The sequence below is a fragment of the Perissodus microlepis genome, chromosome 13 (genome assembly GCF_051167445.1).
Source record: "Perissodus microlepis isolate ML-2025 ecotype Zambia chromosome 13, ASM5116744v1, whole genome shotgun sequence".
Taxonomy (NCBI): domain Eukaryota; kingdom Metazoa; phylum Chordata; class Actinopteri; order Cichliformes; family Cichlidae; genus Perissodus; species Perissodus microlepis.
In genome coordinates this window covers 26,031,195-26,147,761 of record NC_140473.1, presented here as the reverse complement: position 1 = coordinate 26,147,761, position 116,567 = coordinate 26,031,195, and the positions used below count along the sequence as shown (strand labels likewise).

The 116,567-nt window shown below is 38.6% G+C and overlaps 5 protein-coding genes and 1 long non-coding RNA gene across 11 annotated transcripts; 3 read left to right on the top strand and 3 right to left on the bottom strand.

Annotated features, from left to right (window-relative positions):
• The first annotated feature begins 7,684 nt into the window (after window positions 1–7,684).
• Window positions 7,685–53,810, top strand: bean1 (brain expressed, associated with NEDD4, 1). 2 transcript variants are annotated; one of them, XM_084948091.1, is made up of 5 exons: window positions 7,685–8,329; window positions 15,450–15,569; window positions 38,885–39,088; window positions 39,542–39,677; window positions 47,981–53,810. In XM_084948091.1, exons 2-5 carry the CDS (start codon window positions 15,545–15,547, stop codon window positions 48,369–48,371), a joined length of 756 nt encoding a protein of 251 aa, XP_084804217.1. In that variant the 5' UTR covers window positions 7,685–8,329; window positions 15,450–15,544; the 3' UTR covers window positions 48,372–53,810. The 2 variants fall into 2 exon arrangements, with proteins under 2 accessions (XP_084804217.1, XP_084804218.1); XM_084948092.1 differs by lacking the exon at window positions 7,685–8,329 and adding an exon at window positions 8,508–8,604.
• Window positions 53,811–54,836: 1,026 nt separating this feature from the next.
• Window positions 54,837–56,088, top strand: LOC146375248 (uncharacterized). Its single transcript, XR_014801918.1, has 3 exons — window positions 54,837–54,993; window positions 55,079–55,156; window positions 55,600–56,088. It is a non-coding gene; the product is annotated as an uncharacterized LOC146375248 (long non-coding RNA).
• A 134-nt stretch (window positions 56,089–56,222) lies between these two features.
• Window positions 56,223–66,485, top strand: LOC146375247 (transmembrane protein 41A-B-like). The gene is made up of 5 exons (XM_084947730.1): window positions 56,223–56,884; window positions 61,969–62,119; window positions 62,244–62,405; window positions 62,599–62,737; window positions 62,829–66,485. Exons 1-5 carry the CDS (start codon window positions 56,745–56,747, stop codon window positions 63,062–63,064), a joined length of 828 nt encoding a protein of 275 aa, XP_084803856.1. The 5' UTR covers window positions 56,223–56,744; the 3' UTR covers window positions 63,065–66,485.
• A 3,417-nt stretch (window positions 66,486–69,902) lies between these two features.
• gpr155b (G protein-coupled receptor 155b) lies at window positions 69,903–77,367 on the bottom strand. Of its 2 annotated transcripts, none has more exons than XM_084947723.1 (20): window positions 77,241–77,367; window positions 76,564–76,772; window positions 76,313–76,460; window positions 76,096–76,225; window positions 75,116–75,294; window positions 74,787–74,939; window positions 74,620–74,687; window positions 74,108–74,279; window positions 73,714–73,869; window positions 73,428–73,511; window positions 73,171–73,294; window positions 72,961–73,045; window positions 72,679–72,766; window positions 72,190–72,415; window positions 71,967–72,044; window positions 71,539–71,693; window positions 71,085–71,180; window positions 70,919–70,983; window positions 70,685–70,822; window positions 69,903–70,057 (listed from the first exon to the last, which is right to left on the bottom strand). In XM_084947723.1, exons 2-20 carry the CDS (start codon window positions 76,719–76,721, stop codon window positions 70,009–70,011), a joined length of 2,352 nt encoding a protein of 783 aa, XP_084803849.1. In that variant the 5' UTR covers window positions 76,722–76,772; window positions 77,241–77,367; the 3' UTR covers window positions 69,903–70,008. The 2 variants fall into 2 exon arrangements, with proteins under 2 accessions (XP_084803849.1, XP_084803850.1); XM_084947724.1 differs by having other exon boundaries at window positions 71,587–71,693.
• Window positions 77,368–80,173: 2,806 nt separating this feature from the next.
• wipf1b (WAS/WASL interacting protein family, member 1b) lies at window positions 80,174–104,772 on the bottom strand. 4 transcript variants are annotated; one of them, XM_084947725.1, is made up of 10 exons: window positions 104,567–104,771; window positions 97,665–97,772; window positions 85,470–85,578; window positions 84,411–84,540; window positions 84,092–84,235; window positions 83,224–83,998; window positions 82,139–82,239; window positions 81,796–81,972; window positions 81,171–81,284; window positions 80,174–80,319 (listed from the first exon to the last, which is right to left on the bottom strand). In XM_084947725.1, the coding sequence occupies exons 3-10, from the start codon at window positions 85,530–85,532 to the stop codon at window positions 80,267–80,269; spliced, it is 1,557 nt and encodes a 518-aa protein (XP_084803851.1). In that variant the 5' UTR covers window positions 85,533–85,578; window positions 97,665–97,772; window positions 104,567–104,771; the 3' UTR covers window positions 80,174–80,266. The 4 variants fall into 4 exon arrangements, with proteins under 4 accessions (XP_084803851.1, XP_084803854.1, XP_084803855.1 ...); XM_084947728.1 differs by lacking the exon at window positions 97,665–97,772 and having other exon boundaries at window positions 104,567–104,772; XM_084947729.1 differs by lacking the exons at window positions 97,665–97,772; window positions 104,567–104,771 and adding an exon at window positions 97,835–104,560.
• Window positions 104,773–107,399: 2,627 nt separating this feature from the next.
• ciao2b (cytosolic iron-sulfur assembly component 2B) lies at window positions 107,400–110,386 on the bottom strand. Its single transcript, XM_084947731.1, has 5 exons — window positions 110,140–110,386; window positions 109,274–109,353; window positions 108,894–109,019; window positions 108,706–108,751; window positions 107,400–108,596 (listed from the first exon to the last, which is right to left on the bottom strand). The coding sequence occupies exons 1-5, from the start codon at window positions 110,264–110,266 to the stop codon at window positions 108,496–108,498; spliced, it is 480 nt and encodes a 159-aa protein (XP_084803857.1). The 5' UTR covers window positions 110,267–110,386; the 3' UTR covers window positions 107,400–108,495.
• Window positions 110,387–116,567: the final 6,181 nt, after the last annotated feature.

The window sequence follows — 116,567 nt, the reverse complement described above, 5'->3', positions numbered from 1 at the left end:
AATAAATGTGGATGTACTAGCTCACCGGTTTATTTTTATACTAAAAAATATTCAAGTAAGCTCTGACAACCATTTCAAATTGCATCAGCTTGTAAATTCCACTATCTGATGATATGATACATGATGCCAGTAAGTGGCTGCCTCCAGTTTTGAACCACCCCAGATGACTTCAAGTAGCCAGAGGTTCTTGTATTTTTAAGTGGTCTTGAGCAATAGTCCTCCTCATAGATTTTCTGAAGGTCTTTGGCTGCTTTTTAATTCTTTTTCAACCCAGAACATTTTCAGAGGAATGATTTTGTTTGTTTGTTTGTTTGCTTTTTGGTGTGTTTGTTAATCTATTTAACTGACCTATGAATCAGTCAAGCATAAACAAGCACCTAACTCAACAAGTGGTGTACCTACACATAAAAAACAACTTAGCAAAGAAAAAATATTGTAAATTGTATCTGTAGGCATTTTATTAGCAGCCTGTCGCAAAAATGCATAATTTGTTCTGATTTCTTCAGCCGAATCAATGAATATAATATCCCAAAGACCTATTAGCTGCAAACTTGGCAAATCCCAGCAAGGTGTCAAGGGTGTCCTTAAAAATGTAATGAAACTGGACAAGTGAGGGGCAAAAGAAAAAAAAAAAGACTATCTACAGCAGATGAACATGTGAAAGTCATTTCCTTAAGAAACTTTTCAGCATGACAGTGATGCCAAGAAAACTGCTAATACAGTAAAAGCATACCTGGACAGAAAAACACACTTTGAATAACCTCTCCAGCGCCCAGAACTCAACATTATTGAAGTATTGTGGGATCTTGACAGAACTAAAGGCACTTTAATTCTTTTTTATTTATATGTCGCCAAATTACAAAAACCGTTGCCTCAAGGTGCTTTATATTGTAAAGTAAAGACCCTACAATAATACAGAGGAAACAGAAAAATTCAGCCAGCAAACAAAGAAGAGCTTTCGAACGTCCTTCAAGAAGCCTGGAGAACCATTACTATTAAGAGTACTTAAAGAAACTGGAAGAGGACTTGACTTGAGTTCAGACTCTACTGAAGAATAAAGGTGCTGATAATAAATATTGACTTTTAAGTTTGTTGGAGCTGTACAAATTCTGTTTTTGCCTCATATAGTGTATTTCCATGTGTGTTTGCACATTATCGAATAGATAGCTGCACATATTTACCATTTTGCAAGCAGAATATAAAGAAATGAGGAGTGACTTTTCTAGAGCACGTTATACTGGAAGGCTTACAATACAGCTTGAAAGAACATTTAAAAAACTACATATTGAAAATATTTAAACTCCACAGAGTAATAGCAATCCCTGAGATTATAGTATATGCATATATGTGAAGGACTGATAATAACAATTTGATGGGCTAAAAACAACTCAATGGGGTGATTTCATTCAACACAAAGCTTTTTTTGTTTACATAATCAACCAAACTTAATCACAAGATCCTTAATGGCCAGATACTGTTCAACAAATTAATATGATAGGGGTGGGAATTCTTAAACACCTAACTAATCTTCAAGTTTTTAAGTTTTTTTAAGGTTTTATTCAGTATCAAAAGTGCCTGTGAGAGAAAAGGAGGAGAACATGAACAATATTTTCTGTCACATCACTCTGTTGAAGAACAACAAGAAACAAAGAAAAAGAACAGCAGGTACCATATGTGGTGTGTCTGCCTTTTCATGACAAAAACACGCCTAAGTCTCATGCAAAGAAAAAGTGGAATTTACCGGGATAACCCACTAAATGTTTTTTTGTCAGGTTTAAAGTGTCAACATGGGTCTGAAAAACCAAAATACTAGCAAGTTCTCTAACACGGTGAGACCAGCTCTGTTCCTTTGTGTAAAATGATCCAGCATGTCAAAGATTACACATTGTGGGGCCGTGTGAGGAAAAGCTCTGATCTCCCTCACCTTAATCCTTGACAAGCGATCAGATGTGAGTTGGAGGATATCCTGTGTTTTTCTCCTTTTTTAACATGAGTGTAAATTCACCTCAGGTTCGTGCAGTTTTATTGTTGTAGGGCCTGTAGTGGATTTGGGTTTGAGACCTCCATATGTGATCATGTCCATATGCGACGTGACTCATTCTACATGTCCACGGGGTTAAAACAGAGAAACAGACACAGACGTGAATAAGAAGGAAATACCAGAGTGACATCTGCTCTTTTGGGACTTCTTGGGAGCCACACACACACACAGACACACACACACACACACACAAACAGTTAAAACTTCGAGAGTGGAAATTTTGTGATCGTGATCTAGCTGATAAATTATGCTATAAATTAGGACCAGTGTTCTTACACCCTCAGGCTTTACTCAGTGCAGTATTACTGGCCTTATATCGACCTACAAGCTAATACCTGTATATATTTATAAACCTTTTCACAAGTCTTTTGATGTTAACATCAGAATACATAATTAGCCTTACAAAATAATTCATATGCATATTAAAAAATACTGATTATCCTACACTCTATACCACCGTACTTTTACCATTGCTTCTAAGAATGGAGACCCAGCAGTCATTAGTGGTTTTCAGTATCTGAATGAACAACATATTTTTCCCATTAGAACACTCTGATTTAAAGACTTTGTATATTTAAACAATGAACTTCTCATTAGCTCTACCTAGAGAGCACAATGACTGTACGACCCTCAAGCCCTGCACATTTATCAGCATTCAAGCTTTCATATTTTCTCACATTTACAATTACACCCTAATTCAGTCTAATAAGAAAGTGGGATGCTTTTAAATAGCTTTTACTGTGATTTTTGAGATGCACAGACAGCAAATCCAGTCTGTCATCAGTTATTCAGGCAAGCAGCATAGCTGGGAGATGTGACAGATGTCTGCATGAAGAAGAGAGACTGAAAAGGAAAGAAAATGTTAAATGAGAGAGGAGAGAGACATACTTCCATCCCATCTCTACTTGTGTCTCAGCCTCATCTCAACTTTGGTCCATTTGTGGTGAGGATGGGACAGGACTAGCCGGCAGCCATGTGCTAAACGTTGTGCTACGGTCAAACTACGAAAATCAGACTATTAAAGTGAGGCATGCTTATACTTGAAAAAGATTACATGGAGACTGCAAATGGATAATCCTTTGAAGCCTGATCAAAGAAAGTCTGAATTTTGAAGTGGGGTGCAGTATGTGTTTACATGCAAAAGGAGTTGATACGGGTAGCTGTTTACATGACTCCAGCATGTAATCCAGTTAGAGAGCGCTCTGTCTTGTCAAGAGCGGCTGTTGTTGTTTGTTGGCATAAAAAAATAGCACAGATGAATGTGAGAGAGTGGCACAGGTATCTGTAAGGGAAACATTTTAAGTGCTCACACTGCTTCAGATTATTTTGGTTAAGGTATATGATATGCGTAGGTTTTTAGGCATTATATTTCCTTCTGATATTCTTTATTTGCAGCCTTATTTCAAGATTTCAACATGGCTTTTTGCTTAAAGGTGCTAAGAGCTAACAATCTACCCTTACATTATCCTTCAGATTGTAGGTCTAATAGTTTACACAGAGTATTGTTAGTGTAAGAAGAAACATTTATATTTTAGGCCCTTTAGATTTACCCTTTAGACATTCATTATAGATGCTAGATGAAAGGTAAAGAATACATCAAACTGTCAAAACTGTGATCTCAGATCTAAAATGACTCAGCAGAAAATAATGGAAAAGAAATGCACAAATGTCTTCAATTTTCCAACTCATGTGCAGCCAAGAGAAAATGTCTATGAGGCAACCAAAGAATGTTTTCATTTAGAAGTCATTTAAAAGAAACTTTCAAAGAAATGTTGCATAAAGAGGGTGACATTAAAAAAAACAATTTTTAAATGAATAAATCTAAATGTTGTGCCTTCCACAAAGTCATGCACCTGTGCCTAATTACATGTGCACTGTGGTATTTTGGATCTGAAACACTTTGATCTTACAGTAAAAAGAAGTCAATATAAATGTCAATGGGCTTTAACAGGGAGCAATCTTTCGAAAATGGATTTTCTTTCTGTCCAATCAAACGTGAAGAATTTCTTCCATTGTCACAGATAAACGGATGTTTTTTATAAAGCCTTCCAACTCGTCTTCTCGCCAAGCTCTTTCGATAAAATCTCATAAATAAAACGGTCTGTCTCTGTTGTTATTGCAGAAGGAGAAAAATGTTTTCTTTTGCTTGTCTGTGCAAATATTTCAGTGTGGTGTAACACAAACATCTACAGACTAAACACTGACATACAAAGGTTCTGGCCTCGTGTTGTGCATGAGGATTTGCAATTGGGTTGCTTTTGTTTTCATGTCCTCTGACGGTCTGTAAAGCAGATGTGCTGTTGTCTTTGTAATGGGAAGAAATAAAGCTGTGGCATGTAGATAAATAGGTAGATCATGGAATTGCCAGATGTAAAGGTTCAATGTGTAAGTCATGGCAGAGCAGATTACTGAAATTTACCAGTACCCCTCCCAAATGTATGCCCATTGGCAGCAGTCCTAGCCCTCATTCCTGGTTTAAAAAGCACTGCAGTCAACCATGACAAAAGCAGAGCTGCATCAAACATCCCAATGACACACTGACAAATAAACCCAAGTTCAAAACAGCCGCTACAAAAACGGGAGCACAAACGCAGACACTGCCCATGTCTAAAAGCTCATATTTGTTGGAACCACAGACATGCCGTGGTTCCCTGTTTGACTAAAGAAAAGACACACGAGGCATTTTCTAGTGAAAAATGCACTACGAGATGTTTCCCCACACAACAAGGAGACCTGTTTGACTATCATCCTGCCTGTGAACAATAAACGCTTCACAATGTGAAGAAAAAGATATTCTTTTTCCTTCCATCCTCTCCATGCTCAACACTCTTTGTTTTATCCATATCCTGTTAAGGAACAGCTGGTACTGCTGAATCGAAGCAGATTTTAAATGATGTCAAAATATTGCACCAATGATGACAGCGCAAATAATGAAAGCACTAAAAAAGTTCAGCTTTATCTTAACTGTTCATTAATTATGCATGAAATATAAATTTCAGATATGATGGAAATGTGCATTGATGTACAGGGAGAAAAGCACTGCATACATACTTTTTTGGTTAGGAGTGAAGATTGTAGCAGGGGTGCAGTTGTCACAGGTTTGTATCTTTGATACTGTTAATGTGCACTCGAAATGAGATGCAATATTTACCAGCAAAGGGGAAACAGCACTACCTGAGCAGACAGCTAGCTCTACAAGAAAACTGGAAGTGCGCTGTCTCCACACTGTGGTTCAAACCGTTAAATACATCCTTCCATGTTTTTTTCCTAGACATTTGGTTCATTTTGTTAAGAAGATGAGTAAGACATAATAGTACTTTTCAATCCGTTACTTAAAGATATCCTGATTATGATATGAAACAGGATTTTCCTTTCAAGAAAAGGATTATTTAAAAGCACCCCAAACTGAGACACTTTATGTAAATACATCTAAAGAAAATTTCCATATTATATTCACATTATATCTCCCAACTAAATGTTGTTTATGGGATTTTGTTGTTTAGGTATAACAGAAAAGAGTTATACAGCAAACCGGTCATGTCTAACGTCAAAAGAACAAAATGCAACCACAGAAAACGGAGCAGTCAAAAGGAGCAGTCAAAGCCCGAGTCCAGGTTTCAGAGTCAAAAACAGACAGATGGTCACTTAGATGCAGCAGCATGAAGGTCAAAATGCAACCTGGTAAGTGGAGAGTGGGGAACTATGTTCTGAGGGATGACCAAAACGAGGAAGTGGACGCAGGTGAGCTGACTGAAGGGGGTTAGAACCAGGTGCGATGGGTTCGTGCAGACAGGTGACTAGTAGAAAACAATGGAAGACTGAGGACATCTGGTGGGTGGATAGTGTGATGCACGATGTTGTGGCCAATAACAGCAAACCCCAAGGCAGAATTATGACAAATAGACAACAAGAAGAATGAAATTTGGTGCCAGTTGAGACCATAAGGTTGGTGAATCTACAACAGCATTATGTTAACATACATTTATAAAAACAGTCCTTGGTTACAGCAAATATTGTAGGGAAAAGTGCTACTTATTATTGTTTTGGAAATTATGTGAGATGAGATTTACTGTAAGAACTCTCAGGAGACTCAGACGTCTTACTCATAAAAATGTAAATAAGGAAAATAGATTAAAAGCGAATGTTAAGATACTTGTGAAGAGCCTCAGTTCTGAAGCTTCTTTCTCGAACAGATCATATTTATGGTCAATCTGAATTTCTCCCTGTCTTTCTAGACATGTTTGAATCAACTTTCTGAACTACTACATGCTTCTAACCCCAGTCATTAAAAACACTAATCCCATTTCAGATTAAAAGATTAATCTCAGATGACATTACATCAGTTTGACACCTCCACTGTCTCACCAAAATAGGCATTATTTTTAATAGAAAATCCTTCACAATATCCCTTTTTATGGTCTGATCAAGTTTTTTAATAGAATTTTCTATTTTGTTTGTTTGTTTTTGTTTCCATTTTATTTTCTATTCTGATATATAATTATTACAGCAATGCAAAGATCTACCGTAACAGTGCAGCCTTGCTCAAACAGAAAAGTCAGTCGCATATGCCTGTAAATTAACCTGTAAAAATCAAATTCACCTGTGGGGATTTAGTATTACACCTAAGCATTAGCATGCTGCTATAACAGCCTGCACTGTTTTGGGAAGACTTTCTACAGGATTTTAGAACATGGCTGAAGGGATTTCCATTCAGCCACAACGGCATTAATGAGGTCTGGCAACTGATGTTGGGTGATAAGGCCTGGCTAACAGTTGGGGATGCAGTTAAGCCCAACAGTATTGGATGAGGTCTAGGTTAAGGCTCTGTGCCCTGGCTGCCTGTTTTTCCATATTGAACTGGGAACATCATTTTCATTTTTTTCATGGGTTTGTGCAAAATGATGCTACTAACATAGACGTATTTGAAAAACACATGCATGCTATACTTTAGCTTTCTTTTCTACAAACACAGAAGCTGCCCAAGGGAATGCACAGTCTGACCTCAAGATCTGTGATAAAGAAGCTCCCGTTACATCTAGGACTGAAGTAGAAACCTCCAGGCTGCAAGCTTTAAACACACTATGACATTTGCTGGATTTGTAATATTGATCGTTTCTTGGTGTGCAGGAGGTCCTGGGGGTTTAAATACAGGACAGGCCCCCATTTGTCAAAAACTAGCTTTGGGAAAGTGGCCAGCTGGAAATGGCAAGGGATGTAGTTTAGTTTTAATAAATGTATTTTATTAAACTTTAAAAAAATATATATGGGAAAGTCAGTAATTTCAGCAAGGCAGTGAGTGATTGTGAGCCATATGAGTTGCCAGGTTGTTCAAAGTGCAAACGCAGAAGCCTAATAGCAGGTTAACTAGCGGGGCATCATTTATAGGCTGGGTGGTCCAGGTGAGAAACATTAAATAATAACCTTAGAGTAATAGAGTAACCTCCATCAAACCTCCAAGATAAACCGAGTGTGGGCCACTGCGTGTTAGGGCATCATTAAAATATTAGCGTTCAAACTTTTTTTTAATGGTTTCAACAGTTTGCTTTCAGTTACTGATTATTTCATACATCCTAAATTAAATGCTATCCTAAATGTATCGGAGCGTAACTGCGCTTTGTTTTTGGTGAGGGATTTCCTGGCTGCCTGTCTTACTATTGGCATATGCCTGCCCTGGATGATGCGCTTCTCTTCCCAGGCATGACACACTTACTTGGCTGCAGAGCCACGGGACAGAAACACGGCGAGGAAGCAAGAGGACAGAGGCAGGCGAGGGAGGTGAGGATGCGGGTAAGAAAAGCGCGACAGATGACGATGATGATGGCGAGGACGGGGATGAAGATGAGAATGATGATGCTATCGACGAAGGAATGGTCGTAGAAGAAGCGGAAGAAGAAGAACGGAAAATAAAGCTCTGCGGGATCGAAGGATAGTAACAGTGGTGATGCTGATCGTGAGGCAGTTTGGATTGTGAGTACGGGACCGCAGAGGCGAGGATGCTCGGACGCTCGGAGCACCTGCTCGCTCAGTTTTGATCATTGTGCAGGGTAAAACCTCGGGTATCACCGAGAGTTTAACGAAGCGCTATTCTGAGGAGGTGGGCCAAGTCCCAGGAGAGAGAGAGCGAGAGAGAGAGAGAGAGAGAGAGCGAGAGAGAGCGAGCTCTCCGAGGACCTTTGGACTGAGTGCCGGTGATCCAGCAGGGATGTTGTTGTTCTGTTGTCAGTGATGTGAGGCGACATTAAGGAGCTGGTGAAAGGAATCCTGACACATATTCCTACATTTTTGCAGGTAAGCAGCAAATTGCTCTGTATCGCTTTCTGTGTCTCTCTCCTCATCCAAAAACTCTCTCTGTCTCTGGTGATCATATTGCTGCAAACACGTACACCCTTCTATGGAAAGATATAACACTAAATAGGGAGTTACAGGGAGGGGTGGTTGCAGTAAGTTCATGTTGACCTCCTCCTCACAGTATTTTGCCTCCCACGGAATAACATTATGTAATATTCCAGTAGGTGGACAGAGAGGAGATTAACAAGAATCTATAAAGTGTTAACTGGTGCCATGTAAGTACATTTATTTTATTACTTGCATGCATACTGCACTCGCACTCTAGAAACACATTGTATTAAAGTTACTGCATGCTTGATCATTTAAATTAAAAACATACACACAACACATAATATATCCTACAGCATGACTTGCAAACAAATGCTGTTCATAAATTGTCACATTAGTGGTTATAGTCTATAAATTGATGTATAGTAACTCTAATAGAATCTCACTGCTTAATTAGTGGCTTTTACTGCTATTTTAAGTAGTTTTGTTAATTATAATTTAAACTTTTACATGTGGGAGAGGGCTTTTGAACTGTTGAATTAATTGAAAAGTGTCCAAGTATTAATTCATATTGACGAGTTGTAACGTGAATATGAACAAATGCTGAATAAATGCATATTGTGAGTAAAATAATATATTTTCATACTCTACATTTATCTAACATCCACCACGCTGGCACATTATTGGTGAACTCTGTGACACAGGGGAGAAATAAAAGCGTAAATACAAAAAACACAAATTGTAGGAGGCAATTACATGTAAGGCAAATTTACTGTTGGGTACCACAAACACCGTAGGTCCCTATAGGAGTATTGTAGGCGTGTTGTAGTGATTTTTGGATAGGCTCATCTCTATCTCGCTTGCTCAGCTTTCCTCCCAGGCTTTCCTCCCACACACTTTAACTCCTTTGTTTCAGCAGTGGAGTACAGTAGCCTTACAACCCTGCAGTTACATTAAAACTAACAAAGAGGAATGCTGCAGCCCAATGTCACTTTATCCCTTAGATCAAATACTAGGTTGTGTAACAAATATTCGGGTCTATAAAAGAGGCATAGAAGAAGAAGTACAGATAGCATATAGGTCAACTTGATAAGAGAAATCAAAATAGCAAAGAATAAATGCTTAACAACTAGAGAATACAAAAAACATGAAATTCCCCAGACATGGTAAAAGTGTAGTTAGCTATGTCCTTGTGTTAAAAGACGTATTTCCAGTTTTATTATGTGTGACATTTTCGGTGACATGTGGGTTGACGGTTTGATCAAAAGAGACTTGCTGTGTCAGGGCTGCAGGCACTTCTTAGTGCTCAGAGTCCCCAGAGAATATTAAAGCTCTGCCATGGGTTATCTAAGTGGTGCCTGTCTCCACTCAGCTATGAAGGTCAATGCTGCAAAAAGCCCTTTGACTTTACTCTGACACATACACTGTAACTTTAAATAAAGTTGGAGTAAACACTGGTATTGAGAGATTTCTTAAAAATTTATTTATACATTTTTTTAAACTTATGACATCTCATGTTTGGTATTGTTATGCAGTGACCTTTCAGGTTAAATAGTTCAGTAAATGTGCCTGGAGGTGCAAATAGAACAAAGGAAGAACATGTGTTAACTTTAGGAAATTGATGTTTGCATGTTTGAATCCAAAGATTTAATGAGGATGTGGAAAAATGACAGAGCCTTGCAATTATCTTAAACCCCACTAATCTCTCTTTAATGAAGCAAAATATTATTTGTTAGTTGTGTGCACAAGTAATTTTACAGTGTCTTTCACAGTGGAATTAGATTAATTGATGCTCTTTATCTGCTTTCTATGCTACAAATTACACTAAATAATGTCACCATACGTCTTTAAAAATGTGATACATGAGGTCGCGTTGTATGTGATGTATTATTAAGACAACTCAGTGATTTTCCACAGAAGGGATCCTTTAATGCAGTAACAGGGTTAACGTAGATTAAGTGACAACCTTGAAACAAGCGATGAACACTGAGCTCCACGAGGACTGAACTTCCGATCCCCTCACTGTGGGGTTCAGTTCTGTGACCCACCCGTCACAGGAGCTGAACCCCTGGGCTTTAAAGGGTGGCATGGACACTCTAACCAAGGGTCCTGTCTGCCCAGCTCCAATCAGGAGTTGCTCTGAGATTGGTGCCATACCCAGGACTGACAGGTTGAATGGATGACAGGGTTGTGTGGGCCAAATAGACTGTCAGAGAGAGCTGTGAGGAGATGGATGAGAAGAGGGAGAATGGGACACCGAAAGAACATCAGAGAGAGGGAATACCAGAAAATAGAGATGGAGAAATGATGGAGTGCTGTTGTGGCTACAGGCAATACCTGATTCCCTCAATTTCTCTTTCTCTAACTGTTCCTGTCCCTCACCCTCACCCCCTTTTCTTTTCCTATCATCGCCTGCTTTTCTCTAATCTATGGGGTATTACAAGCTCTGCACAGTGTCTGGAGCTGTTTTGCTACAGAACGAGTGTAGCACCTTAGAAATGTGTGATAGCTACTGTGACAATGGGCCCTACTTTCTGTATAAAACCACTAAAATTGCTTATAAATTGTAAACTATTAGTTTTTAAAATTTAGGAAATAAAATACTGCTAACAACCAATGAAATGCTAAATGTTTATCAGTCATTGGTTGGTGTATGTTTTATGAATCATGTATTCTCACTCCCAGAACAGAAAATACAGTTATTAAGTCAAAGCTGCCTAAACACAAAGTTCTCTTTAGCATTAAGCCTGTGATGTCCGTGTTGCACCAATACCCAGCCCAGTAAGTCTGGTGTCCAAACCAAACCAGCTAGTAAAGGCACAAATAAACTAAAGTATCAAAAAAATCAAAATGGTAAGTATAACGAGACACAAGCTGCAGGTTTGCTTATCACCATCTTCTAAAATAGTATTGTAATTATTAATTTAAACCACTGACGGTGCATAAATGATGGGCGTAGGTTCTGGGTCTGAAAAGTGACGTGAGTATTTATTAACAAAGTTTTTAAACACCACTTTACAATAACTAAGCAGTTCATTACATACAAAATTATTTTTATTATTTAGTTCATATTAACAATTATACATCTATTCATCCATCTCCATCCATATCCTCCAGGTCAGTGTCGCAGAGGACCTGAGGCATAGCTTAGCTGTCGTGGAGCGAGAGGCAGGGAACACCACGGATAGAAGGAAACAAACAACCATGCATAGTCAGATTTACAGCCACGAGCAATTAAGAATCACTTAATCGAAAAATCATGTCTTTAAACTGTGGGAGGAAGCCTGAGTACTGAGAGAAAACCCAAGCAGGCACACAGAGAATAATATGCAAACTTCACATAGAAGCACTCGAGTCAGTCAGCTGTGAGGCAACAGTCATTTCAATTTACAACTGATAGTAATCGTTGTTATTGTCCCAAATGATGTTGATGTTATTATTACTATTATCATTATTAATTTTTTATTAGTAACCCTATTCTGTTATGCATGTAGTATTGCCACACTTTATTGCTTTGGCTGCTTAGAGAGAGAACAGTATTTAGTGTCATCAGTCAGTCTGCATGTTGTCATGTGTTGCAACATATGTGAAGCTCTGGAGAATTGTGGTATAGTAGATGAGTTTCTGTGTTTGATTACAAAATCTAAAGGATATAAATACTATTTCCCACTCTGCTTGTCCAGTTAGGGTTTTCACAAGCCTTTCATCTCCAACAAACTCTCTCTAAGGACATTTACATGGAATGTTGAGAAATTGGCAGTTGTTATGTGTTGGCAACTACGTAGAGCTCAGCTCTGTGAAGAAATGACATTATTCCTATTTTGAAATTTACAGCTATAAAAACTGAATATCTAGTGCATTTTTTCCTTTTGTGTGCATTCTATTTAATAAGGGGTGTCAGATTCACTTTAGTTCATTGGCCACATAGAGCCAAGTTTGATCCCAAGAGGGCCAGGCCACTGAAACCATTGCATAATAATCCACAAAAAAATACCAAAGAAATGAAAAGAAAACACCTAAATCACAATAATGAACAGTCCATTTACAAAACAAATAACAGGCAACTCGAATTGTTTTTGTCTTAAGCAAAATACATGAAATTTCCATAATATCTCAGCAATGTCACTGAAGGTAAATATAACTGTGCCAGCACCAGCTCTCTCTATGCTTTGTGGTCTGGCATGACATTGGTTATGTCACTGTCTGTAAGAAACCAGTTAAAGAAAAAAAATAGTGAACTAGTAGTAGTTCAGAAAATTTGTCACAAGTCCTTCTGTGCAGTTTTGTGTTTTAAAAACAAATCCAGCCAGGCTGGCCCATAAAATCTGGCCCATAAAGTGGATTAAATAATCCGGTCCATTTTCCCACTGAAGTAACTTGTGTGTAAATATAATGCTGTTTGTGTGGGGGTAGTATTTGTTTTTGTCTTTGTAGCTGTTGTGATGTGATGAGCCATTTTCTTTGCTTCCCTTGTTTTCCTTTAAAAGCTATATATTTCTGTGTGCTTAGAGCTTTTAAACTTTTACATATAACATTTTATATATGTAATAAAAAATAAAGTGCATCTTCAAAATTTTCACTTTAAAGATGTGCATTGCTGTTGTATCTGTAATAGAGCTTCGTGTAAAGTGAATTCAAACATAACTATATACATACAATTATATTTTGGGGCCAAAGTACTTACATGTTGACAAAAAAACAAAAGTAATCTTTACTTTCTGCTGTCTTAATTTGGTACTGAATAATTTAAAGGATTTATTTCAAAGCACTTTTATGGAAATGCTTGATGGTAGATTGCAAGTTCCTTTCAGCTGTTTGATTTGGGAAATTATAATCAAAAATAAAAAGGTATGGGTGAATTAAACTTGTAAAATGCAGTAAAAGGACAAGGCATGTGCTGCTTTGTTGTCTTGTTAAAGGCTGACAGCTAACACAAAAATCCAAGCACTGCAGCATCCATCTATTTTCTTCCACTTATCAAATTCAGGGTCACGGGGGGGATGGAGCCTATCCCAGCTGTCATGGAGGAGAGACAGAGTACACCATAGGCAGGTTACCAACATATCACAGGGCTAACAGAAAACCTTCCACAGCTTCACCCAATTTTTAATCGCCAATTAACTTAACGCCCACCTCATTCGACTTGGAAGGAAGCCAGAGGGAGAACACGGAAACACGGATTGGAACCTAGTATCTTCTTCCTGTGAGGTGACAGTGTTAACCACTGAACCACCATGCTGCCCACAGTGTAACATGTTACTACAAAAAAGGCAAAAAAGCAGACAAAGCTACACTAAACTAAAATCTTCACTTAATTTAATTGAAATTTAGTGTGCTTTATCAATAGACAGACCCCCCTTAATTTAGTTCACTCATCCCTCTAAGCAGTTCCTCTCTTAGCTTCAGCTCATCCTATTGAATGTTTGTTTGGGATTGAGAGTTCTGCTCTCTCTCACACACGTACACACACATAAACATAGTCCAGGACAAGACTGGAGTGAGAACAACTCTCTATGAATGCGTGAGAGAGGAGAGATCGTTCCGTCTAGCTGCCAGAGTGTGTTGTCCGTAATATTGGTCTGTGTGTGCAGGGACAGTTATATAATAACAATGCAGAAAGCATCACAGGTTCATGAGTCACAAACACACACACACACATGCAGGCTCCTAACACTCTCACTGCGAACAGGAAGTGAGGCATTACAATCTTCCACGTGTTCACGATTTATCAGAATCAGAACAAATTGTAGCGTGACATATTATCACTTTGACTTGACAAAGACAATGTGTTTGACAGCACGGGATGTGTTTACCAAACTCAACTCTGTCTGTAATGACCTTTTCCAATTTCTGTATCTGAATGCATGATACAGACCTACGTCTCCACTGCTTCACAGCAGCTGTTCATGATTTTTGAGAGAGATGTTCACAATTAAACAAGCCTGTTGGATGTGTAAAAATAGAGATCCTCCCTCATCGGATGGCATGCAATACATCTCCGTGTTCCAAAACAAGAAGCCTGACCCTCAATAATACTTTTCTTGATGAATAAAAGGTTTTAAAAATGGCTGTGTCATTAATGTCAATAGTGAGTCAGTGGAGCGATGTGATGAATAAGAGAAGTCGACATGTAATGAAACGGAGGAAGTGCCTCTATTGATGAATGCAAAATTTATGCCTGAGGTAAAAGCAGCCTAAGCAACACTAATACATTTTCTGAAATGTGAAAAACATTAGTTTAGTTGTGGTGAAAATAAATGGAAAAAGTAAATATAACAAAGAAAGCTTCAAGCTGGCATCTTGGTGTTTGTTCCTGAAAATAAATTAGCAATACAAGGCTTTATGAGGAGGAATAAGCATAATCATTTTACAGAGAGACTGCTCTAAAGTTAAGCAAATCAGAGAAAGTTTTATCCACAGGTTTCTTCTTGCTTTCAGATTTTTCAAAGGGTCTTTATCAGTCGTACTTACAAAAATTATACTTTTGATACTAACGTGTTTTCCTGGCATCATTGTTATTTTGCATAGCTGTTGTACAACTACAGTAGAAGAGTTAAAGCCTCCAGTATACAGCATTACAAGTATTAGATCCTTGTAGTAAATTACTAGTATTTGCCTTTATGTGGTGTGTGGTTCAGCTATTGATTGGAACGCTTCAACCCTTTGGCCATGTTCCGGAAAGAGCAATAAAGACACACACACACATTCAAATGTACACATAGATACACTCAAAGGATGGTGTGGGTGGCCACTTGACTGCCTCACAGACAGACAAATACACCTGCACACACACACAGACACACACACACACACACACACACACGTGGCCTAGAGCTTTCTAAACAGCCGAGCTCGGAGGTTGCAATTCGCACATCACTCTTTGCTCCCTCCCTTTCTTCCTCCCTCTCTCAGTAAAGCAACACAGCATCTCTCACGTTCTTTCATTTATTTCTCATTGGCCATCCACCCGCCTGCTGTTTGTTTTCTTTCCCTGCCCTCTTTAGGCTCACACCACACATTTTTTTCTCACTAATGTGCTGACCTTCCCATTGTTCTCTGTCTGTCTTTGTAGTTACATGTATAGCAGCACTGTGTCATACAGACCAGTAGAAGTTGGCTTCCTGCCTGTTGAGATGTGCCAATAGGAAACACTTTGAACAGGGGTTCATGCTGATGAAATTGATCTGCTCAGGTAAGGAACAAGTATGGCATATTGATATTCAAAAGCCTGTAAATGAACAATTGTAAGGTCAAACTGCATCTATGGGACTTCATTCAAAAGGTGAAAATTTATTCTTTTATGGAATATTTTCTAGAAATTGTCTTGTTTAGCATGCAGCTAAAACACAGCCTAACCCAAACCTGGTCACATGCAGTCTGGAGCACAGTGTGTGAAAAAAACACATATAACATAAATTGTCTTTAACAATGCTATTGATCAGTTTTACTCTAAATTAATCAAGAAAAAGGCAAAAGTTATTATGTCGTGCTGGTACCTGACATAATGAGATTTGTTTTTGTTATTGAGGTAATCCTTTGTTTATTTTTAGTTGGATTACAGGTTGGGCTTTTAAACCCCAGAGAACGAGTTAGACATATTTATAGAAGCTCCCCATCTCAATAAAAGATGAATCGCTGTCTTATGCAACAACTCCTGACCACAATGAAGACAGGATGGAGATGGAAGGACAGAGGAACAGATGGATAGATAGATGGAGAAGCAGATGGATTGCTGGATGCATGGACAGATGCATGACTCTTGCAGATGTGTTTTTTTCTGTCAAGGTTGCCCTTCGAGAAAAGGATCCATCCTTCTTCACTCCTGTAAATTTCTCTAGTTTCCTCTAGAATATGACTCTGTTCCTTTATCAGTTTCTCTTTCCCTCTATTCACCACTCTTTTGCTCACACCTTTAATATCGCCGTCATTCTCTCCTTTTGACTCTCTCCCACTTTCTCGTTCTCCTCTCTGATCTATTATTCACATCCCTCTCTGACTCTTCTCTTTCTCCCTTGACACCTGAAATCTCTCCATCCCCTTCAGGGTGTTTAGGCCTCCACCGACAGTGCTTCCCTCCCAGGAAAAGAAATAGAATGATGAATAAAAGAACAGAGCAAAGAGATAGATAAAAAGCTTTGGTATGGGTGGCTCTATCGATATGCCAAGGTATTTCTTCCAGGCTGAGCTGGTAGCATTCAGACAGAGCTGAAAAGGAGAGCATTTGCAATGTTGCTGCAGTTTTCAACACAGAACTGTTTATAATGTTTATAATATCCAGCATTAGTGAGCTTAAATGCAATATTAACTGCAGTGTTTTTCAATATTTGACCGAATTTCAAAGCATGTTGTGAAATTTTTTCATTGAGCTCTCAGTGTCACTGCATTTGGTTGTTTTGAGGCTGACACATGGCAGCAGTTTATCCCTGAGCTTCATTGCAGCTGTGCCCCTGAGAAGGGCATGCATTTCCCAGCTGCCAGTAAAAACATCCACATCTGTCTTCTTTTTCTTGAAGACAGGAAAATGCAGTCAGTGAAGATATTCATGGGGTAAATATATGATTTATTCAGACACTCTTCCACCTTCAGCATGTCCATAAATTCGTTGTGTAGATGTCATAATAAGGTGTTAATGGGTGTATTTTAACCCAAACCAAAACCAAGTACTGAATGAGTACTGAAGCTGAATGCTGACACTCAAACTCATGTTACAACTGAGTGCTTTAAGTCACTGTCACCAGTCTCCAAAGGTGGAGTTTTGTTGCTATATTAAACTGAACACCAACTCTAACTTCCATTCAATGCAGTAAAACAACCAAAATTCAACTAAGATTAGGTAATAAAGGACTCCTTGTGGGAAGAGGATGACACCAAATTGAAAGCAAATGAAAATGGCTATTCAATGAGCTGAAAGTATTCAAAATGATAAATGTTAAGAACATTAACTGCTAATGATCATATAATAAACGGCCATCTATTGAAATGTATCATAAGGTATAATAATGAAATAGTTAATGGTCTTGAACTGTAAAGATGTAACAATGTCATAAAGGTTATTTGAACAATTAAGAGAATTTATGTTCTAGTGAACACTTATATTGTCTAAGTATTAAGTGAAAAAGTCCGTGCAGGAGATAAAAGCTAAACATAATCTACATATAAGATCAATGGCATGCTTGTGTGTCAGATGAAGGCAGATCTGAAATAGAATCTTCTTCCGTTCCTCCTCACTGCACACATCGTCTATCCGCGCTTGCCATATCCCGCCACCAAACCATCAATCATCACATTCCCATGCTTTATGGTAATAGGAGGAAAAACTGCATTTAACGGCATTTTACCTTCTACCTCACCTACCTATCTCTCTTTGTCCCTCCATCCATCCATCTGTCTGAGCTCTCATCCAATCCAGACACAGTATGAGGTTGTTTATTTAAATCTATTTAAATGGTTATGAGGCGTGGGCATATACAGGGATATTTCACGGCCCGGCAGGTCAGCAAGTATCAAAGCTGTTCCAGCTCACTAACCCCTGATCTCAGGGCCCATAGACATTTAGTACATACCACAGGTGGTCAAAGTTATGTCTATAAGTGATTGTGTATGAGAAATAATTCTATCTATCTATCTATCTATCTATCTATCTATCTATCTATCTATCTATCTATCACCACCTGAAGAAATGAGCGACAGAAGTGATGAATCATGGCTGAAATTAAAAGGAGAGAAACAACTGCTTCTCTTCTAAGATTAAAAGGCCAAACTGGATGAGGTGTCTTGGAACGGTTTAAAGAATAAGAAAAAAGAGAAAGTGCAAGGGAGGGGAGAGGAAGGAGAAGTGAAGGGTAAATGTCTTTGCTAATGTCTTTGGTGCCAATATTGACTAACACTGGCTCCCTCTGACTTTAGTACACTCACTGCATCCTCTTCAGATCGTTAGCTCTGTCATTAGAAAATGGACCTATTGGCTCAGTTGTTCATTGTCATCACATTGGATGGACGGACGGATGGCTGGACGGACGGATGGATGGCCAAACATCACATTTTCTTAATGGAAATATGAGCTTCTGAGATTTAAATTCAGTGTCAATGTTCAGTGAGAACTAATTATTTATTATTTTCAAGGCTACTTCCTGACAGGGTGGACTGTGTAACAGTGAAATGTCAATTAACCAAATTTGGAACAGGTGGGACAGTTAAGAAAAAAAAAATCCATCCATTCAACTTTCAACTTCCATCTTCTGAAAGATAGAGGTGGATAATCAAGCCAAACATTAGAATACATTCAAAAATGGTTAACAGTGTCATATGTAAAATTAGCTAGATGTGTAAAGATTACTTAGATAGTCAAAGGCAGAGGATGTTACTCATCTAATTCCTCACAACAGTCAATTGTATCGATTGATGGAATTAATGATTGGTGGTTCATAATACAATTTCATACCACACCATCATGTTATGTAACATCTTGATCCATGGAAATGTTAGTATAAGTCTATGACTGAGTCCAGACGGGAAAGGGGGTGCAGGTGCTGTTTTAACGCAATTTAAAACATTGCTTTTCATCCCCTCCCTTAAATTTTTTTTTTATCATCTTATCCCTCTCCACCCTTTTCTGGCTTATATCCCCTGCACAGCACTTCTGACAAAGAAGGAAAAAAGAGAAAGACCTAAAAGGGCAAAGCAACACAAGGATTTACACACTGAAACCCAAAGAGAGACTGAGACAGCATGTGAGGGGAAAAGGGTCAGGGAAAGAAAGACATCAGTCTTCTAATTCAAAGGGAAGGTGTCTGTCTGAAATGGAATTCTGTAATATGATGTTACGGCTTTTTTGGTTTTTTATTTATGAGACTGCTCCAGTTGGCCCTGTGCACTCAGCACTTGCTGGACTTGGTATAATCGTACTTTAGTGACCTGACAGAAAGACAGAAACGCATTTACTGCAATTCAATATAAGTACAGGATATCAGATACAGTACAAGTTGCGAGAAACAGACAGATTTAGATGTAATAGATAGAATACAGTTGCAAAAGAAAAAAACGTTATAGATTTCAACACCATTTCCAAACAACTCCAAGTTGAATTTTCATCTAACCTTATGAGTGTTGTTCGCAGAGGCTAAAAATTGCCCAGCTGGGCATGTGGCCGCCTGTCAAACTCTCAGTGGACACTTCTGCCTCTGCTTCTTTCTTTTTAAAATGTCAGAACAATTTCTCAGCTTTTATCTGTTCAGTCAGGCTTTAAAGGCGATAATGTTGTTATGGAGATAATTGTGTAACAGAAAAGTCATCACACAACTGTTAAAAAGTCATTTTTTGGAACTTGCAATGATGACCACTTTTTTTCAGTCAACCGAAGAGTTTATTATTGGCAGGTTTCAACAGTGTTACTAATGAAGGTAAAAATATCAACTGAAAGTTTTATAACAAAATTCTTACATCAAATTTTCAAATCTACTCTATCAGATAAACTTATCAAATAAAAATAATAAGAAGAATAAAACATAGATACATTAACTATTATATACATAGTGCCTTTCTACTCTGATCACATTCAGACATTGACAGAGCTTTATAAGTATTCTCTGCCTATAATGCACAGTTTCAAACTCTGCATGGGGGTTTAATCGGATTGGGAGCAATTTGGGCGATCGGTATGTTGCCCAAGGACACTGACATGTGGACTGGAGGAGCTGGAGATCGAACTACCGACCTTCCAACTGGCTCTGCCTCCTGAGCCACAGCTGTTGTTTTTGACTTCATGGTGTTTTGGCTTTCATACAAGTCATGAAGTTGGATGGATGACTGGTAATATAAGCAGAACAGGAGTTTTAAAAAGTAATTGTTTTAGTCCACGTGACCTGACTTTCTTGCACCTTGTATCTTAGCTGTACTACACGCTTGCTTTAAACAGGTTTTTAGTTTGTAATGTGTTCCTGTTAGAAGAGTTATTTTGAGTCATTTTTGAGTGTGCTACTGAAGCACAAATGCTCCCAAAATGCAATGCACAAAATAAATGTAGCATCTTTTTAAATTAAAAAAAAAATGTAAGTTGTAGTGAAACAGTTCCACAAAGTATTCAATCTTAAAATCTCTTTGTTCAGTTTTTATCACCAGCAGCTTTCAAAATCTGAAGTTTCTTTTTCAGTTGGTCTACTTACTAAAGAGGTTTAGTGATGCTGGTGTTCGCCCCAGCATGCATCCCAGGGTGCCTTTTCAGAGACACAGCAGAAATGGATGAAAGCAGACAGTGATGGACACTCTCAAGCGAGTAAGGGTGTACTGCCATCTTGTCAGCTGCTTAGAGCAACAATGTGGAACCACAAGAGAACAGAAGTGGGGTAAGCAGGTGCAGCTGTCACCTCACAGTCAAGTGCGATAGGATAAGGCACCTGTCACTCAAGAAGAAACAGCCCTGCAGAAACTCTAACCAGTTCAACTGAGGTGTTTTGTGTGAAGTGACAGTGCTCTAAAATGTAAGAAGGGTAACAGTAAAATGTTATCCTTTATCCTTTATGCTCAAGGCTTTTTTCCACTTGGTAAGGCAAAGGGGACTGGAGGTGTTATGTTGTGACTTGTGGAAGGACTCAGCGACCGGAAATTAGTCACTTAATCTACAAATGCATCTGAGCTTCACAATCTCTTGTGAGAAAACACTTTATTTTAGTGAATTTTCCCACATGACTTTAGTGAAAATGGTCAAGGGTGCACATGGGAACACACAGCAGACAGTATGGTGTGTTTACTCTGTGTGTGTGTGTGTGTGTGTGTGTGTGTGTGTGTGTGTGTGTGTGTGTGTGTGTGTGTGTGTGTGTGTGTACAAACATGCTATTTTTTGCAGTCTTGATTTACAGTACCAATCATAGCTGGATATAAAGTGCTCCCTGAATTCCTATGGCTCATTTTCCAGTCTGTACTAGCTCCATCCTGCTCACTGAGCAATCATAATTTCCTGTTATTATAAATCAAAACTGGATTTCCAGGGATGACTGACCAATCACAAAAAGTATATACTGCAATCAGTGGTAGGATTTATTCAGTGTTGTGCACACCACTGAGATACCACAGTCTGACTATGTGGTTCATATGTGCATGAAAGAATATTAATACATATTTCTGTTCCTCTGCACATTGACACAACTAGTTCACAGGACACCCAGTAAACCTCCCAGGTCTCTGATGCACCTGCTCATTAAAAACTTTCCCTTCCTGGTTCTTGCCAAATCAACACCGCCAACAGCTGCAAGTACATTTTACTTTGAACTAACTAACTAAGTGGACCAGTGAAGGATTTTGTTTGTCTTATTATGCTTGTGTTCAGCACGATGGTAGCCTATTTGCTTCTACAACCAATGGACACAAATAGTTGGCTATAGTTACCTTGTAACAACCCTTTGAGCACTCACATTTGCGTGTTATAACCAATCAGCATGTTCTAGGACTGAAAAATGAAGCCAATGTGAAAGCACCAGAAACCACAGATCCCCGCAGACACTTATGTTGAAATCCCTAATTTTAGCTATAAAAACCTGTCATATGCTTATGGTTCCCCATTCATAACAACTGCAAGTTTTATCAGGTTTAAAGTTCAGTGTGTGCAGTGTGTGTAGCTATAGTTTGTGCTCTAGTTTTGCTTAGTGACATACTAGTATTCTATTAGTCTTTTAGCACCTGCACCCTGACATTAACTAATTCTGCTCTTGTGTCCAAGACAGTAACTTCTAGCTCCAAAAACCAACAACATAGCAGGCAAAACACTAAATTTGAGGGTTATGAAGCCTAGAAACCACTGGCTGATGTCACCATGACTATGTCCTTGTTTTCAGAAACTATGTCTGGCTATAATCTGTATTAATTAGCTAATTAAATTATGTTTCGGAGTTTGGATAATCTTTGCTAATTGCCTATCACCAATATAGAGAGTGGCACCAGTCTTACGTCATTATATCCACATTATAATTAGCATGGAATTGACCTAATTTGACAGCTGTAAGTATTTATTTCCTCCTAGATTAAATAACAAGTAAGCCAAAATACAATAAGAATTAAAAATTCTAATTTGATGCCAAGTGTGAACCTCGGTATGCTTCAGACTCATTCTTCATCATGTAAATGCTAACAAAGCAGATATAGTATTTCGGCTAGTTTGACAATGCTACACTGATAACCTAAATCCTCTGACAGATTATTTTTTACAATTCATGATTGATAATATCATCTAAATTATCTGGTTAGTGTGCCAGCAGTTGTTTATGGAGATAAGCAATCCAAACAAGCGATTAACGCAACAATAAAGGATGGTAGCAGATGAATGAATTAGAAAAGAGGTTGATGATTAAATGAGGGGAAAGCAGGAATATGGGCCAGCAGGGTGTGATAATATGTCTCTCTGTCATCTATCTCACATGGGAGGGCGAGAGACAGAGAGCGATTAAGGGGATGTATGATGTATTCTGACCCATATTTTCACACACAGCATGTTTTGTGACCCACATACTACCTCGTCCAATTACACATCTAAATGTTATACTAACATGTGTGTGACTAACTGCTTTCTGTGCGTTATCAAGAATGAACGCACAGTTGTACCTAGAATATGAAGCTTTTAAAGCTGGTTAACCTACATTCTGTTATGTTCTGTGGTTTGCTTTCAAAAGATCCTGGCAGCTCACTTGATAGTGGATAATATATTTTATTTTATTACATTTCAATGTTGCACTTCAGAAGTTTTACATTTATATTACATGATAACATCAGAGAGCAATCTGATCATTTTTATACTTACCAATGATTGTACAACCTTTCTTGGGAATAGTTGTAGTAGTTGTATAGACCCTAATATGCATCGCTATAGCTTAATATGAATAGATCACAAGCCCATGGGCAAGTGATTTAAAACATCACTATTCCTCACACTGCAGGAATAAGCCCTGCCGAGTTGTTTGTGCTTGTTTCTTGTTCATAAGACATTGGCCTACATTTTTGCTGAATCAGCGTTGTGTAGCCAAGTCATCACTCAGTTTATGCTACTGTAGTTGTCCATCATCTTGATGACGTTCATCAGGATGACGTGTGTAAAGCTTGCATAAAGCTTTGTGAAAAGAAACAAATCCTCAGTATATGATAAATGAAAAATGCCTTAAACAGGCATCACCCTCATCCATCTTCCTGAGTCGCTTAAAGCATGCATTTATGTTTTTTCTTTTTTACTCTTTTCTTGCTTTTACCATTATTTTTCACTTTCTTGCATCTGTGAATACAGACATAACCAGCCAGCCCACAATAAATAAGCTTATACACAGGGGATAGTTATGTAATACAAATAGTTCACCTAATGTACTGCTTTTTAATTATATTGTCCAATCGATCAGAAAAAGCAGAAGTAATGGTGTACCCTATGTAATCTTCAGTATTTATTAATGGCTGTTATGATTTTGTAGTGCTGTATTTTAATACTTTAAACCTTTGAGCAAGGATCACTAAACACGAGGAACAGCCAACCCTGCTTCTAACATAAAATCCACAGTTATATAATTTATGAAAATTATGTTTTAAACCAAGGTCGGCTGAGCATAAGCAGAAAAAAATGACAAATTGTTGAAGTGGAACTCTAATTTGGACACACACTGAAGTATTGTGTTCAGAAATAAATAACAGTATACAGTTTGGTAACATTAGAAAGCTTTACTAACAGCTTCTGTGACCCATGGCTGACATTCTGCCCGTGGTATAGTGGATGTACTCCAGGACTCAGTGGCATCACTTTGGATGTAGCAGAAAGTACAACACCCAAACACACTTGACACTCTCGTCCAGAGAGAACAGGAGTGCTTTAGCTTTTCTTTGTGAGGTGTGAAGTTACTCCGAACCCGAAACTAGAAGAAAGTATTTCGGCACATGCGAGGCACTTTGCTGTTGTTTTCTTCCAGTGCGAATGTAGGTCCTCCTGTTTTTCCTTCTCCAACTCCTCCTCCATTCCCTGCTCCATTGGTAATGGAACATGATGGTTTAATGGTTCTCCCTCGTCCAATGCCAGTCTTCCTGGCATTCATTCAATACAACAACAGGAAGGATTAAAGACCGAAAGGGAAGGAGAAGAGCAAGACAGCATTGAAAGAGAGAAGAAGAGAGGAGGATGAGTGAGAGATGTTCTCTTTGTGCTTCCTGTTGTCCTTTGACCTGGCAGTAGGAAGCTTAAAACTTTTCCAGTCACTGCACAAGTGAAGAGATAACATCTGTCATTTAATGTCATGACTGCAGCACTCACAAATTGACACTGTTTGAAAAAATCCTGTTGCATTTAGAGGATCAACATTTTTTCATAAGACTGTAAATATTATTATTATTATTATTATTATTATTATTATTATTATTATTATTATTATTATTATCTGCAAATTAGTTAAATGAAGGACATTGACAACATAGAACTACCTTTTGTTTTATTTCTTCATTGCAAGCCTCTTTCTTTACTTTCAGTACTTCACACGTACAGGTTTTTCTTTTTCCTGAATATCCCATATAAAATAGCCATGATAGCCTTGATTCATTCTGAAAGCAATATTTTTAGTGTCAAGACTGATCACATGTTAGAAAAGGAGGAAAAATATTGTTTCTGCAAGCAGTGCAATATTTCTGCCACCCGGAGAGGTTCACAGACTGGATGTTAACCTGCTGCTTCTGATGCTGAACACTAGTGTTCAGCATCAGAAGCAGCAGGTTAACTTCACAGTGTGACACATAAGCTTTGTGTAAAAATGGCTATTTCATTAGTTATACTTTGCAATTATTGGTTGGGCCACTTTTGCCTCCAGAAGTACCTTAATTGTTTGTGGCATACATTCAACAAGAGGCTGGAAACATTCCTCAGATATTCTGGTCCATATTGACATGATGGCATCATACAGTTGATTTGCAGATTTCCAACACATCCCAGAGGAGTTCTATTGGATTAAGATCTGCTGACTGGAGGCCATTTGAGTACAGTGAAGTCATTCTCATGTTCAAGAAACCATTCGAGATGGCACAGTGTGTTATCCTGCTGGAAGCAGCCAACTGAAGATTGACTGTGATCATGACGGTATGGGCATGGTTAGCAACACTACTCATGTAAGCTGTGGAGTTTAAATGATGCTCAGTTCATACTAAGAGGACCAAGTGTACCTAAAACATTACACCACAACCAGCAGCCTGAGGAAATGTGAAAGCAGGATGGATCCATGCTTTCACGTTGTTTATGTTGAATTCTGACACTACCATTGAAATTGTCACATCAGAAATTAAGATTCATCAGACATAGCATCATTTTTCCAATGTTTTATTGTCTAACTTAGTGAGCATGTGTAAATTGTACCCTTAGTTTCCTGTTCTTAGCTAACTTGTGTGACTTCTGGTGAGGTCCTGTCCCGTTTTATCCCATTTGCTTCAAGGTTCAAGGTTTTATGAAGTCAGAGTTGCTATTGTGCTCTAGTTGTAACAAGTGGTTATTTGAATTACTTTTGCCATCCTATCCTTTTGCTGAAAGCACTCTGGCTATTCTCCTCTGGCCTCTGACTTTAACAAGACATATTGGCCCATAGAGCTGCTTCTCAATGGGTAATAAAGAGGTATTTTCTCTTCTTCAGAACATTCTCTGTATCAGAATCAGGATACTTTAATAATCCCTAATAAAATTATGTAAACCCTAGAGATGGTTGTTTGCAAATTTCCAGTTTGTGAAATATTCAGAAAAGCCCATCTAGCAGGTCTTCATTCTTAAATACATCAGGGCGCTAATTAAATACTTGCATTAACGAGCAGATGTGTAGTTGCGTGAGTGTATGTCACTAGTTTTGGGGGGGTTTTAAGCTTCATGAAATACTTTGGAAGAGTGTCTTACTGAAAGAAACCATCAAAAAAAGCTCATAGCCAAAGTAAGAGAGACCCTGAAGGCTTCTACCAAAAACAATTAGTTTGGAAATGTTCCTTATTTTGTAATGATAAACAAATAAATGTAACATTGCATTTGAAAAAAAACACCAGCTGAGAGGTTAATTAGTGTCTGTGCTAGCTGATGCAAATCCAGCATGGGTTAGATGCACACAGAGGGGTTTTCAAATACACTCAAATCTCCGCAGTCCCTGCTAAGCATGAAAACTCTGTACAAAGGTGCATTAAATCATGTCAAGACTATCCCAGCAGTGGTAAGTTAGACATATTGAAGTAAAGTGCCAACTTTCTATTCTTTCTAGTATTTTTTTTTAATTAGCTAAACAATAATGTGTGGAGCACAAACACTTTTGGCTTCATGTCAAACAAAACAAATCACCCGACCAGACACTGCCAGCAATTATTTAAAAAATGTGGTTATGAAAAATACATCTAATAGACTAATAAACCCTCAGTAGTCTCCCTTGTATACCTTTAGATACAATAACGAACCCACTACAGAATGTGTCAAAATGTCAGTCATTGTGAAGAAGAAATTCACAAGAATGTGATTGTATCATGTTTAAATGACACCAACGATTCAGTGCCAAGGAAAGAAAAACAATTATAAACATGCTGATTCAGAATATGTGTACAAAGTGACATGTTCTTAGTTTCATTAGCGTCCTGCTGAGCACTAGCTGTTTTAAAGACGCAGTCAGGTAACGAGTCAAAGAGAAACCAATTAAAACTAGTTGTGAGGTTGTGAGCTAGCACACACAGGTTCACTGTGCCTTGGCATTAAATCGTTGGAGCTCTACTGAAAAGAAAAAGGCAATTTTTCATCTTTTCAGAGAAAGACTATCCGTGAAGCAAAGGTAAGCGACGTTGCCTCAATGTCTTGTGAATGAGAACTACATTAACACTATAATATCCCTCTGTGTGGATTGTGCAGAGAAAGATGTTTCATATTAAAGCAGCAATAAACAGTGGAGGAACTACCTCTTCCTAATAAGTAAACACACGTCTTCACTATGTACTGCTTTCCGGTACAGACACAGTGGATAACCACAGCAATATGTCTGTGCTGTCTGGTTGGAAAAGTAGTGCATTTGTGTCCATTTAGCTGTGGAGAGGTCAGAATTGCACGTACATAACCAGATGTGCTTGTATGCACTCTTCAAAACAGTGAGATGGGCTTAGCGTGACACAGATGATGCTTTGTGCAGGTTGAAAACTGATTGGCAAAAAATTTGGCCTGACCATGAAAAGGAAGCAACTGTGTCATTTACTACAAAGGGGGAAAGAAAAAAAAGAATAAACATTTTTCAAAACAGTAGCTTGAGAAACACAGACAGTGGTAATTTCCATTGTTTTTAACACTGAGTTTCACATCAACTCATTGTATGGTACAACTTTGATTATCTTGGCAGCTGGTTGAAAGACCCAAAAGAGCACAAGCAAGGATATCCAACAGAAATATTGTTCCACATATTTTTGAAAATGGACCTTGGTGATAATGAGCAGCAACATCTAGATGTTGGTCCGCTAAGCTGCGCTTAGGCTCTACCTATGATCGATGCACAACAATGCCGGCTTGTAACCCTTAGGCCCAAATTCTAGAATAGAATTAGTCAAAATATTGTCAAATGGTATACTGGTACTGCATCTTTCTACTCAATTTGAGCACTCATAGTTCTTCTACTATCTATTAACCCATTCACACACTTTCATTCAGCTTACCTATACCTAACTACTTTTATCAAACATTGGCACACACACTGATGAATTTGCTGAGGATCTTGCCCAAGGATAGACTGTAGGAGTCAGGGATTAAGCCACTGACCTTTTGATTTGTAGATGCCCCACTCTAGCACCTCTGCTATAGCCATCCACAAAAAAGCAACAACAGGAACATTCAAAGCATATTTGCCTGTAACTACAGAATCCTGAACAGGAAATGTACATAAAAAGAAACAGACATACAGCTATTAAAGAATACTGAATGACACAAAATCAGTCATAGTATTTAAATCAAAAGATGTGCAACTGTAAATGTATCCATAATACTGCTGTCAAAATGTCCCCATTTCAAATTGAAAAGCACGTTTAATTAATTGACTGCATGCTAACAGGGTAAATGGCCGTATATTGTGGTTGAGATGTCTTCAATATCACTTAGGCTGATTGGCTTGAAACCCCTGCTGTGTGGTCAGACACTTGCAATGATGATAATGCACCCTAATGAGCATCCTGAACGAATTGCATTGATACTGATTGTTATGTGTAACTGCCTTAATTGCCCCTCAGTGTCAAATGTGCTAAATGTTGTCCATTAGCTAATGAATGAGCTCACTTAAAACGCATTTTCTAGACATACAGAGATTTTGAAAAAAATCAGTCACCTAAAAACAACTCACTTACTTCCTATGCAATTTTTTGATCGTGTGTTGTTACCTTGGAAAAAACTCTTCCTTTGATCCTATTTAAGAAAAAAAAACTACATGCAAGAAATGCATTTATTTATATAAATAACGCAAATATTTAGATGAACAGGACTAACTTGGTATGTTACTAAAGGTAAGAGAAAAATCACCAAAACAAATTCATCTTTCTACTGCCTACAGCAATCCCCCATGCTATGTTATGAGAAACATCTCCTAATGACTTACTGTGTAGTGCGTCTTGATTTACCATATTTTCATAATCTTTTTTTCTAAATAATTATTACAAAGGGTGGTCAAACTTTAATACTCCTTTGAAGATGAGATTTTGTTTCTGCCATTACTCACATAAAATAAACATTTCTTCAAGTCACAACATACACATCTGCTATTTGACACAACTTTATCTACCATTGTAGCTAAACCAATCAGACACACACAGTGTGACTGTGAGCAAAAAAATGCACAAATGTAGTAAAAATGATACAAAATTATGAAAATTGATATTTTATTTCTTTTAATTTAATTTGTTGGAATGTTCTGTAAATATTATAGTTTCAAAAAATATAATTTCCTGGCAATTATTTAATGGTTAAGGCTTTACAGGGCTAATCATATTTCATCAGAGCCTTTATGTTAATGTATATCGCAGTACACCAACAAAAAACAAAACATCATAATATTGTATATATAATAATTGTTTTCATAACAATATAACTAATCACTAATCCAGCACTAGCTAGAGATTGCTAGCACTTGATTTGACCCACTTCTACCTAATTCCCTAAATTTTTCATGGCAAAGATTCAGAAAGGTTTTGGAACCATTTCCCAGAAACTGTGGTCTCTTTTGACATGAGAGCATCACACAGTTGCTGCAAATTTGTTGGCTGAACATCCATGATGCCAGTTTCCCTTTCTAACACATTCCAAATGTGCTCTATTGTCTTGAGATCTGGTGACCATGGAGGCTGTTCAAGAAATCAGTGTGAGTTTTCTGATTTGGCATGTTATCCTTCTGTCAGCAGCCATCAGAAGATGGTTACTAAGGAGCACAAAAGCCCCTTTTCCATTAGTACCTACTCGGATTGACTCACGACGGTTCACCATGGTTTTCAGGGTTTTCCAGTAGGTCATAGTACGTGGTACCAGGTACTTTTTAGTACCTGCTCGGCCGGGGTTCCAAGCGATATGAGCAGGTACTAAAATGTGAAGTCGTCAGACTTCATGCCACCGGTTGGCTGTTCAGTAGCGTCACTCGATGAGTCGTGAGAGTGTCCCACCCCGCTTTGCAGTGTTGCTATGACGAAATCACGCACATTAGGTAGTACTGGATTGTAATGGAAAACCAGTCAATCCGAATAGAGTCGTAGCAACCCATGATGAGTCGATCCGAGTATGTGTTCAAGATGGCACCGGGGGTCATGGCACGCCGTCTCTTGGTTCTACAATGTTTATGTTTTGTGTTCTTACTGGTGTCCCTGTTAGTTTTAAAAACCCACTCCCTGTTGGCGTATGAGCGACATTGTGTTTTTTACTTGTATTGCTATGTATGACTTTTATTTTATTTATCTCTTTAGTTTCAAATAATTTTACAGCACTTTGTTTGAAAGCTCTTTATAAATAAAGTTATTATTATTATTATTATTATTATTACTACTACTACTAATGGAAAAAGTGCTAAAGTGTGCCAAGAAAAAAAAACCCTACCCACAATAAAGGATGAATTTATGCTTTCAGTTGAGATGTACTAAGAAAATGTTAACTTTTTTGATGGATGAGAGAAAAGATAAAAGGTAATTTATTCATGATTTGAGTTGATAAAATACCATTTTAGGTTTTCATGATTTTCCTAAGTCGTTTGGAGTCAACAAATAAGCCCTATAGCAGTTTTTTGAGAATCAGTCATGCTTCCTCACAACTTTTTCTACACTTTGAGTTCAGTGTTATATACCTTAAGATATTTTCTTTGATCCTCTTTGTCTGACAGAGATGTCACTATTGGCTTGAGTTGATTTCTTTTTCTTTAGTTTTTTCTTTTTTCCTATTAAACCCTTCTCCAGGAGAAACTCTTTCTGCCTCAGTGTCAATGGATGTACACTGAGTCAATGCTATGGTATACTTTATATTGAAGAGAAGGTGGCTGTAACGCATAATGACAAGCTGTCAGATTGAATTTGAGCAGCTGCTTGATGCTTCTGTATAATTTGTGCAGCTAATGTATAAAGTGATGCAGCATGCACAACAGCAGTCAATATGAGAAGCTTCTAACCTTTATAGTTTATGACACCCTTAGTGAGTCACCAGTCTGGATAGGTACATATGCATTTATTAGACGCAGTTTGACCTTTAACACCAGATAAATATCCAAGGATTAATTGTGAAATTAGATACATGCTTATATTCATGCCCGGATCATCCCTTTACTGGTGGGTCAGCCTGGCTCCTGTCCAGTCAAACTTTGAGGTCATAAATCCATTATGACTGTGATGTACTAATCTCCAGATTAGCTTGCAAGTCATCACACTGAACATCTCAACCAATTTAAAATTAACTGCAATATTTTCATCAAGGATTGGTTACATTTTTTTTCTGTAGTTATGCTGATGACACCCTGGTTTACATGGCTACACCAGTTATGAAGTCTCTGCATTGACTTCCTGTCTGCTTCAGAATGAATTTCAAGATAATTTTAGTGGTTGTTGTATGAAAAGTGCTCTTTGTGATGACTCCTACTTATTTTTCATTCCCTCTGTCTGTTTTAAATTGTCTGGAATTTTTATTATTAGTCCTTGTAACAAACCACGGCAGACCCGATGACATTCCTGTGCTTTTCAGCATCTTTATTAACACCAGTTTTCACATGTATGGTTGCTGTTCAAACACACAGCTGCAGCTCTCCCGCTGCCAGTTCAACATACCAACATACCAACAACAACAATCATGGCAGTCAGGACCAGCTTTTTATGCAGGTGAGGCATGACTGCAGATGCCACGCAGGTGTGTCCATCTCGCCTGCAGCGGCATCGCAGACCACGCCCCGCCACAGTGGTCCTTTGTGCTACTTCATGTTTTATGTTAAATGACAGGTGCTCAAGTGTTTTTACTTTTATGCTTTGTCTTGAGTGAGTCGGTACCTTTAGTGTATATTTTTAATCTGCATTTTCTCTTTTTTCAGGTTATTGTGTCAGAATTTGCATGGCTTTTATTTTACTATGATAATTTTTGGTGTATATTTGAAATTCTTAGAATTAAAGTCTGCATTAATTTACTTCCAATAAATACATCCGATTAAATACAAATAAATACATCCAAATGTTTTGTTTTGGGGATAATAGGCATAAACCTTCTAACACAAAACCACATGTTTTCCATACCATAGTAAGTTTATAGCTTCTCTTAACAAAGTTTGAGTTTATGAACTAAACTTCTCCCTGTGAACTTTGGTGGAAGTTTGCGTTGTCAAAGCTTCATAACCTATTTATCTAAATGTAATTTTTTAAAATAGTATTTACACTTTAAGGCTCATCTAACCCAGAATCACCAACACATACATGCAAGAAAAAATTCTCTCATCCTTCTGTACCTTATCTCTGCAGCTGCATCCAGTCCCCTCAGGGTTTTGCGAAATATAACACTATCATCTTTTATTACAAGGGTTCCCTCCCTCTTCCTTTTCCTGCCGCCCTCACTCCAAAATTATTGTGCTTGCCTTCTCCCTGCGCTCTTACTTTACTCTATGTATCACTTAAGTTCTCCTTCTGTCTTAAATCATATTAAAGTGGAAAGAACAAAAGCCTTGCCCAGCTGCCTTATAGGACAATAAAATCCATGGTGCTGTATGAAGCAAATTCTTCCTCAATAAGAAGTAAGAAGCTATATGATGATGTACGATATTGTAAGAGAGCATTGACCAATCCCAGTGAGCAAGCTCAAATGAATGACTTTGCATTGTGAATGTCCAAGAGCAATTTTTCCTTATAGCAGGGATTTAACAACATAGCTTTTATCACCCATCAGGTACATTATGAGGTCTTTAAATTAGCACGATAATCTCTAATTGTGAAGATACACAGAATTGTAAATAATGTCAGCTGCAGACCAATTGAGAGAACCAGCTGTTAAATATGTGACGGAGTTACACCGTCCCGGGCCGCAGACAGCTGACCTGAGCGCATACACGCACCACCACCGTTAGTTTCTACACTTGTAGCGCTTGGTTACCGTGGCTGCGGGTCTTTTAATCGACCGGGCAGATAACAGGAAGGAGTAAGAGGTATATTTTGAGCGGCACAGAGGGTGGCAAACTTTTTTTTTTTTTTTACTTACCTTTAATAAAGCCGGTCGCGTAGACTCTCCGTGATCGCCGATTGTACGAGTGGTTATGCAAGCCGATGGTATGGTGTTCCGGGGTTCAAATAGTGGAAAGGTCACGTGAACTGCATTATTTTGGTTTGTTTTTGGGGTTTTTTGTTTTTGTTATTGTGAAACACTGTAGGCTGCCTGGAAGTGGCCATAAATGTGTGTATACATATATGTATTGTAGGAATACAGCTGGAAATATGCTGAGAAAAAAGAGTGTTTGGGGGAAAGAAATGATAAAGGGATGACGTGGGAGGGCCTACCTGGGCATTCTGTGAGATGTTACATTGAGGGTAACATGCAGACTGGCTCAGCCACTTGTGTTTTGTATACAGATTTTTGTTTTGAATTAAGTCAGTTGTTTATTTTCTTTGTAAACAATCTTTTGTGCACCTGGGAGGAATAAACTATACACACTGAATGGTTCCTGACTACGCCTGCATTTGTTCCGGAGAAGTTTAGGACACCCCCGACAAATATGTCCCACATGTGCACCAGTCACACTTTATTTGTCATTAAGAAAACTTTATTTTATTGAAGTGTAAGCAAAAGTGATTGCCACTGTGAGTGGAAACAGATTAGAAATTTAAGTATGCAAATGAACAGATGTGTTAGATTATTATTTTATATATTTGACATTAAAGATAACATTTTAAATAGTCTAAATAGTTCTAAACCGAATAGTTAGTCCAGCTCAAACAGGATGACAAATTCTTACATGCTGAAGATCTGCCATGTCCTCCAGCATAGTCTCAAGCATGAAGGCGATATCAAGACACACACCATCATGGAGTGTGTTCCTGATAGTTTGGTCAGAAACATGCACATGAACAGATTGCCAGAGATCATTGTGTAAGCATTGCTCATGTTCCTTAAAAGGAGCAAATGCTGGTCTTGCTGCTTGACTGATGTCCTATTATGGCCCTGCCCAGTTCTGCTTGTATAAAGGGCTGTCTGTTGGTATCTCCTCCACATTCTTGACACTGTGCTGGGAGATGCATTTTCTTGTGACAACACCTACTGATGTGCCATGAGCTAGACTGCCTGTGCAACTTGAATGGACCTAGATGTACCACCTGCAAAACTATTCCCTGTGGGGTGTATTGGCTTGTTGTTGCCTTTCCAGTGCACCCGTTGTCACTTTCATATGCGTCAAAGCAGGTGAACTGGATTCACAATTGTTTATGGTTCCTAACTGCAGAGACTGATATTCCTGAAGTTTAACTGACTTTGTTTTTAGTGTTTTGTTGTGATTTAGTGTCCCCTTAAGGCAGTGTTTTTGTGCAGTGTATTCTATAGGTTAGGACTAGGGTTAGGTTAGGTTCAGCTGTGATGGCTATGTTAGTGAATCTCCTCACAAAGGTAGATGTTTATGTGCATATGTGTGGAAGGAAGGAAGCAAGGGTTATGCAAATTTAATTCTATACAATTATAGATTTCCTTGTGAGTTCTCTCTAGAGAGAATGAGAGAAAATGGAGTTTATGAGGAAGAGATGAGAAGAGAATTGAAGAGAAAATCATGTTAGGGGAGAGAGAAAGAGGAGACAAAGAAGTGTGAGAGAGAGGAGACATTACCAAGAGAGTAAAGAGGTCCGCTGAGAATCATTTGGGGTGAGAGAACATTTTCCTGTTCTCGGGGAAATGTGTTAAACCAAATTACTGTTGACAACAGAATTATAGACGTAGACATTCAAGGGAGAAAGAGAAAAGAAAAAAAGCAATGGAGAAGCCCAGAGACTGAAATTAAAATAATATTGTGATTGTAAATCATTTAGAGACTTTGATTGTTCCTCCTGCTTTACATTCATTGCAGCTAAAGACAGAAATATATTTTTTAAAAGGAAACAGCAAATGCATCAGATGGATGTCTCCATCTGTGTCTCCAGACTCCAGTTCTAGTGACTCCAAAATATTCCTGTGTTGTTTTGGTGTAAATGCTATGCAAAGCTTTAAATGCGCAGTTCTATATGTTGTATCTCTCCACGGCTACTTGGCTGCATTGCCAAAAATATTGTGTTAGTGTTTGTTTTTTAGCTTTGCCTCTGCTGTGGATAAATATAAACCAAGATTTCCATCCTTTCTTCCTTCATCTTTGTTTCATTTAGCACAACACACACAGCCTTTGTGTTGTGGGCTTGAAGGAGGATTGCATGCAAATGCACCTCCATGACCTCAGTATTTGTTGAATACTGAGTCCAGGTAATAGTTAAATTGTTTTAAACATGTTTTAAAATACACAAATGCACATACAAGCAAGACACAAACAAAAGTTAATAATAATAATATTTTAGTCCCTCATTGAACTCCAGAAGGAATTTGTGATTAATATGTGCACAAAGGATGGAAATCAAGAATTAATTGAAATTAAGAATTTAGCAATTCCATTTCCGTTGTCAGCATCACTTATCGACTTGACTCCGTATCAGTGCTCTTATTGATTCCAATTGGTTCCTGAGAAACATGAACAGGTATAAATGGAGGCTGTAGCCTGACTCTTCATCACTGCTTTTGTTACCTGTTGAAGTTCAAGATCGGTTCACTCAGCTTTAACATCACTCTGGGTTTTTGGCTAGCTTAGTGTTAGGATGCTGTCTGTGTGTTTCAAAGCTCTGTCTTGGATACAGTTTGCACTTTACCATCATGCTCTTGTCCTTTTGTGCAAAAAAAAAGTAAAAGCGATGTCCATAGCCATGCTGTAGACTGTGTCACTATTTTCCTGAAATCAGCTGATTGTACCGCAAGTTCAAGTGGAATTGATTGGCAAGCAGACAAACAATTTTAAGGAAGTGATTTACTGGGCACAGTATCCACATTGTCTCTTGCATGTGCATGTTATGTGAATAAATGATTGATAGGCACTTTCATTCATTTATCATCATTATTTTCTAACTTTTGTTATATTGTGTCGATCTGTGGAACCACCACCCCAATACAGGAAGTTTGGATCGGCCGTCTGTTTAAATAGTCCAGTCTCTGATCCGATGAGTCGTACCCAGGAGACAGTGCAGAGCTCAAATGGAGCAGATGGGTGAAGGGACTTGCCCAGTTCGAACTGCCTCTATCCCACAGATTTCTACAGGCAGGGATTTCTACCCTGCCTGTTAAACTGTGAAACTGATTATTAGGATGACTGCTTTTATTTAAAACCATTATCATCAGCAACACAAAAAACAAAACAAAACAAAAAACTAGACAAAATGTGACTGGATCATGGGACCATTTTTTTCTATTGATATTTAACTTCAATATATGGATTAAATACAGTTTCTGTTTAAATTACTGCCTTTTTAAAGGCAAAAAGAAACAAAAAGAAACATGATGAATGTGTTAGCATGAATTCAGTCATGAAAAGTAAATTGAATTTTAAGGTTTTGATTCTATAAATATTCATCTCCACTGTGTTGCTACAGTTAAATAAATAAATACAGTATATTTACAGCATGTTTAACAATACATAAAAACAGCATTGCATTATTTAAGAAGATAATTAAGGTCAAATCAGAGAATACATACTTTATTTTGAGGAAATGGTATAGTACACACAGTGGGTGAGCTATAGAATTGCACAATGGTCCTTTAATAGAAGCATCAATGAGCTCATATGGAGAAATAACATCTAAACTACACAGTGATACATAAATAATAAATCTAAATGGCATTAATTATCCACAACAAAATAAATAGCTTGACAATATCGGAACACTTTTAGTGCGGAGTGAACAAAACAACTGCAACAGAAAAATAAAGGAAAAGAATAAAGAAGTCTTCTCTTTCACCTGCATTGTGAATGTAGACAGACTGATTCCAAGTGATTGGCAGGAAGACAGATAAGAAGGCAGACAGAGAAACAGGCTGATGCTGGAGAAGCTCAACAAACAGACAGATGAGACATTAAACAGAAATGGAGAGGAACAGGATCGGTCTGTAATCTAATGATGATGATGACTGAGAGAGAGAGGGACTGTGTGCCTAGACTCTAGGTCTAATTATCTGTCACACACTGAAATGGAATAAGTCCTCAGGGAGAGAGAGCTGGAAAAGAGGGGGGAAGACGAAGGGAAGGAGAAAGAATGAGGAGGCAGTACTATGTGTACAGGGCAAGACAACAGTTGCATAACATGAACCCCTGGCATACTGTTGTGGTCATAAAACCAGATATCTGATCGACAGACGGATGATGGGTAGAGAACTTAACTTTGACTAATTTTTCATTTATTTATGGACAAGTAAATCCAAATATGTAGAGGAAGGAAATTTCAGAAAACAACACTGTATGTTAACTTATGGTGTCATCTGGTGGTGGAGAATAACCACAAATGCTTCTGCCTTCCATATATGTAGTGGGTAAAGCATGCTTTACCTACCACATGAGCCAGACAAATGCACTGCTGATGATGTATGATAATGCTCCATAATGTAATATCAGGGCTTTTCGCAGGAAGGACATGACTATACTAATTTAAAGCACTCACATGTTACTGAGAAACAAATGCCCCCACAGTCATGTGACAAAGAGAGGTTTCACAGAACTTAATGCCGACCTTTTGCGAAAAGTAATGCACAGCATCACTTTGGTAAAAACCTTGATTTTTTAGCCGCTGGACATGGGCATTGAGTCAACCATGAACTTCTCTTTATACTAAAGTATTCTGGAGTCAATGTGAGGCAATTTGTCAGACAGATAAAGCTTGGCTAAAATTGGATCAGGCAACAGGACAATGACTCCAAGCAAAGCAGCAAATCTACAACGAAATGGCTGAAAAAGAAGGTGTTGTAATGGTCCAGTTAAAGTTCAGACCTCAATCTTATTGAAATGGTCTGGTAGGACCTTAAGAGAGCTGTGTACAAATGAATGTCAAAAACTTCAATAAACCAATGCATCACTGTAAAAGAGAGTGGGTCAAAATTCTTCCACAGTGATGTGAGAAACTGATAAAGTCATAGGGAAAATGATTGCTGCTTAAGGTGGTTCTACAAGCCATGGGATGTTTGACATGACTGTAACATCCAGCTGTGCTGCAGCTCATTACACCTATAGGTACAGGACAATGGTTTCATCTGGAAACTATGGATTCTACCCACAATAGAAAGACATGAATGTTGGATTAATTGGTGATTCTTGGCGATTCTGTGGCATAAATACGTAGATGTCTTTTTCAGTGTTAGCCTTGCAATGTTCTAGTGCCATGTTTAAGGTGTACACTGCTTTTCACCCCACAACATTTGGGATTAGCTCCAGTTCCTTTGACCCTGAATTGATTCACTGATTCACAAAATAGATGGATGCCATTTATGACGGTTCAGGAGGCGGATAGTGCAAGAGATGACAGCTGAAAGTGTTTCAGCAGTGCAGCTTGTGATGACTGATTTTGAGAAATGTGTCATTGGGTTATACTGGCTTCACAACTCCAGCTTCACAACACCAAGTTGGATACATGTTTAATGTACAGATGGACAGATAGCACCAGAAATTGTACCATTTGCTGTATGTCTATGAGTATTTATTAATAAAACAGAAATAGAAAACTATTAAGCCCACACTTCATAATTCTTGGAAATTTGCTTTTTATATTTTCTTTAGTGTTGACTATCAAGTTTTATTGTTTTTTGCATTTTTTCGTTTTTTTTGTTGGCTTTTTGGAAACAGTTTAATATTTAACTTTAAGGGTGCACTCCCTCAAACCTCAGTTATTTTTTTAAAGTAGTTAAAATAATTTTAATGGGAACATTCAACACACTGAATCACACAAATACACACTCCACCCTGATCTCCATCTCTCTCTGTTTCCCTACAGTGAGCTCCAACCAGAGCCATGGGGAGTACCCAGACTGCCGGAGTGAGAGGGAGTCAGGAGGGGAGGCATCTCTCCTGGTGTCTCCGCTGGTGGTGGCGGGGATCGTTATAGGTCTAGTCCTCTTCCTCTCATGCATCACCATCATCGTCGGCAGCTTGCGCAAAGACAGTCGACTCCGAAACCCTCACCTTCGAGCAAGCTATGGTCAGTCTGTGACACACCTTGACATATTCTAGAACTTCCTTTTTTGGTAGCTTTTCGGACTCCCATTGGAATGTAAATACAGCATCGTAAGACATTAAGTTAATACGCAACTTGATATCATGTCCACGACTTCAGGTATGACTATACATTTAAATCTTTTTGAGTCTCATGCTACGAGGTTAAATTGACGTAAATTGGTTGGTTAGGTTTGGGGTTAATTACGGTGAGGATCAGGACATGATACCAGACTGAAATATGAAAAAGTCGGCTCTAAATACAGTAGGTGCTGATATGTAAAGCGCAGCTGGAGTATGAGATGAGATGCCATGTAGAAGAGCACCACATAATAGGTTCAAATAAACCTTAGTCCATCACGCCAAAGTAACTGAATGTCCCCAGATGACAAAAGTCTGATTCTAGCACAGCATGAAGTTGATTTTTGTGTCTCCACAGGACAAGACAGTTTTTCTTATGGAGGTTCAGCAGGTGAACTGAGGTCTAGCTGCTTGGAAGACTTTCCTCCTGGTTTAGACTTTGACTCATACAGAGAGTCTCAAATAAACAGTGTGTATCCTGACTCCCCACCACGGTAAGTGCTTTTTGAATTTAAAAAGCCTGTGTAACAGATGTCAGTATTCAGATACAAAACCCTCTTTTCAGAGTAAAAGTTTAATCTACAGGGTGGGCCATTTATATGGATACACCGTAATAACATGGGAATGGTTGGTGATATTAAAGTCCTGTTTGTGGCACATTAGTATGTGTGAGGGGGCAAACTCCTCAAAAATGGTGGTGACCATGGTGGCCATTTAGAAGTCGGCCATCTTGGATACAACTTTTGTTTTTTCAATAGGAAGAGGGCCATGTGACACATCAAACTTATTGGTAATGTCACAAGAAAAACAATGGTGTGCTTGGTTTCAACGTAACTTTATTCTTTCATGAGTTATTTACAAGTTTCTGACCACTTATAAAATGTGTTCAATGTGCTGCCCATTGTGTTGGATTGTCAATGCAACCCTCTTCGCCCACTCTTCACACACTGATAGCAACACCGCAGGAGAAATGCCAGCACAGGCATCCAGTATCCGTAGTTTCAGGTGCTGCACATCTCGTATCTTCACACCATAGACAATTGCCTTCAGGTGACCCCAAAGATAAAAGTCTAAGGGGGTCAGATCAGGAGACCTTGGGGGCCATTCAACTGGCCCACGATGACCAATCCACTTTCCAGGAAACTGTTCATCTAGGAATGCTTGGACCTGGCACCCATAATGTGGTGGTGCACCATCTTGCTGGAAAAACTCAGGGAACGTGCCAGCTTCAGTGCATAAAGAGGGAAACACATCATCATGTAGCAATTTCAAATATCCAGTGGCCTTGTTGACCTTTCCATTGATGAAGAATGGACCCACTATCGTTGTACCCCATATACCACACCAAACCATCACTTTTGTTGGTCCAACAGTCTTGAAGGGATCCATCCAATGTGGGTTAGTGTCAGACCAATAGCGATGGTTTTGTTTGTTAACTTCACCATTCACATAAAAGTTTGCCTCATCACTGAACAAAATCTTCTGTGTGAACTGAGGGTCCTGTTCCAATTTTTGTTTTGCCCGAAGGGATGTTCGACTAATGCCACTCTCCAGTGACATGCGGCGAGGGCTACGCTGTGGGCTCTTGCTGAATGAAGCTAGGACAGCCACTGATGTTTCTTCATTAGTGACAGTTTTCTTGCGTCCACATTTTGGCAAATCCAACACTGAACCAGTTTCACGAAACTTAGCAAGCAGTTTGCTGACTGTAGCATGGGAGATGGGTGGTCTCGTAGGGTGTCTTGCATTGAAATCTGCTGCAATGACCCGGTTACTGCTTTCACCAGATATCAACACAATTTTGATCCGCTCCTCACGTGTTAACCTCTTCGCCATGTCAATGGCTGTGAACAAAGAGAAACTTGAAACTCATGAAAGAATAAAGTTACGCTGAAACCAAGCACACCATTGTTTTTCTTGTGACATTACCAATAAGTTTGATGTGTCACATGGCCCTCTTCCTATTGAAAAAACAAAAGTTGTATCCAAGATGGCCGACTTCTAAATGGCCACCATGGTCACCACCCATCTTGAGGAGTTTGCCCCCTCACACATACTAATGTGCCACAAACAGGACTTTAATATCACCAACCATTCCCATGTTATTACGGTGTATCCATATAAATGGCCCACCCTGTACTATACATCTATTGCTTTATTACAACAAAATGTAAATGAAAATGTACCATCGTGATGTCTGTATACTAAATATGAAACTAAAATACTGCTAGACCTGTTAAAATTGGAAACAGAAGGACGCTTTTGTTTTTTTTTAACACATACCATTTGATAATTACTTAGATTTAAAGGAGCAGGAAGGTCTCTGGTTTTGGAAAATTCCTTTTTTCTGGCAAAAGTTGAAAAAAAATATTAAGAAAAAACAAGTCAAATGGAATTTTTTGCCTTTCCTCAGCTACACACTACAGTCTATTGGCAAAATAAGAAAGAAGAGCCTTTCCTTTGACATATATGTGAAATGTCAAGTATGAAATATAAGTGACCATTCATACACTATCATTCACTGTTCTTTGGCCACTTGGTTTGACCTTTTTCTGTGGTAATTCATTTATTAGAGAGCAGTGCTAACTTTGGTGCCCTTTGCAAGGTTGGCTGTGAATATGTGCACGTGTGTGAGAAAGAGGGAGAGAGAGAGATAGAGAGAGAGATAGAGAGAACGGACTTGCTAAAAGCTGGTGTCATGGTGTTTTTGATCTAAATGTCAGCTGGTCTAATTGGCAACTTTAATAATTCACATAAATCCCTCCCCTGCAGTGCATATGTGTGTGCTTCATTCTCATCACAGTTCTTTAGAACCGTTCAAACACTTTACTCTGTTCAAGGGTGGATGATCTGTAGTCTATAACTCAGAGGGAATAATTGTCATACGACTGAACATATCATTTTATTTTATGGTTTATCAGAGGATATTGCTTACAGTTCTCCCTTTCTGCTGGCACCAAGTGTACACTCTATTTCATGACTATCCGGGAGTGTCATCCATCTGTAGTACTTGATTGAGATGACATTACATCTTATCACTTCCACAATTATTGTCAGACAACAGGGATAACGAGGATATCAGAGAGATAATTTACTGAAATGACTCACTGAAATTTAATAATAATAGTAATAATCAGACACAGTGGCACCACATTGCGGAAAGAAATCCAGCTTTTTGCTCTTTTCTTATGTAGTTACAAAGTAATTGTCATGTGTAATGTATTGAGCATCACAGAACTGCTGCATGTGACATAATCAAGGATTCCCATCTTCATCTCCTCAGTTCACATAGAAGGTAAATAAGAAATGTAGTGCTTCCTGGATTATGATTGTTTTTGGGCTCTTTGGAACTGATCTACATATATGAACTTAAAAATCAAAACACTACAAACCACATTGTTTTAAGTGAGTTAACCTTTTGTCTCCCTGACAAACACTGTTTGCAAAAATGCATTTTTTTGTTACATATGACAATAGAAATAGAAAAAAATCAAGACATGACCTTGTTATTTTTAAGTTATTGGTTTTTTTTTCCTTTCTGCTTATTCTCTGTGCAGTGTTTAAAATGTCCCATATTCAATTGTAAAGTTTGCTGTTGTTTTTGGTCAAACCCCATATGTGAAGGGATGCACCTGGTAGCAGCAGGGTTTGGTGGTGTTAAATGATGCTTGAGCTGTAGGGCCTAATGTGGGCGACAAATTGTGCCCATACGCACTTAGAGAATTTCAGTTTGAACAGCGGAAATGTGAGAGTAACTGTGAACAACTCCTCAGCTTTCTATCAAGAATAAGGAAAGAAAGCAAAGAGGAGAGCAGGAAAAAGGAAGGGGAGCTAGTGCGCTACGTCAGTACTCTGGCAGGAAACCAGAATGTTCTGGACCGCCTGCGTGTGAGACGTACTTTTTGGCTTGGACTACAGGACAGCAGCCAACCAACGCATATGCATAAACTCACATACACTCACATCCATACATTCGAATCACACTTTTTTTTGTAACCATAGTGCTGGCAAATTATTGTTTGGTACCCTGTGAAGAAGCAGGTAGTTGCAGTCATATGATCAGAGCGTGTGTGGGCGTGCATATTTTTGCGTGTGTAGGCCACAGATGGTTGAGGAAAACTCAGAGAACTCAGATCAACAGCTCACCTGCTGCGACTGTGAACGCTACACTTCCGACACACACGTACACACACAAAGTCTGGTAGAAAAAAAAAGTCACGCTTGCGGATCAGCGCCTCACCTGTGGAGACTGAAAGCTTCTGCTTCCTCTCAGGGAGAAGCTCAGCAAGCACACACACGCATGGACACAGATTCCTTTCTTTCTGATTTGATTTGCATAATAGCATTGGTGAGCACATAGTGTAGGAAGGCACGTGTGACATTCTCATCGTGTATTGAGAAGATTTAAATAAGCATTAACGTCACAGCTTTGTTTCCTTTTGATTTGTTTTGTGTTTACCACTTACATGTGTCCAGACACTGATCTATTAATATAATTTTTTCAATTCTGTTATGGTGAGCATGTGAAAAGGAATATTTATGTCATGTTGCTCAAATTTAGGCTGAGGTTTGCCCATTATTATGTCTGGTCTCGAGTGTCACAGCGTATGCTGCTGGTCTGATTGCCGATTCTGATCCAGAGTTCTGCCTACAACAGTGGAAACATCTTAGTTTCTGGTCAGCAGTATATGGATACTACGACCTATGAATGGAAAACTACAGTTTATCCATTTGTATTTTAAGCTTGGAATTATAGAGAATTCAGAATCACATTTGCTTCTTTGTTGATATATAATATGTAAATAACTGTAAATTACATGTTGCAAAGGCAGGCAGTCAGAGATGTTACCTGTGTTTTACCAGTTGTACAGCAGTAAACCACGATGGAGCAACAGCAGCCTGCATCTGTGACTTTTCACGTAACATTCAATAATGACATGTTTAGGAGCAGCTGAGGCATTTGCAATAATTTGCCCATTGCTGTGTCAGGCTGCATGACACTAACTGCAAGTGTCTGACAAATACAGGAAGCGTTTTCTCATGTTATTAAGCTGTAAAGCAATTTCTGCACAGTGTCACTTGTCATCTCATAGGAGGAAACTAATCTTCCCACTGTGCACAAACTGGTAATGTAAAGAGATGAAAAGCAGGAAAATGAAAGTAGACACCTGATTATTGTTTTCTGGCACTAAGAGCAATTTGATATGATGAAAACTGATTTGTTGAATGTCATATAGAGATTTCATATTGTTTCTGCTTTATGCTGTAAAAATCAAATCAGTTTTGGGTATGATTCACACACAGTAGCAGCACCATCTACAGTTTAACTCCACAGGCAAGAACCTCTCACAGTGGTAAAGAGCAGAAACATGCTGGCTTTACACACACAAATACACACACTTGCACCGACACACAGAGACCATATGCTGTAAGCAAGAGCTGTGTGGTGTTCAGCTCTGTAGAGCGTCATAACCATTGCATGAATACATGCCAGAGGTCCTCCCTTTCTGCTGACATGTGTGTGCATTTGACTTCTTTTTCTACTGTGACAAATGTTAAGACAAAATCTTCTAGGTCAAGGTTAGAAGTCTGGGAAATATCTGGGTTTACATAAACCATGACTGTTAGTAGGAAAAATGAAAAAGCAACATTCTTCACACTTGTATCAAAAGCAAACTACTTCATCCAATGCTTTTGACAGGCTTCACTTATTGGTTGCATGTGGAAGTTTGAGGGGGTTTGCTTTGTTGTAAAGTAAACCTCCACCGAGCTGCATAAAATAGCAATAGCAGTAGGTAAACCTAGCCCTAATTGACAGAAGCAGCCAGCCTATGCAGGAAAAACGTTGAAACATGGATTTCCCAAACTGTAGCATGAGGATTGTATCAATCTGTTTGTTTGCCACCAAGCAACAGCATCCTTAAGTTATTAATAAATTAATACCTTGATATTGAATTTCATTTACATGATATGTCTGGACTTTAAATAGAAACAAGCAGCAGATAAAAACAAACAAACAAACAAACAAAACAACAAACAGAAAAGCAGTTGTGCAGCTCCCAGCAAGTCTCCCAGAGGGGGCGAATTATTGTTTATTCTGCCACACCCTGCTAACACACATGCTAGTGAACACACAAAGGTGTAAAACACCTCATTCATTATCTAGTGTGAGGTGTTTGCAGAAACAGACACAGTGGGAACAGAGCAGCATATAGCTCCTCAGAGACAAGAGACACAGGGATTTAGAGTGTGTTACAACACCTCATCGTGCCTAGCGCTCACTTTCCCTCTGTCTTCAATTTTCACCTCAACGTGCTGTCATGCCACTGATGTTTACAGTCAGATTTCTTAGCATGAGGCAAGTGAAAATAATCCACATGAAAATATTTATTGAAACCCTGAGTTATGTGGGGGTGTGAGAAAGAGAAGAGAAAGACGATAAATGATAAATGATAAATGATAAACGATAAACAATATTTAATAATAAATAATTATAGCTAAAGCCATCGCAGAAAACTTTATTTTTCTGTATTATGTTTTTGTATTATATTTCTCCTCATGTTAACTTTTATCAAGTGGAAAAAAGTGATTGTGTTCATCCTTCCAGCTTCATGTGTTTATATTATGCTAACCATAGCCATGTAGCTAGCCACCATGTAGCACATCATTATATACCAGCAAGCCCAACTTCAGTAACCCTACAAACGTCACTGTTTAGTTTTCTATCTTCATTTATGTCGGAAGAGATAGCAGAGCTGTACGTTTTAATTTTTCAGAAATCCCTCAGTCAGAACATGGTATATCAACCTTAGATGGAAACTAGCGAGCTAACTCCCTGCTAACTTCAAACTCTGTTAAACTTAATAAATCCTGTTTTCATGGATGCCTGGATGTCAAACTTAATTGTTACACCTGGTAAAGCAGCAACACTGATCATGTCATTAAAGATGAAAGAATTTAGAATAGAATAGAATAGAATAATCCTTTAATTGTCCCTCAAGGGGAAATTTGGTTATAACAGCAGCCAAAAAGACAAATATACAAACAAACAGTACACAGGACACGGAACAGAAACATACACAATTTTTCTTACATATTTACATTATTTAAACAGTTTTCTAACTCTTAGTGATGCCGCAGTGTTTGTTTGACTTTGAGACCTGAAGAGTTTTGACCCGGAAACGGCTAATGACGTCAGCTAATGTTCAACTGGAGTGAACATTAGCTGTTATCTTCACATCGTGGCGGAAGTAGCTCTCTCTCACTTTTTCTATACACAGAAAGACACAAATTTAACGTGAAAGAAACTATCGCCTAAGCGCTTACTTATAGGAGGTCATGTGATTGTTGGGGTTTTCTCCGTTTTCTTTGTATTGTTGTAGAATATGAAGCGCCTTGAGGCAACCGCTGCTGTGATTTGGTATTGTATAAATAAAATTGAATTGAAATGAAATGAAATTGAAAAAGAAAGAAAGAAACTCATACACACACATGTGTGGCACTGCTGTGTACTGATGTTGTTAACCACTGTGCTGATTAAGTTACGCTGATTTACCTCTTCCTACGGCCCATTCTCATCTACCATTACTTCCACACACAGGGCTATTTTATAAAATAAAAATTCTAGGGCTCCTCATGGTTTGCAGTGGCAGAGCAATGATCAGAACAACAGCAGCTGAACCAGTCACGTCATTGTGCCCATGCTTTGCATCTTTCCAGCATCAACACGACGCAGTTGCTGTCAAACAAGAAACGTTTTACATTGGCTTGTATTTTGTTTGTCTTTTATTCAGTTATAATCCATCTAACCTGCAGAAATCTTTCATAATTTTAAGGTTGACTTTACAGTTTGCCTTACATGGATTAAGCCCACTTATAAACCTTAAGTGAATATTTTGAATAAAGCCATGGAACTTTAATCTCACTTTTCATTAAGACTTAATAACTGCAGCTATGCATGTATAGAGTCACTAGTCAAGCAAAACAATATTATGGCTTCATTAACAGCTCAGTCCTGAGTGCCAACAGTGTGCATCTTTGGTTTTCCCTACCAGAACACTGAACAACTGTATTTAAAATTTGCATTAAAGATACATAAACCTTTTCTAGACTACAGCTGAATTCTGCAGGTTTATATTTTTTGTGTCTTGCCTATTTATCTTCCAAATGTATGTTTTAGATGGTTTTATATAGAGCACATTGTAGATATTGCTTGATTGTGCATAGTTAAAACTGTTTTTATATTTGAAACTGAATGTCTCAACAGCTGCAACAGCTCATGTCTGATGGTGGGAGGGGTAGGCCAGGCACCATCTTGTCTCCTATGGTATTCTCCTGTGAATTTCTATTATGGATGGATGTATTTGAACATAGAAAATAAGGCAATGACATCAAGCTATCATGAAATAGCAGATTAAAAGCCAGCTTATTAAAAAGATAAGCATTGGGAGAGTTCAGCAAGCACACTACCTGACATGAACCATTTGTCAGCACAACTGTAAATTTGCTAAAGAGATGTTTCTTTACAAAATGCCCATTAAGAGTTTGAGCAGATTACGCCCTTTAAGTATGAGTTATTTTGCAGTTGCTATCATTTTTCCTGTGTTGGGAAGGATACATTTTATGTGCCTGCACTTGGAGTAAGCTAAAAAAAATAATAAAGAAAACAGAAAACCACCTCCAGACACCCACATGCACAAATGGCAAAGAAGAACTTAACTTAGTAACTGATGTTATGATATAAAATCAATGTTCTGTAATTTATCTAACTTTTTCATTTTTGTCTTTTTGCCTGTAGCTATGATGAGTGTGTTGGTCCAGGTTCGACTCAGATCTATATCCCTACAGATGACCCACCTCCTTACTCATTGGTGGACCCCTGTCAGGGGGGAGCAGAGCAGGAGGAACGGCCTAGCTACTCCCTTACAGATCCTTCCCCACACTGCGGAGAGACCTCAGCCAGTGCTGCCTGGTTTTCTCCCTCCCACTACCCACTGGGACTGCAAGCGCAGGAGCATCAACATCTTGCATCCATCTCCTTCCCACTGGAGGCAGCACCACCTTATGAGGCAATGCTGCCAGAGCAGGGACAGCCCCTCCCTCTCATGCCATGTGACCTTTATAAACACCAATCAGAGAGGGGGGATGATGGCAACTCCCAGCAACTCCCTGCGAACCAGATCTCATAGGACAGTTAATTTGTTTCTCTCACCTGTGGGCTTGGTGAATTAAACAAACACTTGGGATGTGTGGAAAATAGCTTTCATTAGCAGCTGTGACACCAAACGATGGTCCAAAAGACATGCATTTCTTCCACACGGTTGCAAAGACCTGAAGAGGCTGAAGCTTGACTGCAGTGCAGTCAAAACTCCAGCTTTCAACCATTTTACTGTTGTTTGTCTACGGACAAAATAAAACTCAAGAACTGCATTATACTGCAAAGTTCCTGGAATGGCAACTTCTCTCAACGGCTCTCCTCTATGTTGTTTAGTTTAGTTTTGCCATGTGTTGACTGTTATCGTCTCCTTCTTGAAGTAGGACTGATACAAGAGTTGTGTGTCTTGTGTGGAGTTTAGTCTGAATCGCTTCTAAACAAATGCATTTACATTTATCCATCATGTCATAGACAACAGGAAATTGAGTTTGTCTTTACAAGAAAGAGTATGAACAGTATAGATGTGGGTTTTAGTAGTCTAGTTTAAGGTATACACAAGCACACTCAGTACCATCCTTGAGTTTATTTTGCTGTGATGTCACATATCTTCGTATTTAGAAATGTTTTGGAAAAAAACTGTACTTAGCTCTGATGTTATATAGAACATGTCAACTACCAGCACACCACTGCTGATTTACAATCTCTATAGTGTGTGCAGACAGTAGCGTGGTTTATGGCAACCTCCAGTGTTAGTTTGTTGGTTGTGGTAGTTTGATTAGAAGCAGTTTGTGATGAAATGGCTGTGTATAACAGGGGAACTACCTGGACAAGGAATTATCAACATGCCATTTTTCCAGGTATATTTGTATTACCTTTTAGCACCATGATGATGCTATAGAAAACATTGCTAGCATGTCATTTGAATCTGTCATCACCAGAGAGGAGTTCAACTTGTCCAGCTGTATAAGTTGTCATAATTCTTCCAATCAAGGGCTCTGGTTTTAATGTCAATGCTGTAACTGGATCCCAGCAGCAAAATGTAGCTTGGAGCTCTCCTCTTGTCGAGGTTGGGTTGATGCAACGGAGAAGAAACACAGTAAACTGTAGACTTTATTACATTATTCACTCATAAGGGATGCTTCTGCGTTGTTGTTCTTGTTCTGCTCTCATAAAATAATTCACTTGGCTTAAACCGTCACAAATGTTTTCTGTATTGCACACAGGTGAGCAACACATGGCTTGCGATAGCCAATAAACTGATTACTAATGAACAAAATAAACTGATGTGAAAACTTTGTGGGTCATTCCATCTTAACTCATTAAATTTCTAGTAACTTCTCTTTTCAGCCATCTTTGTTTTCCACGAAATGTTCAAAGTTTGGATATATTCTGTATGATAATTGCTGTGAAATTTTACCTTAAGATATTAAACACCTTTCTAGATTTTAAAAACAACAACATTAATTTACACATTAGTGTAATATTCAGGCACGTATCCTAAACACAATGAAAAATTTAAAACAGCATGGAAGTTTAGTGAAAATAGCATTTTTAGGTCAAAAAGCATTCTGTGTGTTTCATTTTACATTAAATTTTGAACATTTAAATTACTTTGTCTATAGTGGTCTTTGACAACGTGAGATGGTTTTTTGGGGCAAAATGTCACAGCAATCATGACATATATGCAAACCATGAATATTTTTAGGAAAATCAAAGATGGCTGAGCTGAAGGACAACAATGATTTGAGACAGAGTGACCCAGTAAGAGTTTTGTAATATGCAAAGCCTTTTGCATTTGATTCTAAAATATGTTTCCGCTACAGTATCTCAACATTTAAACATGTAACTGTCAGCTGCGAAGTTTCTGCTGGTACTTGTAAATCAAAGGGTCCCCTTGAAAGGTTATTACATCATTCTGCCGAACAGGCACCAGACTTCTTTTACAGGCATTATTTAAAAGTGTTTAAGATGATAAACATGTATGGCCTGTTCCAAGTGTTAGAATTGCAAAATGGTTCAAGACAAGACAAAAGAAAATGATCATTGTGTCCTTGATACAGTATTTCCTTGTTATTTTGCTGTAGATGCATCAGGGGAAATGAGTTTATACAACAGCAGATATGTGGTCAAATGCATCCCATTAGCAGGTGGTTTGGGTGATCTGATAATGCTGTGTATTGGTGGTCATTTACACTAATATGCATCAGAGCTGACTGTTGCTGAGCAAACTGCTTAAAGTGTAAACAAAGTAAATCCAGATACAAATGTTTTCGATGTTTCACCATTTATGCATCATTTCCTAATCAGAAACAAAGCAATAGATATGAGCTAAAATGCATCAGCTGTGCATAAATTGAGTTGAGCAAAGGGGAAGTAAAGCCAGTTGGAAGCATCTGTAGTGAACAATTTTGCCAATTGATAATTAGTCAGCATTAAAACAGTAAATAAGTTAATAACGGAGAGATAATGTTGTTATTTTAATATATATCTGCAGCCATTCTGTCAAATGGACCATGCAATCATTACACACTCCATTCTGTTAATGAGATGTGGGGAAACATCAGGGCAATTAGTTTCCAAAGAAATCTAAATTGTTCATTATTTATTTTGTGTTTGAGTTTGAAACATAATAAGTTGGGAAATTCTTTAAAGTACAACAAACATGGTACAGTTACCATGACATAGACATGTTCAGAGGGGGATTTTTACAATGTGGGTGTTATCTCTGAACAGCCGGGTTGGATAAAAGCAGAACAAATCACAAACTTTTCTAACCTTAACCAAAACGGAACAAAAACCCAGACAGCCACTGTTGGTGCACAAAATATGAATATACCTGCATTATGGTCACCAGGCAACCTGATCTATCACCTCAGGTGTCTGTGTACATATGTTATATAATTTACTATATGTGTCACAAATACACAAAATGTTTGAATGAAGTGTTTAGAGTTAAAATTGGGGCTATCCTGGAGACACCAAGACCTGTAGACAACATCATCATTCACCAGTTATTGAAGCAGGAAGCCACTAAAGACTGAGCTTTAATAACATTTTTTTCAATGTTAGTTTAATTTGACAAATTGACAATTTTTTTAAATTATCTTTACGCGTGACATAGTGTTTCAGTTAAAGATGTGCCTATTAGCCCCCAGACTGTTAGCTTGAACATTGTAGCCATAATTATCTCAAGGCAACCAATCTGCTGCTTTGAGCTAAATCTCTGGTGATGTACTGATTTTGTGATGTAGGTAAAAGCATGCTATTATAACTGAATCCCTGTTAAATGCCTTGTGATGACAGATTTTACTAAAGGATACCATTTTCTTGACTGTTTCAAGCTGTTCTTGAGGGTTCTAGTTAATCACTGGTTGTCTTTTGGCTCAAATTAGCACCTGGAAATGAGCCACTCACAACATTTACTTCATTACGTTAGAATCTCAGTACTGCTTTTAAGATTTTAAGCATTCAGTCAAGGGTAATTTTCTCTGATGGATTACCATATGTTGTAATAAAACGTTTTTGTCTGCCATTTCAATGTTTCTCCACTATTCATGTTTACTTATTTTCCTCTCTTTCATTTTTCTGACTTTATATATCTTATTTAATGGTGTTATTCTTATTCTACATTTAGGAGAAAATTAATGGGGGAAAAGTATAGAGTAAAATCATTTGTAAAAATAATATGAAATAAAAATGATGGGTTTTATGAGAAGATATATAAGCCACATAACAGACGTGATAGAATCACCCAGGCTATCAAAGATTCAGACAGGCACATTTAAACCAATTATGTATTTTGACCATATCCTCCTGAGAACCGAGGAAAAAAGTATCTTCCTGTTGAACTTTTTTGTGATTTCCTGTCTCTTTGGAACTGAAAGAGACCACCCAAACACATGAGATATCATCAGAAAGACCAGGATATCCCCAATTAGGCACATCAGGACTTAGTAGGGTAGCTCAAATAAGTCAAAAGTTATAAAGACCAAAATGACAAATGTCCATAAATGAATATGCTGGGTCTCGGAAGAATATTTAAAAATCAGACATTATGATAAACCAGTTTTACATTTATCCACTAGGGGGCGCTGCAGAACAAAATAGCCTACACAGAATGGTGAGAACATTTACCTAACTACAGCAGTGTTTCCCAACCTTTTGGAGCCACGGCACTTATTTTACATTAGAAAACAGCACACCACCAAACAAAAATGTCACAAAAAGCATATTGATATTTTTTCCCCGCGCATTAGGTATTGCGGAATTGGCTTGGTTTGTCCCCAGTATACCTTTTTTGCTTTCTTCTGATCACTACTCATGCTAGGGCCTTCAACTGGGTCAGAATTTTCTCCAGGACCCAGGTCAGATTGACTACTTTTTTTTTTTTTTTTAATATTTATCTATTGCTATTACGCGTCTCACAGCATGACTATTACGTAATTGCTTCTTTGTCTTTGTTTCACTGGCAGTTGGCAACCCATTTAATTAGAGCAGGAAGAGAAGGTAATTATTCTGCCCGTTACTCATGCCGATTGCTTAGAGTACTAATCAGGTGGAACGGTTGGGAAACACTGAACTACAGAACGTTCTGTATCAGAGGAGGAATGTGTCACATCTTTATAAGATTAAACAAAAGGTAAAATGGAAAGATCATGAAATTTGTCTGATTTAATGCAGTTAATAGGAACCGTGTGAATTCTTTCTTAGTTAAAGTGTCTCAGTCTTTAACTTAATTGTTCAGCTAGGATTGCATTACTTTGCAGGTGCATTCTCTGTAAGTAAATACAATTTTGATGGTTTACATGTGTAACCAATCATAATCTAAATAAATTGTTTTTTGAGCAAACACTAGCAAGGGCCACATTAGAGGCTCTACAATGTTGAAATATTGCATCAGTGTGACATTTGCAAATTCAAACTTGTGATCAGATTTCTCCATTTTTTTCTAAACAGATTTTTAAAAGTTGGCTAATTATGGGTTATTTTAACCTGACATTTTCCTCGGTGTGGCTGTTGTGATTCTGTGGATTTTCTGTTATTATTTTCCATATTTTTGGTAGATGTTTAAGTTCCCTGAGCATTTCCCTATCTGCTCCTCTCTCTGTCACATCTTTTTGTGTTAAGTGTTAGTCTTCATGTTCTTTCATACATGTTAAGTGTTAGTACCCATTGTATTATTTCCTATTTTACAGTGACGATTTGTTTCGCTCATGCCCTGTGTAGTGTTGCTCTCATCTGCCTGATTGTCCTTGCCAGTCCTTACTCTGCTGTTGGACATTCCCTAATCAGCCTTTATACTTTTTCACAGCATCTACTCCATTTCCCGTGTTTGTTCCCTGTGCTCAGCATACTGTTAGCCTCACTCATTGTGGTTATTGGATTATTGTTTCTTTACTTTCTGGACTTTTCTCTGCTATTTTAGACTTTCTCTTATAAACCATATTAAAGGCTCACTTTTTGCTGAAGTCGACCTCTTGTGTTCTGCATTTGAATCCTCAGCCTTATACTCCACACACCTTGACATCTTCTAACTTCATACTATTCTCTTCTACATTTTGTTTTTGTCTGGTATTTTATTCTGCAAAAAAAATAGCAGTTACAAAAGTGATAATAATAGTATTGACAATACGACATTTGGAGAGGTTAGCTGAAGAGTCACAGGGAGATTTTCTGAGTTTGTATTGACTTTTTTACAGAACTGCGGAGGAGGCGAGTCTCATTTTACTCTAAGAAAAACAAACTCTTTGACAAAACAAAATCTTTGACAAATATGAAGTTACTCTGTTTCTAAATTTCAGTCATTTGGGGAAATGATGTGGTGCAAATGGCACACTTTTTCTATTTTTCTTTCCCTTTTTTTAGAGCTACATAGTTACACTGCTGAAAATATGCAGTCATGATATATCTGTTCATCTACTGTTTACAAGTTGCAACATAGAATATTAGGAATTACAGAAGGAGTCGTTTATACGGAGCCTTTTTGGTGGATCTCATTGTAACAAAAACACAGATTTTCGTGATTACTTTAAAAAGGGTTTGACTTTTTGTAACATTAAAACAGAGTGACTGTAGATGAATCGTTTCAACTCCTATTTGCCTTGCCTATATGTGCAAATTTCAAATGAAGCTTAGTTTCAAGTCTTTTATTTCACAATCGTTGTTTTTGTTTAGCGTCAGTATGTTTGCTTTGAGTGCTCTTTATTGCTAACCCAGTCAACTACCTAACCCCCATATCAGTGTGAGCAGTTTAGTTCAGTTCGCCAGGCTCTGTGCTTTTGAATACAGGGAACATGTGATTTATTTTTAGAACACTTTACTTCCCAAAACTGACCTGGGTAGATTTTTAAGATGCTTCTGACATGTGCACACCTAGCTTAAGTCCTGCTGGACTGGTTTATAAGTCTGTCTGAGACACTGTAAACAGCAGTTATAACTTTAAAGACCCATTGAGAGGCTACTGCTCGTGAATAAAAAGGTAAGATGAGCTATTATTAAAAATCTGTTTTTCTGCCCTTAATGTGGAATTGAAGCCAAAGGGCTACACTAAACCTCATTTCTCCTGTAGAAAATGAAAGCTCATATTGTGCTCCTGATCCTTGTTCTTGTGGTCGGACTTACAGTGATGCCTGCTTATCCCCATGAGGACTCTAAAGGTAAGACCTGTGTGTATGACTTAGAGAATACTCAAACAGCCCTTACTAAACGCTAAGTTTGTTTATGATGGTTTCAATCTTACAGTCATTCCAGATTACATAGCCCTACACGAGCTAGAGAGAGATGGAACTTTGAAGCCATTTACACCAGAAAATGCAGGAGGTATGTTGACTAAGAATAGTTTTGTGTTTGCTCATATTTGTATTTGTGTGTGTGTGTGTGTACCATGTTTAGATATCTTTGCAAGGACCAAAAATTGGAATGCTACTATACTTGTGGGGACCAACAGCCCTTATGGGGACAAAATGCCCGTCCCCACGAGACATGTTTAAGGCTCAAAATGTGGTTTAGTGTCAGGGTTACAGTTAGGCTATGGTTAGGTTTAGGCTAAGGGTTAGAGTTAGAGTTAGCCATTCACTTGTGATGGTTATGGTAAGTGGCTAGGGAAAACATAAAGTCAAGTAGATGTCCTCGAACAGCTATGAAACCAGAAAGTTTTAGAGTTCAGGATAACAGACAAAACCTTTCTCAGAGTATATTGCGGTTGTACTTGGTGTGGAAGTAGTGCTTGTGACTTAAAGATCTTTTTGGTTTTTTTATTGCAGGGAAACCTGATGATCCATGACAGAAAAGAGAGGTTTTCAAAAGCTTCTTATAAATGTGGCTCCCACCCAAGGCATCATGCTGAATAAACAAACATGGCAATCATACAAATAATGCTAATGTAAATATTTTGTGTTATATTATATACAGAAAAATAATAAAGTTCAACTTGGATTTAAAAGGATACTCTGATATCCTTAATTCCTAATTTACAATGCTCTAATTTAGATTATTATAAGAATACATTTTCTTATATGGTAAATAATTAGTAAAATAAAAGGTACGTTACTTTGTTTTTGATCTTTACCTCAGAGAACTCACATGTATGCTATGGAAAACAATGAAAAACTTTAACTATAATTAGGTTGATCAAACCTTCCTGCAGTATTGCTACCTTTTATAATATGTAAAATGCATAGGACTTTGCAGAAGAATATAAATCCACTAAACAGAGACTTGCAAGAACAAAACTTTTGCATTGTAAAGATGAAAAAAAGGTGTATATATATATATATATATATATATATATATATATATATATATATATAATTTTTTGTGTGTGCTTTAAAATGTTGTCACTGTGACTGCTTTAAGTGGCTTTAATGTATTTATATATGTATGAATAACAACTATTATTATTATTACTGTTATAACCTAGCGTTTAAATCTGAATGATACACAGTTAGGATCCTGCTCTATAAATACTCCCACTGCACAATATCAAATCGTATCATCTTACTCTGAACTCATTGTGGACTTTAGCGCCCCCTGGTGGCTGGTCGCGAAAGTGCAACTGTAGATATACACCGACCTTTAACTCATCCTGATTATTACGACCTGTTGGGATGAATTTTTGGTGTTATTTTAAATAAGACGTGTTGGGGGAGAAACTGTGGGCACAAAGCTTCTTTTCCATCAGTCTAAATAAAGTTCGCCCGGCTGCCATGTGATCCGTGTGCCGAACACCGGCCAGAATGTCAGCCGTCACCGTAGCCTGGTTCTCGGTAAGCGACACCCACTTTTTTCGCTGCCGTCCAACTGAACCGCAGCACGTCGACTTTATCTCATCGGCGGTTTTCCCCTTTGCTTAAATTCAGTTGTCAGCGGAGTTTTATCCGGTGATCACGGAGTTTCTGTAGGGAGCAACATGCGCTCCTTAACGGGACTGGCTGCCGTTGTCGGGGCGGCAAGTGTCTACCTCTACCTGCTGTCCACGCATCTGCCCCCGGGAACCAAGCAGCTCCAGCCTGGCTCCCAGGGGGAGCACGAGGAGGTCCAGGAGTACAGGTAAGGAAACTTTACATGCAGAATTCAAGTTTGGGCAAAAATATTACTTTCAGTTATTAGAGCCACTTGGTGTTACTGATGGATATGCAGGTAAGTCAATTATCATAGCAGTATTACATTAACCTGTTCCTTATTATCAGTATTATTGGGTATCTTTGACAAAGCTGGTACTCATGGCACTCCATTCTTTAAAATCTATCTGCCTAAAATCTGAATTTGGACTGCATGCGTTTTTCACCAAAGCACTGTGCTAATACTCTTCATAAGCAGAAAATCTTGGTTGAGAGAAGGTTGTGGGATGTGGCTTTAGTGCAGAGAAATCTTTTTTTTTTTTTTTTTTACTTACACACTTTTATCTGAGACATTTTTAGTCAGGAGGAAAGTGAAATAAAATAATTCCTGGATACATTTATTTTATGACACCCCTAAAGTCTGTCTTAAAATTCCTTGGGGATTCCCTGGCCTCCCCCCATCTTGGAAACCAAAGCAGTAGTGACATATAACCTTCCCATCATTGAATTAGTTGGAACATGATGTGAACTCATCTAAAGATATGAAGGTCTAAAATTATATATGCCTTAACTAAAGTATATTTGTTTTTAAAGTATCACATCTACAATAAGTAACACATTGATAATTTATTATTATTATTGTTATTGTTGCACTAAAATATTATCTGCTTGATATTTACATCATGTCTCCTCAAGTACATACTGAACCCAAGCTATACTGGACCGATTAACTCACTTCTAAGTGTGTGTGTGTGTGTGTGTGTGTGTGTGTGTGTATTAGTGTTTTGAAGTGATTTATTTTCTATATGTGTGTCTCTGTGTGTGTGTGTGTGTGTGTGTGTGTGTGTGTGTGAGAGAGAGAGAGAGAGAGAGAGAGAGAGTTATGAAACTGATATGTTGTAATGTGCCAGACGGTCAAGTGTGAGGTTGTCTAGAGATGATAGAATAACGCAGACCAATGCACTCTGAAGCCAAGAGTAGGATCCTTGAGTGTGTATGTGTGTGTGTTGGAGAGAGAAAGGGTGCACTCCCAGTAAAATGATATTACCCATATTTTGTTACTTATAAAGTAAAAGCATAGCGTGAGTGGATCTGGTGAGGTGACGTTTTCAATAAAAATTTCTATTTTTATTTATGAATGAGAAGTAGTGTTGTCTGATGCAAAGTAAAAAAGAGCCGCCAGGTGCTAAAAAATAAACCTTAGACTCAAACGTTAGAACAGTCTTTTCCCCGCAGCACGCCGTGTAATAAATACTCACAAAGAAAACGGCGGCCGTTACAACTTATGTCTAAAAATGTATAGTTTCATGCATCTGTTAAAACACTCGACTCCAGCTACATGACGCGCAGCTGGAAACACTTCCCGCAAGTCGAGCTGCCCGAGATTCAAAGAATTTACAGAAAATGTTACATTTTTGTGATTTATATCGTTATCGGGACGATAGAATTCTTATATCGGGATATGAGATTTTGGTCATATCACACAGCCCTACTCTGCAATGTTATATCTACTCCACTACTCTATACACAGAGAATGCTCCATGAAGACATTAGTGAGGATGTGCAGCTAAACAAACTATCACCCCATCAACATCAGTACATAATTTTTTTCCCATTTTGTTTAGCTCCAGTATACAGCAGTGGATTTTGAAAGTCCAGACGCACTTACTTATTTGTGTTGTAAAGTATAATTTTAACTTCAGAGTCATCCACTGCAGGTACGATACATGGAAGATGGAGATGTGATCAGATGCTTGCACAGGAAGGTTATGCCATTCCTTACAAAATCTTAGTTGCTTTCTTCTGAGTCTGTAACTTTAATCTTAGAATTTCTGAGTTATTGTTTTTATTACAAATGACTTTAATCTGAACAAACTGAGCATCAAAATGGGGTAGAAAGGTGGTTTAAGTGACTTTGACATGGTTGGCATGGTTGCTGGTGCCAGATGGGCTGATATAAGTGTTTCAAAAACTGCCGATCCACTGGGGTTTTTCTACCTGACCACCCTCATAAGAGATAATATCCAGTGATCAACAGCTCTCTGGATGAAAATGTCCTGTTGCGGTCAGGCGAGAATGAACAGACTGCATTGAGCTGATAGGTAAGCAAGTAACTACTCATTACAACCAAGGTATGCAGAATAGCATCTCTGAATGAACAAAACATCAAACTTTAAAGTACATGGGCTACAGCAGCAGAAGACCACACCGGGTGGCACTGCTCTCAGCTAAGAACAAGAAACCGAGGATAGACTTCACATAAGCTCACCAAAAGTGACTCGAAAAACACCGAAGAAAATGTTAACTGGTCTGATAAATCTCAATTTCTGCTGTGGTCTGAATTTGGAGTGATCAACATGAAAGCGTGGATCCATCCTTCCTTGTATCAGAGGTTCAGGCTGAATAATGAGAATAAGTGAGAACCTGTAACCAAATTTATCACTGAAAGAAACAAGAAATTAATTAATAGTTATATATCAGCCCCAGTCACATCTTCAAATGCTGGAGATTACAGTCAGCCTAATACAGTCCAGCTTCATATTAATATCAAGCTAGTGGAAAGCTACAGGGAGTGCAGAATTATTAGGCAAATGAGTATTTTGTCCACATCATCCTCTTCATGCATGTTGTCTTACTCCAAGCTGTATAGGCTCGAAAGCCTACTACCAATTAAGCATATTAGGTGATGTGCATCTCTGTAATGAGAAGGGGTGTGGTCTAATGACATCAACACCCTATATCAGGTGTGCATAATTATTAGGCAATGTCCTTTCCTTTGGCAAAATGGGTCAAAAGAAGGACTTGACAGGCTCAGAAAAGTCAAAAATAGTGAGATATCTTGCAGAGGGATGCAGCAGTCTCAAAATTGCAAAGCTTCTGAAGCGTGATCATCGAACAATCAAGCGTTTCATTCAAAATAGTCAACAGGGTCGCAAGAAGCATGTGGAAAAACCACGGCGCAAAATAACTGCCCATGAACTGAGAAAAGTCAAGCGTGCAGCTGCCAAGATGCCACTTGCCACCAGTTTGGCCATATTTCAGAGCTGCAACATCACTGGAGTGCCCAAAAGCACAAGGTGTGCAATACTCAGAGACATGGCCAAGGTAAGAAAGGCTGAAAGACGACCACCACTGAACAAGACACACAAGCTGAAACGTCAAGACTGGGCCAAGAAATATCTCAAGACTGATTTGTCTAAGGTTTTATGGACTGATGAAATGAGAGTGAGTCTTGATGGGCCAGATGGATGGGCCCGTGGCTGGATTGGTAAAGGGCAGAGAGCTCCAGTCCGACTCAGACGCCAGCAAGGTGGAGGTGGAGTACTGGTTTGGGCTGGTATCATCAAAGATGAGCTTGTGGGGCCTTTTCGGGTTGAGGATGGAGTCAAGCTCAACTCCCAGTCCTACTGCCAGTTTCTGGAAGACACCTTCTTCAAGCAGTGGTACAGGAAGAAGTCTGCATCCTTCAAGAAAAACATGATTTTCATGCAGGACAATGCTCCATCACACGCGTCCAAGTACTCCACAGCGTGGCTGGCAAGAAAGGGTATAAAAGAAGAAAAACTAATGACATGGCCTCCTTGTTCACCTGATCTGAACCCCATTGAGAACCTGTGGTCCATCATCAAATGTGAGATTTACAAGGAGGGAAAACAGTACACTCTCTGAACAGTGTCTGGGAGGCTGTGGTTGCTGCTGCACGCAATGTTGATGGTGAACAGATCAAAACACTGACAGAATCCATGGATGGCAGGCTTTTGAGTGTCCTTGCAAAGAAAGGTGGCTATATTGGTCGCTGATTTGTTTTTGTTTTGTTTTTGAATGTCAGAAATGTATATTTGTGAATGTGGAGATGTTATATTGGTGTCACTGGTAAAAATAAATAATTGAAATGGGTATATATTTGTTTTTTGTTAAGTTGCCTAATAATTATGCACAGTAATAGTCACCTGCACACACAGATATCCCCCTAAAATAGCTAAAACTAAAAACAAACTAAAAACTACTTCCAAAAACATTCAGCTTTGATATTAATGAGTTTTTTGGGTTCATTGAGAACATGGTTGTTGTTCAATAATAAAATTATTCCTCAAAAATACAACTTGCCTAATAATTCTGCACTCCCTGTATATATGAATGGTGTGTGTGTGTGTGTGTGTGTGCGTGCAGAGACAGAATGTTTTGCATGAGGTTGTGTATAAGCAAAATTTAAAAGTGCCCATGATGACACTTGTAGCTGCTTGAATACAGTACATACACTCATGCAGTTTCATGTATCTGAACCCTCATGCATCATCAACTTGTGGACCAGTGGCAGAACAGAATATTCGTCCACTGACCAGTGGGAACAAGGAACACTGAATGCCAGAGCAGCTGGCAGAGGAAGCCGGCATCTTGAGTTTCAACTGGGGGGATTTTATTGTGTGTGCATGTGAGCTTTGAGAAGTGTCTTCCTACCCTCTGCGCAAGTCTACAGGCAGCAACACTATTTCTGTCCTTCAATCAGATATATCCTGTTACCCTCTGATTCGCTTTGGTGCACACATGCGCACAGATAGACACACTTCTCTTACACTTTGTGTGTGTGTTTTTTATCAAATTTAAAAAATACTATATATACAACTCAAAAAAACAATTGCATCATAGTCATGCTGACATTTTTGCCTATGGGTGCTGTAGTTCAACCACTGAACCAATGCAGTAGAAGTAAATGGGTTTTAATTTCAGGCTGTCATATAAAATCCAGATTACTTATATACTGCCATGTACATGCTGTCTGTCACTGTATTTTCCATTTATTTTTAATTACCACAAAGCAGAAAATAAGATGATGAAGGTGATTTAAAACGTATCAGATCATTTATTGTTCACGGTACTCAGGTAGCGAAGTAGCATCACATGTGAGCAGACAATAGTAAAAATCAATACCAATTAATTTTTTTAATCATTTTGAAAAATAAAGGTAGTCAAACAAAAAAAAAGCTCACAACTTGTTAGAATAGTACATACTCTGTTTTTGCCTTTTATACTGTATTTCCATGCACACAGCATTCTTGTGTTTGTTCCATCTAGGCTAAAGTTCCCATCTGACCTGGACGAGCTACGGGAGCTCGCAGAGATGCTCAAGTTTTACAAAAGACAACATTACGCCTATGTTCTGTTGCTCTTCTGTAGCGCATACCTGTACAAACAGTCTTTTGCCATACCTGGCTCCTCCTTTCTGGTGAGACACACAGTAATGCAAACCAATGATCCGAACCAATCCTGTGTCTTGTTGTTGATTTCCGATAAATATCTTATTCCTACGTGCAAATTTCTTTTAAACAGAGACTGCTTTTCTTCCTCAGAACATGTTAGCTGGTGCAATATTCGGGCCCTGGGAGGGTCTGGCATTGGCCTGCATGCTCGCCACCACAGGCTCCACGTTCTGCTTCCTGCTATCTGCAGCATTTGGAAAGCAGTATGTGGTGTACCTCTTCCCTGAGAAGGTGGACCTGCTGCAGAGGAAGGTAGGCATGTTTTAAATCCCCTTCTCTCCTATTCTCTCACTTTATACTACGCAGCAAATCATTTATTCAGTGAAGGACAAACCAATTACAGTTTCCTCTTTATGTCTTTTTTATCATTTGCTGTCTAGGTTTTAATTTTCTCACATTTCCTTTTATCTTCTTCTCTCCTCACCCATTCTCCTCCCTCCGTCAGGTGGAGGAAAACCGCAGCAGTTTGTTCTTTTTCCTCCTTTTCCTTCGTTTCTTCCCTATGACTCCTAACTGGTTCCTTAACATCACCTGTCCTGTTCTCAACATCCCTATGCATATTTTCTTTTTCTCCGTGTTCATAGGTGAGACCATAGTTTCAAACATGAAACATGCAGACTAAAAAAACCTACAAAACAAGTACTGATCAGTCAGTCACCGCTCTTTCGCTTTCAGGTTTGATCCCCTATAACTTCATATGTGTTCGCACCGGAGCCATCCTCTCAGAGATCTCCTCACTGGATGACATATTCTCCTGGGGGACGCTGGCTCAGCTCCTCGCCATCGCTCTCGTGGCCCTCGTACCCGGAGCACTGATTAAACACTACAGCAAAAGTCGCCTCACAGTGGATGGCATGGATAGCAACGGAATCAGTGAGACTGATATGAAGCAGGAACGGAAGAGGCGATGACGGAGTGTGAGGTAAAAGAAGACCTAAATGTAACTTAATGTGAGAAGAAGTGAGGTGAGGAAAAACTGACCGCTGGTTGGCATGTGACCTTTTGGTGACTCCAGATTTCTGTAAGGTCACGCCAGAGAGTTATCATACCTACAGTACGATCTGTTCTGAACTTGGCTTCTGATCATGTTACACCAAGTTTTAATACTGAAGGTTCCCTAAAGGTTTGGGGTAAGTTTTCTGAGATGGGGCTGGAAATGTCTTGGGCTCCTTTGTTACAGCAATACAGAGGCAATTAAATGCCCTAAAACAATAAACGTATTATTTAAATGCATACGCTGTAATGATCTGCACCTATTGTCTTAATTAAACAGGACAGGACTGGCATTTTTATAAGGCTAAGCAGTCCAAAATCTAGAAATGTTCAGATTATTAATCAGATATTATGAAGAAAAGCTGCACATTAGAGCATGTGAGAAGGTAAAACAATCATATCTGTACAAAATATTTTACCTTAAAAATAGTTGCAGGTTTTTATTTTTTCGACAGTGCCTTGTTTCATGTGATTTTCTTTAACCCTGCGTAATGACCCTGAGAAACTTTTTGAACTTCCCCATCTACAGATCCCAATCTAAATCCTAAAACAAACAAAACATAATTGAAACGGACCGTGCAGTCTCAGTAGTTCTTATGGATATGGCTTTTATGATGATTATGAGTATGTTTGTCATACTGAGTTTCATTTCTGGGCAAACTGAAGGGTGTCTGATATACAACATTTTGGTGTTCTTTCAAAAATATAATCAAATTTAGTGCCTTAAAATTACTTCTTTTTTTTTTTACATTTTTTCCCTAAGTTTCCATTGGCTGCTATTCAGGGTTTGTCTCTCTGATTTGGATCTGTCATGGTGGAAAATACACACAAAATATGTAAGGTAGATTTAGACTGAAAGTCCTACGTAACTATTTTTGTAATAACTTTAACACATTACATGGACACTGGACTGGATCTCTTTACAGATATTAGTTTAACAATGTTCTTTATTTTATTTATAAAGAAGAGAGCAGCTAGACTAACATTTCTCTTACATATGTTTATTTAGTAACTAATTTGGTAGTCATTGCTGTTAAAGAAGCTTCATGGAGAAAATATATTTGGACTTTAAAATGTTTTGTACCTGCATTTCCTGAAGCATTTACACATGTGTCTTAATGAAGCTGTTTTTCACTAACATGAGAGGTGTGAGGTTTCATGGTGGTTTCAACAAAGATAATTTAGAGCAACATGCTCTAAATGTTGCAGAAATGTGGAGCTTTTCTGGACTCATTTACAGTAATGAACTAGCTTGTTTTTTTTGTTGTTGTTTTTTAAGACAGACATTATAATCACTTGTAGAAAAACACTTAAATCACTCAATTCATTCAGTGAAGAGTTAAAATCAGCTTTCCAGCCTTTTATTGTGTCATTTTTAAATATTTAAACTACAGACATGAGAGAATCGTATAATGTGCTCCTATTAACACGTGTGGTGTTGCACTTTACATTTGACTGGAATTGTTCTTTATTTATTAAGTCAATGTTTGAGAGAAGAAAGTCTTTAGAAAGGAGTCTTAAAATCTAGCTTTTTATTTATATCATGAAAGAAAACACACAAAAACAAATGTTAGGTGCAACAGAGGGGCAACAAATAAACTTAACTGAGAAAATGACAAACCTTACAAATCTGAATTGTCTGGTGTGTATTTTAGAGGCATTTCATGATCAACCTCATTTCAGGATAATTGTTTGAGTAAATGTATACGTACTGTTTTTTGATATTCAACAATATACTACAGTTTAGGATTTAGAGTATCACATTTTATAATGTAGCCTCCCAGTGTGTGAACTTTTCCTGCTTTCCCTGATTTGTGAATGTGAAAAACACCCAAAGTGCCTAACTTATTTTTATCTGTAATTTTGTCAAAGCTACATGATATAAATAAATAAATTCAAGTTTGTTTGTTTTTTTATCAGCAGCGTGAAATTACACATTTATGGGGGGCTGGGGAGTTGGTAAGTATGCTGCCTTTATTTTTAAAGGGCTTTTTGTGTGGGTGGAAGAGGATTTTTATTTTCCCCTTGTTTGATCAAAATCTTTTCTTCCCCCCCTCCATCATGTTTTAGCCATAGACAGCAGAAATGATGGATTTAGCTTACAAATCTGAAAAGTGAAGCCAATGTTTTTGACTTAAACCTTCTATTTAATGCCCATCATGGGGCAAAAAAGATTTCCAGTACTGTGGGAGCCAATGGGAAGTGGCCTAGTGATGAAATTACAGGCTCATCTGCACGCTTCAAAATAGGACATCATGGTGGAGTTATCCATCATTTTATATTCTATGGTTGTATATAATGTAATAAAAATCGAAACTGTTTTTTTACTTTGTCGTTTTACTTGTGAATTTCCAATTAGAATCAATAATCGAGTTTAGTGATGAAGTAAAAACGAGTTTGGATGCAAACATTTTTTATTTATGCCTTCTGTTACAGTCACTGACCCCGACTAACTTAAAGCAACACACTAAAAACATCCACTGTTACACTGAACCTGCTGACCGACATTAAAATGTCTTACTTTATCTCAGTGCTTTGCAACACGCGCATACACACTGCACACAGAAACTCAGACATTTTTGTTCATGCAAACACAAATACACACACACACACCTTCATGTTAACTGAGGCAGGCACTCTTTAAAAAAAAGGTGAATCACATTTTTATCAAACATCATAAACACAAGGACCTGATGTTGATTGCATGAACCAGTATGGTGTTTGTTGGCAGAGGATCAAAAGATGGAAATATATGCATGGGGACCAAATACATTAGTAGGTCAACAAAAAAAAAAAAAAAAAAAATCACAGCAAACATTAGTTTGACATTAACATGATCTGTGTCCCTGACATTTTTTTAAACATGCATATATTTCCATCCACCTTCTATAACTTTGCCAACACACTGTAAACTTCATAGTAGCAATAGTGTAAAACAGCAGCAACGTAACAGGCATTTACGAAAGTGCAACCACACAGTTTTGTAACTCTGCCCACTTAAAAAGTAATAATAATAAAATTGCATCAAACAACCATTTAATTTTTTTTTTTTAATTCGGCTCAAGCCTGCTTTAATGTCACCTGAGGATGACACTCCTTGAACATCCCAGTTTGACCACTTTCAATTGCACATCTGCGATTTCCAAACGCAAAGGAAACACACTGGGTCTGGAGCACTACTGGGATTGTATTCACTATTCGCAGAGAAGTCAAGTCTAGGGTAGCGCAAGGTCTACGGTGACCGTCAGGGCCGCAATTTCCAGGGGGGGGTTAGGAGGGTTATGACCCCCCCAATAATTAGACCCAACCAATATAACCCCCCTCCCCCCCCCAATAAAATTATGAATTATCTTGCATAAATAGGCTGTTGATTTTCTTCACTCGTTTCAGTTATTACCAGCAAAATAGTTGCATGTTTAATCATCCGGGAATTTACCCAGATTTATTATCATTATTTTTTTAGACAGAGATCTTAACCCCCTCAGTGTTCAGCACAAAGTTACGCTGGTGGTGACCGTAGACGGTTACGTCTTTTTATTGGCCAGAGTCTATGGTGGACACGCAGTGGGACAGCGAAACAGCCGGTGTTCCAGATCAACTGGCGTTGGTCGAACAGATGTGTGGTAGACGCTACCGACAGACCAGCAAATAAACACCAAATATTACGTCGGTGACATTTTTGAGGTTACCTCAAACACACTCTATCAGTCTTGTTGCTGTTAAACAACAAAATGTTTAAAAATGTCGCTAGTTTACCTGGTGATATTCTCATGCACGAGACGATCACGAAACGGCAAACAATTAACACCACGCCGATGCTGTTCACAGGACAGCAAGAGTAAACGATCTGGAGAATCTTGTTATCGCTCCCCTCGTACGTGTTATTACTCAGATTTCAGAAGTCCCCTTCTTTCACTCTAGATTTTGACCAATCACCGACTTCTGATTGGTCAAAAATATGCAATAAAGGACATTTCTGTTTTTCATTCGGTCTGCTGTCTTTTTTTCTTTATCAGTTGATGTTTCCAGCTACTTTATCCCACCTGATGCCTGGACTGCTGTCTGTGGTCTTCAGCATGATGACCGGCAGATCTGAGGGGCAGTCATGCAGATCCTTACATTTATACTTGGTAGCCACACCCCTAATGGTCATTTACAGCATCCAATACAACTTTCCTAATTTACCATATATGCATACACATAGCTGATGTGTGTGTGTGTGTGTGACACAAATGCTCAGGCCCCTACAAAACAGGATGTGTGGAGGTATGCCGTACCCTCTCTGCACCTCGGGGAGAAGGGTAACAGACTTCTTCTCTTTCCTGTTTCTGTTCCATACATTCCTAGCATCTCCCAACTGTGGCTTCCTATTTCCTTTTATGACAGGCAGACCCCCACTTTTACATTACAGTTACAAATTACACAAACACACACTCAGGCTTATAGCTAAACCAGCCTAAAACACGCACACACATTCACAAATCCTTTCTTATTCCTCTGATTTACAGCTGGACCCTATCATCTAAACAAACTTCATCACATTTTATTCTAAACGTTTTCTTGTGCTCACATCACCTGGCCTGCTGACGACATGCAGGGGCATCTGGATTTATAACACAAATTTCTAGTGTCGCCACTGAAAAGACTAGAAATGGGGGTAATACATTAGATGTTGGCTAGTCTACAGTGGGATTCAGCGCTCCTATTGGACCAGAGTGTAGAGTGTCTACGTTCACTGTAGACTCCGGGCCAATGAAAAGACGTAACCGTCTACAGTGACCGCAGACTTTGCTCCCGTAGACTTGACACATTTTGAACAGGATTTTTTTGTTTGTTTGTTTTTTAAATGGACAGAGTAGTGGAACTTTCTTACAGATGTAAACAGTTTAGCAGTGGTTTGTAAAGAAAGATAAGCCATTTGAAACAAAAACAGGACTGTATCTGTGACAACGTGAGCCCTCTGGCTTTACCTGTCTTTCATTCAAATGGACAGATTTGTCATTCCAATAACTACTGTACGTGCTTTTGTCTTCTGTTGTAGGTTGGGCTCAAAGGCAAAGGACATGAGAAGAATTTTGGCTGAATTCTCAAATTAAGCCTGTATGAGGTGGTGCTCCACCATGGATGAGTGAATTCAAAATCAGTCCTGAACAAATATTTAAAACTAAACAGCTGCAACACAATTACAGTTGCAAAGAAAAAAAACTTCCTCTGCAGCATCACCAAGAGACAGCTATCCAGTGAGTTGCATAATTTAAAAAAAAAAAAGTGAAGAATGTATTTATTCAGTTAGTGCAAACAGCTCATTGCTGAGGAGAAGTCCATACTGCTGAGTCATGCAAGTAGTTAGCATAGACTGGAGCTTTTAAAAAAGACACAGCGTGCAAAATGATAACTGAACTAACAGGCAGATTCTGGACGCTTTAATATCCCCTAAAAGAAAATATGACATTGTTCTTTGATAGAAATGTCACAGGCTGTCACTGAGTAGTTTACTGACGGCTTTTCTGGTCTTCTCACCACGTGCATGCTTATCTTAAATATTATTTATTTAAGCATGGTCATTTAAGTTAATTTCTTTGAAAAATATATCCAGAAAGCAATCAAGGAAATAAAACTTTTACCTGCTACAACTGGGACTGATTCTGTACTGTTTACATCTCAGAGTGATCCCAGTGAGAAAACTGAGAGCAAAATAATCGATGAAAATAAAATAGAAGAATATAATAGCCATAATAAAATTCCAAAGGGCTCTTTCCACAACCAAAAGGAGTCAAGTAACAGTCAGAAGTGATTGCTTCCCCTTTTTAACTTTTTAACCCCAACCATCAATTTCCTTGTTTAAGTTTCTTCTAATACAGGGGTGGGGAACTCCAGACCTCAAGGGACGATGTCCTGCAGCTTTTAGATCTCACCCTGGGTCAACATACCTGAATCAAATTATTAGTTCCTTACCAGGCCTCTAGAGAACTTCAAGACATGTTGAGGAGGTAATTTAGCCATTTGAGTCAGCTGTGGTGGATCAAGGACACATCTGAAACCTGCAGGACACCGGCCCTTGAGGTCTGGAGTTCCCCACCCCTGTTCTAAAGCAACTGCAAGCGCAACCTCTCTCCCGATTAGCTAATAAGTTGATATTCAACTGGGAACCACCCTGAATATACAAGGACAAATAACCCAATTCTGGTGGGCAAATGAGTGTCTCATATGATCCAGATTCAACCTTAAGTGGCCTTTGAAGAAGCTGCACCATAAGGCACTTCTGCTTTGGCACTCAGCTATGGTGGCCGTCGCTTGGTATGCCGAAAGCTTTGTTCATCACTTTCATCATCTTGTTCCCTCCTACTCTTCCTCCCGTCTTGGCTGCGTGAAGTGATAAAGAAAGTTGGGTTCATCCTTGAAGCTGTGCTGACCTGTCAACACTCCTCCCCGCTGAAGACGGGCACCATACAGCTGTGCCTCGGCTCGTCCAGCGCTGAGGCCTCGTTCCACCAGCCAATCTACTAAGTCACTGCCTCGGAACACATTTTCAAGATGGGACTGGGGATACTGATGAAACTGGGGAGGGCTTGAAGCATTACCATGCTGAGAATTGGTGGGTTCATGGTCAAGGGAGGTTCCTGGTGCATCAGGGTTGGAAATATGTGCTTGCAATTCATTCTCGGGCTCTAGGTGGGGTTGACTCGGAAGAAAACACTGGCTGCTGGATTTATCTGGATTGTGGTTTCGGTTAAGAATCTGTGAGTGATCGTTTAGCTGACCCTGATCACTAGAATTTGTGTTTAGGTAAAGGGGTTCATGGGCTGAGGAATGTCTCAGAACTTCATTTTCATCCTCCAGTCCTCCTCCAAACCTGTTAGTATCAGAGGAAGGATTCACCTGTCGAAGTGTTCACACTCTCCCCTGAGCCACTATGATGGTGATGGTGATGAAAAGAAGAGGGAATGGGCAGGCAAAAGAAAGGAAGGGTAAATGAAAGGAATAAAAGAGAAAGCAAAGGAAGGATTATAAGGCATAGAGAAGGTATAGAGATAATATAAATTATTTTGTGTTAGAACGATAGCACCCAGGACTAAAAAAAATGTTTTAGTTTTGTAGTAGGGTGGCTAAATTTGATCTTCAGTATTTTAAAACAGGCACGGCAGAGTATAAAATTAAAATGGTTAGACTTGATTTTAAGAAAAATAACAGTCTGATGTAGAGGGAAACCCAGAAAGTGATGCAACATGCAAAGAGGATTCAGAGAAAAACTGGAAAATCAGAAGTAATTATTTGGACATGCTCAGAATTGAACAAGAACACAATAAAAAAAAAAAGAGAGAGAGAGAAAGTGAATTCAAACTCAAAAACGGAGATCTCTAATAATTTTTTTTCCATGTTTACTTCAAAAATATTTTGCTTAGAGGGAATAAATTCTATAAGCAGATGATGTGAGGGGTGATTTAAAATCAAATCATATACACAAACTGTACTATGTAACACACACAAATGTCCTTAAAGAAAACCCCACACAAATACATGTAAACAAGTACTCATACCTGCGTGTGTGTACTATGTCTTGTACACACTGGTCTTTGTGGTAGCGGACAAACTGAGTACAGGTGAGCCTGACCTCCTCTGGTACACCTGAGGGACTCAAATCATCAATGTCCCTGCCCTGCCACAGGCTAAGCAATCTAAAGAAAAGGCAGACAAAAAAAAACTTGTTCTAGTATTGTTTTATTTATTTGATCACAAATTAATTTAGAAACCACAATGAAGTCTCAGATCACCTCTTCTTAAAAGGCAAGATGATTAGGTGTCTGTCCAGACCAAAAATCCCAAAGGACAAAAAGCCCTGGGGGAAAAAAGAAAACAAAATGTAGTAGATACAGCTGAACAAAGTAATTTTTTTACTCGCAACACTTCATATATACAATAAGCTGATGTATGAGATACCTGTCCATAGTTAGCCACAGCACAGAAGAACTGTAGTTCAAGGTAGAGCCTTCCTGGATCTTTGTTGAACAACCACCACAGACAGCTGGACAGGTTCTTCATTTAGGCAGAAACATTCACCAATCAGGCACCAGGACATTGTTATGGCATGCATTGCAACTTTCCATTTTTACAAACAGGTAATCCAACGTAGCATAAGGTTACTAATTATTAACAGTTTTTATATTAATCCAGATGTTTATATCATAAACAAGATAGATAAGTAGATAAAGACAACACTACAAAGGATTTATTATATTTAAAGGTCTCATTCATCTAACTGATAACACTGTTGAAGGCAATTTTCATACACTTGTAATGTCCATATAAATGGTGATTTAAATATGGATGACAACAGCATCAGTCCATTCACACATTTTCTCACACATAATCATAAAGAGTGTTTCATCCTTACTGCTAGCAGGCTGACAATGAGCAGCAGACAGAGCAGAACATGTCTCACAGTCTGTTTATCGTCTGTGGTTTGAAGCCCGGGTGGTGGAAGATTCAGCGGCTGCTCAGAGGAGGAAGTACTTTGCTGATGCCCATCACACAGCGCCCCAATGTGGCCTAGAGAGGAAGAGAATTCAAAGAAAAGATGACAAAGCCAACTTTATGGTTGTAAACCAAACCCCAATCTTTATTGGATTATACAGACTACTGTTGGCTACAAACTTGGTTTAGTTATAAAAATGCATAATAATCAACCACAGAAGACAAACATTTAAATTTGTGTCATTTACTTATTGTTAGAATTAAAATAACAGAATTCATAATAAAACTAATGAAACGTCACAATTTACTCTGAACGGTGAACGGTGAGGTGAAATGTATGCTTATTACCTGTGCTGTTCGTGTGGTCCCTCTGTGTACTGGCTATCATATCAGGTATAGGCTGGAGAGGAGAGAAACCGTGGAGGTCTGCACAGCAACAGAACAGAATGAATGAACATATTTACTGCACATCATCTGGTTACAGACTCAATGACAACAGATAACAGAGATTCAGACTCAGATTATGTTTAAATTAGAATAAACTAAAGACAAAGTGAAAGAATGGAGTTACCCGAGTTGATACCACAGGCAGGTGAATTTGACATCTGTGTCTGCTCTTGCTGTTGGTGTGAATCCTCCAGGCCACCAGGGACCCTCACCTCATCATTGATACCCGTTACAGTAGCTCTGCTCAGGGCTTGGTAGCCGCTCTGCTCCCAGTCTCCCTGGCTGAGACCCATCAAAGATATTGCACCGAGAATCAGGCTGACCGCAAGAATTACTGCAGTGCTGATTATCTGGAGGAGAATTGATGAGATTATGAATTAAACTTCCCAAACAAAACTTGTTCTAGAATTCCTGAAGTGTACTTTTTATAAATATTACTTTAATTTGGTAAAAGAATTTCAGTGCGTTTTCTCCACAGACAGCATTAAACCTGAACTTAAAATAAAAAGTCTTGAGCTGAAAAAAAAAGGAAAAAGACTGGACAAAAATAAACAGAGTTCAGAACGACTCTTTAGAAAGTGTAATGTAGAGTTACAGCAGGTATTGTTCCAACCTGGGCTCTGCCATAGAAGAAGGCAGAGTCTATCGTATCAGTCCTCTCTCCTGATATGAGAAGACCACCAACCATTAGGAAAGGAACCCTGTGCGTGGAGAAAGGTTGAATAATTTTGTTATTACTTAGACTTTAGATCATATTCTCTGATATGATCTTCTTTTCTTGTCTCCACAAAGAAAAAGAAAGTCACATTTCAATCAGTAAAAGTTTTAAAATGTTTCATTCTCTTATTCTATTGTCAATTAAAATATCCTTATTCATTTCTCTGTGGTGGCCTACCCCCAACCCAAAATCATGAAGACTCCTGGTCGGAGTCTCAGCAGATCATCTCTGTTAGTCAGAGCCAGACAGAGAGGGATTAAACCTGAAAAAGAGAAAAAAAAACATTCAAATACAATCACCAACATCTACCAGCTAAACACAAATCATTTGACTTTTGGGGTATTTCATTCATAAAACAGGTGTAACCACTTACAGGTATTCACTTACCTGTCCAAATGTATGTACTGTAAAGAGACCCATAGAGCAAAGTGAAGGTGAGAATTTTGCCGAGCAGGTTGTCCTCTTGTTTCACCAAGAAATTCCACAGGATCATACTAACACACACTAGGAACTATAGAGAAAAGTACAGAGTTTAAGGTACAACATGTACCTATACAAGGTTCTCAATTAACATTTCATGAATGAATCAACTGAATTAAACACTGAAATCTCATTTTAAAAAATGTTTTCGAAATAAGACTGACCTGGGCCAGGAATAGATTTAGCGCAAATAGGTGAGGGAGTTTGTTAAATTTCCTGCTGAGCAGCATCACCGCTATGGTCCACACCTGAATGAAGATAATCATACTCGATCATTTGAAATGTCTATATTTGGAAAATCAATCATGACACCAGCTATCATCCACAACTTCCTGTGCTTAAGCTCTAGGTGTTGTTAAAGCATTTCTGTGCTTCTTCTTTATCATTTTAAAATTCTTCCCTGTCCCACTGATCCAACCAGAGCACTGGGGTGAATTCAAAGGCACTTACCAGAGCTATAAGGCTGACAATGCTGATGTTGAAGCTTACATTTTCAAGCTCTGTAACCAAGGGGGTTGGGTCCATTAAAGGGATTGTTAATAGCCAGGCGGACACATACATGATTGGTGCCGACAAGAATGTACTGATTACCATCCCTGACGTTACCTAAAAAACCCCAAACAAACAGGATTTGGGGGTGAGAGAATGTAAAAACCAAGTTTAAAATACCTGGCTAAGTGTCGACCATGTGGGTTTCCATGCCATCATTACCAGTAGCATGAAAGATGGAACATTTTAGTCACAAGGGAGTCCTCTTCTCTTTGTGTTTCAACAACAACAAAAAAAAGTAATATTCCTTTCATACAGCTTTTTAAAGTATGATTGTTACATTAAGAGAACATACCACTTCTAACTCCATGTTATAGTGTCCAGCATAGATGGCCACACTGGGGGCTGTTGGGAAAACTCCATATAAGAAAGCAAAGTTGGACAAACTTGTGTGATTGGCACTCGTGCTGTTCACTCCAGTGTCCAGAATATCCACCATGTCTTTACAGACCAGCGGCATTATCAAGCTGAAAGGATGACATTGAGAGAGACAGACAAAAATATACTCATGGAGCGGTGTAATCTACCAAAAACCAAACTGACTATTAAAAACACTTCTGTACTTCATATTTTGTTCATTTTGTTTAAGAGTTCTTGGTGAAGCTTAAAGGCTTGTTGCCATTTTAGAAAGATGTATTTCCGTATTTTTGAAGACAAAGTGTATCTTGCATTACATATTATATACAAAATAATGGCAACTAACAGAAAAATATGTACCATGCAAAATATGGTCAAATACAAAAACCCACTAGCTCAGGCCACCTTAAACCAATTACGCTCACACTATTCCATTCAGGCGTCACTTACAGTTTGGCTGTGATGAGCAATATCAAGGCAACTCCAGTGTCTCTGGTTAGTTTTCTAAGCTGACCAACCTGCCAAATAAGACGGCAGCTGATGATATCCTTTGTAAGTAAAACAGGTTATCCTTAGGAGAAGAAAAAAAGATAGGCAAACACAAGAGTACAACTCACCATAGTGAGGCCAAGGTAAAACAACGCTGCCCCTCCAAAAGAGTTGGCGAGACCATCTATAAACTCTGACAACACAGCAGGGATCTGCTGGCCCAGCGCAAAGTGAGAGATGATTCCCACTATCACCATGAACACTATTGGGTTCTTCAACACCTAGAGTGAAAAAAATAATAAAAATTAAAACTCCAAGACCTAAAATTGGTGCAAAAGGTCAAAGTGGGAAACAGTTACAAATGTACAAATTGGGTCCTTAAAGTTTGCAAATAAAGTAAACCTTAGGATATACAGGTGTATTAATACACTTGTCAAAACACCTGCATGCTTAGTACCTGTAAGACAACAACTCCCAGGATGCCAAGACTACTGCGCTGTGGATGGCTGGCCTGTCTCCACCTCTGCACCTCACAAAGAGCAAAGCCGATGGGATTGAGGAGCATGAGGGATACAGGAGCAACCAGGTATATGTACTGGAGGTAGTCTGGATATGTACTTTGATACAAAGCATCAACTAGAAAAGTGAAGACAGAGAGGCAATGAAATATATACACACTCTCTATGTCTTAATTAGATAAGATTAAGATAGACTTTATTGCCATTTGCACAAAACAGTACAGCTGCTGGTGGATTTATCGGTCTTTCTCACAAAATTATCTTCTTAAAGATGAAGATCCATTTTGACAGCTTTTTGGCTTTCCGTATGTTAAGAAGAGGAATTATTCTCCTGTCTATAGCAAGTTATATTGTTTGCCAGTCCCCTGTACCATGACTCTTCCTCTTCTATAATGCAGCTGAGGATGGTTGTGCCATAACCATATCTAAATACTTTATGGTGATCTTGTTATTATGAGTAGAGGCACAGTCAAAGGTGTACAATCATAGGTGCTGAAGTGGCATCCTTGGGAGGCTCCTGTGTTGACTGAAAGCTTGGCAGAGCTGTTTTCTACCGTCACCAACGGTGATCTGTGAGCAAGGAAGTCTAGGATGGAGATGCCCTGAGACCCTATATGTGTGCTACCTGAAGTCTGATATCGACGTTGAAAGGTCATTATGGTTTTCCAGTAGGGTGTTGTCCTGGATCCCTGACCAGTGTGTATTCCGTTGTTTATGGGTAGTTAAAACTTTGATTCCCTGCCACATATCTCAGCAGCAGCACTTAAGTTATTGGGAATATGCTTCCTTGGCAGCCTTGATAGCACTTTGTAGCTCATATCGAACCTGTTTATACTCTGTGTTATTCCCTGACATGAGAGGACTTTCTCCACTGCTAACCCTGAATGAAGAGCAAACAGTAATGTTTTGTTGCACTTACCTATAGGGTATCCAAGGGCGAAGTCATTACTCTGAGTAGCAAAGATGGCATACAGACCAGCCTTGCTGTATCTGTTGTCTGGACTGGCCACCATCAGTGTCAGCACACATACCAGCACAAAGACTGTCACCTACACAGGACAGAAGCGTGATGATCAGGTTTTTGTTTTCTATAAATCTTCAGCATAATGCAAACTTACAAGTGGTTAGACACAAACCTTAGCAACCAAGACACTCCACAGAAATGCCCATATGACATTTCTGAAGTCCAACAGCACCATGTTTTTAAAAAGCAGCGCTGGAAGAGCAAACTTGGATACGAAGTTCCCCAAACCTTTAGCCTGGCTCTCTGTGATGATGTCACCCCTGGGTGGGTGGGGGGAAATAAATACACATTTACACTAGGCACTTACTACATTTCCCAGCCAATATTTTGGGCAAAAACATGGTCTAATTCTCAATCACCTACCTGCCTGCTATATAGCCACACAGTATGATGCCAAAGCACTCCAGGAGAGCTGGGAAGAGCTTGTCTATGGACATGTGAGGTCCTGCAGCAGGCCCTGTCAGAGTGCTATGGGAGATGTTCTTCCCATGGATTAGCACATAGCTGTTGGTTGTCTCCATTGTGATGTGGGACAGGGTGATCAGGGAGGTCAGGTGAGGAATATCAGCACACTAAGGGAGGACGCCGAGAGGAAACTATCAGAGGTTGGAGCGATTCAAAAACAGGAAACATAGAAATATAACAGCGGGTAAACTAAGACTAAGAGCAAATTGCAACGTCACGTCTATAGAATTTAAAAAGGGCTTTAGACAAATATGTAAATGAAAGGTTAGCGACTGGTTGAGTCTCAGGGTTACCAGCATCTCTATTTACGCATCCGCGTTACTATAAGCGATGTTAGCACGGTGCCTTTTTTTAAATGCAGTATCCGGAAATATTTAAAGTCTACCAACGCTGATACAAAATAAAAAATAAAAGCATTTTTTACATCTATTTCCCAAACAAGCACCGTTTCTACTGCCTACCGCAGGTTAGCGCTAGCATAATTAAATGCTAAAAACGAATACGAGGGCGCGGTAACTTTACATCTGACTGAGTGTGCTGTTTAAAATACTTTGTTTCACAGCGACACCTCCTACCTCTCTATTTTAGACGAACATCGTTGTGCAGAAAAGCTCGCTGTGCAATTCCGTGTTATTGTCATTTGGATACAATCTGACAGCTGCTGAGATGTGGCAACGCCCTGAAAAATGACTGACAGATGATTCAGCCAATGAGCGCCAAGGTATGTTGGCACACAACTGTGATTGGGTTTTCAAAAAAGTTTGTCGTGTCGCAGCGTCATGTGCGCTGGATTTATTGAATTAGGGAAAGTGTGCAAAAAATTGCAGGTATTTTTGTCGTTTATCAGCTCTAAATGTTTGTTGCACGTTTTCTGTGAAAAAAAGAAACAGTGCCTCAAATAATGATTGTAAGTTCCAGAGGTGATGATTTTATAAACATACCTTTACGGTTTAAGCAATTACTGAATAAATCCTTCACTTGATGATACTGAGCAAATGTGAGGAGGTATGACTGAGCCTGCGCAAGGAAAACTGTTGGATTTCAAGTCCATCAATAAGACTTGAACTGGTATGTAGTCACAGAAGTGATATACTTATTAAAGTAACGTGAAGAAGACTGTATGTAACTGAAATGATGGGAAACCATAAATCAGTTCAGAGGAAGGAGGGGTAAAAATAAGGGGAAGACGATGGGGAGATGAAAATCCATCCAGTTTACATCAGGGGTGTGGATTCAATATCACTAAGGGAAGTGACAGTCATGTTAAGGGGCAGACACAGTTTACTGACATAATTTCATCTAACTAAAAATAATTACATAATGAAATTTGAAAACTGAAAGAAAAAAAATGGATGATTAGACTTATCTCACACTTGCAAAACAGTTCTTATATTTTAGTTTCGTAATGTGGGCTTTTTAAACTCTAATTCAGCAGGGTGGGTTTCTAAACATTACATTGTGATTTGAGTGATACACCACATCAAGCAGGGATAAATTATGCCAAAGGAGCAAAGTGTCTGAGACAACTCCCAAGTTCTGCAGCTCAAGAAAAGATTGAGATCGAGCCTGCACTTGCAGTAACACAATGTGAAATAATAATCAGTCATACTGCTGGTTAATGAAAGTTGCACATACAATAATTCTGCCTAATTATGTTACAGAAGACACAAACAAAACAAAACAAAACAACAACAAATCAGACAATGCCTTCTTTGATCACGCTCAGATCAATGTATTTGCTGATTTTATTGCACAGATATGTAAAAGATGCATATTTTTATTTGGCAATACAAAAGAAAAGTCACTTCATCTGGATCCTGCCACTACAATGCATCGTTCCCATTTTATCACATGATCATTGTACAGTCATATCAAATTACTTACAATGCATAACAGAATAAAAGCGCTCCATTTTCACCCCCAAGCAAAGAACATAAAGCATTGTTTTAAAGTAAATAAGTTTGTGTATGATTGTCTTTAAGAGTTCCTTTTTGACATGTAGGTTTCAAAATCCATACATGTATCATATATATGGATCATACGCGATCCATACATGTACTGTATATGTATGATCCATCATGTATACATGATCCCTACATGATGGATCATGTATACAGGACAGTTTTAAAGCAGTGCTTTGTGAAGCAAACACATAATACTGCACAGTTCTTAAACATAACTTAAAATAATACCATCATTCAATATTGGTTGTTGAAATCATACTGATACAAACACATGACCTTCATATTAAGTCAAGGGAGCTTTGACAAAAAAAACAAAAAAACAAAAAACGCAAAACAAAAATCAGTTCAATTATGTTGCCATATTCCCATACAAAATTTATTTTAACACCTCAATCATGAACATTAGAAGCAAGCTCATGTCACACATAACTGTAAAAGACAAACAAACAAAAAAAAAAACGTACCATTCAGTGGCTCCAACAGAAACACACAGATGCACATTGTTAAGGCACATGTGGATTTGGCAAATTAGACATTCATGTTTCCCCTGATGTGTTTTCTGCAGTGGAGCCTGGAAGTTAAGGCCTTTTACACTTTGGTTCCATGTCTAGGTCTATGTAAGTATGACACGCTGATATAGTACTGATGTTCTAACTGTTTTATTGATAATGTGGGAATGATGCTTTTTGTAGTTGCGCAAATGGTCCCTGTATGTACGTATGCAATTTTCAGTCATACCACATTCTTTAAAGAAAATTATTTTGTGGACCTTTAAGTTGTGGACTCCCTGAGGTTCCTGAACCCCACTTTGAGAACCTCTGTTCTAAATGATCTGGCAGTCAATGCTTCTGTTTCAACACTGACATCACCAGAGTTGTTCCAACTTAACAAATAGATGAGGCATAAGCATCATAAGGCACAAAAGGCATCCCTAGCTAATTCCTTTAAGTAACCTTAAGTACAATCATGAATAGAAAAGGCACTAGGGAAACACTGGTTCATAAAATGACAGCTTGCAGCTTTTCAACACTTGTATAAGATGACTGATTGCATAAGAAGCCTTGCACTACACAACAATCCTGGAACTAAAATATAGTCATACGATTTTTAATCCGTTTTAATCCGTAAATAGTCCCAGAAAGTCACATGTGCTACATGCCACATTTGTCAAGTATGCTTTTCTATTCCTTTTCAAAAGTGTAACTGGTTGGTTGATAAGAATGGAATAACTAGCAAGCAGTTTATGCAATCCAAACATTGTAAGCAAAGACTAAATAAGTTATTGGAATAAAGTCGATGTGCATAAAGGGTCATGAAACCACTGTTGCTCATGAGGCAGCTATGACTCAGGACACCCAAATAAAACAGCATGGTTGTAAACCTAGACAAAGTGTACCAAAATATAAACATGCTTTGGTCATTTAATGTGTCATTCTGCTGTTACAGAGGCAAATGATGACACATTGTGAGTTTGTCCTTTTTTTCGACAACTGTATTTCAGGTCCATCTTACATGTTGCAGTTCTTACTTGAACTACATGCTGCAGGTCAAAGCACAATGAGCGCAACAAAAAAGACAAATAGGGCAGGTAGACAAAGGGGGTAGTTCCAAGTGTTGCGATAGTTTCCATCTTATCTTCACCTGGGTATAGGAGGAAGAGGAGGTGCTCCTCTTTCCTTTTTACCAGAACCTGCAAAGAATCAAAGACACACAAAGTTAGTGCTTTCTTTAGTAACGGAGCATGTTTTCCTCCACCAGATGGCAGTGTCTGACAAGCCAGATCAACAGTTTTCCCACTTGTTTGGAAGTTTGGACTAATATAATGTAAATTTCAGCCAAAACCTTTAGTGAGTTCAATATTTTTAATTTAATGGTGCACAAATGCTTAAAGATTGTAGGGTAGTCTGATTATAGCCAGAAAGACTTAACAGAACTAAACTGAATGTTGTGACATTTTACAGTTGGGACATTGATTGATTGTTGAAAAGAAGATTACAAAAGCAAAGTAATGAACTGGGAGGGACAGCAAACTTTGATGTTGGGAGTCAAATGGGAGTTATTGTCAAATGTCGGAAAAGTACTGCAGACGATTATAAGAGAGATAAATTAATGTTGAGGCTAGTAGTAATAGGCCACAGACAACACAATTAGGACTGGTACCAGAACGTGGCCTGGGCTGAAATGAGGAGCTACAATGTCAGATGTCAGTTCATCAGAAGTAATTTACAAACCATAAAGGAATGCTGATAAACTACTTTGCTTTGATTGTAATCTCACATTGAATATATTAAATCAATAATATATCGTTAATTTGTAATGTTATAATCAGCATCACTGTTTTCTGTTTTGTATTCTTTCCTTTTTTCTGATGTTTTTTGTGCTGTAAAGGACTGTGGATCAAGTGGCTCATGTCCAAAGTAATGTTAAAATATGTAATGTTATGCATTGGTCTGTCAGTGTCTTTAACAGGTTACTAAGCAAACTGAAAACTGCATGAAGATCATCTAACGATGCTGAGTGCAGATAACATGCAGAACTCACCTTTGCTTTCATTTTTGCCAAGCTTACTGGGGTAGGTCTTCTGGGAGTGCACATAGGGCTCAGGTGGAGGAAGGTCTGACACTGGGTGAAAATTGAACCGACCCTCCCACTCATCTATTAATGGAAAGAATGAAGGTGTCAGTGTTAATTTCTCCAGCAGAATGACTTAGCTTTATGACAGTATATGTATAAAGGATATTGTATTTGTTTAGAATTGGATGAAACATGACAAAAAATGTAATTTTAAAAAATGGATCCCTGTAAACTCTTGTTTTACAATCTTACTACTTTGGTTAAAGGAGTAAAAACAACTCCAGCGGAGGTGAGTGAGTTCTTTTGCCATAACTGAACATAACAGACTTTACGTCTTAAAAACAGCGCTGAAGGATATCGTCTGAAAAAGTCCTTTAGAAGTCAGAGTTAGCCTCTTCTGTTTGGAAAGTAACCACTGGTACACATGGGCTTACGTGCTGGTTTTAGGATTTTATTGTTGTTCCTTAAACAGACTTGACATACTTCAGTGCTATTTTCCTCTTTATTTTTCCATCTTCTTGCCATAAAGTAGCAAAATTATTTTATAGACTACTCAAATAAACCTTAATGACATATTAAAGGTTTTTCTCACCTTGTATTTGGTTGTGGTTTTGGAAACCATTCCCCATGGGTGGTGGTGGAGGAAACCCACCTCCTGTTCCCGGCCTGTCAGGAGGAAGGGGAGGCCTGCCTCCAGGTCCACCACGAGGGGGCTCTGGGCCTGGCCGTCCCATAGGCCGACCTGCAGGAGGTGGAGGAGGTAGAGGGCCTTTGGAGGGGGAGGAAAAAAAAAATAGGATGTTAAATGTTCCGAAGTGGCATAAAATCCAGTAACTTTTGATGTTAATGGGCATGCTATATCATAAATATGTCTAATATAAAATTTGAATGCTGCAGTAATTCATAGTTCAATTAACAGGTGAGCTCTTTTTTACCCGAGCGTACTGATGACTGGTTCCTTCCGAGAGATGGTGGTCTCTCATTTGGTGGAGGAGGGAGAGGTCCTGACCGGGTAGGTGGTGGTGCTGGACTATGGCTGGCGAAGATAAATGTAATATTAATCTATGTTAATCCTTTTTACAGTATCCCTATTTTTTTAAGCACACATCCCTTAGGAAATATAAATCATTGTGCACACTACTTTAAAACCTTGAGGATTAAACTGCATATCTGAAATACGACATACAAATTTAACTTCATGGAGCATCAAGCACCAATCGCTCTGCTTTCAGATCTGCACCCCAGTCACTTTTGCCAAGTTAAACAAACTTGGATGTTGCTGTGTGCACCTCTCCTTGTGTTCTCCACAGTTAGCAATGTTTGAAGGCCATCTGTTAAATCAGCCGATGTTGTAAGCAGACACCAGGTGGAGTTTAGCTAAGAGATGAAACCTGAGGGGTGGGGCAGACTTAACTTTTTTATAAATACACACATTATTTTGTGTTTTTTGGTGTGGACAGGGAGTTTAGCTTTATTTTTATTTTTCCTTGCAGCTTGCAAGTTTGCTGTTTTATTGTGTACTTAATTTTGCTTTATCTGTTTGTCATTTATTTTGTGGTTTGGGACGATTACCTACTGCTTAATAGCAACGCAAACACCTAATTTAACAGTAGGTTTCCTACCTCAGTAGCAACAGGAACCTTCCAAAGCTAGAGTAAGTGCTTAGTGGTATGTATGTTTTAGACTGTGACTAGACTAGGAATCCTCTTAGTTTAAAGCCAAATTAAATTCGAGAAAAAAAAAAGATTTTATCAACATTCAACTTAAGTTTTCAAACTGCGAGTGGCCTTTTTAAGGAAGCTACTGGTTCCTTTGCATGATGTGTGAACTGCAGCATCATAGAACAGCTATTAGATTTGAATCTATGCAAACTCTGACATGTCGACCAAAGTAGATACCATGCTCACATTCTCTCCCAGTGTCTGATAAGAAATGCACCGCTGCATTACTTATTTCTTGCAGTCATCCATTAAGATTTAACAAATTTCAGGTGGCATATCAGATAAAACTTTGTCAGTACCTGTTGAGCGAGCTGTTTCTTTGGGGTAGACGAGGTGAGGGGTCATCACCTCCTCCTGGGGTGGGAGGTAAGGAAGGAGGCCCTGGTCGTCCTGGCGGAAGAGGAGGTGCGCCCCCACCAGGTGTGGGACGAGAAGGTGAGGAAGAAGCAACAGACGGAGAAGGTTTGGAGTTGACTGAAGGAGGAGGAGGTGGCATGTCACGTGGTATGGATGGCCGGTGTCCTCCAGGGGCAGGTGGTGGTGGCGGTCGATCATCAGGAAGTGGGGGCCTCCCTCCTGGAGCAGGTGGTAAGGGAGGTCTGCTGCTATTTGAAGGTGGAGGAGGAGGCGAGGAGAAGCTTGGTCGAGGGCCTGGTGTGGAACCTCCTGGTGGCGGAGGAAGAGGGCCGTGCCTCCCTGATGGAATGCTTGGTGGTCCAGATGGAGATCCATGGCCCGGCCTTGGTCCTGTGGGGAGTGATGGTGGAGGTGGGCCCCCACGAGATGGGAAGGACTGAGCAGGTCGAGGTGTGTTGGGTACGGGAGGAGGAGCACCTCCTGGAGAGTCTTGCCTGGATGGAAAACCTGGGCGGCCCTTGGGAAGATCAGGGGCACTGCTACGGCCACCAGCAGGGGTTCCTGGAAGTCTAGGTGGTCCGCCGCTAGGGTTTCCACCACCACCAAAAGGGCTTGGGCCACCACCACCAAAAGGGCTTGGGCCACCACCACCAAAAGGGCTTGGGCCACCGGATCGGCCTCCAGGTGGGAGAATGGGTCCTCGGCTGGGTCCCGAGTCTGACAGAGAACAAAACGGAAAAATAAACTACGAGATTGCACAAAATTTTCTTTGTTGTTTGTCATTGTTTTGTATCATTTTTTTTTTTTTACCATTGGAGTCTCTGTTCGCTGCAGATCTCAGTTTTGGCATCCCACCCGCAAACAGGCCTCCTAAACCAGCAGGAGCCCCACCACCACCACCTCCTCCTCCTCCCCCGCCTCCTCCTCCCCCACCTCCTCCTCCTCCTTTGGGTTCTGATAGAAAAAAACAAACAAATATTGAGTTAATCATTCTTGCGACATGTGGAGGACATTCATTACTGAATCATATTATTTCCTCATTACTTGTGACTAAGTTAATATGACTAACTCCCATTATTTCTCCTTTGCAATCATAACTGAAACAGTCACTGAAATGACATCGACTTACTGTCAAATACGGGTGCACTGCGGTCATTTGTAACAGTTTTCTTTAGTCTGGCTCCTTTACCAATATCAGACAAAAGAGCACTCCTTCCATGCTGCTCTGAACGACTTAGATTTGGTTTTTCTGTGTTGGCCTGAAAAAGACACACAAACACTGTCAGCCTTGGGAAGCCATTAGCAAATTGAAAAATACATGTAATTGTAATTGTGCTTAATTGGAAAAAGATGTCATTAAATTAACATTAAAGCAAAATGTTAGTGGTTAAAATCAAGGTTACAAGTTATTTTAATATATTTTTGATTAAGGCATTTACAATACATCTAACATTAATATTGTTGTTTTGAACATGCCTGCACTTCTTTTTCAGATATTACTGGACAACGCAACTCAGCAAAGGATGATACTGTTCATTATTACCCAGTGTTCAATACATATTTAAGCTTTCTTTTCCCTTCAAATTCTTGGCAGAAATTACACTGCCCATTTTCTGCTGGTCGCATCACTGCTGATTGCTATCTGCCATGCCTTCAACCAGTCAAATGCCTCAAAGTGGGTGGTCTTTTTGTCTGTCACAAAAGACTAATTTCTGGAAATTAAATAGCATTTTCCTTTTGAAATAATAAAAAAAATAGCTCCAACACATTATATTCTTCAGTGTGAAACGGTGAAGATGCTGTTGCTATTAAATGCTCAAAGAGGTAAGGTCAATATGTTACATTGAGGATGTGATTAAAATATTGACATTTCTTTCATTTTTGGCAGGGTACCTAGTAAATTGTAAGCTTTTAGATTTCTAGAGCAAGCTTTTCAACACTACATTACTTTATAGCATTTTATAGAGAGAAGGAAGGATAAACAGTCAGTGAAAGAAAGAGAAAACTGTCATTTCTTAAATTACTTAAACTTTAAAGTGACAGGCCATGTAGATGAAACTATGAATGAAAAATAACAAAAAAAAAAAAGATTTGTTATGACATTATATGGCCACAAGATGTCTCTAGCTCAGTAGAACAGAGCAACAGATCTGGCTTGATTTAGAGATAAATGAAAACAAAAACTCACAAGAGCAAAAGTAGGAGGAGGGGGAGCTGCTGGAGGTGGCGGTGGTGGAGGTGGTCCTGGCATCTTCTGCTTTCCTCTGTTTTACTCTATCTGCACTGGATGCCGCACCCTGGAAGACAGATCACAGACATTCTTGAAAAACAGGGAAAACAAGCTGATGTTGAATTATGTTTTGACCTCTTAAGCAGCAGACTGCATTCTTAAAGCATCCCAGTGTCCCATTAGGGATGAGGCAGGATGCTTGCACTGCAGTACATTTGTGTTTCCTCTTACAATTTGTTTATCAATAAAAGGCTTTTCTGATGACTATATTATTCATGACTCCACCACAGGATGGTAGAGACAGTAAAGAAATGGCAGACGGCAAACAAAACTGAATCACAAAAATAGTGACAAAAACGCTGTATGCTGCTGACATCACAATGTAGTGATTACCATTGCTTTTTGCCTTTTTAGGGACATTTTTTTTCTCCTTCACTTACACAGTTTTTGTGATACACTTACTCGCCAGTTTGTTAGGTACACGTGTTCAACTGCCCATTAACATAAAAATCTAATCACCCAATCACATGGCAGTAACTCGAAGCATTAAGGCATGTAGACATGAAACAGATGACCAGCTGAAGTTCAAACGAAGCATCTGATTGAGGGAGAACGGTGATTTAAGTGACTTTGAATTTGGCATGGCAGCTGGTCCCAGACCGGTTGGTCTGAGTATTTCAGAAACCTATGAACTACTATGACTTTCCCATACAACCGTCTCTAGAGTTTATAGAGAATGGTCCTAAAGAGAAAGTTTCCAGTGAGCAGCAGTCCTCTGGGAGAAAATGCCTTCTTGATGCCAGGGCCAGACTGCTTTGAGCTGATGCAAGGGCAACAGTAACTCAAATAAGAACTCTTTACAAACCAAGGTAAGCAGAAGAGGATCTTTAAATTAACAGCAAGCCTTGAAGCACATGGGCTAGAAGGCCACGCCTGTTGCCAGTCAGGTCAGCTAAAAAGAGGAAACTGAGGATTCATACGAATTCATCGAAATTGCATGAATGAATATCGGAAAAAAGTTACCTAGTCTGATGAGTCTTAATTTCTGCCAAGACATTCAAATGGTAGAGTCAGAATTTAACCAACATGAAAGCATGGCTCCAATCTGGCCAGTGGTTCAGGTTGGTGGTACACATTTAGAGCCTTAGTACCAACTGAGCATTGTTTAAACTTCACAGCCGACCTGCTATTGTCCATCCAGCCACTGATGTCTGCGTCCAGCAGGATGACACATTTCAAATCATCTCAGACTGGCTTCTTGAATATGGCAGTGAGTTCACTGTATTCAAATGTCTTTCACAGTCATCAGATCGCAATCCAACAGTGCACCTTTGGGATGTTGTGGAACAGGAGATTTGCATCTTGGATGTGCATCTGACAAATTTGCCACAACTATATAATAGGTAGCGAGGTGTACCTAATAGTGTGGCTTGTGTGTGTAGATTACAGATAACTGTTTCATGTTTCAAATATCACAGGAACGCAACATTATAAATAGCTTTGATGTGATAGTATTGTCTTGTGAGTTACTCTCTGACTTCCTCAACTAGTTTCTACAAACCAAAAGGTTTAATGTTGGTGTGGAAGTAACAGTTCTCATTATGTTCGTGCCAGACAGCAAAAGCACACTCTGATGATCATTTCTCTAGCAAAATCTCTGTCATTCACAGACTAGCAGGGATTGATAGGACTACATATGAATGCTAATAACTGTTTAACGGAAGAGAAAAATACCACAAGGAAATCCTTTTTAAAGTATTTTAAGCTGTAGTTTATTTAATGACAAGTACAGTAGATACTATGAGTTGACTGCACTGAAGTGCATGCGTCTATATATTTTGCAGACAAAAAACAGTGGCTAAAGAAAGTTACTTTCATTTCCTTAAATTTGGTGAGAAGTCTGAAAATATGCAGAATACAAAAAAAACAAAAAAACAAAAACTGTAGGTTACTTTGTTTGACTGGCAGGGATCGCACAACATCACAATCATTTATCGTGGTGGTGCTCGTTCACTACATCTGAGCTCCACTTGGGTTTTAGCCTGCTGTATAAATCAGTGGGGGAGTCCAGCAACTGCAAAGACAGCAGCAAAGGCTCTCTATGATATGACTTCCTCTTTAGTCGAGTCTTTTTTTAACTAAACATTACTAATAAAAGTGGTTCTGACTGGAAAATGTATCACCCTTTGCACTATAATGTCATGTATTTATGCTATGTTGAACTCTTGGAGGAACTGAAAGTAAAGGACGGAGACAAGATCGCTCGAGAAGGAAATATTTTTTTCCAGAAATATGAGGAGTAACAGGTCATAACAACAAATCAGTTGATATCGATCTTACATACAACGGCAAACTGACAGTAAATGTTTCATCACTAAGGAACTTGAGTGTTCAGTTCCTGTAACCACAGCTTCAAAAAGTGTTGTAAATCTATATAAAGAGTTTATTTTTACAAAGCCAGAAGACAATGTTACAAGGGCTCATTCTGTGTAAATGCCAATGGGAAGTCCAAGTGTTTATAATGCTTATAATAAAATACTGATGATTAACACACCATCCTGTGACTGTGATAATGTATTAGCTGCTATTATTCTCATTACCATTGCTCTTTTCCACTGAGAAGAAAATAGGGGAAAGAAAAACAGTACGTGAATAGTGAATGCATGCAGCTTAAGGACAAACTGAACATGGCTGATGTAGAAACAGCTGCAGACCACTGATTCTCATGTCCATGAAGCTGTGCAGCGGCAGCTTTCTGTTCTAACATCAGGCAGAACTATGAACTTGCTACACTCATTTGCTTCAAGCATCCACTATGCATTGTTTTTCATGAGGGAGAGATTCAGTTTTTCTTAACCTATCACAAGATACCAATGTATCTAACAGAATCTAAGATTATTTTATGTGACCGCTGATGTGTAGCCATGTCAGTATACTGGTTTACCTGCATTTCAAGAGTTAAGTCAGATAGAAATGTTCAGTACAGTTGTCTGTTTGTATAACAGTAACTGTGTCATGAGGATGGCAAAGAAAAACAAAAATAATGAGCTGGATCTTGATTGGCTCCATCATTGTGTGCTTAAGTTTAAAAGTTCTTTTAAAAGGACCTTTTAAAAAAACAAGCGCGTCCATGCTCACAGGTGTACACACGGGTGATCACACCCACAAACTACACCCTTTTTGGCTCCTACCTCAAAGCACACTGTGTTCTGTTGATCTTATGTGCTGCACAATAATGTTTAATATTTAGTATTTACTGTCATATTCCCATATATCATTGTGATGTTGTTTTTTCTATTATTCTTGTTCTCTTCTGCTTGTTTTCTTTTTTCTTTCTCAACAGGTGATCCAGGTGATCGATAGATGCATTTTTTTTTTTTCTGCCCATTCTGTTGGTTTTTGTTTTTTGCCCTTGTCCCTCTTCTCAGCTGTTTCTCTTTCCCTCTTTCTTTCTCCCCTTCTTTCCCCCAGTCAAGTCTGTCCCGTATTCAGCAAGTGAAAATAAAATAAACAATAAAAGGTGAATCAAATGGACCATTACGGCAAGGCTGGGATGGTCAATTTGGTAAAGTAAATCCGTTGGGCATCTTTCTTTGCCTTTAGACAATAATTCTGATGGCAAAAGAGCCAAACGGGACAGGCAAAAAAAAAAAAAAAAAGTTTAAAAGTTCTTTTCAATTGGATCTCTTGAATGTAAACTCTCATCGATGAGGCAAATCAATGCAATCCCTGTCTGTAATGCAATGTATCCAGAACACTACACCAATGCAAGTGGCCATGTCATCAGTCACATTTCACCCTATGAGAAAAAGACTCTAAGATTCCAGTAAAGAGTAAGACTTGTTTACTACCAGAGCAAATGATGTCAGAAAGGTGTCAGAAACCCAGTGTGTCACTCACATTTGGCACTTCCCCAAATAAACTGAAAATGAATAAGACTTCTGAGTCGATATCTGAGTGGATAGTTTAAATTACCCGTTTGATAAAAAAGGTTGATGTAATAAAAGCCATGAAGCAATCAAGGCAGGGTTGTGATTACTGATTGACTCCAAAGATGAATATATAAATAATATAATATTTATTTTCTAAGCCTAATCCATTGCTATCATAATGCCAAACTAGTCTGAATGCAAATAACAAACAAACTCATTGGTTTGCCTGTTTACCAGTGTCAACATAACTACTCTAATCACAGAGGTTAGGCGAGGCCACGTACAGTAGGCAAAAGGCATTTAACCTTATTGACTAACTTTCACTTGTATTTATCCATATCAACTGTTTCATCTCACAAAAACCTCGCGGTCTCACTTCATTTTTATTTGCAAGCATAAAAAAAGACCATCCTCAAGGGGCCTCTTACTTCCTGTATGCTGCTGACAAACAGGAAGTCACGATGCGCCTCGAGAACCGCAGCCATCCGGTTGCCATCCGATGCCTCTACATCGCAGCCACGCATCATTTTGATATTCTCCTACCTCATTTTCTTTCTCTCAACTGTGAATCGCCAAACCACACCCCAACTCCACACACACACCCTGCATGTGTTTATAACCCCCATGTTCCTCCTTTTTTGTGCCTTCATGTTCACCCTTGCATGAACTATCAGCCTTCTTTTCTCAGTCTCGGACAGTTTCACTCAATGCCCTTTCCCTATCGCCCAGTCTCACTGGTTCCTGCGTCCTTTGTTGCTCTCAGTGTCTCAAAACAGTGAAAAGTGAAGTTTAGATTTTGTCTGCTTCCTAAAGCTAGCAACACAAATCTTATTTTAAGGCATACATGGGTCTTCAAAAATTATCCCCATCTCGTACTAGGGTTGTGATAGGGATACAGCAAATGTCATACAAATTTACTTCCATTATAACAACTGTATATCTGTTACAGGGACAAAAGAACATGTTTATAGCAAAAAAACAATGCGCCTAACAATAAAATTCAACATGATTATTAGTAAGAAGTTGAAACATTAGGCAGTTATTTCTCAATGTAAAGCAAGGAAAAGCCTGTAAATGCTGCAGAAACAAAAGATAAAACACTGAGTGAGAACAGAGTCTAAAGAGGACAGCATGTACCGTAAACATGCATCAGTGTCAGGGCTTGTATATCACACCACCTCAAGTAATTAAGTCACTCAGAAATTGGAAACTTCTCATTTGCAATTCCTTTCATACATTCTTTAGTCATATTTAGCAGTAATAAGAATACAGATTCAGTGAAGAGTAAAGAGAGGATTTAGAAGAAAATTGTGTGTTGGTGCACAAAGATGTTCACCAATTCCTAAATATTTCTGTTTTAAAAACTACAGAGTTGAAAAATTCAGTGTATAACATTTATTTGGAAATATAATGTATCAGTTCGTGTGGGGTGTTTTTGAAGATTGTGAAAGACCTCTTGCCTACTGTGCCCGAGCTTACCTAACCTCTGTGATCACAGAGTAGCTCTGTCAACACTGATAAACAGGAGAAACTAACGTGTTAGTTAATGACTTATATATTTGCTTTAAACGAGTTTTCCTCTTACAGTAGCAATGTATTTGGCTTTGAAGACAAGCATTATATCCTGATACTTGCAATATAATTTATCCTTGCGCCTTCTACTGTGGTACAAGTAGATGATAATCATAGAAATTATACATAGACAAAGGTACGAAGCCACCTACACGTCTACACAACCTTTTAGGACAATCCACTTTAAATAGGTAGAGTAACTTTTGCAGTTATAAAGTTACTCATTCATCCAGAATTCCCAAGCATTTTGAGGTCAGATAATGATGTTGTAGAACAGGGCCTGACTTGCAATCTAATGTGTCCCAAAGGTGTATGGTGCGGTTGAGGTCAGCACTCTGTGCGACCCAACGAAGTTCTTCCACAATCAAGGTCTCTAAAGGCACCCAGCCCATGCCTTTAGGGACCTTGATTTGTGCACTGGGGCACAGGCATGCTTGAACAAACTGCTCCCATAAATTTTGAAACATAGTCCAAGTTGTCTTGATAAGATGAAGCTGGCCCAAGCCAACCCCACAGAATTATTAAATTCAATTCATTTTTTGAGTTACCACCAGACATTGTATGAGAGAGACACAACTGTAATCTCTACTAGCGCTTAGTGAAGTCCTGCTGTGAAGCCTCATCCATCTTGGCGTTTGGATGTGATGAGGGTTGGATGAGACTGAGAAACTCAAGAAACTGAAATTAAATTTCTGGTAAACTGTGCAATTTTATGCTCATACAGCCTGCAATCATACAATAAACATTATGCAGTATTCAAAAAGAGTTGAAACTCATGAGTGAGCCCCTAAGCCTAATGGTCTATAGACTTTTATACAACAGTCCCCTAATTGCCCTCCAAGACATTACAAAGAATGCTATTTTAAGGCATTCCTTTTCTGTGTATTATTGTAGGGTCTTTGCTTTACAATTGAGGTGACTGCTGTTGTGATTTGGTGCTATATAAAGAAAAAAAATAACATTGAAATCACAGTAGACAGCGCAAGGATAAATTAGATTACTAGTAAGAGATTAATTCATGATATCCTGGTAATCAGTAAAGGACTAACAACCAAGGGATGTGTGATCTTGCTTTTATCTGTAGTAAATTTTCTCCAAATATGGCTAAGTTGCCAAATACCAAGACTGCTGCATCAACTCATTTCCTCTCCCAGTGATGAAATTACACTGATACAACTGCAGATAGAAGACTGGTAAGTGAGCGTCAGGATACCAAAGACATTTTTCACACATGCATTGAACCCTGATTACCTGACAGAATGCATTTAAGAATGCAAATTTCCGACATAGTTGAATGATTTTCCACCTGCCAGTTCCCTAGTACACAGTTCGTGTGATGTCAGTTGGTGCAATATCTGAAGAGTGCAGTTAATTGTTGGGTGCATTCACTGCTGACAACTGGTTATTGTGTTCAATGCACAATCCATCCACTCTCGTGTGTTGGCAAGGGAGTGAAGCTGTGGTTAAAACCACCTTCCTGGTTTTATATAGTTGAAAGTGAGCATGTAAGTTATTTAAGGTGACAACAACAAAACAAGAATTAATTTGCATTATGAGCTGTGTGCTAGCTGCATTTTTAAATAATGCTGAAACAGCTCTGACTAACTGCAGAAAGACATCAACTTCCCCAAAGGAAACAGGCTTGTGTGATGAAATGGTAAAATGCGCTACAAAACTTCTCTCTCCCTCATAGCCTAATATTAGCAAAGCATTCACAATGGTTCCTTTGACAAACAGAGAGGAGCAAGGAGGGAGAAGCAGCGAGGAAGATTTGAGGGACTTTGAAGAGACTCCATGAAAACACAGACTCAACCTCTAACATATGCTTCAGTTTACAAATGGTCATAAAAAGGCTTCTTCATCCCGCCACTGAACCCCCTGTGCTCCACATCCTCATTAGATTTACTGCTTAAGTAAAATCATGCATACACAAATTCATATTACAAAGCACAGACTTTGTGACTTCTACCCTGAAGAAGAACAAAGTTTGTTATTTTGTTAAGATCTCCACATTTTCTCCACTAACTTGATGCATTTTACCGACTGAAGGCTCCCTAAAATGGAAACATCACATTTTGGTAGCTTATTAAGTCACGTCTATGTGTCCACAAAGCACCACTGGCTGGGGTTGCTGCAATGAGTTATCGGTAACCGAATGCCAGTCAAAGTGTTTTCCCACTAACACATTAAATTTAATCGGCCCCATTATACTTTCATCTTGGCATCTCTGCACTGAACCAACACACGTGACTCACGTGCATACACACTTGTGCACACGTGCATGCACATACAAACTGACATACATGCTCACACATCTAACCTCTTTGAATTTAGCGAGAAGTGTCTATTCATAAAGAGAGAAAGCAGAGGGATTGTATCTCTGTCTGTTTTGTGAAAAGGGATGGGCAGACCCCCCAATCTACATGCTACAGCCTTTGCAAAAATATATATTACGGCTCGTAGGAATACAACCCCCACAAACCCTCTGATTTTTAGCTCTATGTCTTCAAATAGTCTATGTCGCAAACCACAATACAATTAGAAATTGACTTTGAGTGCTTGTGGTCCGTAAACAGAAGAGATGGCACTGCATATACAGGACCATCTAACTCCCATACCATTTGGACTTTTTATTATACCGCCATTATAGTGTTGCCATTTCAACAAGAAAGCTATCTAATGAAAAGAGGAATTAAAAGGATTCAGTGTCAAATTTCATAGGAACGTCACAAAAATTCTAAAAAATATTTCTGCTCAAAGAGGCTGCTGAGTCTAAAATGTGCCTGATCAGCAATAATTCTCTACAAAGATCAGATCTGCAGCTTTTCTTTTCAACTTGTTAAATAGCCGTTATACCTCGGGGCTGCTGTTTGTGATAGCCCAAAGTTGAAAACTCTTGTTCTAAAGGGTGTCTCTGAAAAAACGTTAACGTGCACAGGTTGTTGGCTTAGTAAGCGATGGAGCTATGATGTGCAGATACAAAGGAGCAGCCACACTTCTGTGTGGCAAGAATAACCCTAATCTGACTGTGATTCACTGCATCATTCACAGTTAAAGCCTGGCACTGTAAAATAACATTATAGAGTGAATTACATTCACATACATTAACACATTAACTTTTAGACTTCAGAAGTCTACTACTGTTCTCAGTTAATTGAACAGAATCACCTCTGTCCCTTTCTGGATAAAAGAGGGGTGACACGACATACTCCACATGAAAGCCAGAAAGTCCATCATCAAAGCTGAGCGTTTTCTTATGGAGCTTAGAAATTTGCACTCCTGTATTTTGACATTATTTCATATTAACTGTTAAAGTTAAATGGCACAACTAGCCAAATAGCTAAGTGGAATTAGCTAAGTGGAAGGGAAATTTAATTCTGGCATCTTAAAGCATTTACATTATTGCATGCGATGGTGAATGTCTGAAAAGAAATATATGGCATTTAGAATATTGTGCATATTGATTAATTAAAAAAATACATCACAATATTGTAAATGCTGTGATTTTATTTTCAAGCTCTAAACTTGATTATTTAAAGTTCACAAATGTTAGATGCACAGCAGTAACAAACACTATCAGGCTTCAGAGCATACAGGAACGCTGTGGTTCGTGAATTAGAGCAGGAAAAAAAAAATCCGCCCCCCTTTTGTTATTTTTTTCTTTCCACAAATTGCACTTTGGTTTTACACGTATACAAGAACAAACAGGTTAGCACAAAGACAAAAAGAAACAAGTAAAAAAGGAACAAGGACCATTTAATGACTTGATAGTACAGCTGGTATTCTGGTATCCATCCACTTGTATTCACCGTTACCGTGAGCCAAAAGTCATTCATCACTGTATGTGAACAAGGCTCCCACACTGTTATTACATACATTGTTTGTTATTCTTTTCCTGCACGTGGGAAATGAACTCCCCAGTGTGCGTTTCTCTCCATCTGTAATGTTGATAAGAGCTGTTGTGTTTTTTGCGTTTGTGCCATGCATTATGCTTGCAGGGTGGGAGGGTGGACAGTGCTTCTCTATGGAAATGGCATTGACAAATATTGACAATCCCACACAGGGACAGGCAAAAAAGAAATTAAAAAAATAAAAGCTGATTTTATGGCAAAAACCATATCTCAAACTGACTTCAACATTTTGATTATGTGCAGATAAATGGCCAAAATAGTAACTTTTCCAAAGATTGATTCTACATTCATATGGAAGTAAAGAAATGTGGAAGACTGTGTATAAACAATTTTTTTAAAAAGCTGTTTGTCAGTATAGGCATGTGTAATAATTTCAAAGGGGTCATGTTGGGTGGAAGCGGGCTTATCATTAAGAGGAAGCCTGCAATCACTTTTCATTCAACTCCACCCAAGCTGCAAACAGGCTCAGTAGTGAGTGTTAAGTTACCATAAACGATAAGACAACTCAGACACATTTTGTGTATTTCAAAAATTTTAACTCTATAACTATAAATTACTATTTTAACATTTTCATGCATTGGAAATCAAACAAAAAATTTGATGCCAATTCCAAAAGGATCCGAATGTGAGGTGATTTTAAACATGAGCTGCAGGAAAACTGTAATATTATACACTTTACAAGAAGCCCAGGGTAGTAATAAATGTGTCTGACACTAAGCAGAAACAGTGCTGAGTGGCTAAGCTAACATCCTGTGGTGTGTTCACATACACACACCCGCTGACACACACACCAGCTGTATGTTGACAGATGTGGTTCCATTGCTGCTGTTTTAGTCTTCGACTCAGCAGGGTAATTTTACCTCTCAAACATTTCTCCAAAATAGAATTAAAAGCTGAAAATATTTCATGATGGGAATGTGTCTTCCTCCAACAACAACAACAAAAAAAACACCTAAGTTTTTCTTCAAAAAACGTTATTGTAAGTATTGTGGATTTGTGTTTTTCCCCTTACGTGCATTGAAATATGGACAGACAACATTTAAGCAGAAAAGGAAAAAAGGTTATTGCACAAAATTCACATAAGACAAATATAGACTGGACAGGCATATGAAACCACTCGGCAACGTGATGTGATTTCTAACCACTTTTACCATTTTTTCTGGTTTTCCTCCATACCTACACCACTTCCTACAAAAAAAGACAATGTGTTTACCTTGACTTTGTCTACCATTCAAAGATTTTGTTTTACGATTCATTATGTGTGTTTTTTCTGAAGCAGGCTGAAGGATGATTCAATACAGTCCTTTTAAATTAAAAAAATAGATATATATTATTATGTTTTTTAAATTGATGGTACATTCTATAACTACCCACAGAGTTGGTTATTCAAAGACCTCTTTTAACACAACAGCCAGATTGCAAGGGCTTTCAAAGTAACTGGACATGTAGTTATTATGTTTCAGTTTAAATTTAATTATATAGTGCCAAATTACAACAGTCACCTCAAGGCTATATAGACTCCAGAGACACTGTTTGGGCAGCAGCATGTCATTTAAAAACAGATCATGCACAAAAGACTCAGATAGGAGATGACCACACAAGTGAAGATGAAACTCAAAAACAGTTGGATAATTTCTAACAACATATGTTAGAAAATATAACAGGGAAGTAGGAGAAACATTATATTATTATATATAATATTCTTGTACAACATACTGAATTGACAGTCAAGCTACTTGGTGAAAAAAAAATCAATAATAATAATAATGATAATCTAAGATGTAGGCATGCATATCTATCTTTTGCTAGAATTTTGAGGATTACTGTGAATATAAACTCACAATAATCATTCATCCTCAAAGAGCAGAAAGGCCCATTTGTAGTTTGCAAATACAAATGTAGGCTCCTGAGTCACGGCTCAATGAGCTGAAACAAAATAAGGCTAATGCAAAAAATACACCGGAAAATAGCATTGAAAGCATGTGACTGCATATTGGTGGTGTTTCTGTTATGCTATTGCCTTAATAATTATTGCCAGCTGAACTACTGTGTTGTTGTACTGCTGTTTTAAACACAAATGTGCACATTCTTTGTGCTCAGATTCAGTTAAATGCATCAAAACTAATATCCTTGTTAAGCATGATATTCTTGAACATAAATCCAAACCTAATAAAGAGCTTTTCAGGGCGAAGAAATTGAGCTAGTATGCTGAATTTGCAGCATACTAAGTAAGTCACCTGTTATGGTGAAGACCAGGCTTAAGACAGCGAAAGACCACAATAAGCTAGAGCTAAATGGGGCCCGGAGAGATCATCATCATGTACAATATAGCAAGTCTGCTAATGTGGGCTTAACAACTCCAGGAAGTCAATGTGTTATATTTATCCATCTAATTGCTTTTGAAGAACCTAAACTTTGAGTGTTATGTTGTAAAAAGTCAGCATTCATTACCTAATGCATTTGTTTTATCTAGTTTCTCAATGCAATGTACTTTCACATTACTAAAACCATCCAGGAAATGAATTCTAACGGATGCTCAGCTGGCTTTAACGAAGACTGGGCTTTGCCCTCAAACTTCCTCAACATAGGAACAAATAATTTTTTAGCTCATAACTTCAACTAAACTACTCCAAAAAAGGGGCCGCCAGGTTAACAACAGACTTCAGGCTGATTTAGTCTTTTTTTTTTTTTAATGTGATGCAAAACAGTGGAAAGAACATAGAAGTGAATGGACTTACTCAATCTGTGTCCATAGAAGAATCAGCAGTATATTCAGTAGACAGTAGAAAAAGCACCTTAGTTCATTCCTCATAAAAAGGCAAAATGCGAACAGCAGCCACATACAGCTGAAAACGGAAAAAAACGGAAGATTAGTAGCATCTAAAAGTCTTCAACACACATTCATTACCAAGTAGGACTTCTTGATTCCACTTCCTCTAAAGTTGCATATCACATATTCAGAGAAGTCCCTCTTAAACACATACAGAGCATACATACAGCGTGCACCACTTCCTCTTTTCAGTTCCCCCACCTGGTGGAGGGGGAGGGGAGCTGGAGTTTAAAAAGAAGTCTGGGCCAATAGAAATCCAGCAAAAATCTGACATCTGTGGAGGTTATTCATCCAGGTAGGAGTCCAGCAATATCATTAGAATGCAATCGTACACTGAGGCAGCAAAATCCACTAAATAAGAAGAAATATGCAAAGTTATTTTTTGTTATATAATCTAGCACAACAAGGTCCTTTTAGAGTTTTTAGAAGTAATGGTATATATAATATATTATACTTTTAAAAGTTAAATGCAGTAGTTCATCAGCATTGCAATTCATGTTTTAAAGGACGTTCTTTTCAAGTAAAGATCATCTGCACACTGTGTGAAACAAACAGCGACTATAAAAAAGGTGAAACCTCAGAGAAGAGGAATTAGCGCTCCCTCGCTCGCTTGCTCTTCACTCAGTTTACAAGATGTGATGACTTATTTGGTTGCAGTGACCTTCCTGCACAACCAGATTTCGATATTTCTTTACATAGAAAGGCAGTGTTATTTTGTGCGACTGTTTAAGCTCTAAGCTTCTACAGGTGGCCTTAATGGCCAATTTCACTAATTGATAAATACATGTTACACTATTATCAAGAGACATTTTTTATATATTTTATAAAATTAACAGCTCTTTGGTATGCAACACCTGAGTGCAGTAGAGTCAAGTGAGTACTGAGATGAACCAGCTAGGAACATTAACATCTTTGTCAGTCTTTTTGCATCCTGCAAACTGAAGCCTAGTGATGACACCAAAACATTTTCTTTTTTGCTACAATTTGGTGTCTTCAGCTGCTGTGTGGTGAATGGGACATGACTGTGTCATATACATATACACACACACACACACACACACATATATATATATACACACATATATGGCTTTCTGTTAATGTCTATTTATTTTTCCTCATTTGTATGATGTGCAGAAGCTTTCTCATGGCGCATATATATATATATATATATTAACAGAAAGCCATTTCCTGCTTTTTAATGACAGAATATCAGGTGCAGCTGTTATTTAACTGAAAGTGAATTGATTGATTCCAGCCCATAATGTGGCTGGACATAAAGGTTAGCATAGCTCCACAGCAGACGCTTCCTGTGCTCTCAGTGTCAAACTTCCTGCTTCACCACACAGTCAGAGGCGGTCTGCCAAGCCACCGTCAGCTGCACTTCAATACTCTCCCTCATGTCTCCGCTTTCCATCCAACTACAGCAACAGAGCAGCGTCTTAAGGAGACACCTTGGCTTATTCTCATGTACTCAGCTGTTTTTCTTTACCAGAATCGAGTCTCCAGTGAGGGGAAAAACACGTCTGGGTAGTTACCTCAGTTAACCATATAAAAGGCCACTGTTTCCTTTAACGGAGACTGTTGCAACTGGCTAATCCATCAAAGAAATGCCTATTCTGTTAAATCATCACTCACCCAAACAAAGCAAACAGATTTAAACACAGTCATTGCAGGTGATGGGACTGATAAATGACTGAGAATGAACAAACATCCCTCCATATCTCCTCGAAACATTCTGAAACACAAGAACATTAACCTTTAAGAGATCAACACCAAAATCCTTCCATGTTTTCTAGCCCTGCTTAAATGCATCCCTAGCAATAGCATGGTGATTTCCATTACAATACTTTAGCATGCAGTGTGTATTAGTGTATTTTTACTCATTCTGCACAGATCCTGCTAAAATTAAACAGTCTTAAAGCTTTGAATCCAGAGATTAAGTATTAAGTATCTTTCAGTGCACCAACACTATGTCTAAGATGTTTTCCCATTACATCATGTTGCAGTGTTTAGTCACTGCAGCATCAGCAGTTTGGGCTGCAACTGTAGTAAATCTCAAAAATAATCTAGGAAAATGCATCTTTAAAGGAACAGAGTCACATTTTTGTTCTTATACCTCCCTATAGAAGAGGGGCTGTCTGCACTGTTTCATACCAGACACGTTTTCATTAGTCAGGTGTTTGTGGGTGAGTTCTGTTATGACAAAGCAAAGATAACCGTTTCCCTGTTTCCACTCCGTACTAAGCTAAGTCGCTGCTGGTTGTAGCTTGATCTTAAACTAACAGATATGAGAGAGCTATCAATCTTTTTGTCTAGCTCGTAACAGCAAGTGGATGACTCCATATGCCAAAGTTTCCACAGGCTTCTACCTGAAATGCTGATGTATTTGTTGTGGCATGTCAAATTTTAAATTAACTTAAGTGTCACATTTCTATATATTTATATATATAAGTGCTGCTGTAATATACTGTAATAAGAGTTTGAAAAGGTTACACACCATCTCTGTAGTCTTCACAACCACAGCAGGCACTCTTGTTGTGTCTCGGGCATATTCAGCCCTATCAGATTCACAGTCTGAGCGGAGTTGTGTCTCAGTATTTCCTCTTTGTTACCATTGACATCACAACCACACCTAAAGCATGTACTATAAAGCAAGTTCAACATACCCAAGATATATTTTCCTTATCTTTGGAAACATGTATCTAGGTTCATTTATACTTCTTTTGTCAGGCTGAATGGTAACACAACTCAGTAAGTCAACCCAGGGTTGGTGGGTTGGCTGAGGTATCAACACTTATACACCAATACAAACATGGATAAGTCTATAGGTTCCAGAGTGGATTTTTTTTTTCAGTTGTAAAAATGTAATATGACAAAATAAAGGCAGGTGTTGGTGTAAAGCAGCAACATATAAATCTATGTGATAGGAAAAGTGCTACACAGCAGCCTAGTGCACAAAAAGTGTGGCATTAATGTGACAATGCGGCTTGCAGTCTATATTGCTTTGAGAAGACTGGAAGAGTAATATATAAAAAGTGAATAATATTTAAAGAAAGGAAGGAAAACTGTAAGAAAAAGATGTGTCAGCTGATAGACTTATCACCATTATGATCCCACCATCCCACACAATTGCATAGTTGATAAAAAGGTATTCCTGTGGCATGTAAGACAGTTTGAACTTAGTTCAACACCACCAGACTTGCACGTGAAAAAATAAAGAGGAACTGTTGAAGAGCGAATACAAAAATGGAAATCAAACCGCTACGTAGGCTTACCTACAAAATGTATATAAACTAAACACGTAGCGTTAGGTTCTTTGTTTTAGGATAATATTGCTTTTTTAAGCCTTTTACAACTATGAAATTGCTTTAAACAAGAGACAGGAGAATAAAGATGCTTATTGGACCAAGACAAAGAATTTTGAAGGTGTTTAACTTGAGATTCTCTGACTATCTTTGACACTATTTTTCAGAGAAGTAATTGGCGAATGCACGCATAACCTGCTCCAGAGCATGAGGTAGTACGACCAATCTCAGGGTTAGTCCTCCAAACCCCCAATCCTGCTTCATGGTGCAGGCTTCTGAAGAGGGGTCACTGTCTCAATAGAGTTCAGGAAGGAATGTCATTGGGTTCAAATGCGTATTGATTTTTTTTGCATCTCAACACACAACCTCAAATATGGTATTAATATAGATGCGAACATCAAACACTGTTATTAGACTCATTAGGCTGAAGAGAAGAGAAGAGAAGAGAAGAGAAGAGAAGAGAAGAGAAGAGAAGAGAAGAGAAGAGAAGAGAAGAGAAGAGACTCATCCTTTGCTGTATGTCACAGTCACATGAGTGTTAGTGGAGCTTGCCTGCAGGCCACTCAGTCACTTTAGATGCTTTGTGATCACACATCAGACTGCATATGACTCATATAGTGTAGGTTAAACAGAGATGACACAATTGTGTCACTTAAATGCTTCAATAGTGTGAAAAAACATCGGAAAATATACAACAGCTAATGCTTATTTGAAGAAAGACTTTAACTTGTACATCTGTTAAGTTAAAATAATTATCCCATGATTGATATGCAGTTGGGAAAAATGTAGAGTACCAGAATGAATAGACACAGTGACATTGAATTGGAGGAATACTAATCAAGCGTTGGAATTTAACCACTCTGGCATTTCCTGACCACATAAATCATTGTTTCATTTGTGACTGTGCCTGTTTATAGCATTGGCTGGTTACATTAATGGCACATGAAGCACATGGTCATGAATTTCAGTACTGGACGGACACAGTGGTGCCAGAATCACATGCTTTACACAGGAAACCGAGCAGAGCACAAAAAACAAGTTTTTTGTTCTTACTACTACCGGCACATGCTACACAAATGCAGCCTATTCTCAAACCACAAAATGCGAGTTCTACATCTGAACAGTGGTGCAATTCTTTTCACATCATAGCCTTCATAGAAGGAAATGGTATGATGTTTCTTAGAACATGTCTTTTCTGAGTTATTTTAGGAGATGACAGAAGTGGAAGCGCCTCGCTTCCTAACTGACGCTGGGTTCGGCCCACTGTGCACTGTGGAATGAAAAGAACTCTGAGCTAATACTAGTTCTGTGACGAGGCACATGAATGAAATACAACCGGGGGCGATATGAGCACACTCACGAGGCTGCCCTCTGTTGTGCAATGACCAAAACCTCAAAAGATTTTAATGAAACCCGGACATAAAGTAGAACAAAACTTTCTACACAGTGCTGCTCTTTTTGCTGGTTGTAAGCCAGAGAAGTAACAGGTTCAGTCCAGAATAAGGTTACACAGGAACACCACATATTTATATTTACACGCAGCTACCTTATTAGGCCGCTTAATAGCCAAAGCTTGAAAAGGTCAAGTCAAAGCTGATGTGATGGCACTGACGTGAAAGTATTGGATTTTTTCCAAGTTTCAGGATCCCAAAAAGCACCACTTCTAGTCATCCTCACTCACGCAGTCAAGTGACTTTCAGCAAGATACTAAAGGTCAAGACACATAATCCTAACCCTGAGCCCCCACAATGTATCCAAACATTATCCCAGTAGCTGATACAGGCGCTCTTGCAGCATGGGTAAATGTAAAGTGCTCTAAACTGTCCTCAGTTAAAAGTAATTACAAGAATAAAGTCCATTTCCCCAGTTAAGGATACTTGACTTCACTGCAGATTTTAAGAGGCTCTACTTATGAGCAATAAAGCCTGCTTCTTACTGGATGGAACAAAGCTCAATGAGTGCTTGTATGGTAATGGTTTCAGTTTAAAAGCATCTCTAATAATCTTAAACTAACAAAACTTTCTAATGGAAGAAACAAATCTCTATAGGTGCCATAGTTCCAGGAACAACACGACAAAATCATCCCCATTTAAAACCTTTTTTTTTTTTGGTAATAAAATGAGTCATTAAGATCCCAGATACTTACAGCCTACTCTATTCTTTTGTCCTTCTAGACATTGCTTTGATGAAATGCACAGATCACACTGGATCATCATCCCTGGAGCTACTGGTGCACTAATGCTCTGAATACATTATGCAATTAAGTAAATAAAGTGAGAGAGGTCTGGGACAAACCAGGAGGTTTGGTGAATTAATACACTGAGGATATAAGAAATAAGAAGTGGCTACATATTGACAAATGCACAAATAGCATTTCAGTAGTGCTTCAGTACGGAAAACTGAATTCAAGTCAATTTCACACCATTCAGAACGAAATGTATACTTGGTTAATTTACAAGTGTTCCTTTTAGTGTCAAGTGTCCTGAACTATACCAGCATGTTTGCCGACTTCCCATATCTGAAAAAAGTTATCTACCCAGACACCAAAACATGAAGTTTTTTGAACAACAGTAACAGGTGAGATATTACACAATATCAAGAAAAGCTACACAGTGGAAAGAAAGAAAAAGTCAACTGATTTAAACTACTGATAAAGCCATGCAAGTCAGACTGGAGCTAAGAAATGTCAGATAAAGTGGCTGCTAAACTGTGAAGGTGACTCTCCAGGCCTTGCAGAGAAGGGAAGCAGTACTGTGTTCCCCATTTGATTAATGTGTTGTCGCCATTCCTCCATTCAAAGTAAGTAGCCTTATAAACTAAACGTTTACAGTACGAGCTCGGGTTTATGAATCTGTCTGTGTAAGTGCATGCAGAGATACTGCTTGCCAAACAGGTTGTGGACGCACACAAACTCGCGTTCTACGCTTTCAGCCTAATATCTCTTCTGTGCAGCTGTAGTCAAGTGCATTTTTGTATGTGTGTGTGTTGCCACAAGTGGCCCCTGCTTTTTACAAGGCTCTTTGAAAATAAAACCCAACACTGCAGCCCGTCCCCGCACGCCTGTAGCTCTCTTTACAATTACGCAACACGAAACGCATGCCTTATGTGTAGCTTAACTGTAAGAGAGACGAGCTACATCTTCATGATCTATGAAAAATCGGAAGTTTTAACAGAAACCAACACTGAGTACTATTTGTGGGTGGGATGAAGAAGGGAAAAAAAACCCTGGCCTGTGCCCAAAGTCCCAGCCAGATCCCCTCAAGTGCCTTAAAGTCGTCTTTTAAGCGTGTAAACTACTCTTCTGATCTTGAAATAAACAGTTGTTTCCATCTCTGCTCAAATCATTCCCAGCTGCTTTCGGAAAGATGACAATTCTCCTTCTTTCTGCTTGTACAGCGAACTCGTCTGTCACGGTTTCCGCTTAAGTGAAGCTTTTTATTTTCTCCACACAATCACACAAAAGCAAAACTTCAACGAAATTTAAGACAATGCTTGCTTAACTTACCTCTGCAAGACCGAATTGCTGTCCACGGCCGATGAAATCTTCCATCGACCGTCAACACACTATGGTTGATGTTGAGGACCGCTACGCAGCCAATCCTGAAGTCTGCAGAGGGCTGGTAGGCAGACAGACAGCCCTGCCACACTCGCCTCATCCAGAGCCTTGTGCACAGTGGGTTGAGCAAAGACTGCTGAAGGAGAGCTACATGAGGAAGTAGTTTCATGATCACAGTGACTGTGTGGAAAATTTAGTTGAGCTAAATGAGACCATAAATAATATTTATACTTTCTATAGACAACATAAGACATTTAGTCATAAAACATTGTAATAACTTCGGTAGTGTTACCAGTAAATATTAAGATGTAGGTGTGTGTCTAGAGGGGAAGGTATGTGGTGGCACTGGCCAGACCTGAAAAAGGATTGTAGGTGCAGCTAACTGCCAAAATACTGTAAAGAGAATGGCTACAGGTAACAAATATGCATTTGTATTTTAGGTGTTTTAGGCTTTATATGTTTTATTTTTTAGAAGAATCAGTACTATTATGCTACTTCAGTAGAATTTTGACATATTCTTCAATGGCTAAATACTTTGTTTGCCACTTTGGAAAACAGCTATTCTTTACAAAATGATAAATGATATGTAACCCTTTTCATGTCTTAGCATTGATATGGCTGCACAGGCCTGCAAATGATGCACACAATAATATGCAATGTTTTCCATGCTTTCTAAAATCACTGATCAAACATTTTGTTTTCCTGTCGGGTTCTCCTGCCTTGTTCTTGGTTCCCCCCCCCCCTTGTCTTCCTATTCAAAAGCTCCTGGAAGCAGCCCCTTAGCTATTCAACCAGGTAACAAATGAAAGCAACTGTACTTAATAGCAGTTTTTTCTAGAAGCCACAATCATCTGTTCACACAATCATGTACACGCTGGAAGTCTGTGGGATACGTCAGGAAAACTTTGGGGTGCAGTATCTTGCCTCAAGAACAATTTATGGATTGAAGGAGCCAGAAGGTCAAACCACTGACCTTCTGACTGGTAGATAACCACCTCTCCTCTTAAACTGACTGAGCAAACTGACTGAGCAAATCTAAACCTCTTCTAGAAGCAAGTCTTTCAGCTTGGCAGCCCTCTTGGAACACCTCCAAGTAATTACTTGTTCATCATTACCTAAATGAACTTCAATTTTAGTGATCACTTGAACATAAACGGTATAAAGAACTGCCAGGGAACCACTAAAAATGCTTCATGGTTAAAAGCTTTTCTCCCCACAAATGTCATTTCTACCCCCATCTTTTACATCTACATAGACCTAAAATGATCCTGTTCTGTTCATGCCATTTTCATTTTCAGATGACAGTATTTTTCCTCCTTCCTTAACTCAACTCTTTGAAGGTACGACTCTGGGTTCGGCCAATGCAGCTGTGCCGGCAGGGTCTCTTATCCGGAGTTTTAATAGTGATGCAATGTTTCCAGATGTGGAACAAGAGAGAGAGAAAAAAGCGCATTAGTGTAACCTGAAAAACAATCATTTTCTCAAAAGACACACAAACACTATATATAAGGGTTTCTGACGTTATTGAATTTGGAAAGAAACACCAAATTCCAAGCTCAGAGAGAAGACCGTCAACAGTTTGATTACATAACCCTTTTCCCCCAGCGAGACAAACAGCTGTATCGCGATACTTACTTTTAAAATTAAAAAACAAAACCAAATCCATGTTTTATCATTCTTTTGCTTGATTTTAATATTTTGAACTATGTCTTACTCACACATTCTTTTCATATTTGTGCTAAAGTTACACGTCTTTTACACAACATGAGTTCAGAAATGCTTGTGACAGTGCAGAAGCCCTTCTTGCTCAAAGGACTTAAAGGAAACCCGAGCTGATTGGTGAGTGGGTGGACAAGCATGCTGGACATATCAGAGGTGCAGTTTGTTCTGCCAGATTGCCTCCTCACATCTGACATAAGCTTCACGTGGCCCGCCTTACAGGAATAAGACAAGGCTGCCTCCTGGTGGACTAATGTAAACAAGTTTTACTAAATAAACAGTTGCCGTGTTTAACCATAAATTACCAGCTCTGTAGTAGAAGTTCTACATCACAGTACACGTGCAGGGAAAAAAGACAAAAGCATCATTTTCATTTAATAAGCTGTACATTTTAATAACATTTCAAAAACATTAAGATTATATACAACACTTATTGCAGAGAAATTATGAGTCACAAATTCCTTTGTTAGGTACACCTCACTGTTATCACGTTGGAACCCGAGCCTCAACTCTCGCGGCCCGGTACCAAACCACTCACAGACCGGTACTGGTCCGTGGCCCATGAAGGGAACCGCTGCTCTATTGGATTGAGATCTGGTGACTGTGGAGGCCATTGGAGTACAGTAAAGTTATTGGCATGTTCAAGAAACCAGTGAGTAGACTTCAGTTTTGTGGAATGATGCTGGAAGCAGCCATGAGAAGATGGGTAAACTGTGGCCATAAAGAGATGGACATGGTCAGCATCAACACTCAGGTAGGTTGTGGTGTTTAAATGATGCTCAGTTGTTACAAGGGGCTCAAAGTGTGCCAAGAAGATATCCCGCAAAACATTACACCACCACTACCAGCCTGAACTGTTGATACAAGCCAGGATGTATCCATGGTTTCTTGTTATTTATTCCAAATCCTGATCCTACCATCTAAATGTCAGCAGAAATTCTGGCCATTTTCTTCAACGAGGTATTTTCACCCAGAAACTGATAGGTTTGTAGCATAAACCTATTCCCTGGAACATTCGAGACAATTTACTACACAGTAAAAAGCAAGACACAAGTAGGCAAAGTTCTTTGTGTTACTCATGCATGAGGGAGACCTGCCTGGAGCCAAGTGTCGTTCCACCCACTTGACCTCCGTCACTCTCAGCCAGGTTCCCCATAGCACTCCTTTTATTGTGGTTACATGAATATGCATAGGTTCATTAACATATGACGTTTCATGTAGGTATACATGTGGACAAAGAATACCTTGTCTGTGTGAGGTCAAGATGTGACCCTGTGAAGACTCCCCAAAGCTGGTGCCAGGAGTCTAGCGGTCCATCTGAACAAAAGGCTCTTATACTTAAAGAGATATACGTGTGTTTGCTATACCATATATCAGCAAGAGAAGATACGACCTCTCCTAGGTGGTGTGTGATCTATGCCAGAACCCTCTGAAGAGGAGTGAACGCACTCCCCTCTTCATGCTACACAGAGTTGTTACAGACCTTCAAAGCTAAGCATATATAAATATATATTTCTAGGCATAAATGACAATCCAACAATACAAATCTAACAGAAACCTGCCTCTCACTGGATATTTTCTCTTTTTTATTTAGACCATTCTCTGTAAACCCCACAAGTGGATGGAGAGTGGGGAAACCCCACTAGATAAGCATTTTATAACATTCTCAGGCCAGCCAGTCTAGCACTGAAACTTCAGCGGATGACCCTTCTCGTGTATATATGTTGAAATGCATTTGGTTCTTCACATAAGAGTGGCTGATTAATAATTAAATGAATGAGCAGTTGAACAGGTATACCTGACAAAGTGGCTGGTGAGTGTATATGACAAATGTAACAGGTAGAGTTTCTCTGCATTTCCACACTGTTAAAATTTCCAGGTGGAAGAATAATATATTTGTCCAAACGACTCTGTGTTACGAGCTTACACTCAGATTATATTATTCTTTGGCAATTTAAGAACGGGCTTTCTCTGCACTCTTATTCAGTAAATGTTGCCAATGTACACAACCTGTATGATCCTGATCATTCCCGCTACTCATACCAGGAGTAGGGGTGTGCGGATAGTTGGTAGATACAAAGCAAGTTTTCAAAGAAACCAAACATGTCCTCCTGCAAAAATCTGTCTAAAAGCTGACAAGGGTAAAGCTGGCTGACTGTTCAGAAGCTCCTGGTCGACAGACACTGGTTGACCACCTCCAGTAGAGATGCATTCTCCAGAGCTGCTGCCACTCTCTCTTTGTCTGCCAGCTGTTTGTTCACTGTACACACAATGACATAAGCAGTATGATAAAAAAAAATGCATTAGATTATACTGGTAAAAATGGTCTAAAATTCCATCTCGCCCCCTTTCTCTCTATGGAGTTTTACCTGCTTCCTCTGAAGCATGAGACCCAGGAGTGATACAAACATCAATCTGAGAGGAAATAGAAAAAATATACTGCAATTTAGGCCACAACTGAAAATAACAAAACATTAAAGCACAGAAAAATTTGACACTGTAAAATATGTTTAAGGTTAAATGTGCATGTCATGTGAAAAAACATGCATAAACATACTTTGAACCTGTCTGGCAGGGAGCGCAGAAGCTTGACTTTGATGGACAGACCAATGAGTGTTGCCATGCTGCAGTGAGGGATGGTGGGTGTGAACTCAATACCCACAGTACTCTCTGCATCATTAACCTGAGGAAGCATACACAAATAATAAACTTCATTCATCAATTTATCTTCCTAATAGCATACTGCATTCATTTTTATCAATGAAATTCACTGTTAATACTTTTGAATGAAATGTTTGTTGTTGGATTCAACTGTCTTCAACAATGTCTTTACTTAAGTAATCTGCAAGTGTGTTACAGAGCATCTTTTTATTTCCTTATTCACACTACTACAAACATAGGAAAAATATATAAAATAGGAAGCAAAAAAAAACACACCTTAACTCGAACTTGCTCCACAACATTGAGCTCTTCCAGTGACAGTGGATGCTCTGGGTCATTGATAGATTTGATCAGATGTAACTTTAGTTAAAGAATTCAAGACGGTATAATACAAATAATAAACATTTTTGTTTCTGCACTACTGTAATCAGTGTACTAATGATATTAAAGTAAAGATCCAACAATATTAGAGAGAAACGGCAAGAACGATATCTCCTGTGAAGCAAGTGTTTGGTAAAAGTGGAACAGAAGAGCTCCCTTGTAACAGGGAGAGACCTCCAGCAGAATCAGGCTTATCAAAGTACAGAGATTGGCCATAACCAGTTGGGAGGAGGGGAAAGAAAGGACAAAAAGACAAACTTTAAGCTGTTTGCATAGCCACTGTACATAAGTCCACGAAAGCATTCAACTAATACTAACATCAGCTTAACAATAACTCAATTAAAAACTGTCAAATTGTTCAAATTATATAATAAAATATATTTACAAAAATGAGACAATTTTACATTCCTGAGAATACGAATTGAGCAACCTAAATCATTAACGGTGTTTATAAATTTAATCTACGATGGTTAACTAACCTATTAAATAAAATACAGTTGCACTTCAAAATGTTTAGTTACGTTTTCAATACTAAGAATTTGACTAATATTACTTGTCGGTAAACCCAGATACAATCGTGCTACTTCTTAAACTGATGTTAACTCCCTCCATTTCATTATCACGCTGAATGGCACTGGCATTAGCTTTTAAGTCAGGCAAATAATAGAATACATGAACATCAGTAAAAAAAAAATCATGAAGGTCATATCTCTAAAGCGTAAATGCACTCTAAACCACAGTAAAACATGAAAACAGGATATCGAATATTTCTCTGTCGTCGATGGGGTCGTGGACGTCTTCATCCTCTTCGGACGCCGTCTGTACTCTGTCCCCCGACCGCTGAAAAATCACAGGGTTTGCATTGTCCAAGCGGGTCCCCTCGGACATCTTCAGCGCTTATTTTAGTCCGCGTTAAACAGTAAAAAACCTCGTATTTTGTCAGCGCTTGCTGTCGCTACCCGATCCGTACCGGAAACCCAATCGGTAACCGCATGCGCAAATCTTACGTCACTTCCTCTCTTTGCCAACATTGCGACATTCAACATATTAAAAAAAAAAATTATATATATATAAACAATGGATAATCCGTATACAAATACACATTCTTTTAGTAGGATATTCAGTTAACTGCGTGCGTTTTCGGACGTGTAAGCCTATACAAATGTTTAAAAAGTACCATTTAAATTTCCTTTCCTAGTCTTTGGTTATTCTCTTGCTATTTTCAAATTTTCCCAGGCTTCCCATTTTGAAGGCTTAGACTGTACATGGAAATAAATATAATTTTTACTGGCATATGTCTCCCTGTTTGTCCGGCAGATGGCAGATACCGCCCATTTTAGCACTTGACACTAACACAGAATACGCTTTAATAAAAGTGTTATTGCAATAACAATATACTGACCACAATAATCTTAATTTCACATGAATTTTTACATGAAACACTATTACTTTATTGGGTTTTTTTTTTTTTTTTTTTTTTTACTTTATTTTAGTTTGTGTTTTTTTTTTAAACACAAACATGTTTCTTTTTCTCGCATTTCTTTTATTTTGTTCACAAACACATTTGACCTGTTAGCGGGAAGAAGAGGGATTCTGCTTTTTCATCTGTGCAGAGTAAAAAGTGTATCCAAATTAATTTATGACAAGCCACCAGTGGTAGTTTAGATTGGTGGATTAGCTATACCTGATTTTTATGCCATTACCTATAAGTTCTCGCTTTAGTTTCCTAGAATTTTCTCTCTGTTTGCAAAGTTCGAGTATGATAATGAGAATTTGTATCTGTATTCAAAGCTAAACTGGTATCTACAACTCAATTAAACACAGTAATTTCACCATTTTGATGTTAAGCCCCTACAAACTCACTGCACTGATTATCTTTGAAAAAATTAAAACAAACTGGTTAGAACACAGGTATTACATATTTGTGTCAGCCTTTCAGCCAAACCCCTTTATGGAAGCACTTTATTTAAAGATTAAATTATCATATGGTCTTCATTTCTGTACTACACAACCGCCATCACCATCAACTACTTCTATCAAGTCAGAATCTTAATGAACTGCTGCAGTCACTGGAAATATGGAGCGCGGTAGATGTGAAGTTTTACTTCAGCCTGATATGTTCACCTTTTGAGAAAAAAATGTGCATATAATGAGACTGCGCACGGCCGCTGACACATGTTTTAATAAAAATGTCATGGATAAGGGCAGCGACAGTTTGAAAGGGCGAAAATATTTTCCTAACTGTGACAATATGGACTAACAACCTTTAGAGTCACAATTCTGGTTTCAGGTGGTAACATGCTATTTATAAATAGTTGTTTCTATGAAATTAGATAGAAAAAATGTTCTCTGCTAGTCCTAAGTCCAATTTATGCAAGAATTGCATTATCAGCACATATGACTCCAAAACCTCAGTGTCTTGCAACTACATGAAAAAGACTGAACATTTTCATTATAAAAGGCAAAATCTTAATGAGCTGCTAAATTAAAATCATATCAACATTACCAGTCTTAAATATCTCACAAGCTTAATGTCTAATCAGAACACCTGATTAGACAACCTTGAGCATTTGGGGATGAAAAGTTTTGAAGCATGTAGATAAATGAGGCACAAACAGGAAAGTTTAATGTTTCGCATTAATGCAGTGCACTATCAGAATGAGAAGTAAGAGTTTGCTGCTGCATAATGTAGAGAGTCCAGAGAGGTGAGTTTTTCATGGTCTGACATTGTGAATGTGAAGGAAATAATATCCTGTTCTGAAGTCAAAACATTTGTGACAAATGAACACTGTTTGTCAGACATGGGTTTCTTAAGCTTCTGAATTTAAAGAAGTCTTTTTTAAAATTCTCAATAGTACTGATAATAAAATGGAGCTACCTGTGGAGAGCAGCTTGCTGCTGCCATGCACTGTGTGCATTATGTGATTGTTCCTCATTTGGTCTTTGTGTTCAGCGCATGGTGGTGGGATTCCATATTTATAGAGAACCACTGGTGGTGTTGAGCCCGGAGCAGCACACCTGATGTGCATAATGAGACAACAAAGCTGCAGACAACCAGTTCACAGCTTGCCATATAAATAGCAGCAAATGTTTGCAATATGCAGACATATGGGTAGATTATTTTCCTTAATGTCACAATGTATTCCCAAAAAATGGATTATGGACGACTACAGAGCAAATTTTATTGCAAAGAGGTCTTTAGGTTTGACTGTATTTGTAGCTTTTTGAAATACACTGTGCAAAAATTAGGTGCAGAGAAATGGAAAAGCATAGAAGGCTTGAACTTCCCTCTCAAGTCAACTTTTAAATTACGGTAACTCATTTTTTGGCATTAAAATAAGGACTAAAGACAATGTAAATGTGATTTATCCACTTGATGGACAGCAGTCACAGCAGAACGCAGGTCAGTGCTTGACATTAGGAGTGCAAATTTCACTCTTGCTATGTGATGTAAGAATAGTAGCAAGAAGCAGACAATCACTAAAGCACCCTGCATGTTAGTGTGATGGTAGTCCATAGGTGCCAGGCAGAGCTTTGTAGACCCATGTCTGTGTATAACAATTGTCTACTGTCACCTGGGTCCAGGCAAAAATAGGTTGAATAACCAGAAATGTCAACTGCTATTTTTCATGATTCGGCTACTTGTTAGCTCTGTAGCTTTGCCCCTGCAGCTGAGGATGAAGAAGTCATAACATGCAAAGAAGTTTGTAGTGAAGGAAACTGATTATCAAATACAAATGGAAACTGTCCAGTGCAGCTACTCTCTGTGCTTCTCCTGTTTTTTTTTTCTCTTGATCTTTGATGTTTTTCACACTTCTCACTGTTAAGGGTGAGCTTTGCTCTTGCTCTCTTTTCTGTTCGAGGCAACAAGTCATTATTTGACCTGTGCAGGGCATTGCACTGATGGCTTTTTGGAGGTTCAATCCGTCATATCCCTCTCTCTGCATATCCAGGCAGCTACGCAAATGGTCACCAGTGTGGGAATACAAATCCTGGAAAATTTAGAGAGATTTTATCATTTTATTTATTCATTTTTGTAACAGAAATGAAAGCAAAATAAAACCAAAATACTTCCAGGAGAACAAGCCTTGTCTTGCATGCTGTCACTTTTACTTGCGAATTATTAGGATCATGGTTTAAGTTTATAAAGTTAAAGACATCAGTGAAACTGTATCATTTAAATGCTTTAAAAATCTCTGCCACATCAGCATAAAAGCTAATTTTTCCTTACCAGGTTAGTGATTTCCACCTGTACACTGCTGCCATGTCATATTTGTGAACCTGCATTTAAAAAAAAGTTGACCAATATTGTGTAAATTCTGATAATTCAAGTTGACATTTATATTGTTTAAGATTTGCTACAGCTTTGTAATTAAGCCCAGAAAGCCATGACCTTTTGTACTATGGGTTTTGGCCACTGGAGTGCATAAAATATATTATACATATTGAGGCCAACTTTGCAGTCTCACAGAGAGTTTCTGTGTCTTGTCAGAAAATGAGATGCCTTTCATCATTTATGAAATACTGAATTAAATATACAAGGTCAAAGGTAAACTTTTGGAGGAGAAATACAAACTATAGGAACCAGACTTTTTTTTCTCTTTACAAAAGCTACAACCAGAGTGAACAATGAAGTTTGAACATAAGCTTTTATATTATGTGTTCACTCATGCTAAACCTATGTTTTGTTATTCATTGAATTAAACATGAAATGGCAAAATCAAGATTTTTTTAGTTTTAAATTATTTATCTAACTCATGGTTTATACCCCATACTGTGAGATGAGAATGGATGAGACATCATGCTTCTTTTTAAGTTTCAGGTTGCATTTTCCTCTCAAAGAGGAAAGTATCACATCATTACAGTTCTGACAAATTATTGTTCAGCCTTTTAGAATGATGTATTGTTCCAGTTGAAAAGTTAATAACTATGTGTTTCATAATTGCAGCCTTTTAGAAATGTTCACATTTTCCTTTTCAGGAGTTTGCTCATTGTTTCACATTAATGTGCATATTCAGAGTGACTGCAGCAGTCACAAAGTGACAGCAGAAGATGACTTACTTTGGAAAGCAATTTCGAAGAGTCAGGAAGAATTTCTTTTCTGCTTTTACCTCGCCCTTGGGGGAATTAGGTGAAGGAACCAGCCAAAGAGACTATCATTTGAACAACTATTTATAAAAAAGGATGTGGCAGAACATTTATTGAAGGCGTAAATTAAACTAGCTCACAATTTTTAAGAGCGGCTTCAGCGTTTTGTGTGTCTCATTTAATATCATCCAGTGACAAAACAGCACCGCATACAGTAAATGTCTTTCATGGGCTGTTTAAGCTGATGTAAGCTCAGCTCTTTAAGCGCAGGTTTAGTGGGACTCTATAGTATGATATGGCTCCTCCTTTGGATCAGTTAATTAATAATTTCGTCATTTTTGTGCAGGAGGGGAGCAGCACAGGTTTCGGGGACACAAGGAGTCTTACAGAGGAAGAGAGAGAGGTGTAAAAGATGAAACAGGTTTATACTTTGGAACAGTCACTTGTCATCTCTTATAATAGTTTGAGCTACTGGATGTCAAGGGAGCTGATAAAAACCCTCAAGTTCAACCACATAGAGAAGTAAACTCCAGTTCAAAAACATGAAGACTAACCAGTTCAGTTTTAAAGAACAGCTCATCTATTCGGGGTCCAGTTAAAATGTGTTAAATGTCTTGCAAATGCAAATCCAGCTTCCAAATTTGATCATTTTTTTCAAACCTCTCAGGAGCCAATTTGAATCTCTACTGTTCTCTATATTTCGACTGCTGACTCCTCACACTAGTAATGAGATAGCAAGCATGCTTTCAGTCACAGCTATATTTGAGTCATTTCTTCCTTAGATATCCTTAATGTTTTTGCAGCAACTTTACATGGAACACCCTCTGGTTTGTTTTCATTTTATTTCATATAGCCTATTGATTTTGTAAAAAATAAAAAGTGGGACAGTCCTCTGTTTGTTTTCATGTTTTGACTTACATCCCTCTAATAGTGCACTTGTTTCTTTTTCTTCCAGTTTTAGTGTCATTCAGCTCCACAGGCACCAGGTCATCTCTAAAAGATGTGATCTCCTCTAAGGTATAGGTTTGACACGAGAGTCCTCCTGCTGTGGGGTTCTCCCCCCCACCCCCCACATCTTTACTCTCTGTGTATTTATCCACCATCACATCCAATCAGGCATCAATGTTTTCTGGCTGTTCACTGACTTGTGGGGAAATGAGCCTTAAATAAAGGATGATCAACATGACAGCTCTCGAAAACTAATATGTAATAGTTTATTTCCACAGATATCTGCCCTCCAGTGCTGGCAACACTAGTCATACATATCAATCACATATGCACACACATATCACTGTGGCTGATAAATAATGTTGATCATATCATCAAGAATACAGGAGATCATCCAGAAAACCTGGTCTTTAATTAACAATGTCAGTCTCGCGACCCAGATGCACAGCACTCGAAGACAAGTTAACGATTATTTAAGAGGAGCTTTTAAAGGTAATATAGGTTTGATCTTTGGCTCAGTTTAACTATCACTGAAGCAGGAGTGTAAGCAGAGAGCCAGGGTACATATACTGCTCAAGTCAATGAGCCACAGGGGTACATATTGGTTGGAGTGGAGCCAGAGAGATGCAAACGGAAACAGCAAGGGGAGCAAAAACAGGAAACAAAAGGAGAGGGACAACAGAGGAAGAAAGATTGAGGAACAAAGGGTCCTAATGTAAGTGTTCTAATCTAAAAACATCTAGCAACACTGCAGCTTTTAATCTTAGGATGTTTTGTGACTATAATATTTAAATAAAAGAAGATCACACAATATTTGAACATTTGAAGAGTTTTATACAGAAGATAAGGCCTTTGGATGTCAACTGAGCCATTTTAGCTTGATCTATTAGTGTAACAACAGTTGATGAGACGTTCCCAGTGCGGGCCAGACAAAAATGAAACATGCTGAGATGTCTTCTTGAAAATGCTGAATGCAATGAGTGTATTCTTAATTTTATGGAGCAAACAATGAATTATTGACCAGTAAAAATGTTTACCACAAGCACAGGGCTTTACACCACTACTTGCTTTTCAACAGCTAGTGGTGCATCACAAAGAAAGGCTGCAATTATACTTCTGGATACTCTTCCAGGCCTTTAAATGTTCAGTGATC

What these genes read in the sequence shown, in the direction of transcription:
- bean1 (XM_084948091.1), top strand. Translation starts at nt 15,545, where the DNA reads ATGCTGATGAAATTGATCTGCTCAG. An exon ending in TCACCTTCGAGCAAGCTATG is followed by an intron (nt 39,089 to 39,541) that starts GTCAGTCTGTGA and finishes GTGTCTCCACAG; the next exon opens with GACAAGACAGTTTTTCTTAT. An exon ending in TATCCTGACTCCCCACCACG is followed by an intron (nt 39,678 to 47,980) that starts GTAAGTGCTTTT and finishes TTTTGCCTGTAG; the next exon opens with CTATGATGAGTGTGTTGGTC.
- LOC146375247 (XM_084947730.1), top strand. Translation starts at nt 56,745, where the DNA reads ATGCGCTCCTTAACGGGACTGGCTGCCGTTGTCGGGGCGGCAAGTGTC. An exon ending in GAGGAGGTCCAGGAGTACAG is followed by an intron (nt 56,885 to 61,968) that starts GTAAGGAAACTT and finishes TGTTCCATCTAG; the next exon opens with GCTAAAGTTCCCATCTGACC. An exon ending in TGGACCTGCTGCAGAGGAAG is followed by an intron (nt 62,406 to 62,598) that starts GTAGGCATGTTT and finishes TCCCTCCGTCAG; the next exon opens with GTGGAGGAAAACCGCAGCAG.
- gpr155b (XM_084947723.1), bottom strand. Translation starts at nt 76,721, where the DNA reads ATGGAGACAACCAACAGCTATGTGCTAATCCATGGGAAGAACATCTCC. An exon ending in GGAGTGTCTTGGTTGCTAAG is followed by an intron (nt 76,226 to 76,312) that starts GTTTGTGTCTAA and finishes TGTCCTGTGTAG; the next exon opens with GTGACAGTCTTTGTGCTGGT. An exon ending in TTCATGATTTTGGGTTGGGG is followed by an intron (nt 72,767 to 72,960) that starts GTAGGCCACCAC and finishes CTCCACGCACAG; the next exon opens with GGTTCCTTTCCTAATGGTTG.
- wipf1b (XM_084947728.1), bottom strand. Translation starts at nt 85,532, where the DNA reads ATGCCAGGACCACCTCCACCACCGCCACCTCCAGCAGCTCCCCCTCCT. An exon ending in CCAGTCATCAGTACGCTCGG is followed by an intron (nt 81,973 to 82,138) that starts GTAAAAAAGAGC and finishes CCCCCTCCAAAG; the next exon opens with GCCCTCTACCTCCTCCACCT. An exon ending in TGGCAAAAATGAAAGCAAAG is followed by an intron (nt 80,320 to 81,170) that starts GTGAGTTCTGCA and finishes GATTCTTTGCAG; the next exon opens with GTTCTGGTAAAAAGGAAAGA.
- ciao2b (XM_084947731.1), bottom strand. Translation starts at nt 110,266, where the DNA reads ATGTCCGAGGGGACCCGCTTGGACAATGCAAACCCTGTGATTTTTCAG. An exon ending in CGACGACAGAGAAATATTCG is followed by an intron (nt 109,354 to 110,139) that starts ATATCCTGTTTT and finishes AACTAAAGTTAC; the next exon opens with ATCTGATCAAATCTATCAAT. An exon ending in TGGAGCAAGTTCGAGTTAAG is followed by an intron (nt 109,020 to 109,273) that starts GTGTGTTTTTTT and finishes ATGCTTCCTCAG; the next exon opens with GTTAATGATGCAGAGAGTAC.